Consider the following 144179-nt stretch of genomic DNA (forward strand, 5'->3'; position numbering starts at 1 on the left):
CTTGATGTTTCTGGCTAAACTTCAAGTGGACGCTGATTGGATAAAATGCTTCATAATGTTTCCCTAATCCTTAATTGTCTTTTACGAGATTTTAATTTATTTATTTATTTTAACACATAGATATTGGTACAAGGAGGCACCAAATACATATGCGCCACACAGATCTCATTTGATATGTGTGAGGGCTGTGATACTGCCCGGTGCCCTGAACCGAAGCAGGTGATTTTCTTAGGGGCCAAACCACAAGGCAGTGGAGCAACGTAAGGATGCATTCCCATGGTAGCCGGTGACCAACGATTGGTTCATACGCCATTTGTTCCTTCACGATAATGGAGCCCATTGCACCATTGGTTTGTAATCAGGGTTTTCCAACTCCCCTAGGTGGACGCTCCATGTCCACCAACCCGGTTAAAGCGCCCGACATTCGCTTTCGTCCTCCCAATTTCGTAAACAACACCCTCGCCACGAGAAGGTAGTGAGTAGGACTTGCCTGACAGTGGCTATATACGCGTGGCCATGTGAGAGCATTTGGAGAGGTAGAGCGGACTCTCCCCACTCTCAGCCGTACCAGGGCATTTGGGGGAATTCACAGTTATATAATATACCCTTGTGAGCCAGGGTAATTTTACATTGGTTTTCAGGAGAACCAGATACCATCCGGACCTTCATGTGACAACCCAAACAGTACAGCTCAATCCCGTTTAACAGGAAAGCCAGACACCGCCCAGGCCTACATTTTATTACCCGAACAGTACAGCTCAATCCCGCTTCATAGGAGAACCAGACACAGTATAGGCTTTAACTCTACAATCTGAATAGTACAGCTCAATCCTGTGGCGCAACCACACAGGTACCAAGCACCCTGATGGATCACCTCAACAGACTGGTGTATGTATGAATCACATATATTTACATTTTATTTCATTATCTCATTAGACATTATTTTATTGTATTCGCAATTGATTTTGAATAATTCCATGATTAAGCATAACATTGAATAGATTTAGCATATAATTACTGCATATATCAGAAGTGACATATGAACTGATAAAGTGCATATATATGTAAAAAACATCAACCTTTTCAAAACTTGTTTTATGTTGACCTTTCTCACTCCCTCGTATAAACTGGCCAACTATTTACAATTATTATTGCTAATCAATAAATGTCCGAAATTTGTATCATAGTAGAACTGAAGAAAATAGTGTTATATAGAAAATGATGTAAACAAAAAATATTCACTTTTTATTAATGAAGGAGAAATATTTTCCATTATTTAATGACAATTTTCTATATTCATTTAATTTATGTACAAATTCATGCATTTGTAGTGTGGTGTCGAGCCGCGGTTGACTATGATCACCACTACAAGAGACTACGTGCCAGTTAACCGTAAGCCAAATATCAGAAGGCAGTTGATGGCTGTAGTCGAGATGTATTTACTGGCGATCTCGTGGTATCGAAAGAATACCGAGATCGTGCCAGGTTACAAGTGTGGTTATTGAGCGTAACCGAATTCGTGCAAGGTCACAATCAACGGAAGAATGTATGTGTTTTTGGTACAGTTGAACAAACAAGTACGGCAAAACAATCCCTGGTACAATCGCATCCTCTTGATAAAAGTAGGTCACTACATATTCACTATTTAAGGTATATTACTTGTGTATAATCACTGAGGATATATTGATTCGGCGCTTAAACCGAACTAAGTAGAGTTTAGTTCGAATATGTGATTGATTAATTTCAGTATTAAGTCACCATTCCATTTAATTTAGTAGTATCCTAATGGAAATAACCGGTAAAATAAGATACATATGTCATTTCATTCTTTTGATCATTTTGAACTCAGAGCTAAGACAACAAGACTAATAGAATGAAATGAATTTGTTATCCATTTTAGGGAATCTCGGCAACTATAAAATGTTTAAATAATATGATTAAAACGTAAAGTTGAGAGAAGAGTTCAAAAATAAGATAGTTAAATGGTAATTTAAGTGAAAAACAACACAATACACTGTGGTTGAGATTGACGCAAATTTTGATTTAGAAAAGCTAACCACTTGTAGCAAGTAAGATGATTACCATAACTCGTAATATTTATACATGATTCCATATTTAATCGATAGAGCGGTGAGACTATAATTTATGGACGACCTTTGAGCGACGCTAAAGTGACGTTGAGAGTGTTCACCTAATAAATAGGACCAAATGAGGGTTATAAACCAACGTGGGGAATTAGAATTATGATTTAAAGTTGATGGTTAGGGTTATGAATTAGCTTTAGAGTTTTCATCACGAACTAACATCAGCTATAATGCCAAAACCCTATTTAGCTAAATGAATGGGTGAATTTCGCACCAAAATCCGAGACCTGATTGGTTCGTCCATAAATTATAGACTTGCCAAAAGTGCTATAAATTTTATCGAGTGAATGAAAGATTCTGGGTCGGTAAAAACAAAAGATTATGTTATAGTTAGCTTATTTTAGCATCTTTTCTTCTTTTACAATATCAGCCTATCATTCTTTCATTCATATAAATAAATTATAGTGTACTCTTGATTGAAAAAGATTCTTTGGAGATAAATCTAGTATTCATTGTTTTTTTTAATTATCTATGAAATAACCATATTGTGTATTTTATTTGTGAGGACTTTGTTTTATTGTGAGATTTAGTTTCTAGGATTATTTTCAGGACTTCTTTTCTCAGTCCTACGTATATACTTTCTTAAACAAGTACACCAAAATGTAAATTCACGTTAATTGTGAGGAGTATTCATTTATTTTCTATTGGTTTAATGAGCTTCTCAATAAAGACTTGTTTTTTTCCCGAATTGTTGATTGTTTATGATCTTCACAACATATTTCGATGGTTTAGAGGATATGCATGCATATATATCAAAACATTATTTTCTGATGCTGAGACTGACTCGAAAAAGCGGTGGTCAGTTTATGACAGCGCCGTGGTATGAAAGACAATTGTACATAACTGGCATATGTCAGACATCCATGACTCCCTGGTTGGGGTTCTAGAGTAGCACAGTGGCTTGAGATGTTTTCAGAAAAGTCTCAGGATAAAAGCCATTGGTGGTTCTGTTGTAACCTTCATTTAACTTCGTATAAGTGAGAGGAACTTCTCTTAACTGAACTGCTTCTTCCATTATTTTTTTACAACCATTCACTTATTTTTTCTTCATCATGCCCTCTATCTCTTTATAGTCTCATTGTTCTATTGTGTCTCAGAAATTTTTCGGCGCTACTTCGTACCAGTATTTATGGGTTTAAATAAATAAGATTTATTTAGTACAGTGAATGTGGGTCGATCTGCTTTGTTCCAGTGTTGTTCGCCCCAACCTATCAACAAGTCCTTGCTTATCTGGAATGAATATTCACTTAATACAGCATCACAAGGACAGATTTTACTAGTTAGTTGTCCAGAAACCAAAAATATTCATTCAGAACTAGTTTACTAACATTAAATAGTTATCAAATACCTATAAATGTATTCGGATAATTGCTTCCGAACATGTAAAACTATAATGATACAACGTTGTTCTTTTGTGAAGTACAGGGTAATTTGCTCGGAAGTTGGATCACACCTTTTATCTGTTAAGGTTTGTGAATCTTTCTGGTTCTCAAGATCCAAGTAAGTTGAGCAGAGTCTGAATCTTTGACCACTAAATTAATACTTCGCGTGACCTCACCATCGTATGGTTCTATTTGTCGTTTATTATTACTTTAACTGCTCCTAATATGACCACTTTCATATGTTTGATACACTTCACGGTTTACCTTGAGTATATCTGACAAAATTTTCAAAATGACACATAATACATCAGTAACATATATTTATTAGTATTTGGGATATTTTGTGGTATGATAACTGTTTTAAGATAGGTGTTCTCTGGTAATTTTTTCTCAAGTAGTTGATTCACTAGTGTGCACATGATTTATTACCTGGAAGAATCTATCATACTGGGAAGTAACTCCAAGAAATATCTTTTTTGCTGGGATCTCTTTGGCATTTTCAAAATCGAGGTGGCAATCGAATGTACTTTGATGTGTATAGCGAAAAACTAATTTGTACTAGCATCTAAGACATTAAAACTAACTAATATCAACGAGTGCATACTAACAAATAAATATCTCCTTTTGACAGAATCACAACTGATGCAACCAACATTTTGTTGCTTTAGGATAACCAATTTTTTTCAAATCGCAATCTTAATCAATCATCCTTACATCCAAACAGTTAGTGTTTGTTAAACGTGTTATGGGGAGAATCAAGTCACTAATCCGGCTGCAGATATTCAAAGCATGTGGCGTATAGTTATAGGAAAAGTAACACAAAACAGTCAATTTCATTCGTAAAGGGTTAAACTATCTGGTTGTTGATATTTTCGACTGGATTCTGTTCAGTTTTAGTTGACATATGTGCACCCAGTGCCGATTACCTTGATATAACCATTATTTCGCAAGTTGTGAAGAGAAAGGTACTGATTTTATGTCCCGATATGAAGATCAGTACACGAATGCAGATACATTCAGCCGGTGAGCCCCAAGCGGGACGAAACCTACCGGTAGCCATATTCTATCTGCTTTACAAAGAGTATGAAGAATTTGTGACCAGCGTACAATAGTTGAGACTAGTGGGAACACACGGTTTACTTGTAATTCTCATCAATTTCATACCTCAGTACGGAAATGTAAATTCAGATATTATATTATTATACATTCAGAAACCAATAAACCGACCTAGGTTTCACGACTGTAACATCAAGAGAATAAAATTCATTTGATGAAAAACATTTTGAAATGAAAGTCCAGGAACTTTACGACTACCTTTATGGGAAGTCCTGTGAATCTCTCAGCGTTGTTTACTCACCAAAAAGTGAACTTTCCTGAACCCTATAGATAATAGTGATCAGAGTATACTTCATTACAGATTGTTATTTTAAAGTGGCTCTGACTCTTCAGCCAGTTGTCAAAATACCAATGGTAAGCTGTTCATAGCTCCATAAGAGACGTTACACAATAGAAACGCAAAAATATAGCTGTTCGAATACATATTCGACATCACTTAACTACCATTCGATAGCCCTTTTCTAGATTGAGACTATATAAAATCCCAACAGTAGGAGGAAACCAATATTTCCAAAAGGTTACAACCGTACTTTGTTCTCTACTAACATGACTTATGTTAAGTAACAGATGAAATAACGTCTGATTATTTGATCATCGCAATCCTTTTGAAACCTTTTCATCCCGATATTTGATCCGCATCATTCACAGATTGTATGAGGTTTAACTTATTTAGTCGTACGGTTAAATATAGATAAATTGGTGTAATTGATTTAAGCTAGTTTAAATGTCTAGGTTGATTATTTTGAAACTACACACATAATTAGATATTCCTATTTAGTTGAGCAATTTTTCCACCAACTGATATTGCTAGAGGTACAACAAAAGCCACTAAGTGTTAAAAGGGTAATTTCAACCAAGTAGGGCTCCATAGCAGCAAGCACTTGAAATGTCTTTAAAGCTTGGCGACGTTATTTTTCAAAATATCAAACCAGTTAAAGAGGAAGAATGTATTTGTAAAATCTCAGCGAAAGAATTTGAAGCAAATCCAACGTTTTGCTTGGCAATCTGGTTCAAGCTTTTCTCTGGTAAACCAGAGAACCATGTACCTATTTATATTCGGTAATTTTGACGTTTGATTATATTTTCCTTGAAAAAGCTTGGACCAGATTGGTAGGCGAAAAGTTGGGTTTACTTCAAATTCTTTTGCTGAGATTTTACAAATACATTTTTCCTCTTCAATGTCACACATTAACTCGGCGCCCAAATACTGTGAAACTACTCGTTAAAATCTAGACGAAAGTGCTTATTTACTAAACCAGTTAAAATTCTTTCTGTGCAGTAGAATCGACGAAGGTTAGATCAGAAATCCAAGTCCTTCAGTACATCGTAATACCTTTATCCAATTTAGATTCTTTGATATTCATTTATTTACATCTTCAATCGATCATCTATGTGAGTTTAGAAAGACAGTAGGTCTATTCTAGAAACAATTCCAAAATTTGCTGAATGCTTTGATAAGCTAATAAGTAGGTAATTTAACTGATCGCTCTGTTAGGAAAGTATATACGTTTAGCTTTGGATTTTCCAGTTCAATTCACACTTCTGTTTAAGAATTACTCCTCAACGCATGGGCTATTTCCTGAGAATACATAAAACAGACTCAAAAATACCCACATAACAAACTCAGTTGTTGGTTGTGACTCGTAGAGACCTGTATAGACTCTATTTTGTCCATCATGATTACTTCTACAGACTAAACCGTCTAAAATCCTAATGAATTACTTTAAGATTACCTGAGATTATGAATATATAAAAATCGTTAAAAAACAGTCTTATTTCGTTGTAGAGTTAAAAATGACGAGGCATATTGGTTTAATGAAATCACATCATGAACATCTGGTAAGTATTTTGCGAGTGGCTATTCGACCCAGAAAGTCCTATTCGAAGTACATACTGATCTGACTGTCGACAGAGATTCTACTTTAGAAACTCATCTTTATATCAATTATATTCGAATTAGATGAATGAGAGTGACCAATAGTAAATAATGGGGACGTACAACTCAAATTGTGAGAAGTGTGTGTAAATATAAAAGCTACCTAAAACTGTAATTAAAGGTAAGTCCATTCACCTGGATTACATAGAACTATTATTTCAAACAAGATTTAAATTTGTTTCATAATGGCAAAAGCAAACGAATTAAATATGCTGTCATACTAAGTTCGGTAGGATGCATGTCAGAATCCAGATTTATATCCCTCTTGTTGCTGCAACCAGTTGTTTTGTCAGGACGACCACTTTTTCTGCTGATTTTAGTCGATGAGATGAAATATTCTTACTCGAAATTTATTGTGAAGCGAATAAGCATAACTAAAACTTATTTAAGTTTAAACTGAGAAACACAACCGCCAACCTAAACATAAGTAGTATGTGAACCTGAGATTATATGGCCCCAATCAATTCAATCACCAAGCTATTATTCCACTGGGAATTAGTTTGAGCAGTGACTGAAAACAAACGGAAACTATTGGCAAACAGTATAATAGCAATAAGGACATTTGAAGCTTATTGTATCCGAAAACACGGAAGAAATTAGATAAACATTTCATTATTATGTTAATATGTTTGCACTAGTATTAATTTTACAAAAATCTCAGAAACTGAATTATCATAGTATATTGACCTCAGAAATACACAGCCAAGAGTATTCATTTTCACGTACTTGGAAGCTCAGGTTTTATGTTTCTATACACATTTAGTTAATTAAAGAACTGCTACAACGAAGTTAAATCTAGGAGTCAGATATTTAGAATATTCTTATTTTGTTGCTTCTTTAAGGTAGGAAATAATATCATTGCGATCAGCTTCCTTCTTTAAACCAGCAAACACCATTTTTGTACCAGGAATATACTTTTTTGGATTTTCCAAATATTCAAATAGAGTCTGCTCATTCCATATAATGCCTAAGCAATAATGAAAGAATTGATAAGTGGAAATAGTGGTTCATGAAATAAAGAAGCAAAAAGCATATTTACACCTTAAATACTTGACTTACTTTATTAAGTGTTAAATGAATTAGCAAATGTATTGATGGTTTATGTGATAATAATATTGTTAGTAAAAAATCTCTCACAAGTTTGCATAAGTGAAAATTACCAGTTATTCGTAAAACACAGATAATCTTTGGAGACTGACGATAAATGTTTGTTCAGGTTTGTGAACAGAAGATTGTTATAGTACGTAATAGTTTGCTACCACTAGTAAATAATTTCCTAAATCAACGTAATTTTTCAATCCCACTTACATCTTTTATACACAGTCTAGACGGACATAATGTACTGGTAACTAGAAGTCATAAGAATAAAATCCGTTGGATCAACGAATGGGTGTATAAAATACAAGTAATTAGGCATCATCAATCGAAGGACAGTTTTAACAGTCAGTCAGTAACAACGTAGAACTTTGTACGTACGTACATCAGTTCGAGTTGCCATACCACATTAGCACAGAGATGCAGTTGTCGACTCAAATCCCGTGGTGGTAGAGGTAGTAAGAGTATGAGCAGTAATCGGAAACATTAGGGTTTGTAGACGTTATTTAAAGAGCATAATCCAGTGAAGTAAATTTGGGAAGAGAAAAAAGAGACAACGAGGAATCAGGAGATTAGAATTCGGCAAAGAAAATATTATATCATGATTAGGAAGTCATGCCCTGGTACGGCCGAGAGTGAGGAGAGTCCATTTTCCCTCTCAAAATGCTCTCACATGTCCACATGCATACAACCACTGTCAGGGAAGTCCTACTCACTGCCTTCTCGCGGTGGTGTTGTTTACAAAATTGAGAGGACGAATAGCGTATGTCCGACGCTTTAACTGGGTCGGTGGATACGGAGTTGAACACGGGAGTTGGAAAACCCTGATTACAAACTGATAGGCTCCAGAATCCTGAGGGAACAAATGGCGTACAAACCTATTGTTGGTCACCAGCTACCATGGAACTGCATCTCCTTACGTTGCTCCACTGCCATGTGGATTAGACGTTTAGGTCAAAGGCTTGGGTGTAGCCCCCTAGGAGAACCATCTGCTTCGGTTTGGGCAACCGGGGAGTATCCTAGCCTTCGCACAAACCGAACGATTTATGTGGCGCATAATCATTTGGTGTTTAAATAAAATAAAGTCATGCAAAATTTAGACATCGGAAGTTACGTCTGGAATGAAATAAAGGAGAAAGAAACCATGTCAACATAAAAGTGGAAATATTCAAGCTGAGATATCAGGACCACTTATAGTTTCTATCCTAGGAAACGAGTGGTCGCTGAACCATATCATTCTGGATGAACCGTATCAAGCCCAAAGATATCATCCCACTTGTTCCACCACATGTCGAGGAATAGCGAACTCAGTTCCATAGACATAACCCCAGGGAGCAGTCGTATTTAAGGTCAAAACGATCACAGATATGCATTAATCAAAGTTGATACAATTTGGATAAATGAGTAAAAATTAGGAAGGTTAGCAAGAAAGTAGTATTTTAGTGGTGGTGAAAAATAATGGATTTTGATAACAAGATGCTATGTGACGGAAAATTCGATAATGATTTAGAATTGTCCACGTCTCGAGTGAAAAATCTGAACCCCCTTATGCGAACAAGTCACCCTTTGAGATTATTGAACTGATACGACTGTGACGAATAATGGACTATATGGTAGCTGTTGAAGCTTGCGAAAGCTAGCAACGCATCTATCGATAAGGTTCAGACTCAAAAAACTTTCTGTTTGTTTCGTTGATGAATCCCCATTTCTATATGTTGTGGGAATCCATTGATCTGTCTCTGCGAACTATGATTCCTGTGAACTTAAACAATGACTTATTCACTTTAATCTTTCTATTGAAGTGAAGTAAAAAATAACAACAAACAAAAGCTTTTGGAGATTACCTTTACTAATGTTGGCAGCAGTGTAGGTATACCCGGGAGCTTGACCAGTTTTCCGTCCAAACAAACCATTTAGATTGGGTCCTACTTTGTGTGGACCACCTTTCTCAACGGTGTGACACTGTCCACATCTTTGAACGAAGAGCTTCTTCCCTTTCTCAAAATCACCTTCGGAGAACGCCATCGAAAAGCAGAAGTTCAAATAGCCTCTCCAAGAAGAGTGTAGCTGTCTACATAATTTAAACAAGTCAAATTTTTCACTCTGGTGATCATCCTAAAGCGTGGATAGCAGGCGAAATACCACCTTAACCTTTTGTCTGAAATAATTCCTCTATTTTCGGGATAGTATATTTGAAAACATAACGTTCTTTATCATTCCTTAAAATAGTGGATGCCACTAAATGAATGTTAGAAATCACAACCATCACTTCATAGCGGTTGCATTCAACCACCCCATCTTATGTTATAACCATTTTTCATTTACAGTTCCAAGAGTTGTAGACAAAAATTTCACATCATTTAGTTAAAAAGATAAAATTACTCTGATATTTGGCAACTTTTGTTCATTGTGTGAATAACCATAATTTAATTACCGTTAAACAATACTTGAGAGATTTACGTAAGTTTGCTCATGATATTTTTGTAAAGGACCCCAGTTTTATAAAGGGACATTGATTTATTTTCTAAATATATAACATGAATTTATGCAAAGGTTTCTGATAATATTCTTGTACCTTTCAAATAACAAATCTTAACAGCTGACTGAATTCAGATTTGTTAACTATTGGATGTTAGCTTGATGAGTTAAGAGCAAAGGGATCTCTATGGGATTCAGTCTCTAGAGTGAGTCGTGGAAGCCCACTGTTGAAGAATCCTATAATGGGATTACCCACCTGTCCAGAGCTTCCTGGTCTTCAGTGGCGAGTTAATTGCCACTTGTCCGTGATGTTAATTATGAAATAACCAACTTGGATTTCATCTTTATGACGAAACTATTACTCATGTTTTGGCCATTTCTTCTTAACATTGTGGAACTGGTCATTTAAATTACTTTTCAATTAGTTCTCAGCAGTTTTGTTCCGCCTTATTTAGGATAAGGAAAGTTGGTGCTTCCTCCTTCACTTCAAAAAAGCAAGAATATCCGTAAGCTGATTCAAAGGTAAGGAACGAAATCGTTTGAGGGGGGTAACTTCAAATTTCGTGTAGAACGTCGCAACTCATTAGTTCCTTACATATTGGAGTATGGGTGACACATAGAGGACCTTCGAGTGATACATAGCACTCCAAACAATTCAGTATATCCTCCAAAGTGCCAACATAAACTCAGTCCCAGTAACAGCAAATTATTACAACACTTTGCAGTAGGCATTCCGGTTTACAGACACGGTCAAATTTTTACAAGTGTTACTCGACTTACAGCAATATGCTACTCAGGTTGATACGTAAGAATATACACCGGTTATAACAACACGGGGGTAAATTCGAATACATGGGAATATGAATGGTGTCAAGATTAATTTTAATACATGGCCGGTACAGACCAAATTTACAGGCGTAATCACTATTTTATGACATGGGTTTACGGATAAAATATTACCTGCGTAAGGTTGCGAGATAGATAAATTTCGTGAGAATACTTAAAATAGACTGATTTCTTTAACCGGTTTTTGCCATTATTTGCATTTTTCATTGATTCCCATAATTTTTGCAATCACCATTATTGATCGCAAAGCTATTGTTAAAAAGTAATGGCCCGACCTTTCACTTGTTGTCCGGGTTTTGTGAAGGTACACAACACGACTCATTGATTACCGCTCGTCAATACACTGCCGTACACATAGGTTATCCTAGTTTCTGGAAAGACCGATTAATTCATTTCTCCCAAGCCACATCCTGACCCTGTCACTTATTAGCTTATTAACCTGACTGTATCTATGTGATCGTATATCTGTTGATTGCATATCCTATTCATTATGTCTGTAACTTATTTTTGGTCTGACTACAAACATTAGGTGACGCCCGATTAAATCGAGTTGGCTCACTTACCTTTTCCACTGAGGGTCATTTCGTTTCGCTTTACTCTCTCCTCTTTCTTTTCCGCACTACTTCTGCCTGATTGTCTGTTCAGACCAGTGCGTTTACGAAATATTCGTATTCAAACTTCATTTGACTTGTTTTATTCCGTTGTTCTCAAATCGGATTAAGTCGACAATTATATATGAGGGTAGCTGGGATTTATGTTTCGAATGTTCAGGAACAAAATGCGGTTAGTGTTTATTGATTAAGTGACGCAAATTATTTGAATTTTCACACGACTTTATCGTTATAGTCTTTATTTATTAACTCGTCATTTTTATAGTTGTTATCGAATGCCAACTATCAGGTTTGTGCTCACGAGTTTGAAAGTGTATGTTATAGGACGGCTTGGTAAAATGACGAAACCAGAATAAGATAGGAAACACGAGTCTAAGAAGCTGCGAACATAGGAGAACAACATCAGCATCATAGAATGATTGTCACATTGTCAACAACAAAGAGCTAGAGACAACCAAAACGTACTGCAAAACGAATATGTGTGAATCGAATTCATCGTTAAGGGCAGCAAACAGAAATTGAACGCATGTAACAACATAGGTTGACTAGTTAAGAGTTGACCCCAAACTACTAACTATATATTAAAACAATAGAGCTCAAGTATTCACCCACGTCCCTATTTTGTGTAGGCATTACTTTTCCTATTATATTATATTAAAAACATCTTAGTAAACTCTGAGAACCATACAGCAAACACTTCAATTGTAAAATGCCAATCAATTGTCTCAGAATTCACTGTTCTTTCGATTCTACACCGACCATTTTCTGCTCTCGTTCTCTTCTCATCGATCCTCTTAACCTTCTGCCTTCAGACATCTCACTTTCGATTTATGACACATGCTACCTATATATGTCGACATCAGTAGGACACACTACAATATTGAGTTTATGACATGACTCTCACGGCTACGCTCACGTTAAACTAGTTATAGTCAGTTGTCCATACGAAATTCTGGAACATATCAAATATTGTGAAACTATTCGTTCAAATTTAGACGAACGTTCTTATTTACATATCACTATAGTTATGTTTCATAAAACCTTATTTTATTTTAATGACAGATCATATGTGTTCTTTTTCTTATCGTATAGCTGAAACCTACTACACATGTGGCTTTAATTTTCGATTATTATTAGTATGGTCAGAAAACACTTGTACTGCTCATACTTTAGGTAGCTAACCACCAACTAAGACAGTGTTTTAATGTGACTTGTTGGGACACTTTGGCATACTAATTCGTCCTTTCATTGTTATTTTTCTTTATGTCTGAGTAAATTACACTCAGCGAACATGGTATTGTTTCGAGATTCATGAACGAAAACATCAACTCCACACGCACTCGACCAATAGACTACAACGGCTGCAATGGCCGGGATTGCGGTATTTACTAACGTTGGTCGAATATTTGCGATACTCATGACCGGTAGAACTTGCACGCTTGCTAGATGCAAGCCTAACCGTCTTATGGGTATTTTTAAGAGATATAGTCTCACTATAACATGCGTACCTTCATTGAACCCATCAAATGGTTAATCTGTTAGACTCCAATTGTGCCAATGACCATAAAAAACCCATTCGATCCTCGTACGTTTTGTAATTTTCTTTTTTTCCTTAACCGCATATTTTACTTTTACAGGTCATGAAGTGCTCTTATGCACCGCAACTACGAACCCGGTTATAAAAGGCGGTCACCACGACCTCAAGGTCACATATTTGATTGATTTCGATGAGTAGCTCAACTTCTCTCCATACCTTCAAAAATTATTGAGTCCTTGATATGCAACGCTATACACTACTATTTACTGTCCTTAAACTTCTTTACACTCCAACAACATGGTTTCAGGATGGGTTATTCTTTTGTAACCAACCTGCTGACTGCGGTGGACAGATGGACAACCACCCTTGATCGCAAAAGGAGGGTTATTGTCATTTACCTTGACTTCTCAGAATCAGTTGACAGGGTCAAACATGTACGTCTTATCAATAAGCCCAAACGATTGGGTATCAAATCATCTCCAATTGACTGGCTCACTTCATATCTAAATAGTCGACATTTCAAGTTCAGGGTTAACGTCACTTTCTCTCGAGATATTGAATGTCTTATTGAGTCATCCAGGGTTCAGTAAAATGGCCTCTTCTTTTCTTGATTTGTATAAGCGATCTTCCACAACAGGTATCGTCGGACTTGTTACCTTTTGCTAAAGGTGTGAAACCTTGAAGAGAGATACGCAACCGAGAGGATATACTGACACTTTAGGAAGATCTGACTTGACTTCAAGGTTTTGCAGATGACAACGGACTTACCTTTAACACTTCAAAGTCTAAATTAGCCCATCTGAGATATGTTACAGACTACAGTTACAACTTAGGAAACTCCTCTATAGAAGTATCTCGAGTTGAAAAATATTTAGGAGTGCTAGTACCGTAGCGATTGTCAATTTACGTCAGTTAAAGGCCATGTTTTCTAGTACTCGATGTTTTAGCATGTTTATTTAACTGAAGCACGTAAATGTTACTAAGGCTTGTTAGTGAACCATCATAGTTAACAATAAATGTAGATTACAAGTTATTAGTATCGACTGGGCTAGTATGCTATGAGTACTAATCAATTTCACACTCTAACAATGCACGTGAGCATGTATCAAAGGACGGATAGAATGACGGGTCAACGTAAGTAAAAATCAATCAGTTAATTTAAAGTGAAAAGGACAATTAATAACAAGCTGTGTTTTTTTAGTCGGGCTCACCAGTATAGAACTATGGTCTGATTCGTTATTGGTACTACTACCTAATCCTAAAATTGTAGGTTTGTGATGACGTGACTGCCTAATCTATAAGATCTTACGTGAAAGTCACATCATTGTCTACACTGACCCATCGTATGTGACAATCAACAATATGATACTCAGTACTTCTGAAGAACACATTTGGGCTGCGGACAGAATAATATATTTAATGTGAATAACAATAAATTAAACATAATAACAACGTCTGAGAGGCCGATTCATGCCATTTTATCGAATGAATTTTCCCACGCTCACCAGTGTTACCTCCTCTCCGTGTTAATATTGAATATCTGTTTTCCCAGTGATCTACTATCCAGCTTTTAGGATTGTGTGGTTAGGACCGATATCACCACAATTTTTCAGTAGCCACTTTTCCGGCCATGTAAACCAGAAACTTACAAGTGCGAAACACTTCTCAACCTGGTGCCAGCTGATGGCGCTAACTCCCGCGTTAGTGCTGAGAAAACTAAGGTCCCTGCTCTCAGGAAAGCCACTTGATGCTACGCCTGCCCTATAATTCTAAAACAGTACACGAAAGCCATCAGCATTCCGACATGTGACTTATCTAGGCGCTCACCAGTGCCACAGTGACTCGAACGTACACGGGCTCCTCTCTCTGATCTTCATAAAGTGAGATATAAAAGATCCATCCTGCTATAGACTGATAGATTTGCAATCATTACTGTCAAAGGTAATGGAGGGACTGGTCATTGATCAAGTGGGGGAGTGCAGGAACGACGACAACGGTTCACTGATACCCATTCAGATCAGAGACGACCAACACGCGTCAACTGATTGCACTCCATGGACTGGCCCAAGAGATGGTGGTCGCCCTCTTCCTTGAACATATTCTCACCAACACATTTCTGTAATAACGTCGTTTGTGTTATACGGTGTTCAAAGCAGCCGTTGTACCCTGATACGACGAAAGGGTAATCCAAGTTGGGTGCTGACAGTGAGATGTGACTTCGAAAATAGCTGATTTATCGCACCATTCTCGTTTAACCCGAGTAGGCCCCCAATCATTCGACAAAAATAAGCTACGTTGGTGATTTATGTATGTCTTCCACAGAAACGCACTTCTGATTGTCTCCTGAGAGCTCGATCTAGAAATACTAACTACAGGGTGCTTGAACACTAGCTCAGTCTACACCAGAGATTCAGCAAAAGCAAATGCAAATCTTGAATTTTTACCGAAACAGAATGATGTGACCACCCTAGATTTGTTTATAATACTTTGAAACCTACTCAAGGTCTCAGCTCAACGTCCATGCCATTGTTGAGCTCACAATCTTTAAAAGAGATACGAATCTTAGTACACAGATGCTCAGCAAAGTAGATGATAGGGCTAAAAAACAAATTTTACAAACAAAGGCTCAGATACCTGGAACTATTCTCGTTGAGCTAAAGGGAAATGAGAGGCAATCTGATGGTTGCACAAAACATATTAAGTACACATGGTCATCAAAACACTAACACTGTGCCAGAACATTAATACCTAGCACCTCAAGGCAACTACTATGAAATTACACATTGAAAACTCCGGTACACTTCCAATTTTGGTGATTAACAATAGTCCTCAATTGGAATGCTTCACCATTAGAAGTGATCACAAGCCCGTCAGTGGATGGCCTTAAAGGGAGGCCTAAGAATAATATAATAACTCATGGCTTACTAAAATCCCCCACATGGACCAGCTGTACCTTATTCACATCTTGTAAATTATCTGCTATTATCATCATCACGTATCAATAATTTTCTATCATCTCATTATTTTACCTTTCAGTCGTCTCAAATCATTTGAATTACTGATCAGTTTATTTATTTACTTCTTGAGACAGTCGTCCTCTCTTGTCACTCAAATTTTCTCTTCATAACTCTTTACATCGCATTCAGTCAACATCCTGACTGTTAGTGTGGTAGCGTCTAGTTCCGGAAACCTCAACTTCCTACAACAAACTCGCTCACTCAGATCACAAGATATATTGTAGTGTCGTAGTGTGACGTCGAGTCGCGGGCGAGCATGATCACCACTACACTGAGACTACGTGCTAGTTACTGCGTTAGATTACTTCGTAAGCCAAATATCAGAAAGCAACTGAAGGTTGCAGTAAGATGTCTTTGTTGGCGATCTTGCGGTATCGAAAGAATACCGATGTAGCGGTAAATGAATCCCCAAAATAAATAGCTCTGTAAGTTTTCGACATTGGATGCTGACCACATTAGTTCTAATGGACTCACCTAGTTGAAGGCGCTCGGTCATGCATCCGCACCAGATCACGTGTGGGAACGCCGTGCTCAACATCTACTGCAAACTCTAGCCAGATTAGATCAGACAATTTCGATATATTGGCAATCGTCAAATACAACTTCTGATCTCCTCGATTCTGTCTTTTGATTTCTCTTGGTGTGTACGTGTTATATTAGAAGGTGTTACTGGTAAAAGCGTTGTCAACACTGAATACTTGTGGCATCCTCACCGAGATCGTGCCAAAAGAGTACAAGTGGAAATGCTGAGCGTAACCGAGAGCGTGCATGGACAAAGACAACGGAGGAATGTATGTTTTCAGTACAGTTGAACAAACAAGTGCAGTAAAAGGATCACTGGTAAGACTGGTTTTAATAATTGTTTCCATTATACCAATCGCGTTCTCTTGATAAAAGTAGGTCACCGCAATATAAACTCATAAAAAACTAAAAAAACGGACTAAAATTAGTTCTGTTGTAACTAAAATCTCACGGAATAAAGAAGCCAACACATGGAAGTCACTTGGTTTACACTAGCCTGTCACAAAGAACAGCTGTTGCGGTTCACTGATAGTACCAGGGCTTTGGAAATAGCTAGCACGTTATAAGATGTAAAGTTCGAGGAATGAAAGGTTGATCCTTTTTCCACGGTGGATGCAAAATGTTCAGCTCACCAGAAGAAAATGAATATGCTTCGTTTTACTAGATATCTGGCTTGGAATAGTCAAGGTCGTGTCCTACTTCAAGGCCATGGCGGTTTCGGCTTCTTAAGTGTTATTATTTTTTATTATATAGAACATTCCTACTGTTTTTCCACGATTTCCCTAGCCTATTTACAAAGCCTTATATTCTTTATGATCAGGCAATATGAAGGGAGTTTCGTAACCAGATATAGCTGTTACTGCTAGTGACGAACTTAACGCCTGCTGCTTTCAAACGGTTCAGTAAGAAGGGTTGCCCTGCTTTAAAAAAGACAGTGAGCTTCTGGAAAAGGTTCAGAGAACGGCGACTAAGCTGATTCCCGGAATAGCGAAGCTTCCGTATGAATCTCGACTGGCCAAGCTGAACCTTTTCCCGTTGTCATATCGCAGAACTAGAGGCGACTTACAGTCTACAAATTGCTTAGTGATAAATTTGCACCTAACATGCCCTCATTTTTCTTGTCTTCCAAAACAGAGAATTTACGAGGACACTCCAAAAAGTTCACAAGCCGAGAACAAATTACTTGTCAGCTGACTATCGACTTTCCCATCGAATCATCAACGAGTGGAATTCACTACCTCAGCACGTGGTTGAGGCTCCATCCGTCGACTCTTTCAAAAGAAAGTTGGATCAACTGAAAGACCATCATTGCCAGGACTAACATAGGCCATCGAGCCTCCTGTCCTTCCCAAACTGAAACTGAACTGAAACTGAAACTGTTTAAAGACAGTAAATGATTTAGGTGAATTCAACACCTTCGGATTAATGCAATCAGTTTGATCCCTATAAGGTGCTGGACGGCTCTGATTTTCATGCATCTGCCTTCCATTTTACTTACTGTTTAGTGTTGTCGTCTTATTGACTGGGATAGTTGCTCATTTATTGTAGTTATATACACTGGTGACTATGTTGATCATTATGCTAAACCCCTTTAATCTAATAACGTGCTAGACATTTTCAAGATGAAGAATTTATGAAACGGTGTTGCCATTGTACTGAAACTTCCGCCTGTCTAATTGAGCCTTATTCCATCATTCATTAATATTATTTCATAATTGCGTGTAAATGCACTGTAGACCAGTTTACATAGAAATAGTTTTTGGTATTTTAGGTAAAGTGGTTGTCTGAAAACATGGCGGTGAATTTATTCAGGTGCAAAGCACTTCATTCTCATAAGTGATGGGACGCAGAAAAATTGAAGTCCAAAAAATTGAAGATAAAAATAAATGTGTGGTAAGAATTGGTTGCGAAGTATCATTCTCTTACTTAGGCCACTTTTCGCAAGCGTCGAGATGGTTTATTTAAGAAAGCACTTGAACTACATCGTCTGACTGGCGCGGAAATTACACTGAGTTTAGTATACAACAAATCAAGATATTACTTCAGCTCACATGGTGATACAGATGATGGAGATGTAATTAACAATTTTCACTACACTAAACATTTTCAGTTCAAGGTTGGTTTGGGTATATTCTAAAAATGATGCATTTGTTTTGATTGTGCAGTTAATCGTTTATGTGGCAAACCAAAGTTACATTACATCAAAAAACCTTTCTCGTTCAGTTAATCATCTCAGGTTACCTTTTTAAACTAAAAATTACTTAGCCTCGCTGCTAGTGCATTCCCTAACTAGTCTCAAATCATTGTCAACAATTTGTAAAATATTAATTGTAGTTCCCAAATACTCTTGCACAGCCAAAAGTGGAAAGTGTCCTGTCCCTCATTAAATGCTCTCGTACGCCCATGAGTTAAGTGTCTTCGCCGGGGAAATCGTACTCGCCTCATTCAGGCCACTGGAGCATAGTCTATGAAGTCTAGAAGACAAATAGCGAATACAGCTCTAGAACCGGATTGGTGGGTCAGTAAAATCCGCCTAAGAAAGTCAAGAAGCCCTGATTTTTGAACACGTGGTCTCCAGGATCGTCACGGACCTAATAGTGAGTTAACCTGTTTTTGATTATCGACTGTCAGGAGACGGCATCGGCCGTTTTCCTGCTGCTTTAGGGACTAAACCTTTAGGTTAGAGAATCGGAAAATAGCCCTCTGTTGAAATTACAGATCTCGTTTTTCACATGATACTTTTGGTGCTTAGATGTACTCAATTTTTTCGCAAATCAAATTTTTTCTGGTGTTTAGTTGTGAGCACATCTTTGCGATGGAAGGATTGTTATACGGTATTATACTAAATATTGGGATATTCGTCATGCATTATGTAATTTAGGTGTTCACCAGAGAGCTTTTTAGTTATTTCGTACCCATCTGTATTTCCTGACTTTACTGTAGAAATTTTTGCTTAGGTTATTCGGTTTTATAAAGTTCTGCGAAAGCGACAAATGTTTCTTAATTTCTGTTGTCCTAAAAGCCATGGGAGATCAAAATGCTCTGCAATCTAAAAATAGTGTCAGTAACTGATGTAGCTGAAAAAAAAGTGTAAACTACACTTATGGTTAGTTAGCGATAACAAAGAGGCTTTTATTAAATACGGTTTTTCCCATTTATAAGTTTGAATAAAGCATAAACGACGGTCGTAGCATATCTGTTGTCCGACTTTTTGATGTGACGGCAGTAAGGTGTTTCCCTCAGACAACCAGCATAACAGCGATGCTGACCCCCCCACAAGGAAGGGTGGAGTTAGAATAGGTCGACCCTAAAAATCTACACCTCGTCTTGTCTCACAGACTTCCGTCCCCGGCCGTAATGTCCCAACAAGTACGGAACTTACACGAAAATTACTCTCAAAAAGGTCGGATGTAACCGGCCTCAAGCAGTTGTCCCTTGGGCACCTGGGTCACGCTCTCAGGCCACTAGGACCGACTCAATCCCAATTTCCTTTTCAGGTACCACAAGAGGAACCCTTCCACATTGTGGGCAACCGAAAAGTAAAAACTGCCCTCTCACCTCTAATAACACCCGAGGTCACTGCATCCATAGTCAATTTTTCTCTTCAATCCCCATTATTCCTCCCACCTTGATTTTCAACTCCCTTTTTATTTCCTCCTCAAGTGTCGCTATTGCCGATGATTCCAGTGCCCAACACTGCCTCAGGTCTACTGAAACCTCGTTCCGAACTACACATTGGAGTCCTCAACGTACTCACCCTGTATCAAGTCGGCCAGCAGGCATCCTTATTCAAGATCCTAGAATTTCGTGCCATTGATGTATTCTGTGTCTCCGAAACACGCATACATTATCCTGTGGTCATCTACTTGATCTCACCTCACCAAAACGGAGAGCCGACAAGATACACCCTCCGTTTATCTGGCGACCTGATGACTAGTTCTCGTGAGCTGGCGGCTGTAGGTATAGGACTGAGTACGAGGGCAGAATAAGCACTATTAGAATGGATCCCTGTTATCAGTCGCCTTTGTGCCGTTCGGTTAAATGGCTCCGTAAGAAGTCGGAAGGATAGGGACATATATCTTGTCTGCCTACGCTCCCACTGACTATGGCCCGGATGAAGTAAAAGAGTACTTTTACAGAAAGCTTTCTGAACTTCTTTAAAAAAGCTAAGCGCTCGGACATAGTACTCGTAGCAAGTGACTTTAATGCCCAAATAGGTAGCTTAAACCAAACAGAAAGACGTTTAGGTGGGTGTTTTAGTATTTTGTGACCCTATATCTGACTCCAATTAGATTGTATGCTGATTGTCATCAAAATTCACATGTCGGGCATTCTCGCATATTTCATCGAATTAAATCGCGTTGCTGAATAACAGAATTAAATAAGTCGAATACGAGAATAGATTTTTGAATACCTATATTTTGTACACTCACTGTTCTGGACAGGAAATGAAAGGGATGAAACGAATAGAAGAAAGCGAAGCGGAATGACCCGCGGTGGAGAAGGTGTGTGAGCCAACTTCATTTAATTAAGCGTGAATCAATACTCATATTCACCCAAAAATAAGTTACAGTTCTGTGTTGAGTAGAATAAGATATACACACATATACGCTCATATAAAAACGATCAGGGTTGATAAGTCAATAATTAACAAGGTCAAAATGTGATTCAAGAAGAATGGATAAATCAGCCTGTCCATATGCTAGAATAAGTTATATGGGATTAACATAGTGATCGACACTATAAGTATTCCGGCTGAGATAATAGTGAACTTCCGCTGCAACTATGCTCAGAAAATCGTTTTTTTTAGCAATCACTAATTTTAAGCATAGGAAGAGTTATCGTTGAACATGGCGACCCCCTTCACCAAACGAACGATAGACTCAAATAGACAATATTGCCATGTCATCGTTGTAGGTACTCGCTAAAGTCTGCCGCTCTTTCTGGAGTACGTATTTAGACCATGATCACTCTCTAATAGGAGCACGCATTTGGTTGCGCCTCGCTGGACTCAGTAAAACCATATAAAGTTGATACAGATTTCCAAAATAAGTGAAGTTGTCGATGCGTTCGATTAATTCACTCCCTATCCTTAGTTTAGATATTGACACAGGCCAGTCCTGAAGCAACAATTGGCATTGTTGCTCAGTGCCACCAAAAGACCTAGCATCTTATAAACGTTTTCACCAAACAGGATTATATTATATGTGTATTCTAAGTCGATAAGTGGATCTCCTGGTAGGAGATCAATGCCCGATAATTCAGTCGACGAGGACGTTATTTCCAGCAGCGGGTCTATGACGTAATTAAACAGAAATGTAGATAGTGAACAACCTTAACGGTCACCACTTGAGGTTGCAAAATCAGATGACAGTTCGCCATGAGCCCTGACGTAACTGGTAGTGTTCGAGTAAAGAGTCAAGGAAAACTGTCATAGTCGGATGCCGATAAGCACGCCCGTGTTCTAAGGTCTGACAAATGGTGAATATGTAGTCGATGCAGCCACAACCAGGTCTGAAACCAGCCTGATTTTCTCGCGTTTGCAGTTCACGAGTCTTTGTTAGGCTACCGATAATAATTGAGGCTAGTATTCTAGATGCTATGCTAGTCAAACTAATCCCTCTATGGTTACCACAGGATGGTTTTGACCAGTCAGATGGGATTCCATTCAGTTCCCAGATTTTAGCTAAAACATTAGTCAATTTAGTCGTTAAATTTCATACACGTAGTTCCCTTTATTATCTTAAAGACAGCAAAAACGAATATTGGTGCAGAATAATACGAACTCATTTTATTTCGTTAGGTTCTCATCAGCTGCTTACAACCTATAATATTTAAAGTCAACGTTATTACAGATATTGACATGTTTATTAATACGAGGGTGATTATAGATGAATATGTGTATCATGATGTAGCGAAGATTCTGATAGAGTTAATATGGTCATAAAAAATTACCAGCAATATTTGTGTGGTTCACTCTACCAGCAAATCTAGATGAATCCTTCAATGTATACGTGGCTAAACGTTGACGAACTAGTTCTAACTTACCCGCTAGCCATCGTGCTACTTTGTGGTAGGGTGAATTGACCATTGACAGCGTAAGTATAAGAGGAATACCTTGTTTATGTATTTTTGGTACACCATAAATGTGGAGCAAATGAGACCCATGAGGTCGCAGATTATTGTAATTGGAATTATCAATCATCATCCTCAGGAGATCCCTGAGTACTTTCGTGATTCTTTTCTGAGTTGAACCAGTTAAGTCCTTGTTACTTTTTTCTAACTCATGTGGCCACTCAAAATAGACTTCATCTTTTGTGTTCATTAGAACAACACCTGAACCTTTATCTGACCGTAATATCATTATATCATCATTTCGCTTAATATTTCGTAATGCTGTCAAGCGGTTTTTGGGTAAAAGTTTAGACTACAGTGTGGGTGAAACGAGATAATGGCTCGCAATACCAACTAGTTTAGATTTAAACCAGCCTTTCTCCTCTTCACTAACTGGGTGCAACTCTTTAATTTGATCAAATAAGTTCTCAAAATGAGTTTCTGTGTCGATTTTGTTGGCATGTATTTTGAGTATATGAAAATTCACTATTGATAGATTATAGAGAAATTTTCGGGGTTTTTCGGAAAACCACAGTATAGGTATTCCTGTGATAGAGTCTTTGACAAAGTTAGGTGGAAATTCTTGCATATTTTGCTTTGCAGACCTTAGATAAAGTGGATATATTTTATGCGACTTACGATACTTAGATCGTTGACTAATTCGTGTTACCACCAACTGTGTATACAATTTTACATGTATCTGCCAAAACAGTTACATCGGTAGGACAGAAAGGAGAGCCAATGTCCGGTTCAAAGAAAATATTCCGAATCTTTTAAGGTCAAATGGATTAAAAGCATTCAGCAGTGCCATCCCAAGACATCTTCTTCACACAGGACATCAATTCGATACACTGAAGTCTTTCAAGGTTATTAGCAATCAATCAAACTCCAATATTTCGAAATTTATCGAAGTGATATAGATCAAACGTCTAAAACTAGATCTAGGTGTCCAAAACGAGGCAGTAATAAATCTTTATTTGGTTGGTAGCGTTACACCTCTTCTTATTTATTACGTCGTTCATTATTTCAACTATTTCTGGAGTTTGATTGCATCATTGTCATTTTTATTCAATCCATAACTGACTGATTTCAATTAATATCTTACTTTATTATCAATAATCTGTTTTCAGTTACTTCACTACACAATCATCTAATGTTTGTTAACTCCATGACTTATAATCACTATTCCAATGTTCTGGAACTTTCCCCCAAACTTGATTTATCCGAAACAACATTTTTTGTGACCTTATTAACTCTATCAGAATCTTCGCTACATCATGATACACATATTCATCTATAATCACCCTCGTATTAATAAACATGTCAATATCTGTAATAACGTTGACTTTAAATATTATAGGTTGTAAGCAGCTGATGAGAACCTAACGAAATAAAATGAATTCATATTATTAGGGATTGAATTAGTTGAACACATCGACAACTTCACTTATCTTGCAAGTCTGATCATCCCTTATGGTTGGATTCTGACGAAGTCGTTGCAGGGATTCAGAAAGCTCGTTTGGCTTTTGCCAACTCATGTCACCTATGTCTAAGGCGAGATATCCGACTATTAATTAAAAAGACTAGCATTCTATAGGTCGTTCTGTTCTACTTTATGGCTGCTAAACGTGGCTATCAATGGTAGAAGGAACTCGTAAGTTACTAGTGTTTGATCACAGATGTCTTAGAAATATTGCCAGCATCTGCTGGGACCACTGGGTAAGTAATAGTGAGGTTAGATGCCAGGGTATTACGGAATGATGGTAAATTAGTCGATGAGGTTGGGAATGTTTATGTTGTAACGGGTGACTGCAGGTTATGATAAGCAGCGTTATATCGATCGACTCGGTGACACGTAAGGACGACCTAGAGTCCCGATTGGTCTTCCCTGTCTAGCCCAGTCAGTTGAGTCTAGAACGCAAGTCACAGCCTCTGAGTTATGAATCATTATATTTCAGACATACTCTATATACCAAACAAACGATCGCATAAAATAGAAAACAACATCTGTACACTATTTAACGAGTGAAATAAATAACGGCCAATAGGAATGTCCATTTAGGTCAAGGACATCATTAGACTTAACATGATAATGATTGGTATATTATTCTGCATCCATAACAGTTTATCAACTGAAATGGTTGGGCCACGTGTTACGTTTGCTAGAACACCGATTACCACGACGCTCAATGCTGACTAGTGTTGGAGATGGTTGGAGGAAAGTTAGGGGCAACCAATCCAAAACGTGGCATCAGTGCTTGAGGTTGCTAACTTCTATTCTTTGCCATGTTGGTAGATGTAAACTACTTGGTTGGGGCCCGCGCGACTACCGTAACCAACGGTTGGAGACTCTGAGTGAAATGGCTGAGAATCGATTACAGTGGCATACCTGTATGCACTCTTTGTTTCCCCCATCATATTAAGATTAATTTATACCCTTCTTTCTACGAACTAATTCTTTTTTTCCGTTTTATACTCTCATATACAATCTTTCATATATTTCTACCATTGAAGTAACTACTTTTTTGAATTTGGTGTTCATGTTGTTGTGCTAATGAGGTGTGGCAACTTTGACCGATGCATGTATGTGCCTGGTCATGTGTTGTAGTTGACTGACTAACTTTTTAGATTGGTCTGTCTACCAGAGCGTGAAATACTAGTTTGGATAGGATTTGACTGAAGTAATGGTTTAGTGTTGAAAGCACTTGGGTTCCGATTACTACGTTCGATCTACCTCGATCTTTACACCCATATAGTATCACTAGACCTCAGCGTAACTCTAAACCCAACAAATAAAATTATACATTATTACTATGTTTAAAAAGGGTGCGAAAGCCAGGTCACAATGTTCTTGTTACATGAAATCTGTCTGTCTCAGTGCATAGTTATTGTTTTAGCCAAATTGTTCTGTATTATTCCTATTTTATTAACAAGCGATAAGATGAGTATCTGCAAAATTCTTTTTCTACGCTACTTTCATTTTATAGGCATGTGGATCTCATTTGCCACACGGTTGCAATGAAACTAATTGTTCATCCAAGTTATCAAATAATAATCATTCAAGTCAAAAAAATGAAACATCTATTAAACGGAATTCATTCCCATTGATGAATTCCGCTAACAACTGTACAAGATATAAATATAAAAGTACAAAGTTAACTAGTGAAGAGAGATTGGCTAATTTACGATATTTAATTGTTGATGAGTTATTTAAACAGGCACTTACACGATTTCGTTCTTTAACCAAAGTAACCAGTTTAAATAAGGTAAATGCTCTATCGGCAAGTTTTTTCCCCTAATTAAGGAAGATCTCAACATTTTCTGTGTATATTTATAAAATCAAAAGGTTTATTGGTTAAAGCATCAGACTTTCAACTAGTGGATTTCAAGTTTTAGTCCTGCTTCTCCTCTTTCGGCTTGAGAAGCTTGTCAGTATCACTAGCCCTTACATAAAACTTGACTCAAAGCCAAGTACACATGTCTGTACTTGGTAAGTGAGATATCTAGCTGTTGTGATTCTTAACTATTTGTAATGAAGGGAGGTTATAGAACTGTCAGCTTTACGTATAACTGAAAATGATCTTAATTGATTGAGGTAATTTGAAATATTGTTAATTTGAGATGTATGCTATTTCATAATTATTGCCAATATTTATTCTCGTGAAGTTTGCAAAGCTTTTTTCTGAGATTGCCATATTGGATCTCATCAAAACACCTTAATTGGGTAAAATATAGCTGTGTCTATACGGTTTTGATATGCTGTGAACGTGTGTTTCTGTTTTCTCTTAGTTACAATATCTTTATAAAATTACTGCTTACACAGGAATTTATTTGGTATCCATAGTTTATCTTCGTTTACTAACTTGTCAGATGCCGGAAAATTCTGACTATTTCTTCGTAAATTTAATTTAAATGTCGGTTGGGTGTAACTTAATTGTTTACCATTGATTGATCACTAAGTAGTGACCAATATCGTGTTTGTCTAGTCCTTCTTAGTACCGGTCGAATTTTGCCGATCAAGTTGGTGGTCTAAGTGACTCAACATCCCGTGGACTATTTTATGTTAGGTGGTTGAATGTAGTCTGCTGGAAATTCAACCTAGGTCTCATACTACTTGGTACTTTCCAACAAGGAATGCTTATGTAACCTTAAGGAAATTGAAATTCTCTGGCGGGTCCGGAACCGTATCACTCAACTGATCGTTCATGTAGCTTATTAATCATGTACAAATTTCTGTACATTGTTTTGCATGACGACTAATGATACTACTCTTTAGGTGCCGAAACTTAATTGGATTGAAAGAGGGTATGGTTTAAACATCCAACTGATTTATAAGTCAATGGTGATTAATCAAACTACTAAACAAAAACCACTTAAAAATCAACGTTAACAATTGTTAAGTACACTTAGTAAATAGATTTTAATGTCGTATAGAAAGTAATCGTAATTTCATGTGATGGAATTAACTGGGGAAATGCTTGTAGATTTACGATGGATGTACTTTTCTGTTTTTTTTAACTTTTACCCTCTCTCTCTCATACAAATGTGTGTCTTTATCCATTTCGTTTATTTACATACTTTATCAGAAACAGACAATAATTAGTCCCTGTTATAATAGTAGTGGTAGTTGGACTATGTTAAGTCCATCAAGTATTATTCCTAGTTATGAAGTTTCATCATCTCATCTGGTAGATCAATCAGAAAAGGTTTCTAATGATGAAAATATTTTGTCGATAGGTAAGTGTAACAAAAAATTTCTTATGCTCTAGAACAATATCAGTTTGAGTTGTATTTTTTCATTCTTTCAACATGAAGTAAATATTGAGTAATTTCAAATTAAAAAAATATTATACAGTGCTTTGATTTATTTGGAGTTATTTACTAAGAAGTATTGAACAGCCAGAATAATTTATCATGGTATTTTGAAGTAATTCATGCCAGCGATTCAGTGGTTTAAGCCTTTAACTTTCAACTATTAGATCATAAGTTCAAACTCAACTCCATTTATTTCCGTTTAGACTGTTGAGTAGTATCATTAGTTCGCACACAATAGTCGTGACATACACCTAAGTATATGGTAAATTGGTAAAATTAGTTTAAAAATGTAATGAATAACGGTTGGTAACACTCTGACCAATCAGTAGGGTATCCATTTGTAGGGCCACGAACAAAAGGGTGGTTATCTAGGGGAAGAGTGAAAAATATGCGGTTGAAAAGGTTGCACATCAGTAAGGTAGACCATCAAAATTTATCATTTTTCATGCTTGTGTGTGGGTTCTGATACTGCCCGGGTGCCCAGACCGAAGCAGGTGATTTTCTCAGGGGACCACACCCCGAGCCTTTGACCTAAAGGTCTAACCCACAAGGCAGTGGAGCATCGTGAGGAGACGCAGTCCCATGGCAGCCGGTGACCGAAAATTGGTTCATGCGCCATTTGTCCCGGCAGAATACTGAGGCCCATGTGCACCATTGGTTTGGAATCCGGTTAAAGCGCCGGACATTCGCTTTTCGTCCTCTCATTTTCGTAAACAACACCCCCGCCAAGAGAAGGCAGTGAGTAGGACTTCCCTGGCAGAGGCTATATACGCTTGGCCATGTGAGAGCATTTGGAAAGGGTGAGCGGACTCTCCCCACTCTCGGCCGTACCAGGGCATTTGGGAGCTGACCATCAAAAAGGCGCATATTAATAAAGATGAGCTTCAAAAGGGAGAATAGAACTTTCAAGGGTCTCTTTGCCTCGATAATGAATTCAAAACGTAATTTTAAATGTCCAATAAAGAGCTAACTTTCAACAAATAAGATGGTTTTTCGAATGCGATAATTATCTAATATTCTTATGACCCCTACCATGTCATTTCATACTTTCATTTCGATTAGTGAACGGAGAGACCCCGAATGCCCTGGTACGGCCGAGAGTAGGGAGAGTTAACTCTCCTTCTCGAAATGCTCTCACATGTCCACGTGTATGAAACTACTGCCAGGGAAGTCCTACTCATTTCCTTCTCGCGGCGGTGTTGTTTACGAAATTGAGAGAACGAAAAGCGAATGTCCGGTACTTTAACCGGGTTGATGGACACAGAGAGTTCACCCAGTGGAGTTGGAAAACCCTCATTCCAAACCACTGAAATACATGGACTGTAGTATCCTGAAAGAACAAATGGTATATGAACCTATCGTTGGTGACTGGCTACCATGGTACTGCATCTCCTTACGTTGCTCCACTGCCTCGTGGATCAGACCTTTAGGTCAAAGGCTCCGGGTGTGTCCTCCTAAGAAAACCACTTGCTTCGGTTTGGGCATCGGGGTAATATCCCAACCGTCACACAAATAGAATGATTTATGTGGCGCATATCTATTTGGTTCCTCTTTGTACTTATATTTATGTGTTTAAATAAATAATAAATAAATAGTGAACGGAGAATCATTTTAGAAGAATGTATGTGTACTTTGGATTTCTAATCTTAGGGATTTCTCTGTTGATTTAGTGAATCAGTGTTGCATGTAAGAAGATATTTATCACTGAAGATTTCATTTTAAGCTTTAGTTTCTATTTTGTTTACTTCTTTCATTCAATATGTTGGAATACGCTACAATAGCGTATTCATTTGAAGATATATAGCTTCCGATGATTGAAATAAAATCTTCAGTGTCAGTTAATTCTCTTATATACAGTACTAACCCATTAGGCAAATCAAAAAACACTACTAGATACTATACATCTATTGTTTGTTTCTTTTTTTTCTTTCTTTTTCATTTATTGAAAATAAAACAAAACCTTGTGAACAGTTCAAACGCACACAAATTCACCATTATTTGAATCCAATTATCAATCATTACAATTTATTTATTCACCAAATAATTTATCATATTCATCATCAATGAATACTACTACAGATCAACAATTATCAAAAGAATTTAATTCAAGTCCATTAAGTCAAATTCTAGAGGTATCTTAGTATTTATTATTATTTTTATCTTAAATATATCATACTACTTATTTGTTTATTTATCTATTTTCTATGCTTGTTTTGTTTTCTTCTCAAATTGAATATTCATTTATTCTTATTCCATGTTAAAGTTGATTAAACTCATATATCTGTATGTATATCTATATGCTTGTGGGTAATTCTATGTTTAGATATAATGAAATCCAGACCAAAATATGGCACAAATCCATGAAGTCACTGACAAGTGGACTAAGTCATATTGGTAAGTGTAGACTACTTAGTTGGGATCCGCGAGATGATAACAACCGATGGTTAGAGACCTTGAATGACATGACTCAAAATCATTTGTAATGGTGTAGGTGCATCCAGTCTTTGTGTTCTCCCAAATTCTATTCTTCTGAATTCTTCATGTCCCTTTTTTCTTCTTTCCAAAGTTATTTAACTGTATTATACTCTTTGAATAACATCTTCAAACCTTACTCTTTCCTATTACTGCTTATATTTTTACTACCTCTACTACTACGGGATTTGAATTGACAATTGTATCCGTGTGCTAATGTGGTATGGCAACTCGAACTGATGTACGTACGTACGAAGTTCTACGTTGTTTCTGACTCAGTGAAACTAATTTATTTGAAGTAATGGACATGTACAAAGTAGAGACTTGAACACTGTTCTACAAATCGTGCACTCTCGAATTCATTTCCACTCCGGAACTCGAACCCAGTACTTTTCGTTTTGAATACCAACGCTTTATCCATTTATCTATTGAGCTCAGAGTGCTGGTGGCTTGTGAAATAGAAATGAATTTTAATCTATTTGCTTAAAAGTGCTTGTGACATAACGGCTAAATCGGATTAATTCGCTTAGGATACATATATGTTAATGAGACTGATTATAATTTCAAATCTTACCATCAATAATGAGATAGTCTAAATCATTACAGAATAAATTAGGTGATATTAGGTGATATATTAGGAATTTATCAACAGAGATTAATTTTAAAGAAATTGTGATGTGTTTCAGGCGGTAGACGATTTACACGAATTTCTCTCCTGATATTTCGTTTGCACTTCACGAATGGAGAATAAGAGTTTGTGAAGATTGTTAAATTTTATCGTCTACATCACGAACTGACCTTAGACAACCAAGTATTCTTCTAATTTAATCAGGATGTGGAGTGGCAGTAGCTTAGTGATCTGGAAGCATTTGGCAGTTTAGGTAACTGGGTAGCTATTATCACTAGTCTGCACAAATAATTTAGCTTAAAGCTGATAACAGAAACAAGTCATATTATTCATCTCCTTAATATATATCCATAAATTAGAAAGGATTCGGACTATCATTTTTTTGGTAATCTTGACTGGACTTTAATCAATCTTTGTTATGATGTGTGCATCCTATGCGGGTTCCCTCAATATAGTCATTTTTCAGTAGTTCTTATAAAATTGATGAACTTGTGGTCATCAATGTAATCCAAAACCCATGTTTTGTCATTTTCAGGTCTTGTTAGCTGGATGTACATAAACTCCATCCTTTTTAACAAAATTTATGTATCATACTCATTGCACAAATGAATAGTTGTCTGGATTCAATAGCTCAGTGAATAATGCGTTAGCTATCTGAAGTGGGAATTATTAGATCCGCGTCCTGATTTTAAAATCAACACTAGGATCAAGGCAAATTCAGTCGATGCGTCCCATATAAAACTAGGCAAGCTTCCTAGATTACACTATTATAAATAAATCTATCTATTCTACAGATTCATAGAGATTTCTTCTCCTAATCAACTGTTGAATTGAGTCATGTAGGTAGATATTGATTACCTGGTTAGATTCTTGGCGATTATTATCACTACTGGTTGAATATATTGAGTGACATAAAACAGAACTAGTCAAAATGGCAAAGATGCATATCCAATCTTTGTCTTCTTTAATATGAGGTGTGGCATGATATACATTGCCTATAATCATCTCTTAGTCAATTTCTTTCAAATTTATATTTTTATAAAGAAGAATACTAATTGTGTGTTGAAATTTGCGATTCCTAATACTTTTATTGTCTAAAAACGAATAGATTATTTCTGTTTAGAGTGTCAATTTCGATCCTAAATATGAACAAAATGTAATCAGACATTGTTATTGATTAATGTTATATAATTGTTTTTTCCCTTATAGTCTATTTTTGTATCAAACATGACACATAAGATTGGTATGTTCTTCTCCTGTCTGTTTTTTCTCTCTCATTAAGTCATATTACTTTGATCAATGAAATTTTCAAATCAACTAAGGTTACATTGTAGATATTGAATATCAATTATATGGACTATTATTTCTTATTCTACTTTATCATTATCATCGAGCTGACGAGTCTCAAATAGGACGAAACGCGCGTCCTGGATTCCACTGCTAGCCACTATCTGTCTTTGCTTAAATAGCTTGTGACTTAAGGCTATATCAAGGCAATCCACACAGGATGCACATATACCAACATGAGACTGATCAATTGCAGTCCTAAATAGCAATTGGAAGATACAAGTAAAAAAACACCAAGTGAATTTAAACTTCACCCCATTACAGGTAGCTATCGGGACTCAGTAGCTAATGCAATGGCGTTTGAAGCAAACGGTACTGGGTTCTAGTCTCGTAGTGAACATCAACTCTGGGATGCAGGTGTATCCGGCTGACGAGTCCCAAATAGGACGGAACGCGCGTCTTGTGTTCCACTGGAAGCCACTATCCATCTTTTCTTTATATACGTGAATTTAAAAAAAAATTATTCACAAGGAAATTATCATTGAATATGATAAGAAAGTTTTTTCTGGCGTCCACAACCAATTCATATTCACTTAGATTCTATGCAACAATGATTGGATAGTTTGCTAATTACTGTTGAGTTACAAAATTCAAATATCATATTTATTTAGTTGAAGGTGTGGTATACTTTAAGGATTACACACCTTTTATAGGTCTTAGAAATTGTCAAATAATCTGAATAGAGTAGGCGGTTATACGTAGACTGTTTGCTACTAATTTTTAAGAATAGTTGATATCTGGGAATTATTATTATTATTATTATTATTATTATTATTATTATTATTATTATTATTATTATTATTATTATTATTATTATTATGAACATTTCACACTTTTCCCATCAATTTTTCCTTTTTTTGGGACAGATTATATTGCTGGTAATCTTTACTGATCTTTAAAATGACTTTCAGAAAATAAAGCTAATTTCTAGCCAATCAAAATACAGGTTATATAAATGAATATTTAATCATATAAAACCTCGGGAAACAATAAAGTTGGGATTAACATTTAAGGTTCAAGTTTGAGTTACGAGTTCTGTTTAAGTTCAGGTGTTAGATTTAGGTCTTGGTCTAATCATTGAAAATAGAATAGAAGGATGCATTTTAGCGGTGCAGATAAATAGTCATACAGTTCTTTATTTCAAATATCAAGAATATTTAATATACCCTCACTAATTCATAATTAATGGTCACTATTTCCATATTTGTTTATTTTAAGCGTCTAAATTACTAAATATTGATAGATTTTGCTTAGTTCTTACATAGAACTATTTATCACTACGCTTTGCATTTCGCACAAAAATCGAGGGGCCTCTGTCTTTTATCTAGTCATTTCCTCCGCAAATTTTCATTGATATTTCGTCTGCTCACTTAACCATGAAATCGTATTCTACTCAGTTTCCAGTACTTCATGATTGCTTTTTGGTGTCACCAGTGCCTTTTGTCATACGTAAGACTGAGTTAGTCGAAGAGAGTCCCTCGTGTCTTTCAGTAGTTTTGAAAGGTTTGCTTTTACGGAAGGTTAGTAGTTAATACTACTATTCATTGCAATCATTAAGTTCCTTTTCCGTAATTGAGTTAAACCTAAGTTTTTTGATGTCATATATTCCGGCAGGTAATAAATGAGATCATTACGTTATGATTGATATAACGATTACATATTCTAACGATGTACGATATAACACAATTTAATCATAACTGTTCTGTATGGACATTAACTGATATAGATTGATCTTTTGTCATGGAGAGAGCTTTTTACTCTCTCCACAGGAGCTCTAGATCTTGATACAGTTCTGTATATAGTCCATCTTTAGCCTTGCAAAATAAAAGAATTTTAGCGTTAAGTTGATGGGATAACCAACGACAGGAAGGCAAACGTTGTATATTAGTGAGTGTAAATGGTCGGTCTATCGCGAGTTTTTCCTTCTCTTCGAGTTAAAAGATTCAGATTGTGTAAAATAAAACAAACCAAGTTTTCTAGGACATTCCTAACAGGTTTAACCTGAGATATTAGGTAACCTAATTCAACCTCAAACGGGTAACTACTTGCATATATTTCTAAATCTTATACCTAATATTGCTCTTCATAACCTGTCATCCTAGTTGTAATGTTTTCGGCGTTTGATTTATTATATCACTGTCTGACTTAAGTTGGTTGACCATTGGAAATCATAAATCACTAGATATTTATTTCGTTCTAGTATGGAAGTAATTTCAGGAGGTGATTCTCGGGGTTCCAGTTAGAAACCGCGATCAACCTTATCGGGTGTAACAGAGGTACCCACCAAAAACATTGGAAAATAATTGCTGAATATTGATAATCGATTGAAGTTCAATATCTCAACTCAGTAATCCAAAGTTTGAGTGCTCACTGTGAGACTTAGAGTTCTTTGGGATTATGAATACGCATTGTTGAGTAGTTTCATTTTAGGATGAAAAAGCTGCTTAGTTTATTTATTACCAAGTGTTATATTATGTTTTTTCTTTAAAAAATTCTTTTCCAGTTTATTGATGATAATATTAATACTACTACTACTACTACCACTACTACTAATACTACTGATAATATCAGTCATGACAATGACGAGTCCGAGGTAGACAACAACAACAATAATAATAATGAAAAACAATATTTGGATTTAGATAATGATACTTCACAACTATCATATGTTACTGAATTACAAACACCAAATATGATATGTTATTTAGATGAACCAATCAATTATTATTCATCAATAGATGATAACCCATTATTGATTGAAGAGAGCACAAATTGATTGTTATTGATTATTAGTGATAATTTTATTTGTTTATTTATTTTTCTTAAAGGAAGCTATTGTGATACATAATCTTACTTTTTATTTATTTATATATTATATTGATATACTTTTCTTTAATCTCTTCATCATTATCATCGCTATCACCAATTATCCATTATCATTAATATATATATATGAACTCATTATATTATGTATCTATGTATGTATGTGTGTATGTGTGGATCATGACATTATTTAGGTATGAATTTATTTTACAATCTACTTCATTTGTGCAATATAATATAAGAGTACTATACAGATAAATATACTTGTCTTGTCTGTATTTCAATTGTTCTAAAGAGTAATGTTTTTTTATGATAAACGATACAGGTATCATTAGTTTAAGGTGAATGTTTACATGTTGTAGATTTGCATACTTTTAAATATTTTCAAAGAATTGGGTGTAAAGATGTTTCTCTTGAATTCAATATATGAATAATCAATTGGATAGTAAATTGATAATCGAAAATACAGAAGTGATCACGTATATATGTTCGATGTTCTCTTTAAAATAGATGGAGGTTGATTATGAATACAGTGATCTTGAGTGCTGTTAGAGGTATGAGGGCGGTTATCACTTCCCGGTTGCCCACACCGTGGAAGGGTTGTTCTGGAGGTACCTGGAAAGGAAATTGGATTAGAGGTGGTCTTAGTGACCTGAGAGCGTGACCACAGTGCCCAAGGGACAACTGCTTGAGGTCGGTCACACACGACCTTTTTATGGGTAATTTTTGTGTTAGCTCCGTACTTTTTGGGACCTTACAGCCGAAGACGGATATCCGTGGGATAAGGCGAGGTGTGCATTTTTAGGGTCGACCTTTTCTAACCCCACCCCTCCTAGTGGGAAGGCAGCATCGCTGTCATGCTGGTTGTCTGAAGGAAACACCTTGCTGCTGTCAAACCTCTGTACAGTCAGCAGTACGACTTCGCCTTCGGACCTTGGGTTTGTTGCTTTTAGTCTTACCGCTCTTCAACCTACCTGTCTGACATGGTAGGACCTTGAGGAACAGTTGTTCCAGCCAGTATAGCTCGGTTGCTCCATCACGATAGGCAAGCCCGACCACCACGTCAAGGTAGCAACAACGGTCGGGCTTTAAAATATGGAGAGGGGGGGTGTCGATCGTCGTTCATAACTTAATTTTTTCATAGCATCAGGTTAGGTATTTGTTGAACAGATTGGTGGACATGAGATACTCTAAAACAAAAGTAAATAGATAAAATAGTTTATATGTCTGGTTAGGATTAGTTATAATGGACGTTACATTTACACAGGCAAGTATCAGTGATCAATTGAAGGGCTCCATCTTTTACTTTACGAACTTAAGAATAACAATTATATAGTGTCACATTATCCTACTTGTACTGTGTATAAAGGCAGTGGCACATGCGAACCACTTCAAGGTGTCACAATCCGCCTTTAATATAATGAAAGGGAATTCATAAGATCAATAAATGAAGGAAGACCAAATAATAGTGTCAGTGATTGTAAGAAAAAAGTAAACATAAAGAATATGTTTCGAAAAATTACCCGCGAAATCGAGTTTATTAAAAGTCTGAAATCCAATACTGAAGTTCAAGATTTAGGAGTGAACTTAAAGTAATAATAATAATACAGAAAATACATCTTCATATTCCTTTTATTATAAGCTGTTATACGACTTACTATCCTTGAGGTATTCCCAATTTATTAGCTAAGGTTTCTCAAACAACCACTTTTGGCTTAATCTTGTATAATCATTATTTTTCATTTTATGATGTGATGTGACCTGATCTGCTTGTATATAAACTACGTATTATCTGAAATATACGATTCATACAGTGGAGGATGAGATTGTATTCTGGATTTAAAGGGCAGAGCTAGGTGACAAGTCACTATTTTGAGGACCAATAAGGATTCAAAGTTGACTCAAGGCTACCAGTGCTAGTTTATGTGTCATTGGTTTAGCACGGGAACAAAGTCATATAAGCCGGTATTGTGATAGATGATTTTATCACGTGATAATTGACAGGGGCAAAAGTCATAACATTATAACTTTGATTATTTACGATATATGTGATTTTATCCTATTTAATATTTAAATTGACCGTCCAATCGTTTTATAAATGAGTGCATTGTCGACTAGGATTGTCGTATTTTGGGTTTAATAAATCTTCACGTGTACCAGTCTTGGTGTTTTTATTTCACATTGTGGGAATTGCAGTGGTTTCTCCTTTTTTCGACTATAAGTGATATGTGACGCGGATATAACAAGACATTATACTACAGACTATACATGAAGTGTTATGAGAGTAAGCTTTTTCTTTCAAACAACCAGCACTTAGGTCTCAGCGGAAGGGGAGGTTAAAAATAACGCCTCACCTTATTTTATGGATTGTCGTCCCCAACATCATGGTCTCTAAAGTCCGGAATTTTACAAGAGAACTCTCAAAAGGTGACTGGTTTCAAGTAGTCTCTGCATCATACTCTCCCCGTCTCCAAGACCTACTAATTCAGCTTCAGGTACCTCAAGATGAAGTATCCTTTCATGGTGTGGACAACCTGGGGATGAAAATCGCCCACACACCTCTTACAGAACTCAATATCACCTTTTTCACAAATATCTCACTTCTATCCCTACTCTCAACCCTTCCTCGATGATTGGCTCGTTGACTATACACCTTAATCAGAAGATCTAGCCATTGGTCATCATACTGGCTGGATCCATGTCACAGTTTCAGTCAGCGTAACGTTGTTAAGTCGTTGAGTTTATTTTGTTTTACATAAATTATCTTAATAACACTAAAATTTTTAGAAACCATTTTCTGATTGTGGATACTGGACATATTCTTTTTCAGAGTGAAGTAACTAATTGTAACACCAATGAAGATAATAAACAAACGAGATGGAAGGATAATAGTAACTGTAACTGTAAAGTTACCAAAAAACGAAGAATGGGTATATTTCATGTAGACGAGCATTATATCTATATTTAATCGCAATACGTTACGAAAATGCAATCTTGACGATTGTCTTATTCTACGGTACCGCCCAGTTATATCAGACATTGCCTACGGTACACTTGATTCATCACACAGATAATAAAACTAAAACGAGTAATGATTGTTCTTCTATTCTAGGGATGGATATGTAGCCTGAAACCTTGAATAGATAATAGAACAACTTCCCTCAACCATATGCCTAGTTTATTTTCTTTCATTTACCCTTCGACCTCCAGACAGTATGTAAGTACAAGAACGTAATATGTTTGTACTCGCTCACCTTATTGTATCATCAAATGGAAATATAATAAATGTTTCATTTAGTACTACAGTAAGGAATATTAGTTTAACTTATGCCTACTCAAGGAACGCATATATGTATATATCATCAGTGTTATTGTCTGACATTCACCATCAACTGTAATAGTCTTTGACCATTTGTACACCAAATAATACACTTGATTCATGAATTCCAACGTATTTTCTTCTTGTAAGAAATGATGGATAGTGGCTAGGAGTGAAATCCAGGGCGCGCGTTTTGTCCTATTTGGGACTCGTCAGCTCGATGTACCTGCATCCATTATTGCTTACAAATAGCTTGTGAATTAAGGTAATATCGAGGCATACTCACAATATGCACATATGTCAATAACAGACTGATCAATTGCAGTCTTAAACCTCAATGGGAAGATACAAGCCAAACAATACTGGTGTATTTTCTTCTTGTTTCAAGAACGAAATCGAACTGCATGTATACATTGCAGAATTTCTTATTGAATCTCATGAAATTTAGCGTCAAAGCAGGTTTTAAACGTTTTTACAAAAGCGTATGGGTACATTATAGTATTGAAATATATCAATACTTAGTTAAAACCACCCTGAAATAGTAAACCTTAGTTTTAAGGAATATCTTCTGTTTTTTGTGTAGACGAGTCCTTGTGGTAAGGGAGTATGAATAAAATTGTCATTTGTTGACTGATGTAAAACATTAAAAAGGCAGTCAAGCAAAGACAAAATTGTGAATAATGATGAAATTGGTAATGTTTATGGTATTTCATTCGTAGTCCATGTATCTTCCAAAAACGTGTTTCGTTTTTTCTTATAACATGTGTGTTTGTGCACTTAATTACGAAAGTAGTTGATTATTGTATCAACGTATTGAATTATTCTCTGTTTTGCTTATTGAACCAACAAGCTTCTCTAGGCCAATCACTCAGTGACCATGAAGAAACGACCAATACCGTAATTCTTATTGGTTCATGAGATCCATCTCACCCAGTGTCCAATCAGAAAATGAAGTGAAAAGTCAGATTCACTTTCTATTGTCCGAGTGTCATCCTGGTTTAGAAATTCATATGTTTATGCGCATTAATTACGAGAAAGTAATGGGCCATATATAAAGAATTATAGTTTATATGGAATCAAACTATATGTAATAGAGAACCGATTAAGAAGTGAATAACTAACTTCCGTAGTTTGTGGCCCGGGATCTGACTCCGTTTGGATCATACGAATGATTGTTATTGAAATCTATATATCGCCTATCCTCGTATATAATCATCGACTTAAATCGCGTTAATGAATAATGGAATTAAATAAGCCAAATACGAGGATAGGTTTCGAATACATATATTTTGTACACTCATTGATCTAGACAGGTAATCAGAGGGACGAAGCGAATAGAAGAGAGTGAAGCGCAATGACGCGCCATTGGGGAAGGCGCGTTAGCCAATTTCCTTTAGTCAAGTGCTAATCGATATTTATGGTCACACAAAAACAAACTACGGACATGTGATATGTAGGATATGAAGTGTACACATATACGCTCATACAACAACAGACAAGATTGATAAGTTAATAATTAATGAGGTCGAAATGTGACTCAAGAATGGATAAATCGGCCTGTCCAGAAGTTACATGGGCTTAACATATCAATCGACACTGCAAGTTTGAAATCACCAACTGATCCTATCTAGATCATCATTGAGAAATCGATTGATCTAGCTAAGATCAGCTCATGGTTTCAAATTATGAATATTTTACAATCTCTACAGATCCCTCTCTTCTAATGATATTGAATTGGCAATAATTTAGAAATAGTAAAGCGTATGACAATAACTAATTAGCCAAACAGATTTGTATAAATAAGTAATGATAAAAATACGAAGATTTACGTTAGATGGTGGTTGGAGGTAGTCGACAGGAAACCCTGGACCCGGGTTTCGTGCTACTTGGCACTCGTCAGCAAGGTGTACCTGTAATCTTGAGGGAACTGGTGCTCCCTGGCGGATTCGATTAAATCTCAGTTCTACAGGAGGTCGGTCGTGGCTCGGATAGCTCAGCAGTAACGTCTCCGGCTGTGAAGCTGAGTGACACGAGATCGAATCCGCCAAGGAGCACCAGTTCCCTCAAGATTACAAGTACACCTTGCTGACGAGTGCCAAGTAGCACGAAACCCGGGTTCAGGGTTTCCTGGTGATTACCTCCAACCACCATCTAAATCTCAATATATAGTGCCCGCAGTGTCGAGTCACCTAGACTTGTGGCCACATTGCAACATGATCGATAGCATTCGATCTGCACTAATAAGGACTAGACACGCATGGCATTGATCGCCACCCAGTGGTAAATCAATTGTGATTACAAAGATTTATGTATTTAATGATTTTTCAATAAAAGTGTGGGTACTAATTTCCTGTCGAACAGTCCCATAAATCTCACTTTACCCAATATTTGACCTAACATAACTGAGCAGAAGATGAACGGTTTAATGTTTTAAGTCGGTTACATACATACACTTTTTAGGTAGAAAAATGTAGCTAAATTAAGAAATACGTTAGCTACCGAAAAGTATTTGATTATTTCTCTGTCCAAGAAAAAAACTAAACATAGAGAAATCTTGACAATCCTGGCTGAGATTAATACTTCCGTACCAAATCGATCACTTACAGGTTTACAACTTATAGAAATGTTTATTAAAACGATTGGCTACTGATAAAAGATTAAGTAGTATATTGAAGACTCCATGTATTATTTTGTGAATGTCTTTCGAATTATGTAATATTCATAATCCCTTATTAGGAAATGCATCTGGCTTACTCAATATTGGTAATCTGATCTTAATATGTGTAATTTTGTTTTACGATTATGAAGAGTGTTTTAAATCTACCAAGGTTATTTTTAAGTGGATGTTGAATCCAACGGTTCATCTAAAATAGATTCTTGAAATTATGGAATGCGATTGATTGATTACTCATAAGATACTCCAATATTTATTCATTACAAAGTCAACGAATCCCTAACACACTGTACAATTTCAGAAATTATTCTTAATTAATTCTATTAGATGGTGTTTTGTTCTGTGAGCTAGATGGTTTGGTTGTGGAGCCTTCATCGTTCATCGTTACGATGAACTAAACTCCATTAAAATCATTCACCTGAGCTACAAATCTTCTCCATCATCTCAAAATCCTATTAGAAATTACCTATTTACTATTAAATCCCATTCTTCGAATTAAGTAAACAATATAATGTTAGATATTTCAATGTCATTTTTGCCTGAAGTTCTGATATGTCTATGAATTTGCAAGGATAACTTTAAAGAATATGAATATCTTGAACTAACCATCTCTTTACTTTATAACTCTAGCTACTCCAGAAAATTATCTTATCAAGAATATTTATTGAAAGATATCAAAGAGTATTGATGTATCTTTAAGTTAATTCAATTATATATATTGATTAATTGCAATGATTATTGATTATAAAGTTTATCACCTAGATAGTTGCTACTTAGAAAATGGTCACAGTGAATTTATGAATAAAAATGGAAAAAAGAAAAAAAAAACATCACAAAAATTAAGTTAACTAATTTCAAATTGTGTGAATGATTTTATTTTATTTTTTTATTTAAACATATAAACATTGGTACAAGGATGCATCGAATACACATGCGTCATACAATTCACCTGATTTGTGTGACGGTTGGAATACTACTCGGGTGTCCAAACCGAAGCAGATGGTTTTCTTAGGGGGCCTTTGATCTGAAGATCTAATCCACAAGTCAGTGGAGCAACGTAAGGAGATGCAGTCCCATGGTAGTCAGTGACCAACAATAAGTTAATACGCCATTCGTTCCCTCAGAATCCTGGAGCTCATTTGCATCACTGGTTTGGAAGGAGGGTTTACCAACTCCCCTAGGTGTACCCTCCATATTTATCAACTTGATTAAAGTGCAGAACATTCGCTTTTCATCCTCTAAATTTCTTAAACAACATCAATGTCGAGAGAAGTCAGTGAGTAGGACTTCCGTGGTAATGATTTTATACACATGTTCATGTGACATCATTTCAAGAGGGAAAGCGGACTCTCCCCACTCTCGGCTGTACCAGAGTATTTGGGGTTGAATTAATGAATACTAGTAAAATTTAACTGAATATCAATGGACAAAGTTTACATCAAATTAATTAACAAAAATCAGCTTACTTTAATGTATTAAATTCTTAACACGAATGTTTTCCACAAAACGATGTAGATTTAAACATTTAACGTTGTCAACAAATTCAAACTTTCTTTATCACTTCACTTTTATTCTGATGATATTTTTCGTCAAATTTATGGCTTTAGAATAGTAATCGATCTTTTATTCATAGCTAATAATGAAAGCATCATCTTTACTGTGAGATAGAATACGGTGAGGAGTGTTGAAGCATAAATTTCAGGACTATTATACAAGTGATTATTGGTTATATTTGGATTGTAAAATTAGTGGATGCCAGAACTGTTATCTTCTTATATTTCTCCTATTTTTAAGCTCCGCCTGGAGCCCCTCCGGAGCTACTGCCGGTCACAAGCCCGAATAATGGAGGAGGGTTGGGCATAGGGTTAGCGACCCCATCCCGTAAAAAACTAGCTCGCCAAAAAAAGACTAACCAGAAAAAAGTATTCAAACCATTTAAACTCTTCCCTGGGAGTCAGAAGGTCTTCACCTCAAGGTGAAATCTGAGTTCTTTCAGAAGTCACGAAGCTGATGCTCCTTCTGACAGTCAGAGCAACCATTTATTTAAGTACATGGAATGCTCGTACAATGTGGGAGACCGGGAGAGTCTTCCAAATCGCTGCAGAGTTGCTGCTGCAGTATAGGGTTGTGGAGATTATTAAGTTACTGATTGAGATCTTGAACCGATTGATGTCAGACCACCAGTGAAAACCTGGAAGAACTGGATGACCATTTCGTCCTATTGTGGGACTCCTCAGCAGTGTGCATTCACGATCCCGAGGTTCGTACCCAGGACTTTCAGTCTAGCGCGAGAATGCTTAATCTACTATCCTGGAGAACGTGGAATCACAGGATGGCGTAATTTCGTCAGTTGGTTGAAGTTAGACATTAAAACTGTTGGATATTGGCTGAATGGTCTAGTAGTTAAACGTTTGTTCACGAGACCGAATGTTCTGAGTTCGATACCTACACGTAAAATATTGGCTACTCACTTTTAAGTGGTCTTATATTAAGACAAAATGGCCATCTAATGTTTACAGATTTTCCATGGTGGTTTAGTTTTTAATCGACCCATAGATTCAATTACCAAATCAAAGTATATTAGTTAGACATTGTTTACTTTTGAAAAATTTCCCATCACGCAACTATTGGCAAATTAGGTAAATATTTTTCTTTTATGTGGGATATTAGTTGGATAATATTTTTGTTGTAATAGACCATAAGATCAAATTAATCTATTTGATGTATACGGTAATAAACGATTTTTATTCTATTTTGTAATTAAATGAAAAGTACTCAAAAGGATATGGTGTATCTAAGTGTCTTGTATCTAAGTATGTATGTATTTATGTATGTATGTATGTTGTATGTATGCATGTTTGCATGTATGTGTGTATGTACGTATGTATATGTATGTATGTATATGTATGTATGCATGTGTGTATGTATGTGTGTGTAGATATGTAGTATGTATGTATGTATGTATGTATGTATGTATGTATGTATGTATGTATGTATGTATGTTGTATGTACTAGTGAAACACTTAGCATATACATGATTCAATTAAAATATTAAAAATTTCACAGATTGAAATCATGAATCAGTTGAAGCTAGACCACTATGGAAAACCTGGAAGCACTGGACGGCCGTTTCGTCCTATCGTAGGGCTCCTCAGCAGTGCGCGTCCACGATCCTGCACCCCGCGGGATTCGAACGCAGGACCTATATACATATGAGGTGATAAATGAATACTTAAATGAAAACATGAATTGTGACTAGTAATGAGATCCATGACACGTGTTCCATTCTATTTTGAATTCGTCAGTTTTTATGTATATATATCCCAGATTTGATATTCACTCCGAGATTCGAGGCCATTACCTTTCACTTTAAATACCGATGCATCACTTAATTACATACCGAATTCAGGGAGTCTACCACCTGTAGAACGGCTGTAAAAGCTTTTGAGTTATTCCGTTGTTGATTTTGTAGACTGAATTTTGATTATTCTTAACATGTATGTGTTTTGTCTAGATTGCCTTGATATAGCTAATCAATACAGCTGATCTGTGTAGAATAACTATATGCCATATAAGGTTGATTAAAATTTGTCCAGGAAAATTAATAACTGAATAACTCATGAACCATTATAGATTAAATTAAATACTTAAATTATATTGTACATAATTAGTAGAAAACTACTTGATCTGCCTTTTTCCTGATGACAAATTTATTCATGTTTTAGGCTCCCAAATGACCTGGTACAGCTGAGTGTGGCGGGGGTCCACTCTCCCTTTCGAAATGCTGTCACATGGCCACGCGTATACAGCCACTGCCAGGAAAGTCCTACCCACTGATTTCTCTCGACATTAATATTGTTTAAGAAATTGAGGAGATGAAAAGTGAATGTTCGGTACTTTAACCGGGTTGATGAATATGGAGGATCCACACACAGGAGTTGAAAAACCCTTATTCCAAACTAATGGTGCACATGAGCTCCAGGATCCTGAGGGAATAAATGACATTGACCTATTTTTGGTCACTGACTACCATGGGACTGCATCTCCTTACGTTGTTCCACTGCCTTGTAGATTAAACCTTTAGTTCAAAGGCTCAGGATGTGGACCCCCAAACAAACCACCTGCCTCGGTCTAGGCACCCAGGCAATGTCACAGCCCACATACAAATCGAATGAATTATGTTGCGCATATCTATTTGGTGCCTCTTTGTACCAATATTTATGTGTTCAAATCAATCAACCAATTCTATTTTTAGAGACATTAAAGTTCAGACTACAATGAAAGCATTTGAGATCTTAAGTTAGAATCAACATTTGTCTATATTTAATTAGCTATTAATCATCAATCATCTATAATGATACATTGGATTCCTCATAGCAACCATTTGGTTTCTCTTGGCAAAATCTAATTTGCTCAAGTATAAAATATGGGTTACTTTAATACAACGATTTAGTACATATTTTTGAATTGTGATTAACTGTCGGGGTCGATAGATCCCCGAAACTCATATTTTGTAATTTTATCTGTATGGAGCTTGATGCAGATGTATGCTCGGGCATTTCTTATCATCCACGCACATAGTCGATTGACGAGCTTATCGATTAAATGTTTAAAAAACTTCCATGGCAATATCGATTATATACATATAATTGATATATATATATATATATTGAATTGTGTTTGTGGCTCGCTCGCTCTGGCTGTTTTGCAGGATATACTTCCCATTTCAAGCTTGGTCTTCTCCCTCTAGTTAGCGGGGCTGGGACACATCAGTAGCTAGCTTGCTGGTCTTTGGTCACCGAGTCATATTCCTCGTTCGCAGATTAAGTGAACTCGTGATAACTTCAAACCTAGCATTAACTATGGAATCCAAGACGTCTGTTTGGTAACTTTTACTTCCCACGACCGTCCGATTTAGATAGTTAGGCTTTCCATTCACTTGCACAATCACCTGTCTTTGAGTGGGAAGACTGAGAAATGATTAGGAAGAATTTTTTTTAGAGGCTAAATCCTCAGGATATATACGTTTATCTTTCTGAACCATATAAGAATAGTTCGACTTCCCTAAGTATCGTGGTTTATTTATAATTTCTCATCTAAGCTTTGATTTTGAGGTGGAATATTTGTACAGGCACGTGATATATCTCGACTCATTCAGCACAAGTGGAAGAGCATGATATATCAGATTTCTGCTAACTGATTTCGATGTACTATATTCGCTATGAGATATATATAGGTTTGAATTTGATTCCTCATGATGTATGCCATTAAGAAGTTACAAGTTAAACTAAAACATCTGTCCAATACTTTCGTATTTCAAATAACTCTGATATATGTTAGTGTATAATGGAAATTTTCATTAGAAATGTCTTCAGCAGCATTTAAGGCAATAATCTAGAAATAGTATAATGTAATTACTTTTATATTAAAAAACATTCTGAACTTTCATAGCAATCTATCATCTTATATTTTAATTGTTACTGTATCAATCAACTTATCATGTAATGTGATAATTTTATTAGTATGAAGTTATTATTACTTTATTAGCATTAAGCGCCTGGCGAGAGGTTGATAGGTCCTGGGTTTGAATCCCAAGAGGTGGGGTTGTGGACGCGCACTGCTGAGGAGTCCCACAATAGGAAGAAACGGCTGTCCAGCACTTCCAGGTTTTACATGGTGATCTATCTTCAGTTGACTCATGACATCAACTATTGAAATTACTACAATCTTTACAAAACTACTTCTGATACTAATTATGAAATTGACAATCAGGAAATTTGACAATATGTTTTTCTCTAGAACTCCAGGAAATGCCACTTGAAGTCAGTGACTAGTGCGCAGATTATTATTATAAAAAAAGGGGTTTGTGGAGATTTTAGAAATTTCACAGATTGAAATCATGAGTCAGTTGAAGCTAGACCACTATGGAGAACCTGGAAGCACTGGATGGCCATTTCTTCCGAATATGGGACTTCTCAGCAGTGCGCATCCACGATCGATTGACTCATGATTTCAAATATTGAAATTTCTAAAATCTCCACAAAACCCGTTCTGATAATAATCATCTGCTCACTAATGACTGACTTCAAGAGGTATTTCCTGGAGCTCTAGTGAGAAGCCGTGACCAGTGGAGTTCAACCAGGTCTGTTGTGAGATATCAGGTCACTGAAGACAATGGTGTATCGTGGTGCAATTTCGTGGATTGGTTGAAGTCAGACATTAACACCGTTGGGTGTCGGCTTAGTGGTCTAATGGGTAAGCGCTCGCGCACGAGACTGATAGGTCTTGGGTTGGAATCTCGCGGGGTGCGGGATCGTGGATGCGCACTGGTGAGGAGTCCCATACGAGGACGAAACGGTCATCCAATGCTTCCAGGCTTTCAGTGATGGTCTAACATCGACCAGTTTATGAACTCAATGAATATCTAATCATAAATTCTCGGTCCATAATATAAAGTGTAATGTAAAGAAAGCTTCAAAGTTATCTTTTGAATTCCATTCAATTAGTTTAATCCTTCAAATTTTGATTACATAAATTAAGCAATTTCAAGTTTATGATAATCAAATTTCTTTATTGAGAATAAACTATACGAAGTATCGTGATATACAATGTGTTAAAACATCCATTCAAAGACAGTGGAAAACGTCATAAAACCTGATTCATCTTTCGGTTTGGTTCAGTTTTTGGAATTTCTATTTAACAAGGTAATTGTAACGTTTATTCAACTTTTCAATATTCGAAGTTTTTGATAAATTGTATACTGGATTAATATAATTTATTCAGGATGTAAACTCAAAACAAGACATAAAAATCAATAGAGATGAATGATGACTAATAAAACGGAATGGAGCGGAAACTTGGAGAACTACGAAAGCTGTCATCCAGAAAATATAAGTGTTTATTAACAGTTGTTTATGCAAAATACTTCGGATCCGTTAGCCAGACACTATCGGCAACAACCGACTGTGGGACAGAACAAACCAGATTCCAAAGGAGGAAGAAATCAGGAAGAAGCGCTGGAAGTGGATAGGACACACATTGAGGAAATCACCTAAAGGTGTCACGTGGCAATCCCTCACATGTAATCCTCAAGGCCGAAGGAGAAGAAGAAGACCAAAGAACACATTACGCCGAGAAATGAAGATAGACATGAAAAGAATGGACCAAAATTGGATAGAACTGGAAAGGAGGGCCCAGGACAGAGTGGGCTAGAGAATGCTGGTCAGCGGCCTATGCCCAATCGTGGGGGGGTATCAGGCGTAAGTAAGTATGTAAAATGGAATGCAGGACTCGCATTTTTTCCTATTTGAGACTTGTTAGCTGATTTAAAAATAATTTCTAAATCAGATCACCCAATTTTTAAATTAATACTTATAAGTGCGCATCCACGATCCCGCCTCATAAGATCCGAATCCAGGACCTATCAGTCTCGTGAGCAAACGCTTAACCTCTAGACCACTGAGCCGGCATCCAATGGTCTCGAGGTTAAGAGTTCGCGCTTGAGACTGGTAGGTTCTGGATTCGAATCTCATGAGGCAGGATTGTGGATGCGCACTGTTGATGAGACCCAAAATAGGACGAAACGGTGGTCTAGTGCTTTCAGATTCTTCATGATGGTCTAGCTTCAATCAACTTATGCTCTGAACCATTGAAATTACTATAATATCCACAAAAACCTGTTCTGATACTAATACTTATAGATAAAAAAAGAAACGAGAAAATGTCATTCAAATGGGTTTAATTTTTGTTTTACTCACTTTTTCTATTTTGCTTAATGTTTTCTATGTAAAGTATATTCATGTTTGATCTATTTTTCTTGGGTGAGATCGGATCAAATTCCGTTTTGTTTTCTTTTTTTCTCTTTTTATGTTTGAAAATTTCTTCATGCCAGAATAATCTAATCATGATTGATAGAATTAAATCATTTCATTTATAGTTGAATTGAATACAATCATGAATAATTGATTAGTTTCATATTTCCTGTGAAATGAACGTTCAAAATCATTTATTTTTTTTTCTTTATGGGGATAGATTTACTGTTTAAAGATAAAAATACATTTCAGAAGGGGTTTTTGTGGATATTATGGTAATTTTTAAGAGTTGAGATCATGAATCAATTGAAGCTAGATCAACATGGAAAACGTGGAAGCACTAGACGGCCGTTTCGTTCTATTGTGGGGCTAGATGTTAAGTGTTTGCGCTCGAGACCGATAGGTTCTGGGTTTGAATCTCGCGGGTGGCGGGATTGTGGATGCGCACTGGTGAGGAGTTTTACAATAACAAGAAACGGCTGGCCAGTACTTCCAGGTTTTCCATGGTGGTCTAGCTTCAATTGACTCATGATTTCAACTAATAAAAATACATCTTTTGTATGATTTGACGCTTGAAACTTCTATTTTTATCATTTCTGGAATAATGATAACGAATAGATCTAATTCTACTTGAACCAAACATCAAATAATAATGTTCAGATAGGTAGACAATGTTTATCAATGAAACTATTCAACTCAAAGTTCAAACTTGTATTGTTGTACGATTGATCATTTAAAGTGACATAATTAGGGAAGCTGAGTAAGGGGAACTCTCTAATGAAGGAGAACACAAATGGGGACAATCGAATGCATTTGAACACGAAATTACAGAACATCTTAGTAAAATCTGAGAACCATACAGTATATAATTCATTTGCAACATGTCAATCAATCGTCTCAGACTTCATTGTCCTTTCGTTTTCACACTAATCATTCTTTGTTCTCGTTCTTTTGTCTTTGGTCTTCTCATACTTATGCCTTCAGGCATTTCACTTTCGATTGATGGTACATACTATTTATATCTGTCGACATCAGCAGCACACATCACATCTCGTTTGACTCAAACTACTGGTCCTAATGAATAATCATCAAATGGCTAAATAATTAGTCATCAAAATAATTTATCCATGCTTAGTCTATTCAGAATTTCACACCGTCAACTTTCCATTTAGTTTAGTTAACTATTGTAAACCTTTCGTCAATGCTATTGCTGCATAGTGTCAATTGTTTTGATTAGTAAATAAAGAATATGTCTTATGTATTTACTAAATCGTCAATTAACTTTCCAGATTCTTTCACTTATATTTCACTGCACATTTCTCCAGTACACAACACACTTTAGGGTCATTTAACGTGTCAGAAACTTAGTGTTACATATGCAATCAATTTATGCACTTAGTTACTTACTAAAAATTTTCAGGATAAAAAAGATATAAGAGTAGAACTCATTCCAACAGCATACTTTGGGAGAGAACAAACCAACTTCCAGTTGAAGAAGAAATTAGGATATGACACTGAAAGTAGATGGGACATGTATTAGGGAAATCATCAAACTGCATCATGTGACAAACAATAACTTGCAATCGTGAAGGGAAACGGAAAAGAGGAAGGTCAAAGAACACAATGCCTCGAGAATTGGAAGCAGACATAAAAAGTATGAATAGCAACTGGAAACAAATGGAAAGGATTGCACAGGACAGAGTTGTATGGAGAATGCTGGTGGGCGGTCTATACTCCTCCACGAGATGTAACAGACGTAAGTAAGTAAGAATTTATTCAAAACAGTAATATTTATGAACTGTTGAATTAAAAAAAGTCATTTAACAGTTAATATGATTAAGACTTAACCACCGGATCCATTGATTACCAAACAATATTATTTTTTGATCGCATGATCGATTTCTTAAGCCTATCAATCATGAATTAAAGACGGATTCAATCGTAAACTAGAAATTATTTGTATATTAGTTTTAAGTTTGTAATTCACGAGGAGAAAGTATGATATAACTATGGAAAAATATTTATGTTTCCTCTTGGTGTGTTTAACTGCTTTCAGCATTCAATTGAAATATAGCAACTGAATATATGCACATGTACATATAAGTTCTTATGCAATCGATTAATCACTGAGTAGTGACTAAGCTTATGTTTGTCCACCCTTTCATTGCCTATCGAATTCTATCTATGAAGTTACAATGTGGTCAATATTTCAAGTAACTGGACATCTCATGTACTATGTAGAGATGTTAGGTGATTTTGAGTAGTCTGTAGAAAATCGTAGACCTGGCTTAAATGCTAGGTAACACTCCTTAATAAGGTGTGCTTATACTTTTCAGTTTTTCGATACTCTCTAGTATATTCAAACCTCGGTCACTGTATCTCAAAGTCTGCGGTGTTATCACTGAACTGTTGGGACAGTGACTGACAATATGTAAGAATGAGATATTCACAATCATTGATTTATGAATAATAGCACGTTTGTCTGATTGATTGACAAGTCGGTTAAAAGTCATTTATGTATCAGCACTAACCTGTTTATTCATACAAACTTAAAATGTGTTAGCTACCAGTCTTACAGCTCTATTTCATAACATTTATCAAAAACATTGGAAGAATTTAATAAATATTTTAGATTTTGGTTTAAAATTTCTGAAATCATTTTGTTTAAAAATCAATTTGCTTCCCGACTGTGCTGTATAGGGATGAGGAATTGTAAAACAGAGGTACTTGATTGCTAGTCGACAAAACAAAACACTATTACCGAAAAAGTCTGAAAACCTTCCAATACGATCAAATGCCTCGCGAGCTACAAATTCAAAGGCTTATGGCATCCCCTTTATTGAAGCATTCAATACCACTAACTACATTTAGAGGCGCCACTGATTCCTGTGATGTCAATAAACCAAAAAGCTCTGTTATTCTGATCCCGCGAGCAGGAGATATAGTACAGCAGCTAACCGTCTACATCACTCTGTATCTGTGATTCGTCTCTCAGCTGGACCATATGCGCTGCAATGTCTTAAAACTACCTATTAAGTCGACATTGGGAAAACTAGTAAACAAAACTGAATGCTTTGGTTGCTTAATTACATGGTGACGCGTACTACAAACGTTCTGTGCAATTATTCGCTTTCCATTAGTTTCGTAAATGAAATTGATTACTGAAAAGGCTGCAGCTCCTGACATCAGTAAAGGGCAAATTCTCTTCGTTTGATCTTCTGTCATACGGGAGAATCATGGGCTTCACTCATGGTTATTAGTTTGCGACCATCCGGTTACAATGAACAATCCATCTATTATAAGAACATTGGCGAAGGACCGACATCCACAACCAAAAGCTTACTTAATTTATTATATACAGGGTATTCGATGAAACATACCTTCGTCTTAATAAAGATGTCGTCAGTCATTAAAGTTGCCTTTTCATTCTATAAAAATTGCTCTCTTTGAGGTGGCTAGTCTATATAATCAAAAGACAGAAAGCTTGATTCCCGTCAGCTTTTAATTGTTGTTTCATTTAATAATACAGTGAATATCGATCGAAGAGCAATGTTACATAACTAAATAATTTCACAAGTGATTATGAAAATGGAATAAAATGATCAACTAGGTGATTAACGGGAACAGGATATGGTAATTGTATTATTATCATAATGAGCTTTATTCAATATTGTATTTTTGGTAAAATATAGAATTTTCAGCATGAAGTGTTTCAACAAGTTTCCGATGCTTATTTCCTGATCGATACAGACAGTAACTATTGAGTAGTTGCCAGTTAGAAGCTTAGGTATCGACATCTGAATAGTGTATATTTCTTTTCGATGCATATTGCTAACCATCACATTGTCTCTGATTTGATTTTTTTGTAACTTGTACAGCAAAATGTCGTGAAGTTTTCACAAACTCACCTGAATAGGTTATGAGACTAATAGAGTATAATGGTGTGTTAAAACAAACAAGTAAACAGATAACTAGGTGAAATATCTAAATGGCAGGAACAGGTAACCCAGATATTCAAGCAGGCCGCCTTTTACGTAAATAATTTGAACCCATTTTTAATTGCGATTATTACAAATGTTCAAAGTATTATTATTACTATTAAGCAGTACGAGGAAGTGTAGTACTATAGTAGTGAAGGAGAACACAGATGAGGACAACCGGATTATATCTAGCACAAAATTACCGAGTTACTTGGTAAAATGGAAAAACCGTACTATAATACTTAATTAGCAAAATGTTCAATAATTGTCTTGAACTTCGTTGTTCTTGCATTTCCATACTAATTTCTTTCTATTCCTGCTCTTCCTTTCTTGATCTTCCCCATCTTCTGCTGCCAGACAGTACATTTCTGACTCGCGTCATATACTACTTATATCAATCTAAGTAGCACGCACCACACTATCATAACGGTTATCCGTCGAGTGAATAAATCAACGAAATCGAAATTTTCGTTCATATTATAGAATTTTTGAAACTGATCTACTGCATAAAGTAAACTTTCTTGATCCGATCATATGATTATAAACTACTCATAACTAATTAAATGATCACGTATACAATTTATGTGATCATAGATCAAGACTTATTCAAGACATTTTCAAACTAACGAAAAATAACACTTAGAAGTTTACACCCACATTTTTTAAGATATGTTCTTTTTTGTATCCAACCAGTAAATAATATAGAAGTCTATTCTATGTGGTTTTAGTTTCCAGTCACAATAATGGCAAAGTTAACCACTCAATTGGTAATAGTCCAACTTGATTTATCATATAACAAGTAGTTGGATATTACTTAGTTGAGATGATTTGTATCGTAATATATATAGTGGTGGATTAGCGTTAATTGTTATTGATATAAGCTAAGAAATAAACTCCGAAAACCGGTCAAATTTTTTTTTAGAAGAAAAGATCACAGTTGGACATTTTAATTTATGAAAAAAGTTTTTCCTCTTTTGGATTCGTCAGCTGGATGTACCCGCATCTCAGGACGAAACGCGCGTCAAAGTGGATTGGATTGCTAGCCACTATTCATCTTTGCTTATAGAGCTTGTGAATTAAGGCAATATCGAGACAATACGCACAATATGCACATATGGCAGTAACAGACTGATCAATTGCAGTCTTAAACTTCAATTGGAAGATACAAGCCAAACAATACCAAGTGAATTCAAATTCACCCCATTGCACAAGCAAGTGGCTATCAGGACTCAGTATCTGACTGGATAACGCGATGGCGTTTGAAGCGAACGGTACTGGGTTCGAGTCCCAGAGTGAACATCAACTCTGAGATGGAGGTACATCCAGCTGACGAGTCCCAAATAGAACGACACGCGGCGTCCTGGATTCCACTTCTAGTAACTATCCATCATTGCTTACAGAAAGCTTATGAATTAAGGCAATATCGAAGCATACGCACAGTATGCACATATGCCAATAACAGACTGACCAATTGCAGTCTCAAACCGCAATTGGAAGATTCAAACAAACAATACCAGGTGAATGTACAGTTTAGTTTGCTGAAATGTATTGAATGTAATTTGAACTGACGACTATGAATGCCTCATCATTGGTTGACTAGTGTTTGTTTGAAATGAAAATAATCTCAGAATATGAATTGAATAAAAGACCTTTTGTAATTCCGATACAATAGACATATTTAAAGTAAATACATCTATATGATAATATAGTGCGAATTTTGGATTATTAGTAAAGTTAAATTCACTTGCTATTGTTTGCTTGTAACTTCCTGTTGTTTTTTAGGACTTCAATCAATCAGTCTCTTGTTGGCATATGTGCATACTGCGTGGACTGCCTCGATACTGCCTTAAGTCACAAGTTTTGTAAGCAAAGCTGAATAGTGGGTATCGAGACTCGGTAACTGAGCGAATAATGAGATGGTGTTTGAAATGAACGGTACTGGGTTCAAGTCCCAGAGTGAACCTCAACTCCGGAATGTAAGTATATTCATCTGAAGAGTCCCAAATAGAACAAAACGCGCGTCCTAGATTCCACTGCTAGCCACTATCCATCTTTGCTTATAAAGTTAGTTTGGTTGATTTTGTTAATATTGAAATAATCAGTACGAAATATAACTTTATATCAGGTTTTACAATAATTGAAACGGAGAGATTACATTTCTGAATTGATTGAGTAATTAGTGGCATTTTATCTGGCTGTACTTTGAATGAACATATGAAGATTCCATAAACTCAAATTTACTATTCAACTCTGCATATTGCCTAGACTAATCTCATTTATGTAACGGCAGTAGTAAGAAGCCAAATACGTGTTGCGTTGGATGAATTTATTACAAGCACTCATTCATACACACAGATATTCAGAATAAGAAGTGGGAAATCAAAGCAAAGGAAAGAAAGCAAGTGTTCCAATTCATTTTTGATAAAGCATGAAAAGATGTTTTCAGTGTAGATTCAGTATTGTTCGTGACCAGATTCTGTGTACCTTATTATCGATTGCGTATTTTGAGGTGTAATTGTGATAACTTCTATTTAGACCACAACCACCAGGTGATCAAGATATTTGAAAATTGTCATCAGTGTTCAGTGTAAATATCTGACTCAACATTAGTGTCAAACATGTTATTCTTCGAAAAACAAAATTAGTTCACTGAACTCAAATACTATACATAAATACCTATCTATGGTCAACGAATTCTACCACTGAAATATAGACTTCTTGTACACAAACACAACCGATATACACGAATGAGAAAATTATGAGTGTGTAAGAAACATTTATCGGATAACCGATTACGGAGTATATGCGCAACTGGCTCATAAACATGGATAAATGTCTTTCACAGTTTCAATCAGTAACGTTTATCTGTTTTTTTTTTCAGCAAGTCAGGCCAAATCCCAACGTATAGCGCCCACTTGTCTATATCTCACATCATATGGTTAAGTCTGATTAATCACTCTTCAGTTCTAAATCACGACTAAATAACTTTTAATTAATGTCTCATTTTGAATGATGGTACAAACTGACATTCAACCGGTGACAACACGTTCGCTTTATAAAAAACTCGTATCTACAATACTATTCGTCGTGCATGGAGGACAGCTGACAGATGCATTCCAAGTAAAGACCGGAGTCAGACAAGGCTGTCAACTCTCTCCCTTCCTTCTCCTTCTGGTGGTCGACTGGATTATGAGGACCTCGACATCTGAAGGAAAACACGGAATACAATGGACATCTCAGAATCAATTAGACGAGTTGGACTTCGCAGATGACCTAGCCCTCCTACCGCTACACACGAACAGATGCAGATAAAGACAGCCAGTGTAGCAGCAGTCTCTGCATCAGTAGGCCTCAGCATACACAAAGGGAAAACCAAAGTCCTCAAATTCAAAGCGGAGAACAGCAATCCAATCACTCTTGATGGCGAAACTCTGGAAGATGTAGAATCCTTCACATACATGGGAAGCATCATCGATGAACAAGGAGGTTCAGATGCAAACGTAAAGACGAGGATTTGCAAAGCAAGGGTAGCATTCCTACAATTATGGAACACATGAAACTCAAAACAACTTTCAACCAATATCAAAGTCAGAGCCTTCAATACGAACGTCAAGGCAGCTCTACTGTATGGAGCTGAAACGTGGAGAACTACAACAACCACAATCAAGAAAGTACAAGTATTTATAAATAGCTGTCTACGCAAGTTACTCAACATCCATTGGCCGGATACCATCAGTAACAGCCTTCTGTGGGAGAGAATAAACTAGCTTCCAGCTGAAGAAGAAATTAGGAAAAGACGATGGAAATGGATAGGACATACATTACGCAAATCATCAAACTGCATCACGAGGAAAGCCCTAACTTGGAATCCTGAAGGGAAGCGTAAAAGAGGGAGGCGAAAAAACATATTACGTAAGGAAATAGAAGTAGATATGAAAAGGATGAATAACAACTGGAAGGAGCTGGAAAGGATTGTCCAGGACAGAGTTGGATGGAGAATGCTGGTGAGCGACCTGTGCTCCTTCACGAGGAGTAATAGATGTGAGTAAGTAAGTACAATACTATTTAGTGGTCTAGAGGTTAGGCATTCTCACACGAGACCGATAGGTCCCAGGTTCGGATCCCGCCAGCTGGTTCGTGGATACGTACTGCTGAAAAGTGCAATACTAGGACGAAACGGTCGTCCAATACTTCCAAATTTTCCATAGTGGCCTACCTTTAATCGACTCATGAATTCAAGTATTAAATTACTATAATATCCACAAAACTCCTATTTGATTATATTCAAAATATCTTCATTGAATCATCTTTGATTACAAATGTTTATTAAATAAATATAATGAATAGATAGTAAAACTAGACTGTTCAATTCAAATTATATATTTATCTGATTTGTTTAATTGAATGTAAAAAAATAATCATCTGAGAAGTAATAGTTTGAAGATAATCGTAGTAAATTACAGATTTATGAGGATATATATGTAATGATGAAATGGACTATACACAAGGAATTCTTTTGTTATATAACACGAGACATCAATTTCATTCAACGTTTACATGTAAAGAATATGCATAGAATGATGCATATACAGATGACAAAATAAAGCACTCCAATAATCCTGAATGAAATAATTGAATAAAAATATACTTAAGTGAGTAAATGACAAAAATGAACATTGAATTGACAGTTAATGATTATTTAGTAATTGAATTCATGAGTCAATATAAGCTAGACCATTATTGAGAAATTGGAAGCACTGGAAGGCTGTTTCGTCCTAGTATGGGACTCTTCAGCAGTGCGCATCCACGATCCCACTCGCAGGGTTCGAACTCAAAACCTTTGGTCTCACGTGAGAACGGGTCGACGTTCAATGGTGTTAATGTCTAACTTCCATTGATCCATGAATGATTGCGCAACCATTCATCCATTGTCTGAGATAAATACCTGTCTTTACTTGACACGGATTGAATTCCAGTGGTCACGGCTTATCACTAGAACTCCAGGAAATCATCTTGGAGCCAGTCACTAGTGAGCATATGATTTGGCATAAAATGAATTATCAGGGAATATTTTTTTAAAGAAAATTTATATTAATTTACATACATATACAAATTTACTATTAACATAAGTGCTTAATGTATCAGGGCTTTGTTTACCATCGGATTATGAAGATAAAAAAAAGCTGGATTAGATTTAATGCTTGACACTTAGTCTCGCTGTCTCATACATACCAACAAATGTAGACAACGCCAAACAATGTAACCGTGGTCTCTACATTCATCAGTGGTAAGAGAAGACCCTGCACAGCATCATTTTTAACGAAAGTGGTTCTGGTGCAGATATGAAAACTTGAACTGGCAAAATAGGGTAAATAGTCTGCCAAGCGAATGAGATCTGGAATTAAGGATAATTATTACCGATCACTAAAGTCAGAATTCTCATAACTGATGTTACAACAGATGTATGGTACGAATTTGACATTTATAGAACTGCCACTCACATCTCAAAAATAGTACAGGTATTCGTAAATCACAGTCTACACAGAATACTGCACTTTCATTGACCACTGATAATCAGTAAGGATGTAATCTACCGGAGAACAAATCACTTAAGCGTTGTGGAGGAAACCAGGAGACGACTCTGTACAAAACGAGCTTTCACTTGGAAATGTCAAGGTGAGAGGATGAGAGTGGAATGGAAGAACACATAGAATCGCCAGTCAGAGTTAAACATCTAAATTACTAATAACGCTTTGAATAACCAGAAATTGGAAACTAAATTTATGTCTGAAGTTAAAAAATGAGTATATTTGAATTATATCAACTGGAGAATATATACTAAGTTATAATATTATTCTCATGACTTACACTGGTTTCCAGAAGCCTTGAAGTTTTCATATGAAATAAGAAATGATAAAGATGTTGTATGTAAAATGAACTTCTTAGAACATGTGAACATCATTTATCATGTACATTCACTGAATATGATTACATAGATTTTATTATCAAACGTTGTATATAATGAGTAAACCAGTAGCCTAACAACAATTCTACATAAGTATAAATAATTGTATCTGGTAGATGTTATTGATAAAACTATCAGACTTCTAAATGTCACCAATGACCAACCTCGTGCATGGAATTAGACTGGTGGTCACACTGTAACTTGGTATGTGTAACTTAATCGAAACTAAAGGACATAGCAAACATTAAATTGATCAATATTCAGTGATGAATGAATCGTAATCATCTCATACATATTAGAGGTGAATCATGGCACGAATATCTCAGTAATAACACCACATACCATGAGGCTAGTTGAGTTGATTTCTAATCTCGCACGTTGCATCAGTCTAATCAAGATGGTGGGTATAACTTACTACTAAGTGTGTTCAACCTGAATACCATTACGTAAATCAAATATGTATGAATGGATGTTTTACACTTCTTTGATTAGTATAACTGTTCGGAATCAAACCAAAATGTTGTATGTAGTGTCATAAATAAAATGGATTTCACTTAGCTATACATAAATGTCAATAACCGATTATATATCTAATCAACAAAATATTATCCAGTTGGATGGTCTACATAATTTCCAAAGTAGAGTAATCTGGTATCCACAGCTCTATTCTATCAGAATGAAAACTGTAAGGAGGTAGTAGTATGAAATGGTTTGTGAAGATTTTTGAATCTTCACAGTTAGCATTACAGACTGATACAACATGGACAACCGTTTGAATCGCGTATACACTTGTATCATTGTTTCGTCCTTGTACGGAAACTCTCGGCAGTATCTGTTTACTACCACACCACAAATGGAAACAAGGATGTTCTGACGAGTGCAAAATTAGTATGGAATAGCTATCCGTTGCTTGCCATTTCCGGTGGTTTTCGGAGATCAGATCGTGTTGCAAACAATGAAAAAAAAAACTGATGGTCTATCTAATATCTTAAATATATTTCATTAACATGAGTTGTCATTGTCAATTGATCAACTAAACAATAATTCGTTTTCAACCGAATAACTAACCTGCAGCAATTACATCAATATTCCTGTCTTCTTTTCCTGTGAATATGAGAACGAAAATTAACGAAGTGAATTAATTTCCCTATTGAACATGTTAATAAATAAATTATCTTCTGAAAATAACTATAGAAGCCATGCCAATATTTGGTCATGATCATATTGTCACATGTAAGATATACAATATGTAATGATCAGTGGAATAAAGGTCAAGTTTTTGAAGAGGCGTAGTTCATTAGTTGTTTTGAAGTAAGTCATTTTCATAGATTAGCAGTGTAGAACGTTCATTTACTTAACAAGTGTATGAGCATATCATGTTTGTGAATAAATAGTTTAAAGCTGGACAATCCAATTCCAATTCCATCTGATTTAATTAATCGTTCACAAAGTATGTAGATATATTTCAATCATGCTATTTGGTTTTTGACATTTCTCATATACATTATAGTTTACTATTGCCATCTCATGAATGACACATGATTTGTCATTTACTTTACTGTCGTCATTAGTGGATTGATAAATCATCTATATGGTATTGGAAATAAACTTTGAAAGTATTTGACTGGATGGTTAAGAATATCTGTGTGAAAAGCGATTTGGATTTTTCAGTCGAATAAAACAAGATAGGTCTTTGTATAAATGAAGTACGGAAAACAATGAAACATATATGATTCAGTATCTAATGATTAAACCTAACATTCAGATGTAAATGAATATAAGAGTGAGTGACTAACAGATAAATTTTCTCTATTAACTTATGAAGTCAGTCAGTCAGTCAGCCAGTAACAACGTAGAAATTCGTATGTACGTACATCAGTTCGAGTTGCCATACCACATTAGAACAGAGATGCAGTTGTCGATTCAAATCCCGTAGTGGTAGAGGTAATAAGAGTGTAGGCAGTAATCGGGAAGATTAGGGTTTGGAGATGTTATTTAATGAGTATAGTCCAGTGAAATAAATTTGGGAAGAGAAAAAAGAGACAAGGAGGAATCGGGAGATTAAATTTGGGATAACGCAAAGAATGTATGCACCTGCTCCATTGCAAACGATTTTGAACCATGTCATTCAGGGTCTCTATGATATACGTATGTAAACTATTCTATTACATGAAAAAGTACGTTCTTATGGGTTATTGTTCAATGAGGCTTCTTTTCAAACTGAACATCTTAATTTGATATTCAAGAGTATGATAGAAGTAGTTTTCTATCAAACAAAATTCAATTGATGTATTATTCTAACACTTAACTACATCAAATTTCAATAGAACACATCAGTGACAAAATTGTGTCACATTTTGAAACTCGAAAGCCATTTGTTTATTGGTGTACGCTCAATGATTACGTACCATTTTCAAACGTCATGTCATCTGTTTCACTAATCCAGAAATAGAAACCGAATAGTGAGAAGATTACCATGCTTCCTACAATGAGGATGTTCATTCATTTGTCAGTGTTTAAAAAATGTGTGGTATTCAGGATTTGAGGGTGATTTGCTGCATACTTCTTAGTGGATATGTGTTGTATGGAACAGTACAAATTTCACTGAAGATTTCGATATAAGCATATGAAGTTATCTACAACTATCTGCAATGAACACGTGAATTCAGTGGATCTCGAAATGAGCAATAAATCGAAAGTAGCAATCTTATAGGAAACATTCACTGATGAAATGAAGTGAAAGATGCCCGATAATATCCAATACCATACATGTATTGAACAATGAATAGAGGACACTTGTCCACTCACTTACTCTCATCAACATGAACAGATATAAACAAATATTCTTAAACCGAAATCAAATTGAAGTTATCCTGACACACTAACTGATTACAACACAATAGAATACATATAATTGTGATGTAAAATTGTCATAAATATATTTACCCAAATTACTTTTATTCTGCACATCCAGATTTCCTAAGCGATCAATAAAGAAGGTAGTTATTGGTTAATGAAAAGATGATATTTTGAAATTTAAAAAAATATATAACGCTAAATTATGTTTTTCAAGGAACCAGTAGGTCCTGAGTTTGAATCCCGCGGGGTGCGAGATCGTGGATGCGCACTGCTGAGGAGTCCCATACTAGGACGAAGAGGCCGTCCAGTGTTTCCAGGTTTTCCATGGTGGTCTAGCTTTAATTGACTCATGATTTCAACCTGTGAAATTTCTAAAAAATCCCCACAAAACCCATCCTGATAACAGACTATCTGTTGAAACAACCAGTAGTTCTATGATAGCTGAATAAGTCGACAAAGATATCAATATGGCAAACTATTTGAAATGATCAGATTTTCTTTGGTCATATTCCAATCATCTAACTGATACAATCATATAGAGTGTAATTCATAAACACTGTCAGACAAATATTTTTAATGAATCAGTTTCTGACCAATGTGCTAATGTCACAATCATTTTACGTTAACGTTATCTAAAGCTTCTTCGGTAACATATTCATTCTGTCAATGCTTATATTACACGTAATCAAACTACAAACGGGTATTGTTGAAAGTGTTCATCTTTTCTATCAGTAGGGTACAAGTATTCATCTAGATTATGCACATGTACAAATACCCCTTGTGTACTGCTCAACAGTGTTTATCAATATAACAATCACATTTTAACCTTTAAACGTGATACTTCACATCATATACTAGTGTTCATAACAAAGGTATTATAATAAATCATAATTAACCAGATTCCATGTTCTGATGTGTCAATCAGATGATGAGTGGAACTCGGAAAGAGAATGTCGGACATTGTGTGCAACACATTCCTCCAGAATTGTACATTCTTCAATAGATGGATATTCAGTGTTTCCTACTCTTCAGTGAATGCATAATTGAAATCAGCTCATAATGTAAACTATGGTAACTCAACAATCTTCACAACTCTTTCCAACCATATCAGAAATATCAATGTCAACAAAAATGGTAGATGATTAAACAATAATGTTTTTTTAAAATTGTGATGATGTTGATGAGAATGTTCCATCACAATGTCAATTGTGATATTTTAGTGGCCCGTGGATCTGACTCCTATTTAGATCGTATGGATGTTTGCTATCGCTGATTCTCGTATATCATCGTCGACTTAAATCGCGTTAGTCAATAACGGAATTAAATAAGTCAAATAGCGAGAATTGACCTGTGCATACACATATCTTGTGTATATGAAGCGAATGAAACAGAGCAAAGTAAAATGATATGCAGGGAAGATGGCTGGGAAGCCAACTCCATTTTAGTCAGGCGTTACTCAATATTTATAGTCAGACAAAATAAAGCTACAGACATGTGATTAATGGAATAAGAAGGGCACATACATATACGCTCATATAAAAACAATCAAGACTGATAAGCGAATAATTGACAAGGTCAACATATGACTCAAGTAGAATGAATAGAATGGAATGTCCGAAAGCTAGAATAAGGTATATGGGTTTAAAATAATGACTGACACTACAATATCTTGTTATATCTGTTCAAAGACATGGAACACAACACATGATAGAGCTTGTTAAACTCATTTAAACTTTATTGTATTACTACTGGAAACCCTGTTTTTTGCCATGAATTCTTATTCTGCCATTATTATTATTGTAGTCTGACACAGTGAGTTCACTTAACGAGTTATGACGATCGAGATCTGTTTTCAGTGTGAATTATCGTTTATTGATTCCATTAAGTTGAGATAAAGATTTAAAATCTATAACCAAACAGAACTGACTCAGTCCATTTAAACTGCGAATAATAATGTAGTATGAAATGTGAATTTCGTCTCGCTTGAGACTACATTTCAGTATTCATGATCAAACTGATTTAAGCGTTAATACGTTATCTTTGACAATACTAAGCTGAAATAACCTCTGAGATGTTTAACGAGTATTCAGTGATCAGTTACAATTTTCAATGTGAATCTAATTATTCAAAGAAAAATGAAATTCACCAATGAGTTCCTACTTTTCCACGAATTTCGCATCAAACTGTGCAATGGTATGTATTTAATTAGTGTGAGATAAAGTAAATGCATTGAAGAAAGATGATTATGTAATGTCAAGATTGTAGTACTAGGTTATCTAGTGTGAATACTAAGAATGAGATATTGTATAACGCCTTCAGGTTGTGTGCAAATACAAATTCATGTACAGATTAATACTTAATTCGTTGAAAAGAGAACCCGACTTTGGCCACTCAAAAATATAATAAATGATATTACCTGTCACATTAGATTTGCTTTTATGTATCTGTGGGAATAAGAAAAATACAAAATCATGAAACTTGAAAGTGTTCAAGAAAATAATGCATGATAGACGTAAGTAAAGATTAACACATTTTGGACATCCGTATAACTATATATAAGATTGTGATAAAGAAGAAAACGGATAGTGGACAACGGTATACCTGACAAATAAATAATAATATTGGCTACACTTCCGATTTAAGACATTCGTTTGTCTTGTGTGATGGTTGTAAAGACAATGAGTATTTGTGGAGAACTGTTCGTCCTATGTTTATGAATGAATATTACTGAATATCTCAATGGAACAGCCAACTACTGGCTTCTTCTTGACAATGATTATCTAATTAACATCATCATACATCCTAAGCTATGATATTTAAATTCGGTAAAAAGTGTTCTATATTATAAATTATAATTAATAATATCAAATAACTTACAACTGTTCAGTGTTCGTTTCATTCCATGGTATGATAAATAGAAAAGGGAAAATCGAAAAAACAACAGTCCATTATTCGTGCATATTTTAACCCGTTCATTTTCATTATGATGTTAGTTTGATAAGAAGAACTGATGAGTTCCATAAACTGCCATTTTCATATCCCTATCCGACTTTCATGAAGTTTATATAAGTATAGTGAATAAGTAGTGCGATATTCTGATAAGAATAAAATTGACTATTTCGATAATATGAACTAATTGTTGGTAGTAATCAGCGATGTACTACTCAATGTCAATAAAGACATCTATACAACTCAATGAAAGCCCCTTTACCGAATGTAGCCATTCAACTTTGGTATGTTTAACTAGAATCAGTGAGTAATATCACTAATGTCGAACAATAAAAGTATCATTTTAAAATGGAGATCGATGAGTCAATAAATTTATCTTCACTTTTCTATGGATAAATAAAGGAACATTTATATTATTTTTATAGAATATTTTCAGTACTGACACTATAGCAACTATCGTACAACCATTTTCGTTTATGGTTAATTTTAGTTAAGCCCTTTTATTAACTTGCTTAGAAGACAATGTTATTTGAACGGTAATATTTCAGATATTTCTCTGTACCGTTATGATCATTAGAGCATATGACAGACTCGAGCTAAAATGTCGATTGCTGAAATATCACTCGATGATTCATCATCCCATTATTAGTCCTTGCTTTACCTTGCTGCGCCCTTATACAATTCGACTATAAATTTTTCTATGTAATTGCTCACTTATATCTAATCGCCTCTCCTTTTTAAATTCGCCCGATTTGCTTATAGTTTTGTGGTCTGAGTTATCCGCTAATAAACTGTAGTTGCCGCTTCTCACTGCACCGTTGAGATTTATATTATAACAGTTATCGATGCAATCGATTAACGAAGCAAAGCCAATACAACACTATTTTCTATATAACTGAAATCTGTTCTTGCAGAGAAAAAGGATATAACTTTATGATAGTGTTTATCAAGTTGAATATGAACTATCCCTCTCAATAATGAACATTTACTGTAAATTTTCATAGAAGTGGTAACTTATTAAATTTGGTTATAATTCAGTTGAAAATTGGGAGGCACTGAATAGTTGTTTTACTCTACTTAAAAAATATTCAATATCAGTGTTTTTGTGCAACAACCGCATATAGAATCTAATCAAGTACTTATGGATCTAACTGCAACAATCTAACATTTAAACCATTCAGTCGGCATCATATGATGTACATCTCCAACTGTTATCAATTCGCGGTATCGTGTTAACCGATTCCTATTATTTGAAGTGAATAACAGTCACTCATCTGATACAATTGAACTAGACTATTCAAGTCTTCTGACTAAAACTTTGTAAACTAAAGCTCGAAATTAGTTAATAAAATGACTATTATTATTATTATTGTTTATATATTAGTTGTAATTTAGTGAACGAGAACACAGACGGGGATAACCAATCACTTAGCAAAATCTGAGAATTATACAGTAAATAATTCATTCGCAAAATATCAATCAGTTGTCTCACACTTTGTTATCCTTTCATTTCCATATCAATCACTCTCTATTCTCATTCTTTTCTCTTCGATTTTCACAACTTTCTGCCATTAGGTATTTCACTTTCGATTGATATGACTTACTACTTATATCTGTCAATATCAGTAGCACACACCATATTAGTATTAGTAGTAGTTTAGTAATATAAATAATACTAATAAAATTTCAGTGAATTATCAGTTAATCAATTTATTTCTACTACAAATTTACCTAATTCAGATAAACCGAATGCATGTTCATGATAAGTAGTAATAATAACATGTTCATCATCATGTAATCCATTTGTAAAATGATAATTTCTTTCATTAGCAGAAATAGTATACATTCGATGAAATCCTGTTGAGTCTTTTTTAAATATTATTATTAAATCTTCTGTTGAACAAATTTTATCATTAATTATCCATATTAAAGAGGTAGATTTATCATCGTTTGTTTCAAATGTAATTCGTTCCAATCTGAAAACTTTGATCAGAATGATCCAGGAAAAAAATCGATTGAATAACATATATATATGGTTATATATGGGTATAAGATCCATGGTACAAGAACTGTTCATTTCAAAATATCAAAACACTCATAATATATATAATTATAGTTACACGAGGACAGAAATGGGGTCAATCGATTGTAGCTGAGTACAAAATTACAGAATATCTAAGTAAAATCTGAGAATCCTACGATAAATAGTTCATTTGCAAAATGTTAATCAGTCATCTTAGACTTCATTGTTCCTTCGTTTACGTAGTAATCATTCTATGTTCTTGTCCCTTTTTCTTCAATCTTCTTAACCTTCTACTTCAGGTATTTTACTTTTAATTAATGATACTGTTTTAATATTTGGCCTGTATACCCTGTTAATGTATAACGAGATAATACCGCCAATTAGAGGGCAGTGAATTATCAATCGGACCAATGACGCATAAAACCCGTATGAGCAGTCTACAGTCTTAATCGGTTCTGCTTCCTGCCTAGTCCAGACAGTTAAGTCCAGAATACAAATCTCAACCTCTGCAATATGAATCATTTATTCCAAACAGACTGTGTTTATATACTAACCAACTAGACCATATCGTACCATAAAATAGGAAACAACATTCGTACAAGATTTAGCCAAAAGTGGTTGTGAATGTGGGAGACTGTAATTAATAGACTAAGTATAACCGAAGAACGGTAAATCGTATAATAATAGTTCATAAGTCAAAATAAAGCTTATATTAAGAGGAATATGAATATGTATAGTTTAGTTACTTAACGATTATACGATAAAAATATACGTATAGTATTGATCCATAAATGGATCCCAATAGTTACCATTCATTATTCTTATCGGGATATAACAGATACATACTACTTATATCTGTGAACATGAGTAGCACACACTACATAATATCACAGTCTTATCGTGTGAACCAAATCAGTCAACAAGATTTTTTAAGATCTAAGTCGATAGAAACCATCGATACAAATTGTCCTATTTAGGTGCACATCTAAACGATTTGCAAATTCTGATATCATTGACTTCAGTTTATGAAGATGGTTAATTAAAAAAAAAAAAGGTTTTTCGAATACATGACATTAATCCTCCATGTTTCGTAATTTATTTAAAGATTTCAATTCTTATCAGTGGTCAGTGGAATAATTCTAATTACGTTCATAATATTCAGTTGTATCTATTCAATTTAAAAATAATCAAACTCACTTCGATTAAAATTTAGTTCCCTTGATTCTTTATCATAATAACCAGCTATCGCATAGCCTACTGATTGCCTCAGAGAGTACTTTTGATTTTTACATGCTGGAGCAACAGTCATTAACATTGCCTCTTCTAGATCATCTGTCATTTGTCGTGAAACATCATCCTCTTGTTCAAGAAATAAAGCACCATAATATTCTCTTTTAAATGGAATCCATTGAAAGTATAGATATTCTTTACGCTCTTGTATTAACCAGAATGTTGTACTTTCTGAATTCTCTACAGATATAAACAAAATGGTGCAAGTAAAAATTTATACAGTCTAACGTTACTTTTGAAGACAATAGAATTAGTATACAGAATAGAGCTAATGAAAATGTTCATCTATTTCATTACAATTTTTGGATATAATTTTGACAGTCCTATCAGAATACTAATTGTTATTGTAAACTATGTTTACTTGTTAGTATATACCACTTAAATAGACTGTTGACCATATAATATATACATATTATTACAGAATGACAAATATTGTAAACGGGGAATCACAGTTGTTTCATCCTAATATAAAAGAGTTACAGTGTAATCATGTTGTATATGAGACAATTATCTACGTTACAAAATGGAATCAGAAGGGGTTTGTGGAGATTTTTAGAAATTTTCACAGATTGAAATCATGAGTCAGTTGAAGCTAGACCACCATTGAAAACCTGGAAGTACTGGACGGCCGTTTCGTCCTAGTATGGGACTCCTCACCAGTGCGCATCCACGATCCCGCATCGCGCGGGGCTCGAACCCAGGACCTACTGGCTTCGCGCGCGAGCACTTAACCCTTAGACCACTGAGCCGGCATCCAACGGATCCAACGGTGTTAATGTCTAACTTCAACCAATCCACGAAGTTGCGCCACCATATACCATTGTCTTCAGTGAGCTGATATCTCACAACAGACCTGGTTGTACTCCACTGTGAAAATTTCTAAAAATCTCCACAAACCCCTTCTGATAATAATCATCTGCTCACTAGTGACTGACTTCAAGAAATAATCCTGGAGTTCTAGCGGGAAGCCGTTACCAGTGGAGTACAACCAGGTCTGTTGTGAGATATCAGCTCACTGAAGACAATGGTATATGGTGGCGCAACTTCGTGGATTGGTTGAAGTTAGACATTAACACCGTTGGAATCTCAAACCAGGATGAAACAATAGTCAAGTGTTTCCTGATTTTCAACAGTTATCAAAGAATGATTGATTCATTAACTTATCATTTTAAATTATACTAACTAATTCATTGTTATGTAAGTGAATTTATTCTGTCGAATGAAGCGATCACTTTTTGCTTTCATTTTAGAAGTGTTTTCCAATATATTTCTAATATATTCGTCACCAAATATGAACACATCATGGAATCATGATGATAATAAACATGTACAAAGACAACCGATAAAGATAGCTAGCTTGAACAACCTCGACAAAGAATTGCCACTTATATAACTTAAATTAAAAAAACATGGTACTATATAGGTCATGTGGAGTAAAGGTTTGTTCACTATTCGATAGGGAAAAACTTTCAGTCACAATATCTCACTTATATATAAATTTATTCTATGCAAAACAAAATAATTTTCTATAAATTGGTCTTGAGGTGGTTTAGAGATTAAGCGTTCACATGCGAGACCTGAAGTCTTGAGTTCGAGTCGCACGTGCTGGGTCATTGATGCTCACTTTTGAGTAGTCATATACTAGAACAAAATGGCCGTTCAGTGCTTCCAGGTTTTCACTAACGGTCTAGCTTAGATAAACTCATGAATTCAACTCGATATTTTTAAAAAATCTAGAATGAACTACTCAAGAATAATAAATAATTTGGATGAATAAAGACACATCCATAATCACTGAAATCCTGACATATTATACAAATTATTATCAACTAGTCATTTCATTTGCACGGCTTTAAAACACATCGTTGTTTAATTTAAGTACAGAACTTTACGAGTCACTATTGACATATACACATCATGAAAGGATAGCTTCAATGTTTGTTTGAAGCCACAAAGATTTTTGAGCAATGCTTGATAGTGGTCGGCAATGATATCCAGTGTTATCCAATCTAAGGAATTTCAAATGTGCTTATCAGTACTGGACTAAAGTCCCAATGCAAACATCAACATTGTGATATTTTTCTAGTAGGAAAATGCAAGTTTTGTGATTAGGTTATGTATATCGAAGAATGGAATTAGAGAGATATTGATGTTCATTTAAATATTAAATGATGCTATAATCGGCTTCATTTCACATTGTGTTTATTTACAGAGGTTATATTTCTTCACCGAGAAGATATTATATAGGGAATCTATTTCCAATTGATTGCTTCATGGAAGTTCGTGTCAAGCAACTTGAAAGGCTAATGCAAGATACTTGAAAATCAGACATCAAAAGTAAATAAATTTATTCACTATCACTTGAAGTTTTATTAACTAGTCCATTTCAACAAACTTGAGAGTGTAATCAGTTGATGAGCGAGTACATTGCAGTTAGTTTTCTTCGTTATTCATGAATGATTGGCATAAGATAGTTATTTAAGAATAAACATCTGTCTATAAGTTGACTACAATCTTAATAGTTGAGGCACACTCCATTCTGACTCAATGTGCTGTTTTGTTTTTAGAAAAGGAGGGGAAGGAATTTCAAAAAAATCAATTAGAGTAAAGGCTTCAACTCATCATGATTGACATGTTTCGTAAATTTGGACGAGATTCTCAAATAATCAAAACAAACGCTTTAATGCGAGTAAAATCGGTGACACAGTACATGTGATGCCTGAAATCTCAGTTAAATCAAACTAGATGTATTCAACTGTCACAAAGAACAATTGATGTCAAGTTCCTCATTCCACTCATATTCATCTCATTTCATTTCCATTACAACTTCAGTCAATCATATACGTTCTGCTATCCCATGAACAACAATAATCATAATATATTAATATCTCAAAATGTTCCTCATTAATTGATCAATTAGAAGGATACAAGGAACAGTTGAGATGTTCTCAAATTCAGTAGAATTTAACAGATTTACAAATATGGTCATTTTCATAGTATGACTTACTTGGATCCGCATTACTCGATAGGTACACATTTCCCATCAATCCACTAACTGTCTCCAATATAACTATGGTTATAAAAGAATGAAATAATACATTCCGAATTTGAAAGAAGCCATATTCTAAGATCAGCTGACAAATCACAATTGATATGCATTTTAAGAATTCTAATACAATTCGATCAATCTGTAGTGATTTCATTTGTACTGATTTCACTAATTCACTGTACATGTTACATACTGTAATTGATTGGTCTCATCTTCGCATACATGCAACCTGATAGGTTAATCTCAACATTCTCATTTGGTCATAAGTATTTTTAAGACACACCTAATGATGGCTAGTTATGGTAACCAGTATTCATGTCTTGTTCAATTTCTTTAAGATTCATCATATAGATGACATGATAATGAGTTCAAGATTCAGTAGGTAAATCAATATTAGTAGTCGGTGAATATTCAGTCAACTTTTACAATCATCATTGATAATATGAGACGTTAAATGTCTGTGAGAGAAAAGTTCTCATGTGACATATTTCAATTTTATAGATTTGATATAAATCGTCTATTTGAATTTGATCTTACACAAGAATGAAATGTAATCTGTGACTGATATTGAAAATAACGACTTCATGACGATTATATATAATCATGAATAGATTTCAGCAGATGTCTAGGGGTTGAATGAAATCAACCATAATATCATCACTAATGTGAGTAGATTACACAAAATGTAAATATAGTAATAGTTCGACTTTAATGTAACAACTATACATTCATTATAATCCATTTGAACTAATCAGGGATTATAATATTAGCAGAATTCAATGAATTCATTCAATGTGATTACTTTTACTTCATACTACACATCAGTTAATCAGTTTAGATATTTCACATTATTTGGATTGGATGAAACCCACATCTTTGATTTCAGTGTTGGCCTCCATTCATTTGAGCTTTTAGAAAAAATGCTTGTAACTTAACAACAATATCAAATCAATTTTCACTGGTTGTAGTATAAGCCAACAATAGACTAATTAATTAGAGTCCTAGACACTAGTGGGAAGATTTAATCAGACAATATAAATAATGAATTGAACATACAAGTTGTTTTGAATACAGTATGAAGCAATAGCGTATAAATATTTGAATGATTATGTTGTTACTGACATGGTCTAATTGTTATATTCTATTCCGATGAGAATAATGAATGGTAACTGTTGGGATCCATTTATGAACGAATACTATACGTATATTTTTATCGTATAATTGCTAAGTAACTAAACTTTTCATATTTTTGTTTCTCTTGTAATAAGCTTCATTTTGACCTATTACCTGTTATTGTACGATTTACCATTCTTGAATTATGCTCAGTCTTAATTACAGTCTCCCACATTCATAGCCACATTTGGCTAGATCTTGTACAAATGTTCTTTCATATTTAATCCTACGATGTGGTCTGTTTGGTTGGTATATAAACCCAGTCTGTTTGAAATAAATGATTCATATTGCAGAGGTTGAGATTTGTATTCTGGACTTAAGAGGCAGGGCTAGACAGGAAGAAGAAGGGCCGATAAAGACTCCAGGCTGTTCGCACAGGTTTACACGTGATTGGCCCTGTCGATAAATCACTGTTTTCTGATTGGCGCTATCTTTACGTTATATATTCATAGGAGCACAAACCCACAAGTTATAGCACTAATCTAATCATCGCATCATCCTTAATTCATAAAACGAATACATCTGTAAACAGTCTGTTTTTCTCTTCAAATAACTTCTTCATTATGTAATTACAAAGTTTGATTTGGTTATTTCACTTGTCACTGAATCAAGTGATATAGAAATGGAAATGAATTTCTTTTATATCCATTCTAATAATGAATAATTAAAAGAATAATTAAGAATGAAGAACAAAATGATATAATTAAAAAAAGAATAGGTTAACACAGTGATGATCCCATATCGGAAAAGCATTTCACAAGAGATCAGAAGGATCTTAACTCTTCATAATATAATGGTATTCTTTCGAGTAAACAATACTCTAAGATCAAAACTAGTACGAACCAAAGATCTAATACACTAGGAGGAACAACGGAATTATGTTTATAAAATCAAATGTTGTGACTGTAATTCCACATATGTAGGTGAAACATCAAGACAACTGAATGTGAGTGTGAACGAACACAAACTATGCTGAAAGCACATTCCTAAATCCTCAGATAATATAAGAAAACTTGAGAACAAATCAGTGATGGCATTACACTCGATAGAATAGGGTCATACAATTGGTTTCAATGGCACAAGAATTCTTCAGAAAGGTTTTAATCCTTACAAATAGAGACTGATAGCCGAAGCCCTACACATATGGACAAATCCAAACAGTAATAATAGGAGGAATGGAATACAGTTAGCTGTCCCATGGCAACTAATAATTAATAAGTAAACATGAAATACTTATTCCATTTTATCTATCTCTTATTATCTGAATAACGGCAACTACATTCAACGTTTCTAATCTGTATATGTTAAATAATTGACTGGAACATTAAAATAACACAAACATTCAGTTACAAATAGTGATTGAAATCATCTTTGCTTAAAACGCTTGTGACTTAAGGCTATATCGAGGCAATCCAAACAGGATACATATATGTCAACATGAGACTGATCAATTACAGTCCTTAATAACAATGGGAAGATACAAGTAAAACAACATCAAGTGAATTTGAAATCACTTAAGTTTACACACACAATCTGTTATCTTAACACTTTTCATTTCACATGTCTCTTACACACTAATGCAACAACCTACTTTAAACATTGATTAGATGACCTATTCAGTACACAGTGAACCGGAAAACCATATCCCTATTTATATTCGATCATTTTAATGTTTGACTATATTTCCTTGAATAAGCTTAGACGAGATTGCCAGACAAAATGTTGGATCTACTTCAAATTCTTTCACTGAGATTTTACAAATACAACATTCTTCCTCTTTAATGTCACACATCTTTTTGGTGGAGTTTTGTTCTCTGAGCTGGATAGTTTGGTTGTGGAGCTTTCATCGTTCTTCTGGACGACATCAGCACAAACTTCTATCTGAAGTTTGTGCTGATGTCGTCCAGAAGAACGATGAAAGCTCCACAACCAAACTATCCAGCTCAGAGAACAAAACTCCACCAAAATCATCCACCTGAACTACAAATCTTCTCCACCATCTCAATGTCATACATCAACTTGATGCTCAAATATTGCAAAACTATTCAATCAAATTTAGACGAAAGTCCTTATATAAAATATAAAAGGGTTTTTTAATTGAACAATGAAATATTTACACTTACTGTATAAATAAGTGATAAATAACCAGTGGATATTAATGAGCTTCATGTTCAATAAGACTCACAAACCAATATGTATCTGTAATATGTGACAATCACAAGTTTATATATATTAGTTCCTATTTAGCATAAAACTTACGATCGTTCGATCATCTCATAATTTTAAAGAATTTACTGTCTAGAGATAAAACAATAGGTTATTTTCATGAATATCACCCTACACAATAACTAAAAGTTGTGTTTTTTTTTAATGAGTATTCTGTATTGTTATGCTTAGAATAAGACGAGAACGAAGTAGGCTGTTAGGTGAGTAAGTTTTCTTTTTTTATGAAACGAAAGTGTATGCCTACACAAAGTTTGTGTTTATGTCTATCATTTTATGCATATGTGATTTTGCCAGTGAATACGAATGAATACTCTCTCATGGTATTCAAGCCTACTTTGACGATTGCTTCGTTCTAGCTCTCATGACAAACTTTTATATTGTATAGGTGAAATATGGGTAGAAGTTGAATTCAGGGCACACACTTGGTAAACATTTATTGCACGGCCATTTTTGTATTTTTTTTTCGAGTGAAATTTTTTTTCATCCCCATCTTCCAATAATTTTCATTCTGTTTCGTCCAATCAAATAACTAGTTTTGAGTTCGTTATAATTGGTCGTTTATTTCATAAAATCGATATAAAATATGAGGATTCGACGACAGAGCACATTTTCCTACAATTATGGGTGGTAGTAACATGCGGATCGCGAGCCCCGTCGTTCCTCATGTTGTCACAGAAACCGATAACCTGTTCGTTCTTGAGCACATTGTATCTCGTAACGTCTCAATCACTTGACGAGCTCCATAAGAACTTATGAAACAGCTGCGTACTGTCATTATGTGGTGAGGGATTCTCATTTACATAGAGATCGGAAGCCGTATATTAGATTCGTATGTTGGAGAAATGGTCGTGGAACACCTAGCGGTTCTTCACAGCCGAGTAGACGAACGAGGTAATTTGATTTGTGTTATTATAATTTTTCATTAAGGACTACCGTGAACACTCAATGTCCTTCCTTCATATTTTGTAAGTTACGGACTATCAAAATAACGTCAATATGGATACAACGTTAAGCAATGAAGAGGAAGAAATTGTTTCGATTAGCTCAGAGGAGTTCACAGAACGAGACAACGACAATGACGAAGACGCGTATGACAACAGACTTCATGATATTTGCAATCTTGCGCAACCGCCACATGAAACTGCTGATGGAAGTACCTTGATTTTTTGTCCATGCGAAGCCATGCTTCATTTATTTTGTGCCTACGACCCATCAACACACGTCCATGGAATCCACTGTCCCGTGTACGCAGCTATAATGGAATAATAGCAACGCCTTTGTTCATGAAACTCGGAACTGTTAAGAGAACGAGTAAAGGCCCTTTTCAGGGCCACCCACAATTTGATTTAAATTCTTTTGTTTCAATTCCTTATTTCCATAGCAAAGGTCAAGTGATCAAACCATCAAAATTCATTTAAGATTAATAGTCATTATGTGATTAGCGCCTACGTATTCGTAAACGTTTTTAAGCTTTCTCAAATATAGGGTTTAAGTAAACGATTTCGTATAGGAAATGTCATCTAATGAACACTCATCTATCTAAGAATAGTACATGCAAAACTTATTCAGAATGTTTCAGTGTTGTGTCATATAGTTAGGATAGGCGAATGTAGTACTACCAGTTCACTAGTACAACGACATCATTTCTATAGGAAAGGTCAACTGAACCAACATTGATGAATTCGAATTAAGCCTTAGTGATTAAGCAATATAATCAATGGAGATTTATAGAAATTTCGTGGATTAGATCATTAAAAGAGAATTTTGGAAAAAACTTATAACTGGTTTTAATAGTTGATGATAGTAATAACTGACGTTGAAAGGTGGTCAAATGTTTAATACACAATTAGTAAAGAAATTATTCATCGAAGTATTTCCATTAGTTTTTTACTTAACACATCGTATGTTATTTTAATAAACGTTATATGCGTAGCAACATATCCATAAATCATCATGATAAAATAATGAATAGGGCATGCGTAAATCACGCTAACCGTTAACGATCGGTAAATGAAGCAAAATAGTAATAACTTCTCTCAGAAAATAGCAAACAATATTTGTCATTGGGTATTTTTCCAAACAGTAATTCTTAGTACAAAAGAGTTGTTTAGTTTTATCTGAATATTGGTGTCATAAATAAATGCAAGATTGTTGTTATGTCCGAGTGGAGATTAAATTACAGGTAACTCCCGAGGACTATTCATGGACTAATATTCTATAAATATTCTTATTGTATAACTACTCAACAATTACACTATGGATATATTATATTCCTTTTATGATAAGCTTTGTTTTGACCTATAATTTATTATTGTACGATTTACGGTTCTTAAGTTATGTTCAGTTTATTAACTACTGCCTCCCTCATTCACAGCCACTTTTTGGGCTTATTTGTGTACAAATATTATTTCCTATTTTATGGTACGTTGAGGTCTGTGTGATTGATATATAAACTAAGTATGCCTGAAATAAACGATCTGCTCTGATTCGGAAGCTGGTATCTTGTTCTGGACTCAAGTGGAAGGGCTCGTAGGACATAGGACCAATAAGGACACTAAACTGCCCACACCGGTTGAACGTCATTGGTTGGCCTAGTGCGAAGATTCGTATAAGTCGTATTCGGATTGGTAGATAAGTCGTGTGATCGAAAAGTCAGACATCCAAGGTCATAACAATTGGCGACGGGGATTTTGGCAAAAACAAAATAATTGGGAGACGCAAGGTCATAACAATTGTCAATTGTGTTATTTTGCTAATTCAATTAAAAGCGTTAATTGTTTTTAACTGTACATTCTTTGTAGTTGAGCAGTTTAAAATTATGACAAAAAGTACTTGTCTATGTAAGTAGTCATGTGAATCGATTATTGTGCTCGTCAATTGGGCTTAACAAGTTTTGCATGTAATGTCAACAGCATATTTGCAGTTTAAAAAATCTCCATATAATATTCTATATTGTTGAATAACAAGTTTTGACAAGGATTTGAAATATTAGTTACATTAAGTGTAAAAGTACAAGCCTACGGTCTGAGGAAATAAATGTCAATCTTAATTACACAGCTTAATACGAACAAAGTGATACATTTATACGTTTTATAAAATGTCTATATCATGAGTGAATTGAAGATAGAGCACCATGTTTCAATATAGTGAAATTGATCTTTTTGAAGTTTGGTAAATAAATGTAGACTTTTATTTATTACATTAACATTAAACGTACGTATACCCAAATGTCATTTGATACAACTGACTTTGTTCGTATTAAGCTGTGTAATTAAGATTGACATTTATTTCCTCAGACCGTAGGCTTGTACTTTTACACTTAATGTAACTAATATTTCAAATCCTTGTCAAAACTTGTTATTCAACAATATAGAATATTATATGGAGATTTTTTAAACTGCAAATATGCTGTTGACATTACATGCAAAACTTGTTAAGCCCAATTGACGAGCACAATAATCGATTCACATGACTACTTACATAGACAAGTACTTTTGTCATAATTTTAAACTGCTCAACTACAAAGAATGTACAGTTAAAAACAATTAACGCTTTTAATTGAATTAGCAAAATAACACAATTGACAATCTTGCATTTATTTATGACACCAATATTCAGATAAAACTAAACAACTCTTTTGTACTAAGAATTACTGTTTGGAAAAATACCCAATGACAAATATTGTTTGCTATTTTCTGAGAGAAGTTATTACTATTTTGCTTCATTTACCGATCGTTAACGGTTAGCGTGATTTACGCATGCCCTATTCATTATTTTATCATGATGATTTATGGATATGTTGCTACGCATATAACGTTTATTAAAATAACATACGATGTGTTAAGTAAAAAACTAATGGAAATACTTCGATGAATAATTTCTTTACTAATTGTGTATTAAACATTTGACCACCTTTCAACGTCAGTTATTACTATCATCAACTATTAAAACCAGTTATAAGTTTTTCCAAAATTCTCTTTTAATGATCTAATCCACGAAATTTCTATAAATCTCCATTGATTATATTGCTTAATCACTAAGGCTTAATTCGAATTCATCAATGTTGGTTCAGTTGACCTTTCCTATAGAAATGATGTCGTTGTACTAGTGAACTGGTAGTACTACATTCGCCTATCCTAACTATATGACACAACACTGAAACATTCTGAATAAGTTTTGCATGTACTATTCTTAGATAGATGAGTGTTCATTAGATGACATTTCCTATACGAAATCGTTTACTTAAACCCTATATTTGAGAAAGCTTAAAAACGTTTACGAATACGTAGGCGCTAATCACATAATGACTATTAATCTTAAATGAATTTTGATGGTTTGATCACTTGACCTTTGCTATGGAAATAAGGAATTGAAACAAAAGAATTTAAATCAAATTGTGGGTGGCCCTGAAAAGGGCCTTTACTCGTTCTCTTAACAGTTCCGAGTTTCATGAACAAAGGCGTTGCTATTATTCCATTATAGCTGCGTACACGGGACAGTGGATTCCATGGACGTGTGTTGATGGGTCGTAGGCACAAAATAAATGAAGCATGGCTTCGCATGGACAAAAAATCAAGGTACTTCCATCAGCAGTTTCATGTGGCGGTTGCGCAAGATTGCAAATATCATGAAGTCTGTTGTCATACGCGTCTTCGTCATTGTCGTTGTCTCGTTCTGTGAACTCCTCTGAGCTAATCGAAACAATTTCTTCCTCTTCATTGCTTAACGTTGTATCCATATTGACGTTATTTTGATAGTCCGTAACTTACAAAATATGAAGGAAGGACATTGAGTGTTCACGGTAGTCCTTAATGAAAAATTATAATAACACAAATCAAATTACCTCGTTCGTCTACTCGGCTGTGAAGAACCGCTAGGTGTTCCACGACCATTTCTCCAACATACGAATCTAATATACGGCTTCCGATCTCTATGTAAATGAGAATCCCTCACCACATAATGACAGTACGCAGCTGTTTCATAAGTTCTTATGGAGCTCGTCAAGTGATTGAGACGTTACGAGATACAATGTGCTCAAGAACGAACAGGTTATCGGTTTCTGTGACAACATGAGGAACGACGGGGCTCGCGATCCGCATGTTACTACCACCCATAATTGTAGGAAAATGTGCTCTGTCGTCGAATCCTCATATTTTATATCGATTTTATGAAATAAACGACCAATTATAACGAACTCAAAACTAGTTATTTGATTGGACGAAACAGAATGAAAATTATTGGAAGATGGGGATGAAAAAAAATTTCACTCGAAAAAAAAATACAAAAATGGCCGTGCAATAAATGTTTACCCACACCCACACACTTTATTCTCTAATCCTTGTAACAAAATAGTATTATCATATTTGAAGAGAGGCTGATCAAATATAATCTTTAAAATCAATAAGAATATTGAATTAACTATCACAAATGGAGTGAAATTCCTCCCCCTTTTGCACAAGTCAATGACTGTTTGAATTCAGTAACTGTGTGAGTAACTTGGTGGTATTTGAAAAGAAAGATGCTAGTTTGAAGTCTTGGAGCAAACATGATCTCTAGGATTCGAGTGTATTCAGCCAAAGAGTTCTAAATTGGAAGAAACGCTCAAGCTGGATTCCACTGCTAGCCATCTTCCAGCTCCGCTTACATACATAGTTATAGCACACTGAACATGAATGCCAAAATAAAGGAAAATAGGTTATTTTATTCTCAAATATTATATATTTTACTTTGAAGTGGTTTTTGTATGGTCTTGTTACAACCTATTTGAAAGAAAGAGGATAGCCCATTGAATTAGCAATGCCATCTAGTAGAAAACAACCTGACCAAAAGTATCATTTATACCAAGTGTTGGAAAGATACAGTCAAAATTCTCATGTTGAATGCTTTGTAACATCTATTTTGTCAAACTTCCGATGTCAGGAACAAGATGGAAGAGATACAATTGAAGGTTAAGAACAGCGGAATATATGGGTAATGGAATTTGAAGAGTACTTCTATTGATAACGGTCTCTGAATAATCTGAATGCCAAAACAGAGCACACAAACATCACTATAGGTGACTTCCTACCATCAGTAGACAATACCGTCAACGACATCAGACAGGTTTAAGATGCCAAGGTATTAGAGTAAGGCTACACAGCATACTAGGTAGAGAAAGTGTTATGACCTTGAATCGCTTTTACCCCGTGATATGGCTTCACCTTGATCTGTCTAGTCTAAATCATGACCTTGACGCGTTAGGCTGAGTGGCTTAACCTCGAGTCTAATACGCATGAGTTCGAGATGGGGTAGATAGACAATTTTTTTTAGAACCTGATTGGTTGGCAAGCTCGCACGTGAAAGAAGACAAGACAGTTGGAACACTGAACTCTGGATTCTCTGAATTCGGATTAGTACAAAAGTGTACATGAATAAATAAGTGAATATCTTGACCACGACGTATGATAATTTGGAAAAATACAGTTATGCCCGAAACAGGGAATTAGGGTAGAAAATACAGTGCAAAATATTATGTTTAAATTACAATATTTTCGGAACAAAAAAGGGTATGCTAGTGAATGATACATAGAACGAAAGCTCGTGTTATGTAGAATAAGATAGGTACAAAAATAAATATAAGTGTTTTACAGGGTTTGAATGAAATGCAATAACGTCCCAAGAAAATAGCTTTCGTGATTGCCTGGGCTTCTTAATTCCCCGTTCACAACACCTTCCCCCTTAAAAAAAAAGAAAAAAATATATGGTTAGTCACTATGTACAGGTAAGTGCTGAGATATCATCATTGATATCTCCCCTCGGAAACGTATGTTCTTCTCTTTGGGTCTACCTGTAGAATATCTGGTCTTCTGCGTTTCCGTGATGATTTCCTAATAGAACTTTGTTCGGGTTGCGCGGTCTTCTGAGTCGCTGAGCATTTTATGTCGAAACTGTCCAGAATGATTCTCCACATTGAGCCTAATTTCTCGGTTTTCTGTGAAGTGCCAGCATTTTCCAGTATGTGGTTGATATGGCGTGTCCATTTCTGTCCTTCAACTTCCACCACATACATTACGTTTCCTTGTCTCTTAAGTATGCGTCCACTGGTCCATTGTGGAGGTGAATATCGGAAATCGCGGACGTATACTTTTTGATTTTTTTCGGAAAATTCTGCGTTTCGCCCCATGATGGCGATCAAATTGGTTTTCCATCTTTCTGTTTCTTTTTCCGATGTCATTTTGCTGTGGTTTCATGGAATCGAGAGCAGTTCTTACTTTTCTACCAAACATAATTTCTGCTGGGGACATTTGATTTGGTGTTGATGGGTTTGGAGTTGTTCTATAGACCAAGAGAAAATCATCAAGAATCTCCTCTATCTTTCCCTCCCCTTTTGCCTTCAGTAGCGCTCTTTTGAAGGTATACACAAACCTTTCGGCCTGACCATTCGATTGTGGATGGTACAGAGGTGAACGGACATGTTTGACTCCAAACCTCTTGCAGAAATCTGAGAAGATGGAAGAAATAAACTGAGTGCCGTTATCTGTCACGAGAACATCTGGAACTCCAAAATGGGAGAATAACTGCCGTAGCTTCATGATAGTCTGTTGCGAAGTGATTTGATTTATAGGAAAAATCTCCGGCCATTTTGAATAAGCATCAACACAAAAGAGGAAGTACGTACCCTGGAATGGGCCAGCAAAATCAACATGTATACGCGACCAAGGTTCTTCTGGAGATGGCCAGGAATGTAGTTCAGCTTTTTGTGGACACTTAGAAACCTCAGCACATTTTCTGCACGCACGCACGAAATCTTCGATGTGTTCATCGATATTAGGCCAATATACATAACTTCGAGCAATAGCTTTCATTCTTCCAGTACCTGGATGGGCTGTATGCAGTTGTTTCAGGACGACTGAGCGTAAGTTATACGGAACCACTACGCGATCAGCAACCATAATACAGTCATTTACGATGGATAAAGATTGGCGTCGTTGATAATACTGTTTCAGTTCATGAGATGTTATACGTGGGGGCCAACCACGCTGGATAAATGTAGATAATCGTCTTAAGATAGGATCGCGGCGAGTGTGATCAGCGATTCGAGCAGCTGTCACTGGAAGAATTTGTGTTGAATTAAACAACATTCTGCTTACATCTTCTTCCACTGATATAGAAGCGATAACAGTATCTTCGTTTTCAAGCTTATGATTGCTTATTAAGCGCGATAACGCATCAGCATGGCCGAAATCAGAGGTAGATTTGTATTTAATAACGAAATCATAACCCAATAGCATTGTAGCCCATCGTTGGAGGCGGTTTGCGGTATAAACTGGTATACCTTTCTTAGATCCGAAAATTGATAATAGGGGTTTATGGTCAGTGATTAAGGTAAATTTTCTGCCATGCAGCATCTTGTGAAACTTTTTTACTGCGAAAATTAATGCCAATCCTTCTTTCTCAATTTGGCTGTACTTGCGTTCTGCTGAAGTCAATGTTCTGGAAGCATGTGCGATAGCCTTCTCTTTGCCATCTGGAAACTTATGGGATATGACGGCACCGATACCATAGTCAGAAGCATCTGTAGCAACAACGATTTCCAGCGAGGGATCAAAATATGTAAGAAGTAGATCCGACGTTAATAATGACTTTACTTCGTCAAAACATTTTTGACACTTAGTGGACCAATTCCATTTTACATTACTGGATAATAATTGGTTCATGGATGCCCGGAGGCGATGCAATTGTGGCAAGAAATTACTGAAATAACTGATAAGATCAAGGAAGGAACGCAGAGTTGCTACATTAGATGGGGGGGGGCATATTTTGGATAGCTTGTACATTTTCCGGATCCGGGCGTCGTCCATTTTTGTCGAAAACAAAACCAAGATATTTCACCGAGTTCATGAAAAATGTACACTTCTCTTCTTTTAGATAGAATCCACACTCAGATATTTTGGTTAAGACAGTATCGAGTCGATTGAATAACTCGGACTTACTGGAACCAGTAACGATTACATCATCCAAATAGACAGCGACTCCTGGCAAATTAGCCAACATAGTGTCCATTATTTGTTGAAAAATAGCTGGTGCTGGTTTCACACCAAAAGGTAAACGCTTATATTGGTAAAGGCCTCTGTGGGTGTTAATCGTCAGTAATGGTTGGGAGGCTGGATCAACTTCTGTCTGGAGATATGCGTCAGCCAGGTCAATTTTAGCAAAATACTTTCCTCCATTTAGTTTGATGAATAAATCTTCCTGTATGGGAAGTGGATACGTGTGATCTTCTAGAGCATTATTCAGACCAGTGGAAAAGTCAGCACATATGCGAACAGTTCCATTTGCTTTTCTCACGACCACTATGGGGGCAGTCCACGGTGAATAATTTACTGGCTCAATGACACCTAGTGCTTTTAACCTGTCCAATTCTTGGTCAACGACTGATAGAGCAGCATAAGGTACTGGTCGTTTCGGTCTGAAAATGGGCTTTGCATTTTTCTTTAGTGATAAGGATGCTTTGGTGAATTTACAACAGCCCAGTTTGTTTTGAAATACACATGCATGTTTTTGTCGAAGATGGTTTATGTAAGATACGGACGACAATTGAGAGGAAACAGAAGACTTTGATGTAGACATAACATTAGAACGAAGTACATGAGATTCCGAAGTTTCACCAGCGCATACTTTGTCTGAAGTCTTCGATTTGGAAATTTTATGAGAAGGTAATAAATCGGCGGTATTTGATTTGACATGGTGAGAACACATAACATTTGAATTGTTTGATTCAGAAAGATTATAAGAACATGTTTCATCAGAAGCATTTAATTCGTGAATATCCAGAGAGGATGATTCGTCGGAGGAATTGGATTTAGAAATATCATTGGGGATTTGGATAGACTCATAGGAAACATTATGAGAACATACCTCATCTAATAATTTATTCAAGGTATCAACATGTGCAATCCAATCTAATCCCAATAGATCTAAATCGTGTCGATTTGTGAGATAACAAACATCTGTAAATTTACTTCCCATGAGTTGAACGTTGCATAGAACCTCTCCTGTCAACTTCACTATGTCTCCTGAAGCATTTCGAGCGACATGTTCCGTCGGTCGGATGCGTGGGCATCCTAACTTGTGCCATGTGTTCTTCGAGATCAACGTAACATCAGAGGCAGTGTCCAATTGAAGTCGTATAGGTTTTTCATTTACTAATAAATTTACAAATTTCCGCCTACTTTTAAATCCAACTTTAAAGGTTGCAAACGTGGTTTTAATTCGACTGTTTGATCGTTGCTTCGAATTTTCACTATGATGTTTAGTCTTGCGTTTATTTAACGAACAATGACCTTTGTGGCCAATGCGATGACATTTGCGGCATTTATGATTCTTAAACGGACAGAATTTTGCAAAATGCCATGCTCCGCAGAACCAGCATGGTGATGGGGGGTTGGCAGGTTGTTTCATGCTTGTACTGTTTTGTTTCGATGATTTTATGGATCGGAGCGCATTGATTGAATCAGAATCGGAAGGTTTAACATTCTGTTGCACCATCGCAGTGTCATGCTTGAGATTAAGTAACCGCTGACATTCAGTTGTGACCATTTGTAATGTCATATTCGGTTCCTGTTCAATGCGTGCCAACATCCTGGTACGGACATCTGCATCTTCTGCATTCTTTAGACCACATATGAAAATCAAGCATTTAAATTGGTCCGCTGTGATTTCGTTTATTTTGAAGCGTTCGCACTCTCGATTTACCTTCCCAGCATACGTGAGGTAATCGTCCTCTGGAGATTTCGTTATTTGGAAACATTTATAGCGAGTATTAAATAATGAGGACTGTTCATCGAAAATATCAGATAGAATCTGGACTGTGTCTTTGAATGGTACATCTCGTGGATTTTGTGGTAAGATAAAATTCACATATTTATTGTATTCCTGTGTTCCAAGTCTTCTTAACAGTAAGCGGACTTTAGCTGCGTCGTCAAGATGTGAGCAATCGACGCGGAAAATGTCTTCACAACGGTGAAACCACGAACTGAAAATAACACCAGCTTCGGGATCATAATGGAATTCAGAAATAGAATTTATGATGCTTTCATACTTATCTGATTGACAAGTTGAGGACGACTGTAATGAGAGCATTCGCGCCAATGCATCCAAAAGCTTCGTTTGATTTGCATCATTTTGTGCTTGCTGCATTTGAAGAATAGTTTTAAGGTCATCCAATGATACAGGCATTTTGTACTGGATCAATCAATATAGGAAAGAAAAAACAAAATTCTCCGTCGCCAGTTGTTATGACTTTGAATCGCTTTTACCCCGTGATATGGCTTCACCTTGATCTGTCTAGTCTAAATCATGACCTTGACGCGTTAGGCTGAGTGGCTTAACCTCGAGTCTAATACGCATGAGTTCGAGATGGGGTAGATAGACAATTTTTTTTAGAACCTGATTGGTTGGCAAGCTCGCACGTGAAAGAAGACAAGACAGTTGGAACACTGAACTCTGGATTCTCTGAATTCGGATTAGTACAAAAGTGTACATGAATAAATAAGTGAATATCTTGACCACGACGTATGATAATTTGGAAAAATACAGTTATGCCCGAAACAGGGAATTAGGGTAGAAAATACAGTGCAAAATATTATGTTTAAATTACAATATTTTCGGAACAAAAAAGGGTATGCTAGTGAATGATACATAGAACGAAAGCTCGTGTTATGTAGAATAAGATAGGTACAAAAATAAATATAAGTGTTTTACAGGGTTTGAATGAAATGCAATAACGTCCCAAGAAAATAGCTTTCGTGATTGCCTGGGCTTCTTAATTCCCCGTTCACAACAGAAAGTATAACAATGATCTTTAATTCGAAGCTCTAACATTTAGCTTTTCTCTCATCACACACAGTTTACTCGTTATTAATTGAAAATTCAATTTCAGCATTGTTAATAATCAGAAGTCAGTAAATATTTTATCTTGTATCTTTGTGAAGAGAAATCATAATGAAAATATTTTCGTTCTCTTATTGTTTTAATTTATGAACAGAACCGATTGTATGAATTTTCTTAAACGATAACTCTCAGGTCATACCAGTATATTACTCTTGATATCTTTTGACTATTACGATGCGATCACGATAGTCAAATGTTATGATGACTGCATTCAAGCTAATTGTTATCTACATCAACTATTTGAATTGCTTCAATTAATTATTCTTATCCTTTCTCACAGAAATCTTCATCGTATCATTCAATTTCATAATGCATCGTCTCATAGAATAGTCGATGATCTCTGAACAACTAATAGTCAGTTTGAAAAAAAATTGGTCATAGGGTATCGTATATAGAATATATCAATTTTGTTCAAGATGTACAAATGAAAACAGTTTCATCAACATAGAAATTATCTAAAGCTTTGATGAACAATGAATTAATGAAGGAATTTCTATACAGCCCAGTGACACTGATATTCAGCCTATAAAGCTGTGAAAAGATGATAATTTAGTATTATTGAAACCAGATGAAAGCACCGGGGTTGGATAGATGAGTGAATCCGGATATTTATAAAAACAACGATACTGCTTCTAGAAGATCCAAACAAGTTAATAGGAGAAGACTCTTCGTCGTATTGAGAGAAGAGTTATGCCTCTGTAGTTCTCGCACTTGCACTTGGTATTTTGACCAGAATTCCTTCTTTCCAGTCTGTTGGTACTTGTTCGTCATTCCAAATCTTGCTGAAGAGAATGTGGAGTATCCTTGCAGTTACTGCTACATCTGCTTTCAGTGCCTCTGGTGAAATGTTGCCCGGTCCTGGTGCTTTGCCACTCTTGATTTGTCTGATGGCCGTGCTGATCTCTTCAATTGTTGATGGGCCAACATCGATTGGGAGGTCCGTGGGTGCTACTTAGATGTTTGGTGGGTTCAGTGCAGCTGGTCGATTCAAGAGTTCTTTGAAGTGTTCTACCCACCTGGTTCGCTGTTCTTCGATGTTGGTGATTACTTTTCCCTCCTTGCTTTTCACTAGTTGTTCTGCTTTACGATAATTTCCGGCATTGAATAAAATATCTTCACTTTTTATCAATGTCGCTTTGAGGGAAATAACTGACATTATTAAACAATTTTTGCTACTTATATCCATAATGAAAACACAACTCGTATAATTACTGAGATCATATATTAGAAATATGTGATTTCAACTTAACCATAAATCGTATCGTCAGGCAGATGGATAGGTGATGAGCAGTCCTTTAGGATCTGTTACAGTTGATATGTTTGCTGTTCATTTGGAAAGAACGAAGTTACTACATGTAATTGATGAAACTATACTTCATGTAACGTATACTGAGGAAACGTTTGTTTGGTGTGATGATGAAAATTATACATGTATCTTTTAACCAAGTGCATCTCAATAGTATATTCTAAATCGACCATGAAAGGAAAGATATACTTCATTTCTTCAACTTATGTATTTCTATGCTCCATTGAGAGTAACAGGCGTAAGTAAGTAAGTAAGTAATAAGAAATAATGGCATCAGTCAAAGGAAAGTATACCGAACAGAAATTTGGAGTGGAAATTACCTAAACTTTAAAAAAATTTCAATATCTATTTTCATTAGAAAATAAAGCTCGAGGTGAAGTATAACGACGTTACAAACAATCATCTGTGAGTGAATGAACATTCGAATCAATTATTACTTACTTGCTTACTTACGTCTGTTACTCCCAATGGAGCATAGGCCACCGACCAGCATTCTTCAACCCACACTGTCCTGAGCCTTCCTTTCTAGTTCTAGCCAATGGTTGTTAGTTCTTCTCATGTCTGTCTTCATTTCACGGCGTAATGTGTTCTTTGGTCTTCCTCTTGTCCTTTGACCTTGGGGGTTCCAAGTGAGAGCTTGTCTTGTGACTCGGTTAGGTGATTTCCCCAATGTATATCCTATTCACTTCCAGAGCTTCTTCCTGATTTGTGCCTCCGATTGGAATCTGATTTGTTCTCTCCCATAGGAGGTTATTGTTGATAGTGTCTGGCTAACGGATCCGAAGTATTTTGCGTAAACAACTGTTAATAAACACTTGTATCTTCTGGATGATAGCTTTTGTAGTTCTCCAGGTTTCCTCTCCATACAGTAGAACTGTTTTGACATTTGTATTGAAAATTCTGACTTTGGTGTTGGTTGACAGAGAGTTGTTTTGAGTTCCCGATGTTCTTCAATTGTAGATATGCTGCTCTTGCTTTGCCTCAACTGTCAACCAACATCAAAGTCAGAATTTTTAATACTATAATATCAACAAAAACCTCTTCTGATATACATATATACGCACATTCACACACCCTTAAAGATCCCATAAACATAGATAAAGATAATCTGATGATAAGAATGTGAAATTTAGACTCATAGAAATAACTTTAATTTTTCCTTAAAACAATAGAAAAATTATTGATACTTCCAATTCAATCTGTTATAAAAGAACACATTGGTCTGTATCAATTTGCTTACAGATGCAAAAGAAGCACCTTAGATGTTGTCGCTGTTCTGCATCACAATATAGTGTTTAACTTCGAAAAGGGTAAGAAGTATGTTAGATTCACTTTTCTGGAATATACTTTTGTTTTTGATTCTGTCTCAAGATAACTTTTACTTATCAGTATAATCAACATCAACACTGACAGCTGGATAACAAACTGGCTATGTTCTTATTTCTCTGGAAGAGAACAGTACATCGTATTTGAAGGAGAGTATTCGACGTCTCTACTGTCTCATGAAGGTGTGCCACAACGAGCTATTCTTTCACCTCTTCTTTTCTCTTTTTTTTCTGCATGATCTACCATCTTCCACAGAAAACACTTTTGTGAAATACGCGGACGATCTCACTATATGTATGCTGATTTCTACCTCTATATATCCTATAGAAATGAAGGAGTTTTCGCCTCGTATTGAATGGAGGTTTGTTGTTAATAGTCTCATACTTAATCCGTCTAAATATCAAGCTGTTAACTTTAGCCCTAGAAATAAACAGGACTTAAACACCATGTTGGGACCCCATAAATCTTGTAGCATTGTAGAGCTGTTAATAAAAATTGTCAAAGGTCATTTATTTTTGTGTAAGTCTTTCCTCTAATCTCTCTCGGTCTTCTCATGTTTTACAGTTATCGAAGAAAGTTTTCCATCTGACTTACTACATTAAAAGGCTTCATGCATTCGGCATTACACGGCATTTACTTTTACAGTTTGTTAATTCGTCCGTATTACGTATAATTCTTTACTATTCTCCATTATTCCTTTCTAGGTGTTTGAGAAAATATTTTGCTGTATTACAGAATACTGAAGGCAGTGATCATTATGTGTGGTGAATCTTTCAAAGTCATTATTAATATGATTATGGATAGACATTTAAAATCTCGCAAAAACCTGACATTTGTTATCTTATCAAATACTAACCATCCCCTTCATTCATATCTTTCTCCTTGTATAACTTTTGGTGGAACGAGACGTCAACACATTAAAATCCATGCACGCTAGCAAAAGTATAAAAGTTCTATAATACTTTATCTAGCAAATATACTCTGTGATGAACAGGTTATTAGAGTTGATCCAGTTAATAACCTGTATTCTTAAACAAGCTTCTAATTGAATTGTTGTACAGATCCAGCTCTTTCTTTTTATCTTTTTCCTTCTTCTTTTCTCTGTTTTTGTAGGAGAAACTTGTCGAAATACCCCATGCCTAGAATTCATTATTGTACCAAAAACATAATATTGAATAGAGCCATTAATAATAATAATAATAATAATAATAATAATAATAATAATAAAGATATTCACATCTCAGAAAAAGCACCGAATACATTGAACACTTTGGACTTAATTGGATAATTAAAAAATGTTTTCTTTACCCTTAACCTACCTGTTGTATCCCGATGAGAATAATGAATGGTAACTGTTGGGATCCATTTATGGACCAATACTATACGTATATTTTTATCGTATAATTGCCACGTAACTAAACTATTCTTATTCATGTCCCTCTTATTATAAGCTTTATTTTGACTTATGAACTATTATTATACGATTTACCGTTCTTCAGTTATACTTAGTCTATTAATTACAGTCTCCCACATTCACAACCACTTTTGGCTAAATCTTGTACGAATGTTGTTTCCTATTTTATGGTATGATATGGTCTAGTTGGTTAGTATATAAACGCAGTCTGTTTGGAATAAATGATTCATATTGCAGAGGTTGAGATTTGTATTCTGGACTTAACTGTCTGGACTAGGCAGGAAGCAGAACCGATTAAGACTGTAGACTGCTGATACGGGTTTTATGAGTCATTGGTGCTGCCGATAAATCACTGTTCTCTAATTGGCGATATCAATAATAGGACACAAAGTACAAGTTATAACACTACCCTGGTAATACCGATTTATTATCCAGAATGGTTATCACATTGTTTTTGTGTACTTAATTTTTTCTCTTTATTACGGTTCTTATTTAACCTGTCTAATTGACCTTTTGATTTTCATATAAAAATGTTTCAACAAGTGTATGTCTGTGATCAGATTGTTCGAAATGTATTGCTCAAATAAATCATCACATAATTCTGATAGATTTCGTCTTCTTATTGCATTATCGAAATTTATCAATGGGTCTAATTGTTACTTTGACCGATAAATCCTGGGTTCAAATTTCACGAGGCGGGATTGTGGATACACACTATTAAGGAGTCCCACAATAGGATGAAACGGCTGTCCAGTACTTTTAGGTTTTTCATGATAGTCTAGCTTTAATTGACTCATGACCTCAACTATGGAAATTACTAAAATATTCACAAAAATCCTTCTGATACTAATTGTTTTAAATAATTATCTACTTTTGATAGTTCTGATGTATAAAAAACTGTTTGGTTTATAGGTAGAAATGAATTGAAGAAACGAATTAAGCTAAAAAAAAAAACAAAGTTTAGGGGACAAAGCATTCCACATGAAGATAAAATGTTATAGATTTTTTTCTTCTTCAAAAAATTCACTCACCAACGTACATTGAACGATAGAAATACTTGGATATACTTGATTAGACTGTTTCAAACTGATAACAAAAAAAAACGGTTTTTTATTTGTGATTCTGGTGTAGAAAGAGTAGAGCAAACGAAAAACATGCTTAATTCTGTTTTGATAAATTGAAAATAATATCGATACTCTTTGTAATTTTGTTCTCTAAGCTGGATGGTTTAGTCGTGGAGCTCTCATCGTAATTCTAAACGACATCATCAGCACAAACGTAAGGTAGAAGCGAAGTGATCTAATTCATCCATATGTGGTTCACAGCTTGTCCTGAACACCTCGATGTTGACTGGTTCATGTTCACATTAAAACTGTCATTGTTCACTTTTTTGTTTTAGTTGTATCTCCCAATGGTCAACAAGAACAAATCAACATCGAGGTGTACAGGACAAGCTGTGAACCACATGTGGAGAAATTTGAACACTTAACCTACTACGATAAAAGCTCCACGACTAAACCATCCAGCTCAGAGAACAAAACTCCATCAAAATCATCCACCTGAGCTACAAATGTTCTCCACCATCTCTATACTCTCGGTAAATAGTAGTCATTAATTCTAAGACACAACTTAACTCACTAATACTGTTGTAGTGGTCGGTATTCGATATACTCCTTAAACATCGTATACAGTTCATCCTGATAACCGTTACTAGATAATGTCCTCAACAGTGTATAGATTAGAAGACCAGTAAAAAGTGTTGATTGTATTTATTATTGCACGACGTACAGACCACCAAAACCACCGACCACCACCAACAAGAATGAAAGGCTAATGCCGAAAAGCAAACGAGCGAGTGAGCGTGCGAGTTCGTGAGTTCAACGAATAGGATTGAAATGTACGTATATACACATACGGAAGTGAACGAATCATCGAATCAATTAAGCGACTAACATTAAAGCTAGCAGAATGAATATGTGCATAGGCGGTAAGCAATGCTCAAGCACGCATATTCATACAAGCGCGACTATAATAAAGGTACAATGGTATAAATAAGTTTTTATTATACGAATGATTCTGTCCGTTAAATAAGTTTACAATAACGCTTATCCAAATTAAAGCGTTAACAAACTCAATTGCTATACTGTATTTTATGGAGGTAATAATCCGAGAAAGCCTATTTCAGTTCACTCGGAATTAATTCATCCGAATGTTAACTGGCGTTAAATAGTAATGAAAATGTTAACCATAAACCTACAAATCCTTAGCCTAAATACATTTTTTTATGAATAGGGATAATGCGGAAACTCTTACGAATATATCTGAGTCCTTTTAATCGTTCAAGAAGACAAATAACTTTGTCCATAAAGACCAATCTCTATGTTGTTCTGTTCTCAATTTACGGGGAGAATGACATGTTGAAAGTGTCGAATGGATTCAATAATTATGTACAGTCCATTTATACATTTTATTATAACTATTTTCTTTACAATAAACAACTAAATTACAAAGTTGTTTCCTATTTGGCTAAGAGCTGATTGAAAATTTACTGTTGTCATTTCAAGCTCGTTCCTGTATTATATTTAATTGTAAATTATTAATATTATTCAAACTCATTTCAACTAATAGTTGAATTCATGAGTCAATTGAAGATAGACCACCATGGAAAACCTGGAAGCACTGGACGGCCGTTTATTCCTAGTATGAGACTGATCGGCAGTGCACATCCATGACCCGGCCTGCGGAATTCGAACCCATGACCTAACGGTTTCGCGCACGAACTCTTAACCACTAGACCACTGAGTTGACATCCAATGGTGTTTATGTCTAACTTCAACCAATCGACGAAATTGAGCGATACATCCACCATTGTCTTCAGTGAGTTACTATTTCACAACAGACATGTTTGAACTTCACTAGTCACGGCTTCTCACTAGAACTCCAGGAAATACCTCCTGAATGTGCATTTGTATGCTCACAGCTAAAGAATTCCCATACTAGAACAAAACGGCCTTCCGACGCGTCCAGGCTTATCATGGTATTCTAGCTGTAAATTATGATCGATAAAGGAACTCACCAATGATAAAGTGAAACGCCCACCACCAAATTAACTTTCTTTGACCTTGTATGACTATGTCTTGTTTATTCACTAATCACAATTTTATGTTCATTATAAAACAATACTTGCCTTGTTGACTCATTTTTCTTATCCTCTAGTTACTGTTCGGTATGTTATTTATGTCTCTGTTTTTCCCTGTGTTAATCGCCTGTACTGTTTATTTTGTATACTAACGGTGTTAATTTATGTTTTGGAAACAGATAAAGTTTATCAAGTCAAATAGCTTACTTGTTCTGACTTCGACTAAACCAAGACTCTGTGCTCGACAGTCTAGAGAATAGTTTAGAGTTACATCCGTAGGAAATTGCTTCCTACGATAGCTTTAATTAACTCATGAATTCAACGATTAAACTACAAAAATCTCCACAAAACCCCCTTTTTGATAGTAATCAATTCAATTAATTATTTCTTATATTTAAGAGAACAAGGAACCACTACAATTCCCACAACGTGAAGTAAGAATACCAAGGCTGGTACAACTGAATATTTATTAGCTCCAAAAACATGACGATGACGATCCTAGTCGAAAATACATTCATTTATATATTGATTGTACAACCATTATGATTATTAATTAGAATCTAGTCACATATATAAACAAAAATATCCAGAGCCATAACAAACTACATGCTGTATCTCATGATCAGTATAGTTTATGTTAATTTAATACAAGAATATCATATATTGAACAAAGATATCACTCAAATAAAATATATCACCCTGTCAAACAACAAACAAATATTACACAGGTTGAGATCATGAGTCAATTGAAGCTAGACCACTATGGGAAACCTGGAAGCACTGGACGGCCGTTTCGTCCTAGTATGGGACTCCTCACCAGTGCGCATCCACAATCCCTCACCCCGCGGGATTCGAACCCAGGGCCTACTGATTTCGTGCGCGAGCACTTAACCAATAGACCACTGAGCCGGCATCCAACGGTGTTAATGTCTAACTTCAACCAATCCACGAACTATTACACTGAACAATCATCATATGGAAAGATGATTGATAGGAAGTTACAATCAAACAATACCAAGTGAATCACTATATGAAATTTTAAAAAACGGAAGTAATGTTTATGTAGTGAATAAGAACACCGACGGGGATGAGCAAATATATCTCAACACAAAGTTACAGAATCTCTTAGTAAAATCAGTGAACTATACAGTAAATACTTCATTTGCGAAATGTTCATCAATCGTCTCAGACTTCATTATTGTTTTTTTTTTTCGTTTCTACACTAATCATACTCTGTTCTCGTTCTCTTTTGATCTTCTTAACCTTCTGCTGCCAGATATTTCATTTTCGATTGGTGATACATACATCAGTAGCACACACCATATTAAAGTAGTAATCACAATCTGTAAAACAATGCGATTTTATCTTCTCATCACGTTGTATTTATTTCAGATAGTGATTCGTTTTTTTGAAGTGTTGTTCACATTTAAGTCATCCAAATAGTGTCTAGGGTGCTTAAATTTTTCAGATGAAATAAGTAGTCTATCTTCAACTGACTTATGATCTCAAACCTTAAAATTACTATAATATCCACAATACCCCCTTTTGTTGATAATAAATATGTTATGCTGAGGAGTCCCATACTAGGACGAAACGGCCGTCCAGTGCTTCCAGGTTTTCAATGGTGGTCTAGCTTCAACTGACTCATGATTTCAATCTGTGAAAATATGTTATATGTAAAATACAGTATGTTTCATTGTTTAATATGTATATACATTAGATTACTATAATAATTTAATGATGTAAACCACAGAAATAATAACATTTCGACATAATCAATGTTACTTAGAAAACAGTCAGTACATACTTTTGTCAGTATTTTCATTACTTCCGGTAGCCTTTTATTTTCACATCAACTTAGACTTTAAATGGCAATATTAAACACTAGTGTTACTTCATGATTCTTTGAACATATATGAATAAGTTTTTATTGAGAATGCAAACATATTGATAAAGTTTCAATCACTAAGTTAGATGACTTAAGAGTAAAACTTTCATCATACCCTGTAATTAATAGACTGAGTAAGAACTCAAAAATGGTAAATCGTACAATAACAGTTAATGGGTCAAAATGAAGCTTAAGATAAGAGGAACAAAAAATATGAAAGGTTTGGTTCAGAAATAGATTCCAACAGTTACCATTCATTATTCTCATCGGAATAGAATATAACAATTAGACCATGTCAGTAACAACATAATCATTCAAATATTTATACGCTATTGCTTCATACTGTATTCAAAACAACTTGTATGTTCAATTCATTATTTATATTGTCTGATTAAATCTTCCCACTAGTGTCTAGGACTCTAATTAATTAGTCTATTGTTGGCTTATACTACAACCAGTGAAAATTGATTTGATATTGTTGTTAAGTTACAAGCATTTTTCTAAAAGCTCAAATGAATGGAGGCCAACACTGAAATCAAAGATGTGGGTTTCATCCAATCCAAATAATGTGAAATATCTAAACTGATTAACTGATGTGTAGTATGAAGTAAAAGTAATCACATTGAATGAATTCATTGAATTCTGCTAATATTATAATCCCTGATTAGTTCAAATGGATTATAATGAATGTATAGTTGTTACATTAAAGTCGAACTATTACTATATTTACATTTTGTGTAATCTACTCACATTAGTGATGATATTATGGTTGATTTCATTCAACCCCTAGACATCTGCTGAAATCTATTCATGATTATATATAATCGTCATGAAGTCGTTATTTTCAATATCAGTCACAGATTACATTTCATTCTTGTGTAAGATCAAATTCAAATAGACGATTTATATCAAATCTATAAAATTGAAATATGTCACATGAGAACTTTTCTCTCACAGACATTTAACGTCTCATATTATCAATGATGATTGTAAAAGTTGACTGAATATTCACCGACTACTAATATTGATTTACCTATTGAATCTTGAACTCATTATCATGTCATCTATATGGTGACTCTTAATGAAATTGAACAAGACATGAATGCTGGTTACCATAACTAGCCATCATTAGGTGTGTCTTAAAAATACTTATGACCAAATGAGAATGTTGAGATTAACCTATCAGGTTGCATGTATGCGAAGATGAGACCAATCAATTACAGTATGTAACATGTACAGTGAATTAGTGAAATCAGTACAAATGAAATCACTACAGATTGATCGAATTGTATTAGAATTCTTAAAATGCATATCAATTGTGATTTGTCAGCTGATCTTAGAATATGGCTTCTTTCAAATTCGGAATGTATTATTTCATTCTTTTATAACCATAGTTATATTGGAGACAGTTAGTGGATTGATGGGAAATGTGTACCTATCGAGTAATGCGGATCCAAGTAAGTCATACTATGAAAATGACCATATTTGTAAATCTGTTAAATTCTACTGAATTTGAGAACATCTCAACTGTTCCTTGTATCCTTCTAATTGATCAATTAAGGAGGAACATTTTGAGATATTAATATATTATGATTATTGTTGTTCATGGGATAGCAGAACGTATATGATTGACTGAAGTTGTAATGGAAATGAAATGAGATGAATATGAGTGGAATGAGGAACTTGACGTCAATGTTTCTTTGTGACAGTTGAATACATCTAGTTTGGTTTAACTGAGATTTCAGGCATCACATGTCTTGTTTTTAATTTCCGGTTATTTTAAAGTTGTAGTCTTTCTGCAAGTGAAGTTTCCCAAGTGAATAATACAACTAGTCAACTGTAGTAAATTGATGCCTTTTTACTCCAATGGAGATTTTTCAACTTTTTTCCAGTCACGTACTAAAAAGTAGTATAATGCATTTTAATTATTTTTTCCTACATTATGTTTTTTTTTCAAATTTTAGGGAATCTATTCAACTGAATCATACAATTGAAATCAGTCTCTGCCTTAAGTTAAAAATTTTCTTCCCTCCACTGAGTAAATTAATATCAATAAATATATATTCATTGTCAAAACTTGGTAACACTGGATTGGCAGTTTTGTCCTAGTATGGGGTTTCTCAGCAGTATGCATCCACGACCAACTGACTCATGATTCCAACTATTGAAATTTCTAAAATCTCTACACAATCCGTTCTGATATATTCAGTGTATTATTCTTTTTCTATATGTTAGAGTGGGACGTTTTATTTGAAAATAATACGTTGAGTGCTTACAGTAAACTTTTGATTAAAGTCTATTCAAATGACAAATATTTACTCACATACTCGTGTTACGCTTCGTGGATGACTATAGGCCGCCTATCAGCATTCTTCATCCAACTGTGCACTGAGCAATCTTTTCCAGTTGCTATTTAAGTTTTCCATGTGTGCTATAGCCTACCTGTCTTTCTTTTCTCTCTAAGAATCTAAATTAGCTCTTGCCTCGTGATGTAGTTAGGTGACTTTCGCAATGTGCATCCAAGTGACAATTAAGATTTTGAGATTTGGAGTTTGTGCTTATGATGTCGTTCAGAAGATTAATCAAAGCTCTACGACCAAACCATCCAGCCCAGAGAGTGAAACTCAATCAAAAGTGACAATTATTAATATTAAAATAAAACTTTAAAATGGTTTACTAAATTTTAATCATTTCTGTTAATAAATGTTTGTTACATTAAAGAGAGTAACCAGCTGTATCATCGAAGAAGGATTAAAAACAATGCAGCGAAGTATATCTTTGTCATTTTTTTCGGGTTAGCTTTTTTAAGCAATTTAGTTTTCTACGGAGTGGGGTCTGTAAACCCATGTTCAACCCTACCCCTTTATCCGGGCTTCGGACCGGCAATAGTACTAGAAAGGCTCCAGGCGGAGTAACAGGCTTAAGTAAGTAAGTATGTATATGCTTGTCATAATGGATACATATACTGAATAGAAGTATGAAAAACTAGGAACGTTTTGATAAATACTTTATTTTAATACGTGATTTCTTAACAATATGCAATAACTAGCCCAAAAGGGATCATACTCATAATTTTTATGGTTTACAACGAGTTCTATATATTTTTACCATTCAGTTGAAAATTAATGATTCCTATTTTGAACTTCAATCAGCCTATTTTTCACAGAGTCATTCTACTAGTGAGTAATAAATTCATTCCTAACATTGTCTCATTGATTCTCTTATGAAAACAAAACGCGATAATCCCATAGATATTTCATTTCAAACTCTTGAGGATACACATATTTCCATAAATAGTAACTCAATTATATACATTTGTTCTGTGATAATTACAGATTAAGAAGATCACTATGTTCAAAGCAACTCTAGTTCATATTGATTTTGAAGATCAAAACACTTTGACGATGGATTTCATTTCAATTTTGGATGGTTTTACAACAAACTAGTTTAATGCAATTAGTTCCTTTTATGAATTTAAACAAAGCCAGAACAAACATTGATGTAGAATAATATGAATTCATTATATTTCGTGGTTTCTCATCAGCTACTTACAACCAACTATGTATTAGAATTTTACATTGAAGTAAGAAATAGTATGAAACAATTAACATAAGTGAATGTAAACAACTGGAATAACCAAGGTTATCAATAATAACTCTATATATATATGTGTGTAAGAACAGATCAGAGGTTATTTGGTGTTGGAATCAAGGAAACATTAAGGATGGGTGATGCAATAGTTGAGTGGAGTTCAGAGACATATAAGATAAATTGTCTGATAATTTTAGACCACAAACGCAAAATGTGCTCAAGGAAATGCCTGGAAGAAGAAATTACTCTCATCACTAATTACCTACGTGATAAGGCATATACGGTGAAATTCATCCAGAAATATGCAAAAACCAACCCTCGAATAAAGTATGATAGAGTGGAAAAGGAAACCTACTTCTTATACTTACGCTTCCGATAAGACGAAATTACTGGAACAATTAATCACAGAATAAATTCCTCTTTGAAAGTGACCTACCCAACAGCAAAACTGACGACGGTATGGGAAACGAACTGCTAGCTCAAACAAACTATTCACAGTAGCTCTAACTGCATATACCAATTTACATGTACGTGCTTAAGCACATACATTGAAAGAACCAAGAGAAGAGTACATGTTCGTATTTTTGAGCATGTTCCAAAGAAATTGGCACTGTGAGAAACAAGGGCTCTCAACAGTACAATAGCTCGGCATTTGCTTGACACCGGGCATCCCATTGACATTCTTTATGCTTTTAAAATTATTAGCAGACAAAGAAATACTGTTTCTCTCCGTTTCGCTGAAGCGATCGCGATAAAAAAAACTCAAACCGGATCTATGTACTCAACAAGAGACAGTAATAAACCTAATAATACTCTGGTAATTCAAATTGTTTTTGGTCATTAGTTTTATTTTGTTAATGTTTAGTTTGTGTAATATTTCTCTTCCATTACCGAATTCTTAAACTACCCCATCACTCATACATTTCCACTGACTTGATTCTCTTAATTTATGTGAACACTTCAAATTCTATTCAATGATTACGTAACCCATCTTATCAGTTTGCTTTTTTAATTCCATGGGTCTTATGTCAACCTTTCATTATCACACAATTTATCTTATATGTCTCTGAACTCCACTCAACTATTGCATCACCCATCCTTAATGTTTCCTTGATTCCAACACCAAATAACCTCTGATCTGTTCTTACACACATATATATATAGAGTTATTATTGATAACCTTGGTTATTCCAGTTGTTTACATTCACTTATGTTAATTGTTTCATACTATTTCTTACTTCAATGTAAAATTCTAATACATAGTTGGTTGTAAGTAGCTGATGAGAAACCACGAAATATAATGAATTCATATTATTCTACATCAATGTTTGTTCTGGCTTTGTTTAAAATAGTCTAACACTTATTGCCAAAAAATGTGGTATATACAACATCAACTCACAATTATGGTAAGATCTTGTAGTGGCTTTTCTTTGTTAATCAACCATTCTGTAACCGTTCTTATCTAAACCTCAACGGTATTTGAAATCAAAAGGCAACTATCTTATAATGAACGATTATTCACGGGTCGATATTCTACATTATTTATCGAATCCTTAAGACATCTACCTCATACGATAGAATCGCAACAACATATACTATACAATGATAAAACAAAAATAATCTGGTGTATTTGAAAATGAACAAATCTACTTGTTTTTGATTGAGATCATGGACCGATTGATGTTAGACCACCATTGAAAGCCCGAAGGCACTGGACGACCATTTCGTCCTATTGCGGAACTCCTCAGCAGTGCGAATCCACGATCCTGCTCGCGGAATTCAAACCCAGGGCCTTCAGTCTCGTGCGCAACCCGAGAGCGGAATCCAGGTTTTCAATGGTGGTCTAACAGCCAGTCAGTCATCATTAACGTAGAACTTCGTACGTACGTACATCAGTTTGAGTTACCATACCACATTAACACAGTGATACAATTGTCAATTCAAATCCCGTATTGGTAGAGCTAGTGAGACTATAAGCAGTAATCGGAAAGATTAGGGTTTGAAGATGTTGTTCAAAGAGTATAATACAGTGAAATAAATTTGGAAAGAGGAAAAAAGGGACATGAAGAATTCAGAAGATTAGAATTTGGGAGAACACAAAGAGTGGATGCACCTGCACCATTACAAATGATTTTGAGCCATGTCATTCAAGGTCTCTAATCATCGGTTGCCATCATCTCGCGGATCCCAACTAAGTAGTCTACACCTACCAATATGACTTAGTCCACTTGTCAGTGACTTCATGGATTTGTGCCATGTTTTGGTCTGGCCGCCCCTAGTTTCGTTCCATCCTACTCCTACACCATGTTGGTCTAACATCGGTTTATGATCTCAATCCAAAACTTAATCATCTCCATAACTCTATATAAATAAATCTACTTATATAAATAAAAGCAACCCCTTTCATTTAGGATAATTCAATCATATGCACATCATTTGCTGCTTATTTCATGCACTATTTCATTCAGTCGGTAACAGAGAATGTTCTTTTTTAATCAAAGAAGATAACATGTTGCTCATTCAGATAGAACAAACCAAATGTAACATTGAATAGAGTAGATTAAAACAAGCGAATAAATCAATCTTGTTTTTTGTTTTATTTTCATGTTTGATAGAATATTTTCTTCTGGATTTTTATCGAAGAAAACGAAACGAATATAAGAAAAACCAAAACAAACAAACTTGGAATGAATTAAATCAAAGTGTTTCGATAGAATAATGAACAGAAATTATGTTGCTGATAGGTACTCTATACATAGTTTCAAATGACATTGGATAGGATATGTGTGTCCTAAGAGGACATTATAATAATTTCGTATTCTTGTTTTGATTGTAGACAGCATTGTACACTCGAATAAGATTACTATTGTTGTTCTTTTTGGAATTATCGGAATAGGGGTGTGAAGATTTTGAGTTTAGATTGACATCATGAATAGATCAATGTTAAACTACGATTAAAAACCTGGAGGCACTGCATAGTTGGCTCAATGGTCTAGAGGTTAAACGTTCGCGCGCGTCACCAAAGGTTCTGAGTCCGAGTTCCATGTGCGAGATCGTCAATGTGCACTGCTCACGAGTCTTATACTAGGAAAAAACGGCCATCTAGTGCTTGCAGGATTTGGAATTACTCAAAACTGAGTCCTGAATGTCAATAACATGATATTACAATATACTGAGAAGAAAAGATCATAAACGTTGATTACTGTCATGATTATCTATAGTCTATGGAATAATGAATAATGAATTGACACTTAACAATTTAATAGTTCAAATCATCAGTCAAATACAGATAGGCTACCACCAAAAACCTAGAGGTACTAGACGGCTGTTTTGTTCCTAGTATAGGACTCCTCAGTAGTGCGCATCCATGAGCCAGAAACCCCCTACCGCGAGATTTGAACACAGGACATATCAGTATTAACATTATAGTTACTCTCATTGTGTCTCATTGAGAACACTCAACAATCGGATTCAGGTATTCCAGTTGATGTATCCACTGTTTGCCACACTCAAAATATGCAAAAGACGTATTTTGTTTTTTGGATTTCAAATTCAATGTAAATGTTTGAGTAACTTATGGAATATGCATAAAATCATTCTGTCTTACATATACTAAAAATCTCGAAGGGGTCAATAAAATCAAACCAAGATTTTAGTTTGAAGCAATTTATAATGACATTGAAATTGTGAACATTGTTGAAATTCATTGAAATCGAATCCAGCATTTAGGATCATGGATGCGCACAGCTTACAAGTTCCATACTAGGACGAAACGGTCGTCCAGTGGTTCCAGGTTTTCAATCGTGGTCTAACATTGTTCCATTCATGAAATCAATCTGAACTCAACAATCTTCGCAACCATATACTGATAATTATCATATGGTCACAATCTGAAACTGAAAATTATACTAACAATGAATTTGGTGTCTGCGGTTTTCATATCTTTTTGTTTTAATGTTAGCAAAACAATTATGGTGTATGATTTAAAAATCTACTACTTAAATCAGACTTATTCAATCAACTTTCATTTTTGTTACATTGATAATTAAAAGGATCTCATTTCAGATAAAACAATAAGCCTAAATTAGTTCATGAGACAGTTAACTGTAAGACTGATATGTGTTGCAAAGGCTAGACGTCTAGTTTGAATGCCAAATAATAATCATAATCTACGGTTGAAGACCACAGATGGTCTGATTTAAAATCGGTCACTGTTATTCAAATAACATATTTTCATAATATCTCAGAAGTTTTATTCATTGAATCTACCGAGTTGCTTTCAGAATTTATTTTCAATTAGTATAGATGACTTGTGACGATCAAACTAAAATCTTGGTTTGATTTTATTGACCCCTTCGAGATTTTTAGTATATGTAAGACAGAATGATTTTATGCATATTCCATAAGTTACTCAAACATTTACATTGAATTTGAAATCCAAAAACAAAATACGTCTTTTGCATATTTTGAGTGTGGCAAACAGTGGATACATCAACTGGAATACCTGAATCCGATTGTTGAGTGTTCTCAATGAGACACAATGAGAGTAACTATAATGTTAATACTGATATGTCCTGTGTTCAAATCTCGCGGTAGGGGGTTTCTGGCTCATGGATGCGCACTACTGAGGAGTCCTATACTAGGAACAAAACAGCCGTCTAGTACCTCTAGGTTTTTGGTGGTAGCCTATCTGTATTTGACTCATGATTTCAATCAATGAAATTTCTAAAATGTCCACAAAACCCTTTCTGACAATTATGGCATTGCAAATACACGTTGAACGAAGACATATATATATATATATATATATGTATATATGTATACAAACTGGCCCTTGGTCATAGCTCTAGAGTCATGTATGTATGTATGAAATTATTATTATTTTTAAAAAAAATCTTAAATGGTGGTCTTTCAAATCAACAGTAGTTATGTACCTATCAATATTTCCATTCAGAACAATAATCCATAAATCACAATTGTCCATTTAGGAATCTATTACTAAAGAGTAAAAGTATGGAAATTTTTTTCTATTTTCATGAACATAAACACGGAAGTTTATACTGATTATTCATTGTCTCCTTATGTAATGATTAAGTGGTTCATTCACTTATGGAATAATCGTTTTTTTTTTCAACTGAAAGAAAAGTTTTAAAACTTAACTTGAAAATATCATCACCACCAAAGTTAAATCTAACGATATAATGACGTAATCGATTAATTACAACAACAACAACAACAAAAAAGAATTCATTACGTAATAGATGAAAGGGAACACATAGTAACCCACATTTAAAAAAATTTTAATTTAAAGAAAGTATGATGATCTAGTAATAAACGACTGATATCCCACCAACCTTTTAAAGATGAAGCTTTTTACAAGGAACTAATTGAAAATGTCGGAATAGTTTTTTCTTGCACAAGTCGTTTGTTTATTTGTTTGTTTTAATTTTAAAACAAATCGGGATTGATGTGAAATTTGGCAAATACAAAAGTATCATTAAAGATTTTATAAATAGATTAGACTGGTAACAAAAAGTGAACAGTAAAGTGGAAAGAGAACAGTCAACTAATTTACATTAAACATAATACGGATTATTTAGTGTAGGACATTTTCTTTTAAGTGATATTATTTATTAAAGTTGTATAATTGTATCAATACTAATCTAATATTTTTGTTCTGTTTCTAAACAGATATAAAGGTAAGGATTGGTAAAACAAGAACAGAATTCGAAACAACTATCAACCAATATGGATAGTGGCTAGCAGTGGAATCCAGGACGCGTGTTTCGTCCTGTTTGAGATCCGTCAGCTGGATGTACCTGCATCTCACAGTTGATGTGAATTAAACTTCACCCCATTGCACAAGCAAGTGGCTATCAGGACTTGGTAGCTAAGTGGATAACGCGATGGCGTTTGAAGCGAACGGTAATGAGTTCGAGTCCGAGAGTGAATATCAACTCTGAGATGCAGGTACATCCAGCTGACGGATCCCAAACAGGACGAAACACGCGTCCTGGATTCCACTGCTAGCCATTATCCATCTTTGCTTAGAATGCTTGTAAATCAAGGCAATGTCGAGGCATACGCACAGTGTTCACATATCCCAATAAGAGACTGGTCAATTTCAGTCCTAAAACATCAATGGGAAGATTCAAGTAAAACAATATCAAGTGAATTAAACTATCAACCAATATGAAACTCACGATGTTCAATACGAAGCTTCAACATATTTCTACTGCATGGATCTGAAACTTGGAGAGCTACAACAACCATCATTAAAACAGTACAACTATCTATAAACAATTGTCTACACAGGATACTGAATGTCCATTGGCCGGATACCATCAGCAATAATCTACTGTGGGAGAGAACAAACCAGCTTCCAGCCAAGGAGGTCATTAGGAAAAGACGTTGGAATTGAATAAGACAAGTATTGAGGAAATCATCACACTACGTCATGAAGCAAACGCTTACTTGGAATTCTGAACAGAAAAAAAGAAGACCAAGGAACATACTGCTCCGAGAATTGTAAGCAGACATAATAAGAATGAATAGAAAATGGAAAGTATTGTCTAAGACAGAGTTGTATGGAGAATTCTGGTGAGCGGTCTATGCTCCTTCACGAGAGTTAACAACACTAAGTAAGTTCTAAGCATTATTTTACAATGAGTTAATAATCTTTCAGTTACTACGGGATAATACTTGAAACACCGTAAGACTAGGAAATACTTTGTTTAAAATTGTGTATTACACAGAGAATTATATTTAATCTTTTCAGTCGTAAAGTTTTATTTGTATTGAATCTATATTCTTATATTCAAAAGGCTAACTTAGGTCAGTTCGTGATTACAACGAAACTCAATAATCTCAACAAGCGCATTTGTTCACAGATGACTAGCTTTGGAAGTAAATTTCCAGAGTTCTAGTGAAAAGCTGTCACTACTGGAGTTCATTTGTTAGTTGTGAGGAAAGTACTCACCGAAGATTATAAAAGACTTGGACTTGTAAATCATTCGATACCGGTTAATTGTTTTAGAAGTTAGGCATTCACTTACGTGATCAAAAGTCCTCATTTTGATTCTTGAATGCGTAGTCGTGAATGTGCCCCTGATAAAGATAAAACAGCTGTCCAGCGCTTTCACATTTTCATTGGTTTTCTAACTCAGATCCATTTGCGATTTTAACCTGAAAAAAGTAATAGGTTTTTGACTTTTTGAAAAAAACTCATAGCTTTGCTCTTTGGATAGATTTGAATAGTCAAGTTTTGTAAAGTAACAATGTGGTGCGTGCTACTTATATTGATATAAGTAGTATATAACGCGAGTTAAAGAACGTAATGTCTGGCAGCAGATGATGGGGGAAGATCAGGAAAAGAAGAGCGAGAACACAATGGAATTTGTAAGAGACCGCATTAACAATGAAATGTGAGACAATGGATTGATGTTTTCAACGGCAACAGTCCGGTTTGTTATGATGGAATGATCTTTTGCAAATTAACGATTTGCTATTCAGTTTTTCTATTTTACCAAGTAACTCGGTAATTTTATGCTGGATAAATTCGGTTGTCCCAGCCGGTGTTCGGTTCACTACAGCGACACAACCAAACATCAAACTGGTAAATATTTTGTTAATTAAATTCATGAGTCAATTAAATCTAGACCACCATGAAAAACCTAGAGGCACTGAACGATTGCTCTGTCCCAGTATGGGACTCCTCAGCGATGCGCGTCTACAATCCCGCTCACGAGATTTGAACCTAGCACCCTCAATCTGGCATGCGACTCATCAATTCAACTATTAAAATTACTAAAATCTCCAGAAACCCCCCCCCTCTTTCTGATTAACATTTCATTAAAATTACAAATACTTTTTTTTCTCTGGATGACAAAACATTTACATTCATTCAAAACTGTACATTATTGTCGGTAACGAACATTCATTTCCAGAATGTATTCTATTCTAAATCATTAATTATTTTTACAAAATTCATTTTCGAGTTAAAAAGGAATTCATTTTCTTTTTCATTTCGTTTCTAACATACGATGGTTACAAAATGAATTACAACATAAACAAAGCATATGGTGTTGATAAAATTAAAGAAAAAAAAGAGTTAAAGCTAATACTATTACAACTTTTTTTGTTTGGTTTTTGATATTGGGGAACATGAGGGAAACACGAAACAACAACAAAAATTGTTTCAGACACACACACACACACACACACACACACGCTCATATAACAACAAAAAAAAACATTTTGTTGTCTAGAGTTGACTTTTTTTTCTTTTTATCATATGATAATTTATCATTATCATTATTAGTTACGATGAAACAGACGGATAGTTTGAATGTTATGCAATTGTTTGTTTTTCAGTTGTTTTATGTTCAACAAGTAGAGTAACGAACAAACGAACAACAAAAAAATGTTGTCAGACAGTTTAAGAGTTTTGTGTGTGCTGAGAAGTAAAAAACAATGTAACTTATTAGCTTTATATTGTGTTGTACAGTATTTTATACGTTTGAAGGTAGTTGTTGATGTTATATCCCGATGAGAATGATGAATGGTAATTCTTGAGAATTATTTATGAACCAGTGCTTCCAGGTTTTCCATGGTGGTCTAGATTCAATTGATTCATGATCTCAACTATTAAAATTATTATAATATCCACAAAACCCCTTCTGATGTGAATCAACATATGCTTACTAGTGACTGGCTTCAAGACGTTTTTCCTGGAGTTCTAGTGAGAAGCAGTGATTAGTGGAGTTCAACCCTATCTGTTGTGAGATAGTAACACGCCTAAGACAACGGTGGATGTTGGTGCGATTTCGTGGATTATTTGAAGTCAGACATTAACACTGTTGAATGCCGGCTCAGTGGTCTAGAGGTTAAGCGATCGCGTGCAGGACTGACAGGTTCTGGGTGCGAATCTCGCGAGGAGGGATCGTGGATGTGCACTGCTGAGGAGTCCCATAGTAGGACGAAAGTGGCATCCAGTGTTTTCAGATCTCATGATCTCAACTATTAAAATTACATATATGTTTATTGTATAGTTGTCAAGTAGCTAAACTATACATATTCATGTTCCTCATATTATAAGCTTTATTTTGATTCACAGATTATTATTATACGATTTACCGTTCTTGAGTTAATCTCAGTCTATTAATTACAGTCTCCTACATTCACAGTCACTTTCAGCTAGATCTTGTACAAATATTGTTTTCTATTTTTCGTGGTGCGATGTGGTCTGTCTAATTTGTATATAAGCCCAGCATGTTTGAAATACATTATCCATATCGCAGAGGCTGAGATTGGTGTTCTGGACTCAACAAGTGGGGCTTGGCAGGCAGAACGATCGATAAAGACTCTAGACTGCTCGTACGAGGGTATGCGTCGTTGGTCTGGTCGATAATTTGCTGTTCTCTAATTGGTGGTATCTTTACGTCATATATTGATAGGGACACTAGGCCACAAGTTGCGTCATACATAAACTTCACCAGTCCTAATATAAGCATACGTTTTAAAATCTTGTAAGACTACATGTTCATAGTAATACTGAATAATTACTTAATTTAGAGTGAAATGTTTAAGTTGACTGAAGGTTTCACAACACATAACAATGCGAAATTACCACATCAGGATATACTACATTAAAAACAATTTTTCACTTTGATAATTTTGGATAACGCAATGATAAAACGAAGGTTGTCAGAACTATCTGATATATTTGGACAATACATTTCAAACAATCTGATCACTTGAATTCTCATTAATGTGTTTTATATGGAAAACTAAATTGTCAACTAGACTAATTGGAAGGTTGAGACCGGTTATAAGGTTAATATCAAGTCAGCATTTGTCATGTTAATACATTAGTGTTCAGAGGTGTATAAAGAAGTTTCCTGAAGCCTTGGCCATGAGTAAGCTGGTACGCCCTTTTTTCTTGTCTAAGAACCATTTGTTCATACCCTAAACCTACTCTGGTAATACTGACTTATTATCCAGGGTGGTCTACACATTGTGTATTTTATTATTATATCTTTGTTTCCTTTTACTTTCAAATTTCTCAACTTGTTCTCTTTCCTAACCGAATAGATTACTCAATCAATTGACATGATGTTGTATTGAAACAAACAAAAAACAGAGACAATTTAAACAAATATCTAGATGACAGGATCAGGTAGCTCAGATATTCAAACAAACAAATTTATCAGACTAATCTGGTAATATGAGTGTTGTAATTACCACTTGGAATTAACTTAGATTTTATTTACTTCTAATGATAATTTTGAAAGTTATTGTTACATGCTTGATTTATATGTTTGTACATTGAATAAATTTGATTGCTCAATGTTTTCTATATGCCTTTTGATGGAACAGTTTTCTTCTGAATGTTGTAATCATACTGTGTATATGAAAATGGTATAGTTTCTATCTTGACTTGACAGTTTAAATAGACAAAGTATTATTATTTGATACAATGAGTATTGAATTTGAATCTCATTATGAATATTATCACTCAGTAGTGCTGGATATAATACTTTGGCATACCATTGATTATATGTTTAAATGACCTATGAGTAGAAAGATAATGTACTTGTGATCATAAACTTTGTTTTTGATTAACAGAGATGTTTCTGTTCATGGTACCAGTGTAGTGGAGGAGAACACAGCTGAGGACAACCGAATTATATTTAGCACAACATTACAGAGTTACTTGGTGAAATATAGAGAAATCATACTATAATACTTAATTAGCAAAATGTTCAATAATTGTCTCGAACTTTCTTGTTCTTGCATTTCCATACTAATAGCTTTCTATTCCTACTCTTCCTTTCTTGATCTTCCTCCATCTTCTGCTGCTAGACATTACGTTCCTGACTCGCGTCATATACTACTTATATCTATAAAATTAGCACGCACCACACTAGTAATTATAGCAGGTGATTTGTGAAGTTTCCATTGTCTAATTTACAATTAATTCATTATGATAAACTTAGGATTGTCTAAGCTCAACATTGTATTATTAACTTAAGATTTTCAATCATATAGACAGGAAATCTAGGCTATAAAAAGCATTGTTTAAAGATGTAAGATCAATGGAAAGACGTAATTTCAAGGGGAAATATGTTGGAGAAACAGAAATTATCATAAAACAATTGATTTTAAAAAAAAACGTTTTTTCACTAGTTCCCATAAATACATCCCATAGTAACCATTAGATATAGTTTGAGATAATTAATCTCAAAACCAATGTATACAAGATATCTGAGAATGAATGTATGATGTACTTACATACTACTTAAACAAGTATAAACAATATACAATTAAATAATATCATGAGTCTTTCTATTATATTATCTAACTTTAATGTAATATTATACCTGTTTATCAATTCCCAAATCAACCTATGCACTTATTTTTTTGTTTAATAAACAAATGATAAAAGGGTTTTCCTATTCTGTTGTTTCTGTCCAACTGTTATTTTCTTAGTTGTTATATCCGAGCGAAGAATACATTACGAGTAACGTCTGAGGCTTATTTATGGACTATTATTATTTATATATTCTCATGGTATATATCTATATTCCCCTTGTTATAAGCTTTATTTTGATCTATGATTTATTATTGTACGATTTACTGTTCTTAAGCTATGTCCAGTTTGTTAACTACTGCCTTCTATGTTCACATCCACTTTTTGGCTTTATTGTGTACAAATGTTATTTCTTATTTTATGCTGCGTTGCAATCTGTTTGGTTGATATATAAACCCAGTATGTCTGAAATAAATGATTCGATTCGATTCGTATAGTGGAAGCTGGTATCGGTGTTCTGGACTCAAGTAGACGGGCTAAGCGGACATAGGACCAATAAGGACTCTAGGCTGCCCATACCGGTAGAACATCATTGTTTCGACACAGCGCTAAGACTGTAGAATTCGTATTTCGATTGGTGGATAAACCACGTGATAAAAAGCCGGACATAAAGTCACAACATCATTAGTTTGAGCTTTTAGAGTTAAATGTGTTTTTATGAAGTTCATAGTGGAATTACTTTTTTTATTTATTTTAAATCACTTCTTCATTTACATCTAGATCCTAATTGTGATCTAATATTGACCATATTTAGAGAAATATTATAATCTATGAAATCCTGAATGGTTATGAGATGGTGGAGAAGATTTGCAGCTCAGATGGATGATTTTGATGAAGTTATGTTCTACCTAAAGTTTGTGCTGATAATGTCGTTCAGAAGAACAATGAAAGCTATACGATCAAACCATTCAGTTCAGAGAACAAATCTTTATCAAAACCTGAATGGTTATTTATTTCTCATTTGAAACTAGTCAAGAGTCCTAGTTAAAATATATCACTTGCTTGTTGAAGATGAACATATGCTCTACCATTAAAATTTACATTGAGATTTAGCATTGTCATACCTATGCAGATATGATCATGTTTGAATTGGTTTATGAGTTTACTTTCACTCATTTCATGGCATATATTATAAACGATCCTCAAATCCTATGAACGCTGCCTCTTGAATATCTGGGTTACCTGTTTCTTCCAACTAGATATTTTAGCAAGTTATCTAGTTTTGTTTGTTTTAATACATCATCATGTCTATTAATGGCATAACCTATTCAAGTGCGTTTCTCAAAAGTGTAAAATGTTTCGTTGTACAAGTTACAAAAGGCCCAACCAAGGATCTCGTAGTTTTTGGCAATGTGCAGCGAAAAGAATGAACATTATACCGGTGTCGATTGACCGGACTGCCAACTTCTAATTGGCAATCAATCATTATTTATCGTCAGGATCGTCCAAGAAGTAAGGAACGGAAACTTGTTGTAGTACTTTGTGCTGAGAATTCTATATTGTACCAAAAATATCATATTGAATGAAGCTGATAATAATAATAATAATAATAATAATAATAATAATAATAATAATAATATAGTAATCTAAACATATTTGTATGATATGAACCCCTTTTCAAAATATTTCGTATCGACTTCTAATGACGTGCTACTCAACCTTCATGTTACTTTCAATTTTTGTAGGAAATGATAAATAAGCAATGGTGTTTGCTTGAGCTCACAGTAATTTCTGAATAAGAACGTTCAAGATTATTCTAGTGGAAATGGGATCTAATGAGTGTTCGATTCCATGACAATTGACATACAATGCATCAACATTATCTTCGAACCACAGAACAAAAGAGGCAGATGAGCCTAAAATTTAATGTAAAACAAACTTATATTTACAAGCAAAACATGATCATAAAACACAGAAAAACTACCAAACTAAACGTGATAACAATCAATCAGAAAATAGCCAATGTTATAAGGTAATATGAACCAGAAAACAGGTTTATGTATATTGGTAATTTGAATCTTACCACTGATGTTCGGGACTGCCGCTGTTGAAATATATGCATCCTGTTCGAATTGCCTCAATATGACCATTAAATCCCAATAATCCATTTCTTCTTAGGAAACAGGTGAATCGAGTTATGGTTACAAAAAACAAATTAACACTTATTAATAAAATCTATACAATTTAAGGTCTTTATAGCAAATATACAATGGGAGAATTTTAAAAAACATTTATGAAATTTCACTGGGATTTATCAACACTGACATAGTATGGAGGGCCAATGAATATCAAAGAATACATTAGAGGATCTGGTATGCAAGTGTAGACTTAGAATTCATCGTCACCAAGTCTCCTATTTTCTTGTAAAATTATACTGTGAATTCATCATTATTGTAATTAAAGTTGTTTAATAGTTGAATTCATAAGTTAATTAAAGCTAGACCACCGTGGAAAACCTGGAAGCACTAGATGGTCGTCTCGTCCTAGTATGGGACTCCTCAACAGTGTGCATCCACGACCCCACCCGCGGGGTTCGAATTCAGGACCTATCGGTCTCGTGACCGGTGGAGTTCAACCAGGTCTGTTGTGAAATAGTAACACACTAAAGACGATAGTTGACGGTGGCTTAATTTCGTGGATTGGTTGGAGTTTGACATTAACACCGTTGGATGCCAGGTCAGTGATCCAGAGGTTTGGCGTTCGTCTGCGAGACTGACAGGTCCTGGGTTCGAATCTCGCGGGGGAGGGCGAGATCGTGGATGCGCACTGCTGAGGACTCTGAATTATTAAATTACTAAAATCTCCACAAAACTCCCTTCTGATAATTAAAGTTGTTTTCAAGTATTACAATAACCTAGTGATTAACTATACTTATTTATCAATAAACAAACAGAAATTTGTTTGATACAACAAAAATGTAATCTCTGTGAAATATGTTACTAAAGCCTAATTTATTCATACTGTTTGCAATAAATGTAAAGCAACTTTTTTTCAAAACAAAGTCAAATTTACATTTTATAGGGGAAAACAAACGGCATAATTCATTACATTTGTTCCGGTAATACAGTTTAGTTGTAGAACTCATTCGAAGCAATATATTGTTTATATGATATGCAATAGGGTACTTACATTTGATTAATCATTGAGTATGTTATTCAACTCTCGTCACCCATGTATACCTAATGACCACACAAGTTCTAAGACTAATCGGTTGTAGCCAATAACTGTCTATTTTCATAATAAACTGTGCGTGAAATCAAGTAACTTACAGTATATTGCAGCTTGATAGTTAGAATGTAATTAGTACTAAGTATTAGATGTATTAGAAATTGGTTAATAGTTACAGATTAGTCCATGTAAATAACTTAAAACAATTTATATCACATAGGTGAGAATAATGCAAAACCTGTATGTGCAACCTAGAAACATTTTCACAGAATGTATAACCCTTAGCTGTTGTGCAATATTCGAATTTTGTTCAAATGAAAAAGTAAAATTTGTCAAGATTTAGTTGAGAACATGAACCAATCAATGATATATCACTATTAAAAACTTGACAGCACTGAATGGCCATTTTGTCCCAGATTGAGGCTACTCAGCAGTGCGCGTGTGGGTTCGTGGGTGCTCATTGCTAAGAAGTCCCACACTAGGACAAAATGGCTGCTCAGTGCTTCCAAGTTTTAAATAATGATCTACTATCGATCAGTTCATGATCTCAATTAAAGCTCAAAAATCTCCACAACCCTACACTGATACTTACCAAGATTAAGACAAATTTCACATATTGTTGCAACGTGTCTCAAATCTAACTGAAAATTTATATTATCTGGTATGCATCTCAAAATAATGATAAAAAACTAATTAATTCTTCACGATAATTTGAGGTGTTGTGAAGTTTGCTGAATTCCCTTGAAATCGAATCCTGCATATAGGATCGTGGGTGCACACTATTGAAGAGTCCCACTATGGGAAAAAAAAGCCCGTTCGGTGCTTCAAGGTTGTCTAATAAATAAAATGAGAATTAATATTTTTTGTACTTGGGTTATCGGATTTATTTCGTTAAAATTCCTACCATTCATCGTTGGAACTAATCAGAAGTATACACTATTGAAGTCATTTCTATCCTATCTGTATATTATGAGTAAAGTCAGGTTTTGTTTTATGCTTTGTTTACCCGGTTTATGATGTTTAAAATGACTTAAATATGCTTAATAATGCCATGTTTATTTTACCAATGTTATTTTCTATGAACTAGATTAAAGTGTTGGTTCTTCATCATCATGTAATGATGGTATAGTGAACGAGAACACGAGTAGGAACAATCGACCTTCTTAATCTTCTGCCGCCAGGCATTTCATTTTCGACTGATGATACATACTACTTATATCCGTCAAAATCAGGAGCACACGCAACAATAGTACTTTGGATATGGTGTAAAATTTCATGTTATTTTTTTATTATTACTTTAGATCATGTAAATATTGAGATTAACGTTAGTTCTAGCTCTAGATAGTGTTAGATCTGTTCAAGATATTGTTTACCTTTATTTTTCATTCTTTTGATTGGTTTTACCACAGTTGTTAAGATTTATTAATGTTGTGACCGAACATTTAATGAACCATTATTTAGTTTCTTGGCATTTTATTGATACAAACCATGAATTTCTTGATGATTCTTGGTGCTACCTTTTCCTCTGATCTCTCTTGTTCTTCTCATGTCTTACTGTTATTGAATAAAGTTTTCCGTCTGACTTATTACATAAAGAGGCTGCATTCTTTTGGAATTACTCGGCATTTACTCTCACAATTTGTCAATCCTTGCATATTACCGATTATACTTTACTGTTCTCTATTATCCTTTCCAGGACTTTTGAGAGAAGAGTTTGCTGCATTACAAAGACTGCTAAAGGTGGTTAACTAGGTGTGTGGTGAATCTTTTGAGGTCATTATTAATATGGTTGTGGATAGACATCTAGAGTCTTGCAAACTTGTTATGTCCCGACAAGAATAATGAATGGTAACTTTTGGGATCTATTGATGAACCAATACTAAACGTATATTTGTATTGTATAATTATTAAGTAACTAAACGATGCATATTCATATTCGTCTTATTATAAGGTTTATTTTGACCCATAAACTATTATCATACGTTCTACCATTCTTGAGTTAAACCCCGTATAATAATTACTACCTCTCTCATTCACAGCCACATTTGGCTAATTCTTGTACAAATGTTGTTTTCTATTTTATTGGTACGTTGTTGTTTGTTTGATTGGTGTATAAACTCAGTATGCTTGAAATATAATGATTCATATTGCAGAGGCTGATATTGGTGTTCTGGACTTAACTGGCTGGTCTAGGCGAAAAGCAGGACCAATCAGGACTCTAGGCTGCTCGAACGTGTTTACGCGTCCTTTAGTCCGATCGATAATTCCCTGCTTCTGATTGGTGACCTTAAGTTATAACAAAACTCCTGGCAAGTGTTTTCTTAACAGATACTAACCATCCCCTTCATTTACATCTTTCTCCTTCTATATTTTCCGGAAGAACTAGACGTCAACACATTAAAATCTATGCACGCGAGCAAAAGTATAAAAGTTCTATAATATTTTATCTGGCAAGTATACTCTGTGACGAACAGGTTATTAGAGTTGATCTAGTCAATAAACTGTATTCTTAAACAAGCTTCTAATTGAATTTTTGTACTGATCCAGCTCTTTCTTTTCACCTTTTTCCTTTCTTTTTCTTTTCTCTGTTTTTGTGGAAGAAACTTGTTGAAATACCCCGTGCTGAGGATTCTTTATTGTACCAAAAACATAATATTGAATGGAGCCATTAATAATAATAATATTAATAATAATCAGCATGTAATTGATCAATAAAGATGATAGATATATCGATCATTTTTATGAATCGTTTCATATGACATGGAATTATACGAACCAAAATACAGTGCTAATACTTTGCTAAATGTATCTTTGATATGCACAAGTTTTACCTAAAAACAACCCCGCCCATAATTTCAAGCCTAACATTAAGTCTAAGCAATATTAACTGACTTAAAGACATGTGTAGTATAATGCACAGTAAGAAAATGACAGTAAAAAAAATACGAATATCATAAACTCTACATCTTGAATTGCAAACATAATTAGAATGTATCAGATGGGGTTTTGTGCATGTTGTAGTAATTTTAGTAGTTGAGATCACGAGTCTATTGAAGCTGGACCACCATGGAGAACCTGAAAGCACTGGACGGCCGTTTCGTCCTATTGTGGGACTCATTAGCAAAGCATATCCACGATCCCGCATTGCGAGATTCAAACCCATGACCTACCGGTCTTGCGCGTGATCGCCTAACCTCTAAACCACTGGTGAAGTTCGACCCAGTCTGTTGTGAGATAGTAACTCACTGACGGCAATGATGGATGTATGGCTCAATTTCATGGATTAGCTGAAGTTAGACATCAACACAGTTGGATGCCGGTTTAGTGGTCTGGTTGTTAAGCGTTCGCACGCGAGAAAGATAGGCCCTGGGTTCGAATCTCGTGGGAGGCATGGTCGTGGATGCGCACTGCTGAGAAGTCCCATACTAGAATGAAACGGCTGTCCAGTGCTTCCAGGTTTTCCATGATTGTCTAGCTTCAATTGACTCATAAATTCAACCAATATAATAATTAGAATATATTGTTTCAAATTATTATTATTATTATGAATGGCCTTATTCAATATTATATTATTGGCACAACATCGGATTCTCAGCACAAAATATTCCTCCAACTTTCCGTTTCTTATTTCTTGATCGATTCAAATGGTAAATATTGAGTGATCTGAAGTTAGATGTTAGCAATTCGCGAATCGACATCTAAATAACGTCCATTCTTTTTAATGGATATTGTCAGCCACTACGATATCCCTGATTGGTCTCTTTTATAACATATACAGCGAAATGTTCTAAACGTTTCACAAAAACACTTGAATAGGTTATAAGACTACTAGGCATATTGATGTGTTGAAACAAACAAAAGACAGATAGCTTATTGAACTGTCTATTTGACTAGGACAGGTAGTTCAGATAATTAAGTAGGTCATCAATTTGTGTTTGTTTAGCCCATTAAACAAACCGAATATTACGTAATATTACACGTGTGGTGCGTGCTACTTATATTGATATAAACAGTATATTATGCGAGTCAGGAATGTAGTGTCTGGCAGCAGAAGATGAGGGAAGATCAAGAAAGGAAGAGCGAGAACACAATGGAATTTGTAAGAAACCGCATGAACAATAAAAATGTAAGAACAATGAAGTCTGAGGCATTTTGAGACACTTGGTGGACATTTTGCAAATTAACGATTTAATACATGGTTCTCAGATTTTATTGAGATATTCTGTAATTTTGTGTCAAATACATTCTCTTGTCCCCACCCATGTTCTTTTTCACTACACACGTACTATTTTACACAACAACATGTCTATATTAAATTGAATAACCCTAGTCTATATTCTTAAGATTACAATATTTTTCCTCTCATTTTCAACATATTCTTGCATAGTTGTTAGTTATTGTGATTTATTCAACATATTTTGTTTAGTATTATGTTAAATGAAGCATGATCCGATCATCTAGTAATGAAGCTTTTCTTTCTTTATTTGCCAAATCTATTAAGAATATTTACCTAGTGATTGATTCAGTTGCTATTTATCATCAACTAATTGTATACTTAGAATGCTTTCAAGAGAAAAGAAAATGAACATTAGGTTTAGTGTTTGAAAAGACAAGAAATACTTTTAAAATACTAATGATTATAAAACGAAGTATATACTTCAGGTCCTTTAATTATTGTTTTTTTAGCTACCTATTTTATGCTCTATTGTCTACCTATGTATTGAATGTTTGTATGTGAAGTATTACTATGAGGTGAGGTCTAATAATTTGTGTACATAAAGCAATCATTTTTAAAATAACATATTAAGCAATTGAAATGTAGAGAAACAGAAGATTGCCTACTGTGTCTTTTTATTGGACTCATGATTAGGCATAAATTCTGTTTGTATCCCGATAAGAATAATGAATGGTAAGTGTTGGGATCCATTTATGGACCAATACTATACGTATATTTTTTATCGTATAATCGTTAAATAACTAAACTATTCATATTCGTGTTCCTCTTATCATAAGCTTTATTTTGACCTATGAATTCTTATCATACGATTTACCATTCCTGAGTTATACCCAGTATATTAATCACTACCTCTCTCATTCACAGCCACATCTGGTTAATTTTCGTACAAATGTTGTTTTCTATTTTATGGTACGTTGTGGTCTGTTTGGTTAGTATATAAACCCTATATGCTTGAAATAAATGATTCATATCTGAGATGTCGAGATTGGTGTTCTAAACTTAACTGGCTGGGCTAGACAGGAAATAGGACCGATAAGGACCCTAGACTACTCGTATGGGTTTTATGCGTCATTGTTCTGGTCGATAATTCACTGTTCTCTAATTGGCGGTGTCATCATGATATATATTAACAGGACACACAGGCCACAAGTTATAACAAAGTCATACTAACTGACGAATCAACAGGAGCCAAGATTATCTCTGCTTCAACTCAAGGTTAATCATGTCAGTCGAGAGGTATCACTTACCAGAACTTAGGATATTTATTTCTAAACGAAAAAGTATTTGCATAGTGGTGAAATTATAACTAAGGTTCCGACTGACGAATCTTCTCTATAAATATTTACTAACGTCACATTCAGAACATTATGTCATTATATGAATATTTAACTGCAACCAGTTTTTACATCACTACTAATGTTACTAATATTTTTAAATTTATATATTGTCTTAAGGTATCTCTATGTTAGAGTATCGAATTCATTGAAATGAATTTTTGCAAGTGCAAGCACTTAATCTTCTTTACTTTCTATTATCAAACATTCTATTCCTGACTAGTGTTATATACTACTTATATCGATATAAGTAACACACATACACACGCACATCACAATAGATCATACATATATCAATATATAGTTTCCCTTAGCAACAGAAAACATTCAAAAAAGATACATGGATACACAAACTGTATCCATCAATCAAAAATATTAAAAAAAAAACAAAAAATAAAGAAAATATCTCTGTTATTTCCATTTATTTTTAATATTTTCTTTTTTTTAATTCACAATCAAATATTTTTTTAAATTCTTTACGAAATCTTGAACCAACAGCACAATATAAATAAAAATTTATAGCATGATTTATATACATTAATACTTCAGCTATATTATCAAATAATTCTAATAGTATCATATTATGTATAAGAAATTGTTGTTTCCATGTTAATAATAATTTAATTAATACAACTGGTGCTGTTGTCATTAAAAATACACATGAGATTAACATTAATAATATAGTTAATTGACGCATTTCATTAGAATATAAATGAGATGATCTTGTAATTAGATTAATTGGTTTATTAGTAATACCTTTTAGATTATGATGATGATGATTATTGTTGTTGTTGTATGGTTTTAATTGCATATTGACACTTGGATGTTTACATTTACATAAGTTCCTATCAATCAGACTATGATTAGTTGGATGAAATATATCAATATTATCATTATTATTATTATTATGTAAATCATCACTATGGCAACTATTCAAAGAATCAGTACTTGGACTATATGGTGTAATCATTTGTAAATGTAATGTCAAATGTTTTCTATTATATAATGATGATGATGAACATAAAGATGATTGATTTTTAGAATGAACAATTTGATTCATTTTCATTGATAAATTACGTAATTTTTTATTATTTCGATGATGATGATGATGATGATGAATAGGATTATTATTATCAGTAGTATATTGATGATATAAAAATTTTGTTGATGAATATTTACCAATTAAATGAGCACGTTGTTTTGTAGCCCAACGTATATGAATTAATATAATTATATTTGATATTAATATAATAATAAATGGTAAATAACCATATAATGTAGCATCAATCCATATCCATATAGATTGAAAACCATTTTGTTTAAATATAAAATAAAAATCACATATTAAATTATCATTTAAATCATGTAAATTATTATTCAATAATTGTATAGTATTATTATTAATATTGAATTTTAAATAATAATCATTAGTTGCTAAGGGAAATTTTGTATGATTTTGATCATAGTAACTAGAATTTGTTGTTACTAAGTTAACAGTGATAAAAAAATGTATACATATTATTGATGATAAAATACATAAAATAATAATTGATATATATGAACGTTTAATACGATTAATACAAATTGAATTGATTGGTGATATAACAACTATAGTACGTTCAACAGTAATTAATACAATAATCCATACAGATATATAACTTGTTGTCACCCCAATAAATTGTATTGATTTACATAATAACCAATGTTTATCTTCTATACGTATAAATAATAATTTATCTAACCATCTACGTAATAAACCAATACATAATACACCTTCATCAACAATTGCTAAAAATAATAAATAAATATGTGTAGATGGATATAATGTAGTACGTTTATAAAATACTAAAAATGAAAATAAATTACCAATGGTACCAATAAAAAATATTAATGGTGGTATATAATTCCATATTAATTCAATTGTTTGACATATCATCATTATAACAGATAATGGAATATTATTATTATTATTATTATTATTATTATTATTATTATTATTATACATTGAATCATATTGTACAGGAATCAATAAAGTATTCAATGGAGCATTATTGTTGAATACATTCAACGGATCATTTTGATTATTTGTTGAATAAATATAAGATGATAATGATGATGATGATAGATTAGTAGTAGTCATATTTGTATATCTTTCTAAGAGATAATCGGTGGATGATAATTTTTCGATATTATCTGATTGATTATGAATGAATCCAATCGTTGATAGAAGGATTGATTCGATAAATGATTTTTGTATAATTGAATGTTTTATATAATCGCAAACAAAATATGAACTAAATGAAGTCATCTTGATTAGATACAAAATGATAGAAACAAAAAATTTTTTTTCCTTAGTAACTATATAGCTTTTGTCTCAGTTTATGTTAGAAACTAAGTTGATCCTTTTAAATGAATTCACTAATGTACAAGTAAATTGTGGTAGTTTCATTTGATTGGTCAAATGAATTTATGTGAAATAATGATATGATTGGTTAATTCAGTGGATAATTCAAATAGAATGTAGTTTCAATTTTGGTATGTTTTAACCAGGATAGAATTGGATGAAAAGTGCTGGTGGGCGGCTTATGCTCCTTTGAGAGGGGTAACAGGAATAAGTAAGTAAGTAAGTAAACCGGCAACTAATTCAGGTGTAAGGAAAAACTGTCATTGATAAAATATAAGTTACTTATATATGTGTTAGGTCAGAAACTTATATATATATATATATATATATATATATATATATATATATATATATATATATATATATATATATATATATATATATATATATATATATATATATATATATATATATATATATATATATATATATATATATATATATATATATATATATATATATATATAGTTTCTGACCTAACACATATCCAGAATGAAAGTACAGTAAATTAAGTCCACGAAACATTGGTTTGTGGATATTTGGTGGTAGTGGGATTGCAAACTGTTGTATCACGATAAGAATAATGAGTGGTAATTTTTTGCGATCTATTTATGGACTAATGCTGTGCGTATATTTTTGTCGTATAATTGTTAATTAACTAAACTATTCATATTCATATTCCTCTTATTATAAGCTTTGTTTTAACCTATGGACTTTTATTATACGATTTCCAATTCTTGAATTATTCCCTGTCTATTAATCACTACCTCGCACATTCACAGCCACATTTGGCCAAATCTTGTACAAATGTTGTTTTCTATTTTATGGTCTGCTTAATTGGTATATAAACCCGGTCTGTTTGAAATTATTGATTCATATCGCAGAGGCTGAGGTTGGTGTTCTGGACTTAACTGGCTGAGCTAGGCGGGAAGAAGGACCAATCAGGACTCTAGGCTGCTCGCACGTGTTTTACGCGTTCTTGGTCCGATCGATAAGTCACTGCTCTCTAATCTGAGGTCACAAGTTATAACATAAACCTTTGATTTTTTTATTTATGACTAGTCATTCTTAATAACTACATCTCAAAGTTATTATTCAGAATAAGACTGCAACTTAGTTGCCAATTGCATAAAGACCTGATGTTTGCAGTGATAATCACAGTGTTTCATACCTCAGCGTGATTATCAACACTTACAGCTAATTCTATTTGTCTTCCTGAATCCTAACGCTGGCTACAATCCATAATATAATCGTTTCAGTTTTTTCACAAAAAATACATCACAAATAAACGAAATTGAAGAACTATTTCTTATAAAGGGATTGTATGCTTACAAACACAGTGGAAATCGATGACTAATGAAGGTATGATTACAAATGTTTATTGCCTGCTTGTAAATATTCTCTTCTAAAATTTATAGTCATTGATGAATACAAATGTAGCATATTTTGATCTACGAAACGATTTCTCAAGATCAGTATAAATAAGAATGTATTTTCAATAGTGGTTCTACTGAATATATTTGTTTCCATTATGCATAATGTATAATATAGCTATTTGTAAGTAGTTATTCTTTAATAGTTGAATTCTTTAGTCGATTTAAGCTAGACCACCATTAGAAAACCTGGAAGCACTGGACAGCCATATCGTCCTAATATGAGACTCGTGAGAACTTTGCGTTAATATCCAACGGTGTTAATGTCTAACTTCAACCAATTCACGATGTCGTGCGACTGTCCACCAATGTTTTCAGTGAGTAACTACCTAGCAACATACACGGTAGAACTACATTGGTCACGGTTTATCACTAGAACTTCAGGAAATACCTCTTGAAGCCAGTCACTAGTAAAAAGATGATGGTTATTATCAGAAAGGAGGGTTGTGGAGATTGTAATAATTTAATATTTGAATTCATGAGACGATATAAGCCAGACAACCACGGAAAACCTAGAAGCAAGATCAAAGGTTCAAAGTTCGAGTCCCATGTTCAGGATCATTGATGCGCATCGCCGAGGAGTTCCTTTCTAAGACAACATGACCATCCAGTGCTTCTAGGTTTCCCACGGTGGTCTAGCTTAAATTCACTTACGAATTCAACTATTAAATTGCTACAATCTTCACAAACCTTCGTTCTGATAGTTATTCTTTAACGAAAACAATGGTTCTTCAACTTTCTATGTTAAAAAAAAAATCTTGTAAACTAATTTTAACACTTGTCAATTACAGTTAAAAACGGTACAGCTTCTCTTAATTAGAAATATTAGTGTCCATAAAATATCAGCAATTAGAATCAAATGTTACGTTTAAGTGTTACATACCTTTCAAGAAACTAAATATTTAACAAATTGACACATATGGAAGTGTACACGGAACTATTATTCTTATATCATTAGTATTGAAGCGTTCAATTTATCCTGTTTTTAATATTAGAAGGCCAAAGTTTAGTAAGTCTTTATAGACTTCCTCGGTATGATGATACAGTCATAAGTTATCTTAAACAGATAGATTGTGACTAGAAGTAGAATCTATTATTCTCATTTCGTCTTATTTGGGATCTATTAGATGAGTTTACGTACGAATCATCTTTGATTTTCAAACCAGAACTCGAATCCAAAGCTTTTCACTTTAAATAAAGCTGACGAACCTGAAGTAGGACGAAATGCATAACATAGATTTGTTCTAAATTATGATTATTAAGTAAAGTTTATTCAGAGTTTATACATATTAACATTATAATGTAACTTAACATATGTGATGGTCAAAATAAACAGAACGGGTTTTTTTAAAAAAAAATATGTGATTTATAACCTCTATCAAAAATATAGTGGAAATGATCATAGAGATTAAAACAAATTTATCTTCTTATGTAAATACTTGTGAAATTAGACACAATATCAAACATTACAATAGTACAGTATGTAATTGTATTTTTTCTTGAAAAAATGGTAGGTAACCATATGGTCTATATTGATCATTTCATATGAAAACTGAATAAGAAATAAGCTGATATTGCTTAAGGCAAATGAGAGAAGACTAATAACATAATCAAGAATGTATGATAAATCAGAATTATTTCTAATATACAATGAGCCATACACTTGATTAGCCCCCAAATGCCTTGGTATGCTTGAGAGTGGGAAGAGTCCGATCACTCCCTCTGAATGCTCTCACATGTCCACGCGTATGTAGCTTCTGTCAGGGAAGTCTTACTCATTGCCTTCTCGTGGTGGCGGTGTTGTTTACAAAATTGAGAAGAAGAAAATCAAATGTTTAGTGCTTTAACCGGGTTGGTGGACATGGAGAGTTCACCTAGAGGAGTAGGAAAACCCTCATTCCAAACCAATGGTGCACATGGACTCCAGTATTCTGAAGGAACAAATGGTGTATGAACCAATCGTTTGTCACCGTCTACCATGGAACTGCATCTTCTTACGATGCTCCACTACCTTGTGGATCAGACCTTCAGGTCGAAGGCTCCGGATGTGGCCCCTTAAGAATACCACCTACTTTAGTTTGGGCACTCGGTCAGTATCACAGCCCTCACACATATCAAATGAGATTTGTGTGGCACATATGTATTTGGCGTCTCCCTGTATCAATATCTATGTGTTAAAATAAATAACACTTGAGTTACTTTACTGGATAGTAGTCAAATTTAAATATATTGAATTAGATAATGATAAATGGTAATTGGTTTAATAACATAATTGATAAGTCATATCGATTGAACGCTATATTAGTTTCCTAAGCTTTTACAAGTGATTTCTGGATCACCCCAACAATAATACTGGATAGGATTGATGATATCATAAGATTACATTGTTATTGTTATATCCCGATGAGAATTATGAACGGTAACTTTTGAGAACTATTTATGGACCAATACCATACATATATTTTTGTTGTATATTTATTAAATGCCTAAACTATTTGCATATTCTTCTTCGTTTTATTTAAAGCTTTATTTTAATCTATAGACTATTATTATACAATTTATCATTCTTGAGTTATGCCCTGTCTATCAATTACTATCTCCCTTATTCACAGCCACATTTGGCTAAATCTTGTTCAAATGTTGTCTCCTATTTTATGGTACGATGTGGTCTGTTTGGTTGGTAATATAAACACAGTATATTTGAAATATATAATTCATATTGCAGAGGTTGAGATTGGTGTTCTGGACTCTAACAGGCAGGACTAGATAAGAAGAATCGATAAGGAATGTAGACTGCTCGTACGGGTTTATGCGTCACTGTTCTGGTCGATAATTCACTGTTCTGTAATTGGCGGTATCATTACTTCATATATTGATAGGAGCACAAGACCACAAGTTATAACAGTTATAATCAACGAATATAACTAGTCTACTAAGTTATTCAATTATTCCTTCCTATAGAATTTCTACCATACTTCTGATTACATCACTCCGGTCTTCTTCTGATGAAGCATCGAAAATGATATGGAGTACGCTAAGGAGATGTTCTGAACAGTACTAATATCTTATCGTCATTGAAAGAGGTATTATATATATTCTTACTTCATTGCTTGTGAAACGCTAAGATTGAAAAGTAGTGTTCTCAAGCTTTAAAGATACCTAAATATTCATGTGCAGGTATGAGTCACCTTGGAAACGATCATTTTAAACTGAACTACCTAACTTCCGTGTCTTAGTGAGAATCTCTTCCTTAGAGAAAATATTCTTTCGCTTGATAGATCAATTTGCACTAAGTTGTAAAACATCATAAACTCAACTTCCTACTCATCTGAATATTACAAGTATTTAATTTCATTAATTTTATTAACAGTTTAGCTAATGTTCAATTTTGTTGTTGTTGAAATTTTCAAGTCATGTTAATGATTTGAATAATACCATTGTTGATATATATGTAGTTGGATCTTGATCAATCTCAGTTGGTATATGTACATCCTGTACGGTTTATCTCAACACAGCTATTATTTTACAAGTTTAAGACCATTCAAGTGGACGTACTTAGATCAAAGTAGGTAAGTGAATGTTGCATTGGTTTTTCAAGTAAACGTTACTGGGTTAGAGTCCTGAGATAAACATCCACGTTCGGATACAGATAGGTGCATGTGAACGTTTAGCCACTAGATCACTGAACTGTCATTCGTACTTCTTAATGTTTAACTTTAATCACTTCGTAATATTGTGCATCACTGATTGATTCACAGAGATAGAAAACCATATCACACCAGGCATGACTGAACTTCATTGGTCCTGAATTCTCACTAGAACTGCAAGATTTATATCTCGGATCTTTTTTCTGATTTGCAAATCATCATTATTATAGGATAATTCGTACAGACTGTATAATCCATGAACTGGTCTTGAGGTTAGGAACTCGAGCGCTATACTGAAGCGCTTGAGATCGATTACCGGATGCAGTGATATAATTATACATTGATGAGGAGTCACATGTTAGGACAAAATAATCATCCGTGACTTCCATCCTTTTAATGGTTGTCTAACTAAAACAATTTTGTAATTTAAACTGTGATCGTATAGAAGTTTACCACTAAATTTATTTTGGTATAATCTATGTGTGAATATTACTTTCAGTATCTTTTCTAGTTTTATGAGATGGGTGAAACTAAACTAAATATTTTTGTCTAGATACATTATGTTTTCTATTAGTTACCATCTCATTCATGCATAATACCCTTTGTATATCTTTTTATACTTCAATATTTATTACGTCATTGTGTTTTCCAAATTTAACTTTTACAAAAAAAGTAATAAAAAAAACTTATCGTTACACAATTCTAGGCGGTAAAACTAATTGATCACCATGACTGCCAGCAGTAAATAATAAAATAATCTTTCAAACTCCACTTGACACCCCCCTTGGGCTACTGTCAGTCCTAAGCACGGATAAAGAAGGGGGGTTGGGCATGGGGTTAGCGACCCCATCCCGTAGAAAACTAACTCGCTAAAAAACGCTAACAAGAAAAAAAATAATTCAAATTTTTGACGAAGGCGGAAAATATTTGCAGATCATTAAACATGTTACTATTCAAAAAAGGAGAAAACTTTAGGTGGAACATGTATCAATACTATTTACTAGTTGAAGCCAAATAATAAAAACAGGTCACTGGTTATACAGTGAAGAAATTTGAATCTATAGCCCAAAATTGTATAGACATGACTTTGAAATGATACAGAATATTTTTGACTTAGGTGGATGTTATTAAAAATGTAATCTTTGAGCTAGATATTTCAAATGAATAAATTTGATTGTGATCCTGGACAATATCTCTAATGCTTCATCCATCTAGAATTGAGTTTTTCAATTATTGTATGAACGTTGTATAAGTTCGTTCCGATGATCTTGTTTGTGACGAGTTTTCATCGTAAAATTATGGTACTGTCATCTGTTTATACATCCATCTTGACTTCACTTGTCGGACAGCCATGAACACAAGTTCGATTCTATATGCATTGAAATTCTAGACCATGGGAGTTTCAAGCAATCTATAGGAGCATGGCATCTAGATAAATTAGCAATCAACAAACACATCAACATAAATTCAAGTCATGAACACATAAGGAAAGAGACCAACCAATCATAATGCCAGAGGTCAACGTCAAAGCTAGTCAACATAAATATATATATCTAGGAATTTTGTCTGAAAAATATTAAAATTTCTTATTTGGATTTCAATTGGATCATCATCAAGCTTTACTTCAGTGTGCAGTAAGATTTATAGAGACATGTCTAAAATGTCAAGTTGATAAAGATGGTTTGTGAGTCAATATAGTCAATAAATTAAACTAGAATCCCGGATCACTAAACCCTTTAAATAACTCACTGGTTCTCTCTAATTTAATACATTTTCTTTCATCATTACCTCAGATAATGAAGTTACTCTGGTCATAAATTAAAAGCATGAACAGTGCGCACACACATACGGCCACGCGTAGGACGCACCAAAAACTAAACATATTCGATAAGGTTTATTTATTTATGTATGAAGTAAGAATTAAGAAGTAGAATAGTGTTAATAGAGTATGATTATGCTCGGCTGACGAGGAAAACTGTAGTGAACAAGAACACGGGTGGGGACAATCGAATGTATTTAGTACAAAATTACAGACTATCTCAATAAAATCTGAACACCATAAAGTCAATCGTCAATTTGCAAAATATCAATGCATCATATCAAACTGGACTGTTTTCGTTGCAAACACTAATCCCTTGTCTCCTATTCCATTGTACATGCGTTTTCTTACAAATTCCATTGTGCTCTCGCTCTTCCTTTCTTGATCTTCACCTCATCTTCTGCTGCCAGATATTACGTTTTAACTCGCGACATATACTACTTATATCAATATAAGTAGCACACACCACAAAACTAGTTCGAAAAGAAACTCAATTGTAATTGTATTTAAAAACGTAGCAAAACAACATTGGACAAGTTCTATGTATCTAAATTTTTATACTACTAGCTAATTAACATAATTTGTCAGTGTTAATTTAGATGGTAAAGATTGCGTTGTTGGACTGTCACAAAGAAGAATGAAAACTTATCTACCACTACTGGTCATTGGTGAACAATATTGTCTTGAGGGCTTACTCCAATATACAATGATGTGTGTATAAATGTAAGAGAAACATCAAACTAATAGATTTATAAGGACTTTTGTTCAAATTTGAACGAATAGTTAACGAGTGAATAGTAATAATGAAGAAGGATTACGAAACTGAACATAGTAAGTAGAAAAAACACAGGTTGACAGTAAGATGACAGGTGTGCTTGTGGTGATTAGAATAATAACGGTTCGAATCAATGTTGTTTGAACATCTAAAGTAAGTCAGAACTTGGAGAGTAAGACACTGAACGCACAATGTTATGAGGATAATAAATACTAATGTGTGAATGAAAACAAGTCAGGAAGGAGATGGGCAGTAATCAACTGTAGTCCTAAACATTAGCTAGAAGATGTAAACCACCAAAACATGAAATGATAATATTCACTAATAAAATCACTTTTTCAGCGTTATCTAGACAAAGAAGGAACATGGGTGTTACGAATTTCTTCTGGACTTGTAAGTCAGACTTGTAGTTTAGAATCTATACAACCACTCTTATGTAGTGAATAAATCATCGGACCCATTTGGCAAACAACTAAGTTACACAGTAAACCGTTCAAATTGATTTGCCTTCACTTATCACATAACCACTGTTAACCAAATGTGATAATTGTGGAGTGATTCTGTAATGTTTCGTAAAATATTAAACATATGCGTTCTTTTGTAAATGACGTACTATTACTTAATTGATTGTCCGTAAGCACGAGTTTGGATAGCTCAAAACAGTTTAATTCTTCATTTAAAAAGCTTCATAGTGGTATCTACAACTTAGTTCAAGAGAGGATCAACAACCACACAGATAGAAATCTATCTACTTGAAAAGATAAGTACTATATGATAGTTTCAAGATGAACATCGACACTAAGGTGTAAGACACGTTCTGGATCCATCTACTTTGCATTAACCAACTTCACTTAAAAAAACTTGTGACCTAGCTGTAATATTGAAGAAATTCACAAAAGATGTACATATGCCAGAAGAGATTGATGTTCTCAAATATCAGCAATAAGAAGATTTAATTCCTTATAAATTTGTTTTAAATCATATAAAGGTGATTGTTTTTAATAATTAATATTATTGTATTTTAATTGTAAGGAATTGAATAGAAACCCACGAAACTAATGAACTTATATCATATCAAATTTCATTACGATTATTGCACGCAAATGCTCTGGTACTGCCAAGAGTGTGGGGAGCCAGATATCCCCTCTCGAAATGTCCTCACATGGCCGCGCGTATACAGCGACTACCAGATAAGTCCTACTCACTGCCTTCTTATGGCATTATTGTTGTTTACAAAATTGAGAGGACGAAAATCAAATGTTCGGCGCTTTAACCAGATTAGTGGATATGAAGGATTCACTCAGGAGAGTTAGAAAACCCTGATTCCAAATCCAATGATGCACATGGGCTGGCTTCAGTACCCTGAAGCAATAGATGGCGTATGAACCTATTGTTGATCACCGGCTACCATGAAACTGCATCTCCTGAAGTTGCCCCATTGCTTTATGGATCAGACCTTTAGGTAGAAGGCTCAGGATGTGGCCCCTTAAGAAAACCACCTGCCCCGGTTTGGGCACCCGGTCAACGTCTTAGCCTTAACATAAATTATTCCATTTATGTGACACATACCTATTTGCTATCACGTATCAATGTTTATGTGCTTAAATAAAAGCAACTGAAATAAAACACCAAGATTATTACTATGCAAATAATAATAATAATAAGCCAGTGAATTATTAATTTGTGATTAATTTATTAATTAATTGTCTCCATTCTTTTTCTTCTTTATTTCATTCATTGAAGTAAAAATAAATCAACCATGAACTTTGTCTTCAATTTACCGACATAATACAAAGGAAAGTCCTCTGTATTTTGAAAAAACTAACTCCAAAATAACACATCCATACACAGTCAACTGAATGATCATGAATTATTGACAAGTGAATTGTTTCATTTATCGATCGATCGATCAATCAGATGGTTGATGATGATCAGTAACAAATCATATAAGTTCCATTCTCTATATCTGTATATTTGAATACAGCTTTTTTTTCTCAGCTAATATGTTAATTAGAATAAAGTTTGGAATAATCACGATCAAGATATATGGATCTTACCTATAATCGATATTGGTGAAAATAGTATTGAACTGAATGTAGTATAAAACATGGTTAGGGTAGATCGTTTTTAATTAATTAATTGACATATTTAAACCACTATATTGGTTCAGAGAAACTATGTCAATAATGTTGTGTCTATATTTTGGAAATTTCAGTGTTTGAAGTGTTAAGAACGATTACAAATACAGCTTTATTGTACTTGTGGTTCGATTATTTCAGGGAGTAAAACTATTGAAATACATATAGATTATTCGATATGTTTATCTTGGTGATTCGGTGGTCACATGGACAGAGAATTCGGATTTAAACAGATAGACTACAGTTTCAAAATATATTTGATAGCTTTTACGATTAAATGAAGACCTTCTAACTCACAGGGCAGGGTTTAAATAGTTTGAATTATTTTTTGGTTAGCGTTTTTTTAGCGAGTTAGTTTTCTACTAGATGGAGTCGTTGACCTCATGCTCAACCCTCCTCCTTTATCCGGGCTTTGAACTGGCAGTAACTCTAGAAAAGTTATAGGCAGTGGGCGGCCTAAGCTCCTCCACAAGGAGTAACAGGCGCAAGTAAGTAAGTAGCTTACGATTAAATGATCACAGTGTAGTGTCGGTTATTATGTTAAGCTCATATACCTTATTCCAGCATTCGGATAGCCCATTCTATTTATCCTAATTGAGTCACATTCTGACCTTGTCAATTATTCGCTTATCAATCTTGACTGTTTTTATATGAGCGCGTAGATGTGTGTATATTTCTTATCCCATTACTCATCACATGTCTGTAACTTATTTTTGTGTGCCTATAAATATTGATTAACGCTTGATTAAAGGGGAGTTGGCTTATCCGCCATCTCCACTGCGCGTCGTTTTGCTTTGTTCTATTCCATTTACTCTATATACAAAGTATATGTATTCAAAAGTCCATTCTCGTTATTTGACTTATCTAAATCCGTTGTTGAATGACGCGATTAAAGTCGATGATTATATACGAGGATAGGCGACATGTATATTTCAACAATAATCATCATTACGATCTCCTTGGAGTCAGATCTCGGGCAACCAAAGTGAAGATTCTTTTCGACAACATCGTTCGATCTTAATGACGATTAAATAACGGGCCTTCACAAAACCAGAGTGATGACCAGTGTTAGAAATCTCAAGACTTTTTTAGTGCTGATCAAATTCTATCAATTAAATTGCTATGTGGATAGTAGTTTAAATGACACAACATTAAGTAAACTATGTTGAAATATAAAGCGATAGTTGAAGTTAGTAAACAGAAGATCATAAAACTAGGTTTCGTTCTATATATCGCTCGTCACCAAATTCTATTCCTAATCTTCAGAGAATCAATGCTCTGTCGTTTCATAGAGCTGAATTCAAGATTAATATAAAATCAACTCAATTCTCAAAGTTAAAGAATGTTTATTCAAATTAAAACTTTAATATTGAGGGGTGTTTTTTTTCTTTTAATTACGCTTTCATTGATGAGAATTCTTGAAATAAAACTATATTGGTTAAGCGCGAGACGGGGTTGTGGATACGCACTGCTGAGGAGTCCCACAACAGGACGAAATGGCCGTCCAGTGCTTTCAGGTTTTCCATGATGGTCTAGCTTCAATTGACTCATGATCTCAACTGTTTAAAACTATATTCATTTATAATTATTGAATTTTATATGAAAATATTTTCCTCATATAAAAGTATCCTTTCATTGAACGTAACTAAAATGATTTCGTGAGACTATAAAAATCAAATGTAATTATTTGAAAAGCGTGTGTTTTTGTGTGTGTTTGCCTCCCCCCCCCCCGAAAAAAAGTAACCCCACTGTAATTTTGGGATCATACGATATATGTAATAAAAACCAATCAGAAAAGGAAACATTTGGCAAAGCTTAAATAAAAAACTTTATGTCAGAAAAAATAAAACAATTTGATTGAAATAAATTAGTTTAAAACATGTAACTAAGTAAGAAAAAAGTATAATCGCCAAGCCAACGGGGAAAGAGAAGTAATGATAAAAAAGGAAAAAGATTTATGTATGTGAAACAAGGAATTTTCATTTTGAGTCTGAGCTGAACAATATAACGCATATTATTATCCAACTTTAAAAACAGAAAATGAGTTATGATTATTAATATTGATGTACTGTCATCTATCATTATCGATTTGGAAAATACTAGCATATTCTGTGTATGGATTGTTTTAATTATTATTCCTATGCTGAGCAAGAAATCAAAATTAAAGCGAAACAGATGGAAAATCAGTTACCTCAAAATTGTGACTGGGTATTGTTGACAAGTTTTCACTAGCATCAAACCTAGATTCAGGATAATTGATTTTTGTATTAGTTGTTTGAATTTTCTCCGTTGATTTTCATGACTCTAATTGATAAGACTCTTGTTGGCATATATGCATCTTATGAGAATTGATTCGATATTACCTTAAACCACAAGTATTATAAGTAATATCGAGGCAATCTTCACAGCATGTATATATGTTAATAAGGGACTGATCAATTGCAGTCCTAAATGTCAATAGGAAGAGTCAAGTAACTAATACGAAAATGAATTAAACTTCACTCTGTTGCATAAACTAGTGGCTGTCTTAACTCAGTAGCTAAGTGAATAACTTGGTAGCGTTTGAAGCGAACGGTAATGGGTTCGAGTCCCAGAGTGCATATCAACTCTGGGATGCCCGTACATCCAGCTGACGAGTCATAAGTCGGACGAAATGCGCATCCTGGTTTCCACTGATAGCCACCATCCATCTCTGCTAGATTCAGGTTGTTCTTATCACCTAATTAAACATTAAAAAATGCGAACATTCATAGAGATTACAACATATACTTGAATGAAATCAATTTCTGTAAAGTCCATTCACATCTAATTTCATACACTTCTTTTGACAAATTGTAAAACCAAATATGTATTCATACTGTTATTGTGACTGGCGGTGTCCGAAATCTGGTGCTGATCCACGATGTGTTACACGATAACCACTCAACTAACTACTTAAGCGACAAAGTACCTTGGCCTTCCGGAAAAAAACATAAATACTCATTCATATATATGCCGCTCTAAACCTTAGGAAAAGTGATTCATTTCTTAGCTAATGAAATGCACTTGCCCATTAGGTCACTTTTGTTTACAATCGATTGACCTTCTTAATAGGGTACTTTTGATTGGAGCTCCATATCAACTGTTATCTGCATAAATTAGTAACTATTTCATCAAACGAAGAACCTATCTACCAAGTGAAGTTTTGGCAGAAATTGTAACTATACTTAAGACAAAACTATTTCAATCATTCATTCGTTCATAAATGGATTTTTAAAATGAACAGAGTACTTTGAAGTTTAGAAGCATTCAATAATATGATTTGTAATGGAATATTTATCAATTATAAATTTACAGATATTTTCTTTGTGGTGTCCTGTATGAATAATTTATTTATTTATTTTAACACATAGATATTGGTACAAGGAGGCACCAAATACATATGCGCCACACAAATCCCATTTGATATGTGTGAGGGCTGTGATACTGACCGAGTGCCCAAACTAAAGTAGGTGGTATTCTTAAGGGGCCACATCCGGAGCCTTCGACCTGAAGGTCTGATCCACAAGGTAGTGGAGCATCGTAAGAAGATGCAGTTCCATGGTAGACGGTGACAAACGATTGGTTCATACACCATTTGTTCCTTCAGAATACTGGAGTCCATGTGCACCATTGGTTTGGAATGAGGGTTTTCCTACTCCTCTAGGTGAACTCTCCATGTCCACCAACCCGGTTAAAGCACTAAACATTTGATTTTCTTCTTCTCAATTTTGTAAACAACACCGCCACCACGAGAAGGCAATGAGTAAGACTTCCCTGACAGAAGCTACATACGCGTGGACATGTGAGAGCATTCAGAGGGAGTGATCGGACTCTCCCCACTCTCAGCAGTATCAGGGTATTTGGGTATTTGAATAATACATTTCATAATGACATATAGATTTCCTATTGAACACACCATCATACAAACAGAAAGCTCCCATATCACGTAACAAATCGTTTTTACGTTGAATAACTAGTCATATACAATAACGATCATTGATTTGTGTTTGTCGTATCTTCACCTTCATAGTGCAGTGAAATTCATTCAAATATTATGATGATTAATATATATGAAGTCTCCAACGAGAATGGATATCTCAGTAGTTAAAAAAATAAGCTTTGAAACTGCATGGACCCATTCAAGAATACATAAATGAAGTATCGACTTGGATAATTATGTTTCCTTAAATTACATTCTACATTTCGGTGTACTGCATTAACTTTAAAGGGAATTCTTATATTTAATCATTCATGAGTATATCTATATTTTCATTACTTACTATGATGCACAATATGCGAAAGGTAGAAGTTTTTAATTTACAGACAGCGAAATAACTGCAAATAATATCTGAATAATACTAGACGGATTTGGAAACAGTGAATCCTGAAGTATCAGATAACAGAAATAGTCATTTACTCGAATCCTCCCTGCCTAAACATCTATTTTATCCCGAAGAAAATAAATGAATTGTAACTGCTATGCACGAAACCCACTGGACTCAAGCTGGACAGAAAAGGCTAGCTACGAGAGAGATGCTGCTATACTCCGGTCACAAAGAGGGAAATGCTCCACACACTCGTGGAGTCGCTCTAATGCTATCCAAATAAGCACGAAATGCACTTGTAGGATGGGAATCCCACGGATCCAGAATCATCAAAGCATCATTCAAAACAAAGAAGGAGGGGATCACAATGAATATTATCCAGTGTTATGCACCCACCAATGATAGCAACGACGACATTAAAGATCAATTCTACGAGCGGCTGCAGTCAATCATTGAGAAATGCCCAAGAAAGGACCTCACCATTCTGATGGGAGATCTAAATGCCAAAGTTGGAATAGACAACACCGGATATGAAGATATCATGGGACGACATGGACTGGGTGAGAGAAACGAAAATGGAGAAAGATTTGTAAATCTATGTGCATTCAACAAATTGGTCATTGGAGGCACAATATTTCCACACAAGCGTATACACAAGGCTACATGGATCTCACCGGACCACACTACAGAGAACCAGATAGATCATATTTGCATCAATAAGAAATTCCGAAGGGCAATGGATGATGTGAGAACCAAGAGAGGAGCTGACATAGCTTCAGATCACCACCTAGTTGTAGCCAATTTAAAACTGAAGCTAAAAAAGAACTGGACAAGTGGACAAACAGCACTACAAAGATTCAATACAGCCTTCCTTCGAGATACTGACAAACTCAATGAATTCAATATAGCTCTCAACAACATGTTCCAAGCCTTTCAAGATCTACTGAAAGAAGAAGAAACTACTATGGAGGACAACTGGAAAGGCATCAAAGGAACATTGACTTCAACGTGTCAAGAGGTTCTGGGCCTAAAGAAATACCATCATAAGGAATGGATCTCTATAGAAACACTGGACAAGATCAAAGAAAGGAAGAACAAGAAGGCAGTAATAAACAACAGCTGAACACGAGCAGAGAAAGTCCAAGCACAAGCTGAATACATAGAAGCAAACAAGCAAATGAAGAGGAGCATTAGAGCCGACAGGAAGAAATACGTGGAAGAATTAGCAACGACGGCAGAAAAAGCTGCTAGAGAAGGAAATATGAAACAGCTTTACGATACAACGAAAAAACTAGCAGGGAAATACAGTAAACCAGAGAGGCCGGTCAAAGACAAAGAAGGCAAGCCAATCACTGAAATTCACCAACAGCGAAACTGATGGGTAGAATACTTCGGGGAACTCCTGAATAGGCCGGCTCCAATGAATCCACCGGACATCGAAGCAGCACACATAGATCTTCCTATAGATGTCAACCCACCAACGACGGAAGAAATTAGAATGGCCGTCAGACAAATCAAGAACGGGAAAGCAGCAGGACCCGACAACATACCAGCTGAAGCACTGAAATCAGACATCGAAGCAACCACAAGCATGCTTTACCTTCTATTCAAAAAGATTTGGGAGGAGGAACAAGTGCCGATGGACTGGAAAGAAGGACACCTCGTCAAGATTCCAAAGAAAGGAGATCTGAGCAAATTTGAAAACTACAGAGGCATTACACTACTGTCAATACCAGGGACGTTCTTCGACAGAGCGTTGCTGAAATGGATGAAAGACGCGGTAGACGCCCAACTTCGAGGTCAACAAGCTGGATTCCGTAAGGATCGGTCGTGCACAGACCAAATTGCAACACTACGGATCATCGTCGAACAATCAGTTGAGTGGAACTCATCACTATACATCAACTTCATCCATTATGAAAAGGCATTCGACAGTGTAGATAGGAGGACATTATGGAAACTTCTTCGACACTACGGAGTTCCTGAGAAGATTGTCAACATTATCCGGAACTCATACAACTGACTACAGTGCAAAGTAGTGCATGGAGGACAGCTGACAGATGCATCCCAAGTAAGGACCGGAGTCAGACAAGGCTTTTTACTCTCTCCCTTCCTCTTTCTTCTGGTGGTCGACTGGACTATGAAGACCTCGACATCTGAAAGGAAACATGGAATACAATGGACAACTCAGAACCAATTAGACGATTTGGACTTCGCAGATGACTTAGTCCACCTATCGCATACACATGAACAAATGTAGATAAAGACATCCAGTGTAGCAGTAGTCTCTACATCAGTAGGCCTCAGCATACACAAAGGGAAAACCAAGGTCCTCAAATTCAAAACGAAGAACAGCAATCCAATCACACTTGATGGCGAAACTCTGGAAGATGTAGAGTCCTTCACATACCTAGGAAGCATCATCGATGAACAAGGAGGTTCAGGTGCAGACGTAAATGCGAGGATTGGCAAAGCAAGGGCCGCATTCCTACAATTGAAGAACATATGGAACTCAAAACAACTTTCAACCAATATCAAAGTGAGAATCTTCAATACGAACGTCAAGGCAGCTCTACTGTATGGAGCTGAAACTTGGAGAACTACAACAACCACAATCAAGAAAGTACAAGTATTTATAAATAGCTGTTTACGCAAGATACTCAACATCCATTGGCCGGATACCATCAGCAATAGCCTTCTGTGAGAGAGAACAAACTAGCTTCCAGCTGAAGAAGAAATTAGGAAAAGACGATGGAAATGGATAGGACATACATTACGCAAATCATCAAACTGCATCACGAGACAAGCCCTAACTTGGAATCCTGAAGGGAAGCGGAAAAGAGAAAGGCCAAAGAACACATTGCGTCGGATAATAGAAGCAGATATGAAAAGGATGAATAGGAACTGGAAGGAGCTAGAAAGGATTGTCCAGGACAGAGTTGGATGGAGAATGCTGGTGAGCGGTCTATGCTCCTTCACGAGGAGTAACAGGCGTAAGTAAGTAAGTAAGTAACTGCTATGCATTATCTATAGACTATTATTACATATATTACAATTAAATAATTATTATGTAACTAGATTATATATATTCGTATTACTTTGATCATAAACTTCAATTTCACCCTTGACTAGTATTATGCGATTTAACATTTTCAGTTTATCTCCAATCTGTTAATTACGGTCTCATACAGAGAGACGCTTTCTGACTGATATTAAATAATTATTATTTTCTATTTTATAGTACTATTTGGTATGATCTGCTTATTTATTAACTGCGTATGGTTGAAATACATGATACATATAGTGGAACCAGAAAGTGTGTTATGAACTAAAACGGGGAAGCCTAGGAAAGAAGGACCAATAAGAATTCAGAGTTGACACAAGGCTATTAGTGCTATTGATGGGTCATTGGTTTAGCACAATAATAAGGTCATATGAGCCAGTATTCTGATTGTCGAATTTGTCACGCGATAACTAACAGGGGCGGAATTCACAACACTAAGAAGATCCCGAAAAATGCCATTTCAAATATCGCAGTGAATAAATATGACAATTAACAAACATCGTTAAAGTTTGGACTAATCATTTAAATCACACCAATCAAATACAATCAGTCAAAATATAAATTTCTTTACAATTTGTGAGAAACAAACAGAATTGTTATCTCCTCTGGGAGATGAAATTCAATCCATTCTCAACTTCCATTTACTCACAATAGTCAATCAAAATAAAACAAAATAAAGGAGATCTATCCTATTCAAAATGAATTTCGTCAAAATATCTATTTTTGTTTACTCAATTAGAGATAGTGGAATAATTCTCATACATATATATATTGTTCATATCGTGAATACTCACTAATCATTATGGTGTTTCTGCTGAAGTTGTTCAATATTTGAATCACGCAATCATCAACACATCTGTTGCTTGTGAGCTAAATATGTAAATAGTGGATATCGAGTTGTTTTATGGCAAACAAACACTTTATATATTTCGATGGGTTATTCATTATTATTCAATTTTATTAATGGAGATTTATAATTGTTCAGACAAAGTAATTTGAATCTATATTGAACGTCAACTATGTGTATTATTATAGTGAGGCTGTTTGTTCAGATGTGAAATGAACAGATTTCTTGTCACAAAGCTTCTATCGAAACAAGAGAGATTTATTTGACTGAACTTTTCATTGATAAATCGAAACTCACTTATACATTACAGTCAACTCTCCACCTCATATACAGTGTGGTTATCATCATTGCATTCTCAATAAATATCATTCGTTCTCCATATCGCTTCACTGCAGATCCACTCATGTTTCAATAGTGTCAACTCGTCTACACTCTACTCAACAACACCGAACTCGGTAACACAGTTGAGAAAAACAAAATATTGAATGATCTAATTAACAACAATGAATGGATGCAATCAAATTATGAATTGATTATTCGAAACAAAACAATTGCAATAGGAGAGAACTGATGAGATTTTCCCAACTGAATGCTTCAGTGTATGTTTCTACCTTGTTTAACTCTACCATATAATTTGAATAAATGAACAAACAACATTGAAAATAATATAATATTTGAAATATTTCAATAAGCAGGAATAATTACATTCAATTTTTCCACTCAATTCTCAATTCAGTTGAACATATCAAGTGGAACCTCGGTAATGCTAACAACAAAATAATATCGGAGCTAAATCCATAATCCCCATTAACCACTAAATCGGATATCTCATTATAGACAATTACGAAACATACAACATCTGTTCATCACTCTCACCACCTAACATGAACACGAGTGTAAAATGGCGTTCGATTGACTGAATGAATCAATGAATGAATGATTGGATGAGTTCGTCGAAATGTAAATTCTCTTCACCACAATTATGGCAGTGTTGTTGGAATATCAATCCAATACAAATCAGCCAATTAATCTATGACATTCAAATCTAATGCGAATATTATTTGACACGGTTTGATATTATCACCTTGTTCACATGACGAACTGTTTTTCATTCAGTCTCATTCAACAGGTTTGCATCGTGATTGTAGACACGCATCTCACAGACTGACAAATCCCAAATACAACGAAATGTGTACTCTACACATCATCATTATCAACAATAATCAACTATTCAAAATCTCGAACAATGAACACGTTCATCAAAACAATTCGGTTTACTCTCACAAAATATTGGGAATTACATAGTCCCTGTTTACCAACAAAAACAACTCAACTATCCAGTTTCATGAATGTGTGCAACACAATCACATTCGACTACATATATTCAATTCATATCTTCATAATCACACATTTATCGATACTAACCACAAAGTATGGGAAACACTCAATTCAACATAACTTGATAAATACCAACACAGTCACTTGATACGTAGAACACGAGTTCTCACTCAGCCATTTCTCACTGAATACATTCACACAACAACACATAACATCATCTAATCAATCAGTTCAACACTCTCACACATATATTTATTTTCTGTGAGCATTGTACAACGTGAGTTATTATGAAAATAATTCACAATGACATGATGGAACAGATACATCCAGTTGACCAGTTCCGAATAGGACGAAATACACGTCGTGATTTCCACTGCTGACCACCATCCAACTCTAATTGAATTGCAATACTTGTTCAAACATTGTTCACTAATTGAACAGTTTACAAAAAGATGGGAGAAACGACTGTCACATCAGAAAACAACATTTCTAATTATTTATTTGAACACAAACTAAATAGTCTGGATAGTAACATATTTCGAATTACATATATATATATATATGGAGACAGAGAGAGACTACCGAGGGGAAAGCGATCAGAAATATTAGCAGTAAATCACTTCTGTTGTTTTCTTGTTGATGTTGATTTTTAATCAAACCTTCAAACACACTGATGAACGTGTGGGTGTGTGTGGGCGAGCGAGAAAGACTGAGAGAGTGAGAGAATGAGCGCATACATGAAGAAAATCACCAAACCATCGCGTTACTCAAGCCTACTCATAATCACTTGATTTTGACTCATGTGATGGAAAGATTTCCTTCTCTCCACAAATCGGAAATTCCAATTGTGATAACTCTTCAAATCAAATGAAATCTTTCAATCAACGTACAAATCTATCAAGTGGATTTGGATAGTATGAACGACACTATCGATTAATGGGCAGACGTATATCATTCAACTTATACAGCATCATAGTAATGCAATTCATCTCCAGCATAGTTCATGTGGTGCTCTTCTGTATACCTTCTGTTTCAAACTTATTTCAATGTAGATTTGACAGTTGTACAATAGACTGCATTCACAAACAAATGTGTTATTTCTCACAACCGTTTCATTAGGCATTATTAGGTAAACGTGAATGAATGAATCATCGAATGAAATACATGAGAAGTTAATAAAGATCACGAAACATATCAATAGTAGTTCGATAAATTAACAGTTCAAATTGTCATCGATCGTGAGCAACATTGTCATTCGAAATTCAACTCTCTGTTAACAGTAATACAAAATACGTCGTCACATTCTCAGTGGAAAATAAGTGTTGCTTCACACTCGAACAACAATGTGTTGCTCTCTTGTTCGGAAATCAGAAAACATGTTTCATAATACACGTTCTGCCTCCCACCATTCGAGGTCAGTCATCATGCTGTCGTCTTCATTGCTTTCACTCTACAGCTTTATCCAATTGATAGAAGCCATTTGCCTCAATCAGTTATTTAGATAAACAACCATCATCAATTCACCAAATTCGTTATTGTCTTTCAACTTCCGACAAAATAGTGTGCAAGGTTCAAATAAGTGAAATGAATAACGACGTATATATTGTAGGGATTTAACAAGTAGTTATCATCGTTATCTTCACTTATCTTATTGTAAACATGAGTGAATGCTTTTGGTGATAACAAAGAGATATAATATAAATATAAATTTCTGACTTGATCAATTAGTTGAGATCGGTCACCGTTACCAGATTTATGCATGAACGTGTGAACTTACAATCCATATGTTAATCAATAATTTTGTTCAAGAAGTTTAGAGAAATGAATTTACCATTGTATCAGAACTCAATTCATGCAATGCTTGTAGTAATTGAGGAGTCTCACAATAGAACGAAACGGCCATCCAGAAACGGCTTTCATGTTTTCCATGGTGGTCTAGTTTCAATTGACTCATGATGTCAACTGTCAACTATTGAAATTACTACAATCTCCACAGAAAACCCTTTCTGATATTCATAACTATTTATAAGTTAATTAATTTATCATGAGAAATTTTGTGATACATTCACTAAGTTTTTAGGTCGTTAGTCTACAAATCCCGGTTTCGAGTCCCCGTTTGAACGTCATGTCTGAGATGCAGTTACATTAAGCATGTGCATTTAGGCTATATCAAAGCAATACGCATAGTATGCACACGTGCAAATAATAGACTGATCATTTACAATCCTAAACATCAATGGGAAGATTCACGTAAACATTACCATGTGAATGTAATCATTGAGTATACAATAATTATTTAGTTGCTTTGTTGACACAAATTAGTACAATATGAACAGAGTTTATTTTACAATCTCTGTAGTAATCTTAAAATTAAGTAGTATCAATGATATTCATATAAAATTTTGTATTCTTGTGTCATTATATATAAATTCTAATAGTTTATTTATATAGTCTGATTAAATTTATACATACATTTCTATATTATTTATCTCAATGAATATCTGCGTCAGTTACACGTTACTTTATTATCAAGATAAGATTATTCTTTGACAATCCAACACTGTATGTACAGGTTATCATCATCAGGAAATCTAATATTAAGCGGATAATTAAAGAGATATATTTGAAGTAATAAAAAGGAAATCTGCACCAAGTGTAATTCATTCACACTCAACAACAACAAATAAGTGGAAAAATGACAACCAAAAAAGAAGACAACACAATTTAAAAAAATTAAAAAAAAGAATTTTTATATTGTTTGTTTGATCAGGATATAGGTACCACAATAGGACGAAACGCCTATTCTGAATTCTACTATACTATCTATCATCCACTTTTGTTTAAAATAATAAGATATAATAAACTTCCTGTTTAATGTTTTATTTTTAGTCTAAATTTATCAGACTAAGTTTTACTATATTGATTGGTGATAAAATCTGTTGTAGGATTTTTTTTGAGAAAAAAAATTATTGTTTTAATAAGACTCAATTTTAACTAAAAAGTAGCATTTGTTTTTTAGTTATTACATAATTTCATCTCATTTATCGTAGAATACAGTTGAGTTTATAATAATTGTTGGGGGAGGGCGTTTGATCCCCAGAACTCACTTGGAAAAGGATCTTATCTTGTAATTTTATTCAGAAAATTTGAAATTCTTTGTTTTCGCGCCAAAAGTGCACTTTTCACCTTCATGTTGTATTTCCCACTTGGGAGAATCTTAAATGCGATTGGTCCGTTGTGTCTTTTAGTATGCTATTTTGTATTTCTTCCAAAGGACGGTTTCGTGCTGTATATATACGTTTTGATTTGTGTCTGATGTTACTGCTCGTTTTCTGACTTTCGTGGAATATACTTTCTCATTCCAAGTTTGAACTTCTACCTCTAGTTAGCGGGGCTGGGATGCATCGAATAGCTAGCTTATTGGTCTTTGTTCACCGAGTCTTTGTTCCGTTAGCAGTTTAA

At 34.7% G+C, this 144179-nt stretch overlaps 4 protein-coding genes across 4 annotated transcripts; 1 reads left to right on the forward strand and 3 right to left on the reverse strand.

Moving 5' to 3' along the window:
- Positions 1-7174: 7174 nt before the first annotated feature.
- Positions 7175-9738, reverse strand: MS3_00011172 (uncharacterized protein). The gene is made up of 2 exons (XM_012938209.3): positions 9518-9738; positions 7175-7545 (listed from the first exon to the last, which is right to left on the reverse strand). Exons 1-2 carry the CDS (start codon positions 9696-9698, stop codon positions 7400-7402), a joined length of 327 nt encoding a protein of 108 aa, XP_012793663.3. The 5' UTR covers positions 9699-9738; the 3' UTR covers positions 7175-7399.
- Positions 9739-18061: 8323 nt separating this feature from the next.
- Positions 18062-35446, forward strand: MS3_00009511 (uncharacterized protein). Its single transcript, XM_051217895.1, has 6 exons — positions 18062-18577; positions 18615-18800; positions 25786-26064; positions 27385-27535; positions 29585-29745; positions 34564-35446. The coding sequence occupies exons 1-6, from the start codon at positions 18524-18526 to the stop codon at positions 34834-34836; spliced, it is 1104 nt and encodes a 367-aa protein (XP_051064327.1). The 5' UTR covers positions 18062-18523; the 3' UTR covers positions 34837-35446.
- A 24249-nt stretch (positions 35447-59695) lies between these two features.
- On the reverse strand, positions 59696-74211 carry MS3_00009512 (uncharacterized protein; the record flags this gene model as incomplete). The annotated part of the gene is made up of 5 exons (XM_051217896.1): positions 74099-74211; positions 70761-70823; positions 67661-67933; positions 66172-66423; positions 59696-59736 (listed from the first exon to the last, which is right to left on the reverse strand). The coding sequence occupies exons 1-5, from the start codon at positions 74142-74144 to the stop codon at positions 59696-59698; spliced, it is 675 nt and encodes a 224-aa protein (XP_051064328.1). The 5' UTR covers positions 74145-74211.
- A 45104-nt stretch (positions 74212-119315) lies between these two features.
- On the reverse strand, positions 119316-121291 carry MS3_00011173 (uncharacterized protein). The gene has a single exon (XM_035730435.2). The coding sequence runs from the start codon at positions 121212-121214 to the stop codon at positions 119334-119336; it is 1881 nt and encodes a 626-aa protein (XP_035589382.2). The 5' UTR covers positions 121215-121291; the 3' UTR covers positions 119316-119333.
- Between the last annotated feature and the right edge of the window lie 22888 nt (positions 121292-144179).

This window comes from Schistosoma haematobium, chromosome 7 (assembly GCF_000699445.3).
Source record: "Schistosoma haematobium chromosome 7, whole genome shotgun sequence".
NCBI lineage: Eukaryota > Metazoa > Platyhelminthes > Trematoda > Strigeidida > Schistosomatidae > Schistosoma > Schistosoma haematobium.

Bases quoted from the DNA above. Each gene is read 5' to 3' on its own strand.
- MS3_00011173 (XM_035730435.2), bottom strand. From the start codon at position 121,214: ATGACTTCATTTAGTTCATATTTTGTTTGCGATTATATAAAACATTCA.
- MS3_00009511 (XM_051217895.1), top strand. From the start codon at position 18,524: ATGGGACGCAGAAAAATTGAAGTCCAAAAAATTGAAGATAAAAATAAA. The intron at 18,578-18,614 runs GTAAGAATTGGT...TCTCTTACTTAG, and splicing joins AAGATAAAAATAAATGTGTG to GCCACTTTTCGCAAGCGTCG. The intron at 18,801-25,785 runs GTTGGTTTGGGT...TTCATTTTATAG, and splicing joins CTAAACATTTTCAGTTCAAG to GCATGTGGATCTCATTTGCC.
- MS3_00011172 (XM_012938209.3), bottom strand. From the start codon at position 9,698: ATGGCGTTCTCCGAAGGTGATTTTGAGAAAGGGAAGAAGCTCTTCGTT. The intron at 7,546-9,517 runs GTAATCTCCAAA...ATTATTGCTTAG, and splicing joins TGCTGCCAACATTAGTAAAG to GCATTATATGGAATGAGCAG.